The sequence below is a fragment of the Anas acuta genome, chromosome Z (genome assembly GCF_963932015.1).
Source record: "Anas acuta chromosome Z, bAnaAcu1.1, whole genome shotgun sequence".
NCBI classification, from domain to species: domain Eukaryota; kingdom Metazoa; phylum Chordata; class Aves; order Anseriformes; family Anatidae; genus Anas; species Anas acuta.
Window position 1 is genome coordinate 49,593,625 of NC_089017.1, and position 127,651 is coordinate 49,721,275.

General features: G+C 45.0%; 4 protein-coding genes across 5 annotated transcripts; 3 read left to right on the top strand and 1 right to left on the bottom strand.

Moving 5' to 3' along the window:
- The first annotated feature begins 4,472 nt into the window (after positions 1-4,472).
- SLC49A3 (solute carrier family 49 member 3) lies at positions 4,473-21,181 on the top strand. Of its 2 annotated transcripts, XM_068666885.1 has the most exons (10): positions 4,474-4,733; positions 8,916-9,074; positions 9,915-10,134; positions 14,149-14,225; positions 14,343-14,480; positions 15,046-15,162; positions 16,050-16,202; positions 17,348-17,505; positions 17,628-17,740; positions 19,219-21,181. In XM_068666885.1, exons 1-10 carry the CDS (start codon positions 4,605-4,607, stop codon positions 19,368-19,370), a joined length of 1,416 nt encoding a protein of 471 aa, XP_068522986.1. In that variant the 5' UTR covers positions 4,474-4,604; the 3' UTR covers positions 19,371-21,181. The 2 variants fall into 2 exon arrangements, with proteins under 2 accessions (XP_068522987.1, XP_068522986.1); XM_068666886.1 differs by lacking the exon at positions 17,628-17,740 and having other exon boundaries at positions 4,473-4,733.
- A 1,246-nt stretch (positions 21,182-22,427) lies between these two features.
- Positions 22,428-24,595, bottom strand: LOC137848160 (E3 ubiquitin-protein ligase Topors-like). Its single transcript, XM_068667123.1, has 2 exons — positions 23,638-24,595; positions 22,428-23,505 (listed from the first exon to the last, which is right to left on the bottom strand). The coding sequence occupies exons 1-2, from the start codon at positions 23,859-23,861 to the stop codon at positions 22,428-22,430; spliced, it is 1,302 nt and encodes a 433-aa protein (XP_068523224.1). The 5' UTR covers positions 23,862-24,595.
- Positions 24,596-36,813: 12,218 nt separating this feature from the next.
- On the top strand, positions 36,814-39,176 carry LOC137848161 (E3 ubiquitin-protein ligase Topors-like). Its single transcript, XM_068667124.1, has 2 exons — positions 36,814-37,966; positions 38,099-39,176. Exons 1-2 carry the CDS (start codon positions 37,710-37,712, stop codon positions 39,174-39,176), a joined length of 1,335 nt encoding a protein of 444 aa, XP_068523225.1. The 5' UTR covers positions 36,814-37,709.
- A 1,586-nt stretch (positions 39,177-40,762) lies between these two features.
- LOC137848388 (neuronal acetylcholine receptor subunit alpha-7-like) lies at positions 40,763-99,351 on the top strand. Its single transcript, XM_068667468.1, has 10 exons — positions 40,763-41,212; positions 57,671-57,810; positions 70,762-70,806; positions 71,963-72,072; positions 75,608-75,687; positions 77,883-78,050; positions 79,055-79,249; positions 80,557-80,643; positions 92,793-92,902; positions 97,811-99,351. The coding sequence occupies exons 1-10, from the start codon at positions 41,134-41,136 to the stop codon at positions 98,330-98,332; spliced, it is 1,536 nt and encodes a 511-aa protein (XP_068523569.1). The 5' UTR covers positions 40,763-41,133; the 3' UTR covers positions 98,333-99,351.
- Positions 99,352-127,651: the final 28,300 nt, after the last annotated feature.

The window sequence follows — 127,651 nt, forward strand, 5'->3', positions numbered from 1 at the left end:
CTCTGTTTGGCCCTTGTGAGCAACTATGCTCTGCGTCTGGAGGAAAGCGTCTGGTTCAGCAGTTTGCAAACATACCAGTGTGGTGACTCCTGCATTCCAGCTTCCTCTCCATACCTGTCAGTAACATGGGACTTGCATATGCAACAGTCTCTTGCAATCTGGGAAATCCTCTCCTCTGTTTTGCTATATGTGCTTAACAAATGCCCTCTTTTTTTTTTTTTCTTTTTTCTTTTTTTTTTCAAGATATATTTACATGTATGATCTGTTCCCATAAAGGGACTTAGACTTGCACTGTGATGGTCTCAAAGCTGGAGATTTTACTGTTTTCTTCCTATGCACCCTCCAGTGTGCACTGTGGAAACAAGCAGGATGCTGGCTTCCACACATGCAGAATGAGTCTTTGGTGCCCTCTCTGTCACAAACTGTACATGGACCGACGACAGGAGGATTAACGTTAAAAAGTCTAGATTAGCCAAAATCCAAAATTCCTTGGGGAATTCTCCTCATGCTGCTAATATCAGGCCAAGGGAAAGAACAGGAGCAGATGCAGGATCCATTTATGTTACAAAAGCATTAGTCACTATGTTGTTTGTGGAATGAAAGAAAAGAAAAGAAAAGAAAAGAAAAGAAAAGAAAGGAAAGGAAAAGAAAAGAAAAGAAAAGAAAAGAAAAGAAAAGAAAAGAAAAGAAAAGAAAAGAAAAGAAAAGAAAAGAAAAGAAAAGAAAAGAAAAGAAAAGAAAAGAAAAGAAAAGAAAAGAAAAGAAAAGAAAAGAAAAGAAAAGAAAAGAAAAATATTGCTACTTTAAACACTAACCATTAGGAAATGCCAGAATAAAAACTGTTTGAGCAATCCTAATCCCACTCCCCCGCTCTTAATGAGTCTATATTGTCTTTAATTATACCTTCAAGTACCATTTTCAACTCCTCAGAGAGTAAGTAATGAACAAAGCTAGTAAGTCTGTCTGTTTCATCAACCTTCACCCCTTTTTAATCTGTTAGTGAGTTTTAATGAAACTCAGCAGAGGGACAGCCTTTTCAAAACCAACACAATTCCCGTAGTTTTTTTTTGAAAACCCGTGGTTGAAGAGAAAGAACCTGTTAGCACTCCAGCACGGAAAAACTAGTGTCAGCAGGAAAGAGGTGATCCAAGCAACAGGGGGATATTGCAAACACCCCAACCGTGATGAAAGGTTACAACTTACTCAATGCTAGTCAACCCAAAGGTGCACCCGTAAGATATCTGGCTGCTTCATCCTACAGCTCAGGACATCTTGTTCCCTGCCTCTTCCAGTGCACAGCATGGGAAGAAGCAGCCTTTCACTCTGTGACTGTCCCCAGCAGTGAAGAGGTCTCGGAAGCCTCAACCAAGTGGAAAGAACAGGTCATTTCAGTACTCAGGAAAAAAAAGAAGACCAGCTTGGCTAAGAAGGGAATCATGGCAGAACTCCAGTGCAAAAAAAATAAAATACAGGAGGTGGAAGCAGGGATGGGCTACAAAGAAGGAATTTAGAAACATTGCCCGGGCATGTAGGGATGGTGTCAGGAAAACCAAAGGTTAGCTGGAGAATAAACTTGCATGTCAAGGGTAATGAGAAGAGCTTCTACTGCTAAGCTAGCGGTAAAGGGCTGATCAAGGAGAATGATGGACTCTTACTGGACAGGCTGGGTGGTTTAGTGAAAGTTGGCACTGGCAAACCTGAAAAACTCAGTGCCTTCTTTATCTTAATATTTACTAGCAAGCTCTCCATGCCTCAAGAACTGGGATTCAAGGAAGTGAAGGATGAGCATTAGTGGGTAAACTGGGGTTTGCTAGACAAAACTTGACTCATACAAGCCCATGGGACCAAAAGGACAACGTTCAAGGATGCTGGCTGATGCCATAGCAGGGCTGCTTTAGGCCATCTTTGAGAGGCCGTGAATATTCCTGACAACTGGTAAGGTGCAAATGTTGTGCCTATGTCCAAAAAGCACCAAAAGGACAGGCCAGATAACTGAAGGTTGTTCAGAATCGCTTCGTTCCTTAGAAAAAAACACGAACTCTTGGTTCATGTTTCTGGACACACGAAGAGAAAGACAATTGGGAATATCAGCATGAATTCACCACATATAAATAATACTTTGCAGACCTGCCTGATTGTCTTTTTTTTTTTTTTTTTTTTTTTTTTTTTGAAAAAAGGAATTGGGTTTTTGGACAGGGGAGAGGAGCGGATGTCATTCACCATGAGTTTAGCAACACTTCCAACACTGTCTCCCACAATATTCATGTATCTGGGTTAGGACAATATGTTCTGAATGAGTAAAAAAATTGATGGGTTAAATACTGGATGGATTGGGTCAGAGGGTCATGCTTAGTGGGTAGTCCTGTATCTGAAGGCTGTACCATGGTATCTGTCCCAGGACCCATCCTGCTTAGCTCATTTATAACTGACCTGAAGGATGCGAGGGAGTACTGCTTGTCAAGCTGGCTGGTGACACCAAAGTAGGGAGAACATTCAACACATATGAGGACGGGACTGCTGTTCAGAGGGACCTCAACCAGCCAGAGAAAGTAGCCAGTGAAATTTCACAAGGACAAATGCAAAGCCCCACACCAGGGCAGGAAGAACCCGTTGCAGTTTTGCAGGCTTTAGACTGGTTGGCTGAGTAGCACTTCTGCTGTAAATGTACTGAAGGGCCTTGATAAGAGCTCCCAGGACATGCCCAGTAGACAGGAGGCTGCAGTATGTCCTGGCATCAGAGAAGGATGACAGCATCCTGGGCTGTGTGAAGAATATCACAGCTGGTAGGTTATTTTCTTCTAGTCAGTACTTACTAGGTTGTGTACTGTGCTCAGTTCTGGATCCCCCAGTAAAAGAAAGACATTGATAAACTGAAGTGAGTCCCACAGAGGGCCATGAGAATAGCAAGAGACTGGTGCGGTTGCCTGAAGAGGAGGAGCTGAAGGAATGTGGCTTATTCAGCCTGGGATAAAAGGATTTGGTGGATGTAATCAGCCTTCCCAAACCTACAGGGAGGATCATCATGATGGGGTTGGGCTCCCTGCAGTGTTACGCGGTAGGAGACAAGGCAAACAAGTTGAAACAAGAGTGGTTCAGACTGCATATGAAGAGAAACTTCTTCCTCACGAGGACAGTCCAGCAGTAGTTGCCCAGAGAGGTTGTGTAATGCCTGTCCTTGGGGGCTTCCAGGACCAGACTGAGCCCTGAGCAACCTGTTCTGACCTCATTGCTGTCTCCGCTTTGAACAGGAGGTCAGACTAGAGTCCTCCTGAGCTCTCTTTAAAGGTGAGTTACCCTGTAATTGCCATCCTGAGTGATCAGTACTGGAAAACTGCTTTGGATGCACAAACCTCTCCCAGTCTTCTCCCAGATCTTTCCACGCCCATTTCACAACCAAGGTTCAGAGACTTTAACTCCCCCGTTGTTGAAAACCTTCTTTCACATACCAACTGCCTCAGTGTCTCTCCCCCTGACAGAAAATGAGTTTGGTTTTTTTTTTTTTTTTTTTTTTTTTTTTTCTGTCACAGGCTGTTCTGTGCACAAATTATGTATCTGGGTCTGTTCAGCAGATATCAGATGTGTTCACAGATCAGAGATCAAAGATGCCTTGAGTACCTACAAAACCAGAAACCACCAAACTAGGAAGGAATTGAGACATATGGTCAAACTGCCTGTTCCTGAAAACAAAAGCCAGGATGGCGAGGGGGTACCTGTAGGGTGTTGGGGGTGTGGGGAGGAGAGGGTGGCACTGGGCAGACTGATGGAGATGGGCAGGCAGAAGCAGAGCACCAAGGAAGGAAGGAAGGAAGGAAGGAAGGAAGGAAGGAAGAGAAAGAGAGAGAGAGAGACAGACAGACAGACAGAAAGACAGAAAGCAAGCTGCCTACCGGCTTCTCACATTGAGCTTAGAAGAAAGAACAGGTGTGATACATCTAGGAGAAAGAGAGGGAAAAAATACTGAGTTTCCCCGCAGACATAAGTGATATTTAATAAGATGTTTACACAGATCCACCTGATTATTCTGGGCCCAAACAGCAAAGCAGCTCTCTCCTGCTGCAGTTGTATTTTCCCTTTTTGTGGCCTTGCTTGACACATACTTTCTGGTGGCTGAACCAGAAGAGACCTCCAAGATCACCTGGTCCAACCATCCCCCTACCACCAATGTTGCCACTGTCCCCAAGCACCGCGTCCAACCTCTCCTTGAGCACCCCCAGGGACGGTGACCCCACCACCTCCCTGGGCAACCCGTCCCCATGCCTGACTGCTCTTTCTGAGCAGAAATGGCTCCTCATTGCCACCCTGAGCCTCCCCTGGCACAACTTGGGGCCATTCCCTCTGGTCCCATCACTGATTATGTGTGAGGAGAGGATAACCCTAAGGCAGAAAAGGGACGACCATGTCTCTTTATTTGTCCCCCACGAGCAGAGGAGGAGCGCCTCACACAGGACCGGGGGCGGCCTCCCGCCCCATGCCCGCCCCGGGGCGGGCTCACAGCGAGGCGGCGCCGTGCCGGGCCGTGCCGGGCCGTGCTGAGGCGATCCCACCCGATCGGCCCCGATCCCCTCGGCCCCGATCTGATCCGATCCGATCCGATCCCAGCCGCGATGGAGCAGGACGAGGCGTCCGTCCTGCTGCCGGAGCGAGGCCTGTCGCGGCTGCCCCGCTTCAAGGCGTACAGGCGGCGGTGGTTCCTGCTGGGGGTGGTGTGCCTGCTCAACTGCTCCAACGCCATGGTGAGCCCCGCGGTGAGGCAGGCTGAGGGGCTCGGGCAGGGTTTGTGTGGCCCTGCCCGAGGTTTGGGGCCGTGGTGGGGCTGGGAGGACGGAGATCAGCGGGAGGGCAGGGGGGCTGCTGTGGTTGTGGCCCCTGGGTGGGCACTGGGTGAGGGCAGGGAGCACAGCCTTTAACAAACTGGAAGCCCAAATCGCTGCTTGGCATGCTGTGGGTGGTTATCAGGTAATATACTGAGGATCAGGGAATATACTGAATCACCGAAAAGCTGAGGTGCCCTCCCATAGGGAAATATCCATATCCTTTGGGAGTGCGTAAAGGTGTCCTGCAGGGAAGAAGTGAGAAGCGCCGCTGCTTGCAGCTCCGTCAGCACAGCACGAGAACCCGAAATAATAGGAAGGCACCGCTGTTAGGTGAGGTGTCCGTCCCTATCCGTGTGGATAGTGGCTGCACAGAGCTCTCCAGGCCGCCTTGGCACACTTATGCTTTGCTAAACACTCGGAGTGAAGTTGGAGAGGTCCCTGAAGTGGCCCTTCTGCTGTCTGCAGCCCTGACACGGGTCACGCCGCTGAAAACCTCCCAGCCCTGGATGATCAGAGCACTTGTCTGCCTGCTTGGTCTCCTGCCAACTTCCCAGCTCTCCACAACATTGTTTTGCCACTGTAGCAACTCGGGCCAGAACTTGAGGACTTCAAAACCCTGTGCTCAGTAAATACCCTAGGGTAGCAATACTGTTTCTAAGCTGCTGTGGATGTCTGGAATTGCAAGTATGCTGACACACACGAGTTGTGACCGAACATTTCCTGATGCTGATGTTTCTCCTACACGTTCCAGATGAAAATCACGTGAAAATGGAGGGAGTGGTTGAAAGAACATGAGATCAACGTGGTTGGTTTCTGTGTAAGAGTTCCAGATGGAAAGATTAATTTACCAGTTCTGCGGGGTGAAAGTTGCCATGGAAGTTCAGATGAGTCCTTAATTCCTCTCCAGGTGTTGCATGCAGTACTCTGTCCTGTGTATACCTGTGTTGGTCTGTCTGCAAAATGCCTCTGGTGAGGATGCACGGCTTAGGAGCTGTCTGACTTGGAGAGAACAGGTCACCTCGTGGGGTGTCTCACTGAAAGTGACAGCAGACAATCCTGAGAGAGGGAGGCTGTCATCAGTGCTGTGAACGCAATGTAGGAGCAAACTGGTCAGCAGGAAAGCACGCTCGGTCACACAGCAAGGGCAGGATGAGAAAGAAGCGATTCTTTGTTCCTTCTGTGCTAGGATCGTGGCTGGGCAAAGCCAGGCCAGATCATGTGGTGCTGAGAGAGGAACTGCTTCCTCCTGCTCTGCATCATCACGTGAAGTCCTGTCTCTAAGCAGGGAGCATAGCAGGGTAGATAAGGCATAAGGAGGGTTTTTACACCGAAGGTCTCTTTCTTCAATCTCTGTTACTGACCTGGGTTTAAAAGCCTCTGCCTCTGATTTTTACAAAGAGGGTACTATCTTGCTGAGGTTTGGTTCTCATTTCCCAAATACTGCTATTCTGGAAACTGCTAGCTGAAAATACCTTAAAAACTCCATAAGTAGGCACTGTCTACCAGGTTCACTACCTGCCTGAAGTCCTGACCCAGGAGGCTCTTCTGACCACCACTAAGCCAAGCTTAGGTGATTGATCCCCAGATATTTTTTGCCACCATTTCAGGTGGGGGGTGACCTAACTGTGCCTGTGGTTGCTCTCCAGATTTGTGAAGCTGATGCTGTGGTTTTGAGTGTGTGTGTGTTTTTTTTTAACTTTAAGCCTTAACATGTCATAGTAGTCAGGGAGTGCTGACAGCTGCTCTAGCAGTGGCATGCTTTAGCAGCACCTCCTTCCTCTTTGCCTCCTTGCTGCTGAGCTCAAAGGGTGGAAACTCTGTGCTTCGCAGGGGAACTGCTTCTTGCCTTAACGCTGGGGACAGAGAAAAGCACGGAGAAATGCAAGCGAGAGTGTTTCCTGCCTTGTTCTCTGCCTGTCAGCATGAGCACATGGGAGAGGAGGAGCAGGGCCGAGGGCTGGAGCTGGCTCACATGTGGCTGGACGGTTCCTGACTCACCGTCCTGGAGGACTTACACCAGCACTTGAAGTACTCAGGAGAGAAAGGAGAGCCCCACGAGTGGGGACGGCGTGCTCCAGGGCAGGGTGTGCACGCTCCTCACCCACACCTGTCCGGTCCTGCAGTGCCCTTGTAGATACGCATGCACACGCAGCTGCCACCGCCTGGCCCTTGTGTCCTGCCAGCCTTCCCAAGAGCTGCAAGAGGCTAAAACTGAGATCCACGCAGCGAGCTGACCCAGCTGGAGGTCTCACCTCCATCCGTCCTTCCTAGGCTGCTGTGTCAGCATGGGTGCCTGCCTTTGGTGAGGCTGGGGGCGCTTTGCTCCCAGTCTTTGTGTCCATTTTGGTGATCAATGAGCTTGAAGGTGAGGAATCTGGTGGAGGAGCTTCGTGGCTTGGTCTCAGGAGAGGAGGAGCCCTGTGTGCCTCAGAGGGACATGCAGCATCAGCTTCAGAGCAGCCACGGAGCTGTGAGCCGGTGTGTGGGAGAGAGCACGCCGAGGCTGGGATAGCGCCTGGCTGAGGGCTGCTGAGCTGTGCCTGTCATAAAGCAGAAGGTCCCGTTTCATCAGGGAGGAGGGAAGCTGTGTCCTGCACGTGAAATGGACCCTGGAGAGTTTGTGTGGGAGTGAGAAAGTAAAGGCAGTGGGACAGAGGGAGAGACCCTGGGGAAGATGGACGTGGAAAGGGCATGAAACCAGGAGAAAACTTAGAGGGTTTGGGTGAGGAAGAGGGCTGGATCCATTTTTTAGCATCAGTTGAGAGTTTACAAGGAAAAGAGAGCCGCAAAGAAGCTTAGACAGAATGAGAGCAGCTGTAAACTAAAAGCACAGGAGGGCCCAAGCAGGCCTGCAGTTAATGGGGAAATGAGCAGGCAGTCCTGCAGCAGGAGACGCGGGAGAAGAAAAACCAAAATGCCAGCTAAAAGAAAGTCAAAACAAAGGGATGGAGAGCTGCAAGTGGAGCCATGCCCCTCCAACTTCAGTATCGGTCAGACGGTTTGAGTTTCGGTGCACTTACTTTCCGTGGTGATCCCACATTGCCAGAGGAGGTGTGCAGGGGGCTCTCCTGTAATAGTGAGTACAAATATACCATGGGCGGACAATATTTCCATCCTTTCCTTCTTCTGATGGGGCATAGATATATCCAGCTGCGTGCTGAAAGCATTGGGTACAATTTCTTTCCTCACCCGTGATCTTCATCCATGTAGTTGTGGAAGGTGAGTGAACACCTTGTGTTGGAAGCACATGGATGCATCCTTAGCAAAGGACGCGCAGAAGTATCTTTGCATCTGGGATGGCACTCTTGTTTCTTTGTTGTGGGCATGGCCTCAGGGCTGATTTCAGGATCAAAGCAGGCCTCATCATTCCCAGAAGAAACCAGGAGCAGACAGTGATGTTGTGAAACCAGTGCAACTAAAACGGGTTGTAGGGGAATATTTTCAGATAAGGCACTGGAAGGATCAGTCGCATCGTTATTAACGCACCGCTTGTGCTTCCCTCTCACATGTTCTGGTATGTGTGCAAATTTCTAGGTCCTCTCCCAGCCACTGAGTGTGTGTAGGACAGCATGAAATAAAATATTCCGTGCAGCAAGTGTGAGCCTCTTGGCTGACAAATTGCAAAAATGTTCTTACAAGGACACATCCAGGGCCGGTAATGCCAGGCTGAGTTGAAGAGGCTGCTAGTTGCAGGGAGGAGAAGGTAGCCTCTGTTTGGTTTATGCTAATGCAGGAGGATGTCTTGTGGTCTGCATCAGGTAAGTATGTGTGTTGGGGGCCAATGTGTTCAGCCTGAGGACAGAAAACGTCCTCACTGACCTCCACTTCAGCCAGCTTCCAGCAGCAAGGCAGGAGGACTGGGGATGAGAAAGGGAAATAGATGAGGAGCTCAGGGTCAAGATAATGCTGGTGTCAGTGCCAAAATACTACCAGCATGCAAACACTGAAGGTCTGAGTTTTAACTACAAGCCTTAACATCCGAATTTCATGGAGAGACTAAGGCAGCCAGTCTCTTCATGATGTGATTATTTTGAGGGGGTGGTGAAAATCTGTTCTGGTAAAGGTGTTCATGCGCACCTACCTTTGTTCTCTCCTCTGCAGCTATGGCTGACCTTCGCTCCTGTGGCTGACAAGATATCCGCCTACTTCCACATTTCCCTGGAGATGGTCAACTGGCTCTCAATAGTGTACCTGCTCATCTCGATCCCGTTTGGTCTGGTGGCAACATGGGTTCTCGACAGCGTGGGGCTCCGATGCGCCGTGAGTTGAACTATTCTGTCACCCTGCGGGCTTTTCACCCGGAGACAGCAGAGGTGACAACTCCATGGGCTTAGTTGCACAAAGCAGTAGCGTGTGTACAGCGCATGGGAATCTTGCCAAGTGCAGCAGAGGATGGGCGTGTTGAAAGCTCGGTTCTATTTCAGTAGTAGCTGTCACCACCTCTGAAGGGGGGAGCTGCAGGGAAAGTCAGAATAATGTTGCATCCCTACGTGCCTTCTTCTGCTTTGTTTTTTTTTTTGTTGTCTTGGCCAACTGACAGGGACAGACGGTGTGAGCTGACTGTGAGGAGCTTGTTGGAGTCAGGCAAGATTTGCTAGTGAAGACTCTTAACACAACTATTTTGCTTGGGAGGCCAGTGTAAGGAGTAGCAGGGCAGGGTGCAAGCAAGAGAGAGACCCTTGTCATCTTACAGCTTGCTCAGTGCAAAGCCAACCTGGGATCTCAGCAGAGACTTCCCAAAAAGCAGAAATGCTGTGGTCGTGGCACTGAGACACTAGCCCTCTAGCAGGACCTGTAAACTGCCTGACTTATTTCCACGGTCTTTGAGTTGTCACAAGTTATATGGGTGATGGTGCAAACTTGAAAATGGAGTGAAAGTAGTGAACTTTGGATTTTTCCTCAATTCCACGATGGTACCTGCTGTCTTGCATATGCTACATAATGGTGTAGAGCAGGAGAGCCTTCTTGCTCTTTAACGGCACCGGTAAAGAGGTTACTGTTGGATCAGGAGCATCCTGCAGCGGCCAGAGGGACAGGGACAGTCTGCAGGCAACTCTCTGTGCAGCAGCTATTAACAACCCCGTGTCTTGCTTGCTGCAGGTGATCCTGAGTGCGGGGCTGAACATGACGGGTAGCATCATCCGGATGTTCAGCGTCATGAAGTTCATGAGCTTGGGCTCCCAGAATTACTGGTACCTGTTTGCTGGTCAGTGCCTCTGCGCACTGGCTCAGCCCCTTGTCATCTTTTCACCGACCAAGCTGGCAGCGCTGTGGTTCCCGGACCACCAGAGAGCAACAGCAAACATGATCTCATCAATGTGTAAGTGACAGCTGCAGAGTAATATTGCTGCCTTGCAGAACTTGATAGCATTTGTTTGCTTTTCAGAAACAGGAGGCAGAGGAAACCCTCTGCCTTCTGTTCATATATCATGGTGGCTGAGGACAGCCCTCAGTGTTATTAAATATAATGTCTTTGTAGTGGTCTCATCTGCAACTTGCTGAGTGAGTCTCCAATTTGCAAATGATGCTTGTGATCACAGTTCCCAAATTCTGTAACCAGGCAGAGGTGAGGCTGCAGCATCCATTTTACCCACCAGTTCTTCCAGTAGTGAGGCTGAGCTTGTATTCCAAATTGGTATACATGCATACCTGCATAAAACATACTCAGCTGGCAATGCAAGCACATTGAGTGTTCTAAATGCAGCAGGACTACTCACACAGAAACCAATTCTTGCTTGTGAAGTCCCTGAGGTAGAGTGCCTGGAAGCTGGGAAACTGGAGGAGAGGCACCTTGCTCTGAGCCCTGAGGCCATTGCTTGCTCCGATCTCAGCCCTCTTGTGGTTCCTTTGTTTCCTGCTAGATACAGGCTAGTGCATTTGATAGACCTCTTTCCTCCTTATGGGTGACATTCTCCCCAGCTTCTCCCTCCAAGGACTTGAGAAGAGCATCAGAAACTAGGCTGGCACACTGACTCCAGCTGGCAAATCTTGCATTACCTGCATGTACGGGAGAGCTCCACCTGCTCTTGCCTCCACACTGCCTTGGAGTTGTGTGGGAAGGGATAAGTCACAGGAAAAAGCTAGTGTAGGAGGACACCTATACGGCTTTCCAATCCTGGTGTGCTGGTGCAAACCCAGAGCATGGGTACTGTTATTTAGCAAGAATGGATTTGTGATGTCAGGACAAAGCAATTCTTTTTGCACTGCCTTCCCTAGAGCAGGGTGCACCTGATTGCTCACCTGCTTTCCTAGGGCTGAAGTTGATCTTCACCTTCCCTGCTGGAGAAGGATCTCTGTTGTCAGTGGGGTGTGATACAGGTACTACAGAAGTACAGGAGTACAGAAGTCGCTGCTGGGGACCACTGGGTACTGCTATCCTTCTCCTCAGTGTGAAGTATCAGCCTCCAGAAAACTTGCTTTTTTTTTTTTTTTAATAAGTGAGAGAACAGCCAGAGCAGCCAAATAGTATTTCACTGACACAGTGACCTCAACCCCTACAAGAATAAATGGATTTAACTAGGAGAACAAATAACAACTGAAGAGCAAGGAACAGCAGATACCCAAGCTCTGAAGGTGTTCAGTCTGTGGCATGTTGAGATACCAGCGTGAGGACTGAAAGGGCTGTTATTATTATCTGCTGCAATGCTTGCATATTATTGTTTAGCAAGCGTCCATTAATGGTTTCTGGTTACACCCATTACTGTACAAAATCAGGATTTCATTTTAAAAAAGTTTGAATATTGCCTAGAAGGAGCACCAGCCACAGCCCAGTCGTTTGCTTCAGTGGTTAATTACCTCACTGGCAAATGCCTACATGTTACTTCTCATCTTGATGCTCCTTATCCCCCAGCCGCTGAGTCTCGTTGCACCTGTTTGGCAGGTAGTTATGGACAGTCACCTCATCTCTCCTTTGTCTAGGAAGTCTGAACTTCTCCAGTGCAATCACTTCACAGGCACGTTTCCCTCTTCCTCTTCCCACATATCTGCCTGTTGCTCACATCAGCTTTTTCTCTCAGCTCTCACCAGTTTATCACCCCCTGTTTCCTGTGTTAATGCCAAAGCAGCACTCAGCGTCACACACACAAACTGGTCCTGCTGGTATCCCCACAGCTTCTGTTAGTACCTCTGAGTAAGTTTTGCTGTGTTTGCATGCAGATGAAAACAGACCCTGCAGACAGGATCCAGCTGAGCAGCTGAGATCACTGTGACTCATCTGTGCTCTTTAGTATTTAGCACTCTCAGTCCTCCTATCACTTGTAGACTTACTCACACAGAAGCAGAACCGGGCCAAGCATGGATCCCTGTGAAGATGGTGAGAAATTCTCCCATGCAAGAAGAAAGAGTTAGAGTCCACTGAAGTGCTCTCTGCTTCATCCGCTGGATTCTTCGCTTCCTGTGGTCTGTCAGCATCTCATTTTCTGCCCCTTGTACAGTTTTATTGCACCAGCATCACTGCCCACAAAACACACAGTCCCACAGTGGGGTAGTGCGTACTAATCCAGGCAAAACTCCTGCTGATTAGCTCCAGCAATCTCCTTTCCATTCTTTCTCAGTCTAGCCCTGTATCGTTTCCCTTCCCAGGAGGAGAAGGCTGAAACCCTGTAATGACTTGGGTAGGCTCACTTAGTCTTGTCAAATTGAGCTCAACGCTCGCATTTCCATCTCCGCTCCTCCCCCTTCATATCTCCTGCTTCACTGTGCAGATAGCTCATGGTCATAAACATGATCATACTTTTTTTTTTTAGCCTGTCTCCTACAGTGCCCAAATGCAGAAGTTTAAATCCCTCTGCTCGGAAACTGTAGTTTAACCGTGTCCACTTAATGTTAGTTTGGAGCAGTTAGTTTGAGCATTTCACCCAGGTCACGTTACATGAACTAGGACTTTCCCAAATACAGAGTAGAAGTTCTGTGACTGTTGTGTGCTATGGCAGTGTTACTGATGCCTCAACAGAACCACAGAACAGAGAAGGCTCTAAGGCACGTCTTGGGATACTCTGCACAGGCACAGGTTGCCCAGAGAGGTTGCAGAGTCTCTTGTGAATATTCGGAAGCTGTCTGGGTATGGTCCAGGACAGCTGGCAGTAGCTGACCCTGGTATGAGCAGGAGGGCTTGGACAAGAAGATCTCAAGAGGCACCTGCCAACCTCACTGATTGTTTTGCTGATTCTGTATGCACTTTTGCCTTTTGAAGAACTACTTTAGTTCCACATAAAACATTGCTGTAATTCAGCAGAGTCCTTCATTTACAGTGGTTGAGCTCTGGGCTGTCCTGCACGTCATCAATAGCCTCCTCCTGAGGACTGGTGGAAGGTGTACGCAGGACACACGCTGTGCCCTGGATGGACAGTCTTCTCAAAACGCAATGCACAACCCAGCAGTAGCAAAGGTTCTCATGTTTTGAAAGGGTTGTTTTGCTGATTTTTTTTTTTTCTGGACTAAATGTTCATATGTTCTCAGAGCGATCAGATCATGGCATGTTTGTTACTTTTGAGAGTGAAATGGACAAATGCATCAAGCACAGAAAGGTGGCCAGGCAATTCTCCTTGCTGCCTACCACCTGCCTACCTGGTGTACTCAGTCTGCTTGTGGGGGAAAGTTGAGATGGACCAACTGTGACTTGGCTCCTTCTCCTGAACTGCAAGTGCTTATAGGATGCTGTTTTTCTGCTTACTGTGAAAGATTAATCTTTCTGTTTTAAGGCTGGATAGCAGTGACAATGGCTAATCATATTGCAGGAATGTGTGAGGAGAGTAAGGAAACCATGGTGGCAGTGGAGTAGGCAGGAGACATTAAACTTGGAGGAAGGCTGAGGAGGTGACACATGAGGGCGTCACACTGCACTCAGAAATGTCCCAGCTAGGGCTAGCATGCATACTCTTCTAGCTCCAGATTCAGGTAGGAGTCCAAGATTGCCTGGGGGGAGCATCTCTATTTGTTGCTGCTGCAGTATAACATCAGGACAGATGACGTGGATTGGCCCATCCTCATTTTGTCCCCTCTGATCAGCCTTTACTGGAACAGCTGTATGAGGGTGAAGACACCATAATTCATAAATGAAAACCAGGTTCTTTTTACATGAGTTAGGTGTTGTAGGAAAATGGGTTTATACCATGGAACTTCTTGAGAGTGGGGGAACAGATGTGGCAACAGTGACACCACACTGTTAACTTCTCACAGGTGTTCTCCTCCTGGTTTCTCCATATATATGCTTTGGTCCGTCCACGCTTGTTGTTCTGTTACATACTGCAACTCTGATGCTGACTTGGTAGTAGGGATTGACAGGTGATTATGACTGCTTGCATGAATAACGCATTTTTCTCTGATTTTCTTTCAGCCAATCCCTTGGGAATTCTCATAGCAAATGTGCTGTCACCTATACTAGTTCCTGAAGGAAAGCACATCCCACTGATGGTAAATGAAAACTGGCTTGATCAGCCAGCTGGGCTGATTGGGGTCCAGCTTGTTTATATATTTGGAAGTAGTGGGGCTGGAAAGACTGGTAACCTGTCTTTGCTTTGTGTTGTGTAGCTGGGTGTTTATGCCATCCCAGCGGTAACAGCCTGTGCTCTAGCAGCTTTGGGGATTCATGAGAAAGTTCCTCCAACACCTCCTTCAGCCAGTGCCACCAACTCCACCTCTCAGCCATTCCTCACAGGGATCAAAATGGTAAGTGCTGCAGCATGGAGAGAAAACAATGCTGAGGTGAGGGATGCAGCCCTGCCAGACAGGGATGCTCTGTGGTATCTGCTGACAAAGCAGACTCTGAATTGCTCTCCACCAAACCTGGCACAGACAGCCTTCTGAAGGAGACCAGGTTCTCTTCCTCAGGGAGTAGAAGCTGCTCACAGCAAAGCTGTGAGAGACGTTACCCGACTGTTCAGCCTCTGGCTGGATGCTGTTCAGCTGGCTAACAGGCACATCTGAACTCATCCAAGAGGACCACACAATCTGAGCCTTCTGAGGTGGTAACAGGTGTGGTAATGGGTAGGACAGCATGTGACAAAGCAAAGAAAGGATTTGGGGCACTGAAGAGATCCCTACTTCCTATATGGTCTCAGCTTTTACTTGTCTGCTGGCTGAACTGATGGGAGAGAGGCAAACTCCCTTAGTGCTCACAGGGTTGCCCTTAATGTTTTTGAAGAGTCAAAGCCTCAGATCCTCAAATCTATTTGTCACAGCCTGGCCTTTCTTCCCCCTTTGCTTGTTTAAATATGTTAACTTTTTTCTCTAGCTCCTGAGGAACAAGCCCTACATCATCCTGGCGGTGTGCTTTGGAGGAGGAATTGGGATGTTTACCTGCTTTTCAGCTCTACTAGAACAAATCCTTTGTGAAAAGGGTTATTCAAATGTGAGTCTTCCTCCTTTCATCCCCACTGTCCACAGCATCTATGATAGATTCAAATGAATATGATGCAGTGTCTCACATCTTGTTTGCTTGTATTATTTAACGTAGGTTAAGCAGTACATTAATGCACAGGCGATCTTTCAGTGTAATGGATGATTTGAGGTTTTATTACTGCCTCTGGCCAGGCTCCCATTTGCAAATGAAAAGCTTTTTCTCCCTAAACACTATTTAGGAAAAAAAGTGTTCCATTTTTACTTAAGCACTCCAGAGCACTGGTGTCTAAGCAGCCTTCTGACATCTTTCCCAAAGGGGGATGGAGGCTCTGATGGGCCCTGGAGTGAGCAGGACATGGAAGGCAGGCTGGTGCAATTTCCTTTTTTATTTGGACAGTCTTACACGAAGCCAAGGCAGTAGGAAGTCACAGGTACTGCAACAGCTCTGTTTCCCCATCCCTTCCTGGACTCTGGCCAGGTGCAGCTTTTACAGCTGAGCACAGGGCGTGCACAGGTGAGATTCTTCCTGTTGTCTCCGTGCAGTAGCATGGGGCTGTTCCGGTTCCTGCATTTCCCCTTCAGTCCTGCTGCTTGTACCCCTCTGGAGGTCCTCGTAACTTTCTAGCTGATAGGTCTGCACGTCTATATGCCTGCTCTGCACCCAGCCTTCCTTCTCAGGCTCACCAAGATTTGTTGTCCATTGAGACCGTGGTGCTGTGACCCACCTGTCCACACGCATGTGATTCTGGGCCCAGTTATTTGCTACTCACAGTCCTTTGGGGGAAATTTGCCCTACCTCAGGAAGTGATCCACTGACAGCAGGCGGATGGGTCAGTGACATTAAAACCTCTTCCTAACCACTCTGTTTTCTTGGCTGCTTGTTTTTCTGCCCTCCAGGTATTTGCCGGCCTGAATGGTGCACTGTTCACAGTCTTTGGTTTGCTGGGAGCCTTCCTGCTAGGACTGTATGTCGACCGGACAAGGAATTTTATAGAGTCCACCAAGATCTGTTTCTGTCTGAGCGCACTTGCCAGCATCGTGTTTGCAGTGGTGAGTTCGCACTTGAATTGCACCGTACGTGTGGGCTTACTTCTGTTGCCATATAATAAACCATCAACTCAGAACAGGGTTATTTGACTCCATAGCATTTACTAAGTTACATGTTCTACTTTGGGATTATCTACATGGGCTAGGATTTTTAGAAAAATCCTAGAAGAAATCACAGAGAAAACATTTCCTGTGGATTTCACAGAGGAACAGTGGAGCCTCAGTCAGACTGCTGCAGGATATAAATAAATTGGTGCCATTTACTCCTTTACATTGGATCCCCTCTTCCTTACTTCTCCTCCACTTCCCTCATCCCTTATGGATAACTATTAGTTCAGGGTAGTAAAATGAAAACCACCCATCCAAATCTGCTTGATGCCCTGATGCTGTGAACTTCGATTCCAGACACACAGTTTCCCTTGATTTTACCAGCTCCAGCCAGGCCTCTGGAGCTGTGCCAGGAGAGACACCTGGTGTTCCTCTGTGGTAATTTAAAACATAGTTACAGAAGGAGGTACTGGCACAGGGGCTGCAGGATTTACACCCTTGACTTCACTAGCACTGGGACAAGGCCATGCTTTTTCCACAAGAGCTAGGGATGAGGCTGTTTTGGGCACTAAACGGATCACCGGGTTTTGTAGATGTTTCAGGTGGTTTTGTGTGTTGGTTTGGGGTTTTTGTTGGAAGTACTCCAATATTGCAAACATGAGTCTCATATGATAAGGATTAGTTTTCAGTGTGTACTGAGCTGTAGTAACCCAGTGAATTCTTATGTAACCCACTCCAAATGCCACTTCTGAAATGTTAGCTTTTGTCAGGACAGAAGTGTGTGTTTCATGTGTTTCTGGAGATACACTCTTGGTAATTGAGTGCACTCCTGGAGAGTTACTGTCCAGGAAATCAAGTCACAGTATTATAATTACACGCACATTTTTCAGATAATTGTGCTGATCCTGTCTCTCTCCGTGGTTAAGTTTGACAGCCAAATCTCCACTGTGTAGCTATTTGTTGACTGGGGCATTGGAGGAAGAAAAGATGTGGTACTAGTGGACAGTGAGCACTTGGGACTTCCTGCAGGTGATGGGTTCAGAGGCACTCTGTGCAGCAGTGATGAGACTGAGACTTTGGTGCATTTATTCTGCCTGCAGGCATCCCGGTTCAGAGGTCAGGCCATCGCTTTGGCCATCGCCAGCTCAGTCTTTGGTTTCTTTGGTTTTGCCATGTACCCCATTGCCATGGAGCTGGCTGTGGAGTGCTCCTACCCTGTGGGAGAAGGCACCTCGACAGGACTGATTTTCGTTGCAAGGTAAGCACACAAGTTTAACCCAGCCAGCCGTTGAGCTTAGGCCCTAAGCAATGATAGAGGTGGCCCAGTTCCACTTGTGTGTGGGTCAGGGGCAGTCACTGCATGCTGGCTTCTCCCCACAGCCAGATTGAAGGTGTGATTTTAATGATTCTGCTACAAGCCCTCACCGTGCGTGTTTCTGAGGACCCATCCTCCACCTGCGCCCTTGACCAGGATGGAGCCCTGGACTGGACAAGTAAGCACATCCCTGGGAAATGATGCTGGGCAATTGCTTGCACCCCACCTGTCCCCTGCTCCTACCCATATCTCACTGTGAGGGAGCCTGTGAGACTTATTCCTGCTGCAGCCTACCTTTTGGCCACCTTTTCCAACCTGCCTCTGCACCCTTGCTGCTCCTGCTAAAACAGTCCTGAGCAGTTGACATGGCGAAGACTTCTAAGATGCCAAAAAAGCTGCTGATGGCTGTGGGTTACAGTTCCTCCCCCTACAGCTGCTGTGCAGAGACCTGAGCTTCACCAAGCTCGCAAGCAGCTGCTCCTGGGGGAAGAACAGCTTGGGGTCACGGGATACACAACCCTGTCTGTGCAGCACAGCCCATGCTGCTGGGCAGTGCGGCAGGACCACAGAAACTGACTGAAAGTCAATTCCCTTGCATCTGCACACGCAGCTGCCCGGGTCAGTAACATGCCTGTACAGCTCTGTTCTGACTTACTCCATATTTCCCTTCCTTTCCAAGCTGGTCGGGAGGAGAGGCAGCAATTGATAGAAACTGGAACACAACAAATCTTTTTTTTGCATTGTAAGCTAAGCTCTGGTCTTGATCTCTCAGCTGGTTCATATTTACATGACAGCAAGTCCTAGGGACACGCTATAACAGCGGCTGTCAAACACCTTTGTATAAAATCCTCAGCTGAGCAGAAATCCCCAGAAGCCAGTCCGCTTGCAGGTAGGGAAGAAGTCATCACAGTAACTGCTCCCAAAAAGCAATTTGGCTGCTTCATGTCTGAAGGTCTGCAACATTCCTCCTCATCAGATCAGAGCTTATGATTAGATACCCATCCCTACTACCCAGCCTACTCATTTTGTGGTTTGATACACGCAGGGACATATATGTGGAGAAACGTGTGGAGGTGTTTATTTGAGATACTGTTTAACTAAGAGCATAACTACTTCCAGGCATTGTATAAATTTCCTTTTTTTTTTTTTTTTCATCAGAAAAGCTGAAAGACTCAAGTTTTAAGATACAAGTTTTTTCTTCAGTTAAAGTTTATCTTTAGTGATCCTTTGCTACACCTTGCTTTTAGATAACAAAACAAAGCTACCTGTGAGGTCTTATGAAGCCCAGGTGTTTAAGTCTTTCTTGTAACATCCTTCACCTGCCCCCACCACACAAATATCCACACACATACACACACAGTTACATGCAAATGCACTCCCACAAACACACTGTGTGCACTGGTGTAAGACCTCCAGCCTGTGAGCCATGCAGGACACAAGTCCTGTAAGCCTTCCACTTTTCACTCAAATCCTCTTCCAAAGCCCTTGTTATGGGACATGAGGTTTGGCCTTACTGGGAGCTGCACGCTGTCCGCAGGGTAGCCTCTGGGAGGGGATCACCCAGGCTGTGCAGTTGTAAGGGAGCTGACCTCTAGACTTCTGCACCATTTGGGGTGTGTGGATTGACCTGCTAAAAGTCTGTCATCTTATTTGCAGCTCCAGTGTTGGTGCTGGCTGGCCTCTGCAGTGCCATGGCTTGTTTCTACGTCATCTTCTTCCACACAGACTACAAGCGGCTCAATGCAGAGACAAACAGTGATTTGGTCAGGACAGAAGATACAGAATCAGCAGATGTCCCTGAAGCCTAACAAGGCTGAAAGGGGCATGCCAAGGGCCCAGTTAGGGAAGGACTCAGGCCTATGGGCAGGGACCAAGACTGCAAGTGCTCTGCTGTCAGACTGGGGTGCATGGGTCCTGCTGCACAAGAAGCACCCTGGATTTCAGAGGAGAACGGCTGCAGCAGTCACTGGGGCACCTTCACTGATCTTCTCCCTATCTTGTATTTATTTGTGTGTCTGGGCTGTAACACAGGCTGTGCTGCCAGAGGTCAAAGGGGAACTGGATAACTACACAGGGTTTTTTAGCTGACATGATTCAAGCTGAAGAAATGTCACAGAAGAGTGAAGCATCATATTTCAGCCTTTTTTTTTTTTCATTTTCACATACATGGATCAGGAGTGAAGCTTTTGGAGAGGTGAAGGTTGCTATCACAAACCTGCCAGAGAACTTGCCTTTCAGGACTACGGTTCCCATATTGCATAGCAACTTTTCCACTCTAAGTGTGGAAATAATTATTTGGTAGGAGCTAGAGCATTTTTCTGTTGCAGCGGGGAGGTGTAGGTATATGGTCTGTAACACAAATCTGTTACAATATCCACTTTGTCCTCTCACAGAAACAGTAAAAAGAAAGTGCTGCCTGCCCTGCTGGCTGTAAAAGAAAAAAATCAGTGAGCAGCAAAAGTTAAACATAACAGCCTTCCTTGCCCTTTCTGTTCCCCTGCCATATGCCAAGACATTCAGGAAAAGTTTGTTTTGGGCTCCGAGTGTTTCCCCATCTGCCCAGCAATTCCAATGGCTCAAGCTTTTCACAAGAAGATGAACCTTATGGTTAGAGTTGTGCACTGCACCAAGCGAAGACATGCTCTCTTACAGAAAAACGTTGAGAAAGCAGCTCACTTTGGAGGGAATGGTATGGCAGCAGCTGGAAAAAGACCTGGCAAAGGTGACCACACAGAATGCAGGGCACCTTCACGAGTTTCTGCAGCTGATAGGGGATTCTGGAAGAAGACCAAGTAAGAAACAACATCAACAAGAACCTTGGAGTTCTCTCTACAAGCAACAGCTGCTCGGTGTTTGAAGAGATGGTTGGTAGCACAAAAGATCCTGTTTGGATTTCAGTTCCACTACAAATTGCAACGGGTACAATTGGTTTTCATTTTACAGCAATGCTTGCACAGGAGCCCAATGTCCTGCTCTGGTGTTGAGGTCTAAACCTACAGCCCGAGGACTTTTAACCCTATGACATTTTGGTGCTAAAAAATAAGATGGGTGGGACTTGGCGATGCTTCGTATCATGCAGCTTGCAGAGGGGATCTCAGTATTTGTTGATTAAGGGAACTTGATGCAAATTGGACCTCTGAAAATACAGTGGCTCTTTTTCTCCAGTCCAGTTAGGGGATAATCACATAGCAAAGAATGCACTTTACCTGATAAACACTAAAGAATAGCTCTCTCAATGCCTGAATTCTCCTTCCCATTAGCAACTGGCTATCTTTCTATTTATAAAACAACTTCCTGCATCCTTCCATGGAGTATCCTAGTTCCTACAGGTACAGCCTTGCTGTCCCTGATAAGCACTGATGTCTTTTCATGAAGAGGAGCAGGAAGGAAGTCTTAAACTGAGATAAAACAAAGTAACTTTGGACCTGTCAGAGGAATGAAATTAACCATTTCTGCAGCACTGGACCTAATACACTGAACAGATTAACACCAGATTTACCCATCTCTCCTGAGTCCTACTGTACTGGGAAGCAAAAAGCACTTGGTACTTTATAATTTTATATATTTACAAATGCTTATGTTTTTTAATAAAGGGTGGATTAAGAAAACATTAAGAAAAGAGTCATCTTTTTTTTTTTTCCCCCGCTATATTAAACAAGTATTTTGTAGGTCCAAAAATGCATCACATCTGCTACACAGCACAAGCCAAAGGTCACTGATCTGGCATATGTGCAGTTAAGTTGTGCTTGAAATGTTGATAAATGCTACCTCAGATCTCTAAAAAGGCAGTGTGAAATTAGCTGCAGCTTAAACTGCAGTTAGCTCTATGCTGAAGGACAGTTTAAGGGAGAGAGGAGACTAAAGCATCTCCAAAACCTGTCGTCCTGGTCGCACCAGCTAAGTCACTCTTCATCCTATCATATAAAAGAGATTTGAAAGGGGAGATTTTTTTCTCCACCAGCAGAGGCATACAGTTGTGTGAGGCTAATTCTGGACTGCTGATGTGAAGAGGAACAGGCTGCTCCTCCACCTCAGGGTTTGTCATACCCTCGCAGTGTGCTGTAGAGGCGCTGTGGTACTGCTAAAAGCAGAGCCAGGTAGTTAACACAAATACTTAGCTTGCACCATCAGCTGTTTGTACTGCTTCTGCTAATATCACAGTGTGTCTTTAGAAAAAAAAAAATAAAATAAAAATTTCTGGGCATGGGTGTATGCTGGCCTAATTACCACCATATCTGAAGTTAGTGACAACCTTTTTAAAAGCCCCCTTTAAGAACTGAAAAGCTGCAATAAGGTCACCCCTGAGCCTTCTCTTCTCCAGGCTCAACATCCCCGGCTCCCTCAGCCTTTCTTTACAATAGAGGTGCTCCAGCTCTTTGATCATCCTCATGGCTCTTCTTTGGAGACACTCTAACAGACCTGTGTCCTTCTTGTGCTGTGGGCTCCACACCTGGATGCAGCACTCCCAGTGAGGCCTCACAAAGGCAGAGCAGAGGGGGGCAATCCCCTCCCTCCCCTGCTGGCCACGCTGCTTTTGATGTAGCCCAGGAGGCAGCTGGTCTTCTGGGCCGCAAGCACGCCCTGCTGCCTCATGTCGAGCTGCTCATCCAACAGAACCCCCAAATCCCTCTCCACAGGGCTGCTGTCAGGGAGTTCCTCTCGTGTCTGGTATTGCTCCGACACAGGTGCAGCACCTGGTGCTTGGACTTGTTGAACCCAGGCACCCCCTGGCACCAAATACATCGTTAGCTACACTGAGACTTTATATATATATGATTTATTTCCTACATTGTATTTCCTGAGGGCCTTCCGTGTACCCCACCCGCTGGCCCAGCCCTGTTGTGGCCAGCACCTGGGGCGCTGCCCTAGTGTTGCCGGCGGGGTGGCCTCTTCTTGGCTGCTGGAGAAGAGGCCTGGGAGGTGGGGGCCCTCCTCTTCGGGGCTCGCCGGGGCCCCCTTTGGGGATGGTCCCTGCCCTGGTCTGCTGTGGAGGCTCCAGGCACAGCCTCCGGTGTCTCCTCCCGGGGCGCTTCTTGTGCCAGGCTAGAGGGGGGGAGGCCGGGACCCCCTTGAAGGGCAGCACTGGAGCTGCCCGCGAGTTCGTCTGTGCTGGCTCCAGCAGCGCTGTTGGAGGGCTCTGCACCAGCACCAGGAGGCCCCTCTCGGGAGGCAGAAGGCCTGGGGGCAGCTGCGGGTCTGCCTGCCTGTCCCATGGCAGCACGGGAGCCCTCCAGGCCCAGCAGGCGGTGGGCCACCCAGCTGCACCGCTGCACGGTGATGCTGATGAGCTGCTGCACAAAGCTGGCTGCGTGCTCCGGCATGGAAAGCTGCAGCAGCTGCACCAGGCGATCTTCATCCAGCCCCAGGAGGCCCACGGCGGAGGTGAGGAGGTCTTCCACCATTTGCGCCTCCGCGTGGTCAGCCCCATGGATGCGCCTCAGCTCCTGGCGCAGCCAGGGCAGCACGGGACGGATGAGAGTTGGGTGGTCTCGGAAAAGGGAGGCCCAAACTTCAGGCTGGAGGCCTCCCACAAGAGCCGGCCCTGCAGCTGATGGTGGTGCTGCAGGACGGTGACGGGGGTCGGTGGTGGCTGCGCGGCCACGAGCTCTCCCAGCCGGCTGGGTGATGAGAGACGCTTCTGCCGGCTCTGGGATGACGACCTCCTTAAATTTGTTGTCTGCCCGCACCGAGTGCACGATGGAGCTGACCCTCCTCTTGCAGAGGGGGCACTCGGGCTTGCTCTCCACCCACTGCTGGATGCATTGGAAGCAGAACTGGTGGAGACATGGCATCACGTAGCCCACGTTGTCCCAGGTGTCAAGGCAAATGGGGCAGCGGCTCTCCAGTGCCGTGGCCATGCTCTCCAGCTGCTGCAGTGGGCTGCGTGGAGCAGGGGATGAGGGGCTGCTCCTCCTCACTGCTGCTGCACCAGCAGCTGTCACGCTGCAAAAGGCAGAGAAGAGGCCACGGTCATCGGCTGGTGTGGGGGCAGCTGCAAGAGCTGTGCAGGTCCCCAGAGGAGGAAACCCTTCCAGCTGCCCAGGGCCCAGGGCAAGGTGTCCCCACCGCGCTTACCTCTGCTGCTGCGAGCGCTCCTCCTGGGTCTCCCGACGGCCCGAACGACGCAGGGCCGTGGAAGAAGCTCTGATGGCTCTGGGAAGGGCACTGAGAGCTGCTGCAGCAACTCCCAGGGCACGACACCAGCACCAAGGCCAACCTCGCTCCTCACTCCAGACCTCACGCAACCGCTCAGCCGGAGTGCGGGCACTAGCCGGCGCGGTGGGACTCTGCGCCCGCATATGAGCAGCCAGGGCCACGCAGTCACAATCCACTGCTCACAGACGTCACAGTCCATCGCTTGGAGACGCCACCAGCCACCCGTAGGAAGTATCCCAATGGCCCATCCTCACCTCGGCAGCTCTCTGGCCCCAAATTCTGAGCCTCCCGCAATGCTCGTGTCCACTCCATGCCCCCCAACTTTTGTCTTGTCCGTGGCACTGGTGTTTCCCAGCAGTGTGGGGTCCCTGGCTGTGCCTTCCCAGGGCCCCGTCCCGGTCACCTTGGCTACGCCTTGTGTCTTCAAGCACATACAGCAGGAGGGTCCGTTCGATCACAGCTCGGGCCTGCCTCTCAGGCTGCACCACACAGTCCCTCCAGTCCTGCCCATGCCCCAGCACTGCTGGCCTGCCCTCTGGGCTCCCGTGCTTCCTCCCACGCTGGGTGCAAGTCAGCCCTCTGCTTGCTCCCGGGGACTTTCTCCCGTCTGTCTTTACTCGCTGGGGAGAGCAGGGCTGATGGTGCCCTCTGCTCAGCACCCATCAGGCCTCGCCCAGGCACTGCGTCCTTTGTAGGGTCCTGGGCAGGAGAAGGCAACCAGGGCTGGCTCAGCATGGCTCAGAAGAGGTTTAGGGGCACCTAACAGCACACTCTGGTGCCTTTGGGGAAGGCATCAAGGAAAGGGGGCCTGGCTCCTCACAGCAGTGCCTGGTGGGAGAGGGAGGGGCAGTGGCATCAGATGGAACTGGCCAGGTTCAGGCTGGATATAAGGGAAACAAAAGCACAAGGATCATTAATCATAGAATCATTGAATGGCTTGGGTTGGGAGGGACCTTAATGTTCATCTAGTTCCAACCCCTCTGACACAGGCAGGGATGCCACCCAGTAGATTACATTTGCCAGAACCCCATCCATCCTGGCCTTGAACACCTCCAGGGATGGGGCATCCACAGCTTCTCTGGGCAACCTGTTCTAGTGCCTCATCACCCTCTAAGTGAAGAATTTCCTCCTAACATCTAATCTAAATCTCCCCTCTTTCAGTTTAAAACGAATACCCCTTGTCCTATCATTATCTACACGAGTAAAGAGTCACTCTCCATTCTTTTTAATAATAAAATTATAATTTATATTGTCCTTTGTGAAGCCGTGCTGGCTGTCTCGGATCATCTCCATGTCCTGCATGTGTCTTAGCATTGCTTCCAGGAGGATCTGTTCCATGATCTTACCAGGCACAGAGGTGAGGCTCACTGGTCTGTAGTTTGCCAGGTCCTCCTTTCTACCCTTGTTAAAAATGGGAGTGGTGTTTCCCTTTTTTCATTCACTTCCAGGGACTTCACCTGACTGCCAGGACTTACCAAATACAATGGAGAGAGGCTTGGCAGCTCCATCTGCCTGTTCCCTCAGGCAGATTCCCTCAGACCGGTACCTGTCCAGTTTCATCAGGGGGTCTCCAACCTGCTCTTCGCTTACAGAGGGAGGGACTTTGCTCTCCCAGTCCTTGCCTATAGGCTCAGGCGCTGGAGAGACGTGGGAACTGCCTGGCAGTGAAGGCTGAGGCAGTGAAGTTGCTGAGTACCTCAGCCTTCTCCATGTCTGTCATTACCAGTCCTCCCTCCTCATCCGTCAGAGGGGGTACGCACTCTTTGTCCTTTCTTTTCTGGCCAATGTACCCATAAAATCCCTCCTTCTTGTTCTTGCCAGGCTCAGCTCCATCTGTGCCTTGGCTTTCCTGATCCCATCCCTGCACATCCAAGCAGCATCCCTGTCCTCTTCAGCCATCCTGGTTTCCTGCCCTCCCTGTTTGCTTTCTTACACAGGGGGAGGGAGAGCTCTAGTGCTCTAAGAAAAGCATCCTTAAGAGTTGCCATCCCTGTTCAGCTCCTTTGTCCCTAAGGACAGTGTTTCAGGGGATCTCGTCCACTAAGTCTTTAAATAGTTCCAATTTTGAGTATTGTTAAATGGCAGACCAGCAATCCAGATATTCCCAGGGATTCACTTTTAGGCTAATTTTGTAAATTGATGAAGGGCTGAGGAGCACAGAAAGCAGCTGGATCACGAAGCCCCAGGATCTTGTCTGCCTCTGTGTGTGCCCAGCAGCACCCTGCACCCTCTACTGCCCACCTCTCCATGCAGTCCCTGGGGCTCATCACCTCCCTGCCCCAGAGACCAGGAGCCCATATCTGCAGCTCCTACAACACACAGAGGGTCTTTCCTGTCCCCTCAGAGCCCACAAGCAGGTGACACCCCCAGACTCTCAGGATTTTCAGGCAGCTGTGCCTGGATCACAGAGTGAAGATGTTGTGTGTGGTGGCTCTAAATGTGGAAGGGATGTAATGCTCCATGGCTGTGTATTTACGTATTGTTGTGGCTTGAGGGTATCTAGCCCAGGGTCAGGATGATGCTGAGGCTGTCCTCTTCCAGCCTTTGCTGCTCCTGCTTTTCCTCTGAGCTTTGGGAGCCCCCAGGGACCTGAGTTAACACAGGGCCTGCCTGCTTGCCCTCTCCAGCCACAACATAAGACCTCTTAGGGGTCAAGAAGCACAAGTTGATTGGCGGGTAATTGCAGGTAATTAAGAAAACAGTAAACGACTTTGATTCTAGCTCTTTGTAAGCCATGTGAGTTGAGCATTGTTACCTTGAGAGGAATCAGAATTAGGGACCAGCCCTGGGGAGGGGTGACAGCTTAGTTAGCATCTTCTCGTGGAGCAGCATGAGAGACTACAGTTACCCCAGGGAGCATATGTGCCTGTAACCATGATTCTGTGGATTTTGGCTTGGTTTAGGTAGCACTTTACCCTGTCACTGCTACACAGACAGCCCTGGTAAAGGAGGGGCTTTGAAGGGTTGTGTTTGTGACCAGGCATGTGCCAGTTTACACCATCTCCAAGCGGTCAACACTCAAGGACCAGGCTGGTATCTTTATGCACAAGGAAGACCTCTCATTTCACAGTGGTTTTCCCCAGAATGTGTACTGTCTAAGGCTGCTTGATAAATGCATGGTTTTCTGTCCTGGAATATAGAGTCACTGGAAAAAAGAATAGATGAGGAAACCCAAGATGAAAATGGGTGAAATCAATCATCTAAGAGTAGCTCATAGCACAGCTTTTTGCCAATGTATTGCTTGGCTTCAAGAGCTAAAATAAGCCACATATTCATGGCACCATCAGGAAACACCTCCCAGCCTCCTTGGGAGGCGATGTGCTGCACATTTGCACCATTCACCCCATTCAGCAACTCAAAGATCAGTTACACCCTTGTGAGGAAGGAAATTTGTCTTTTTCCAAAGTAGTAGTTAGAAGCCAAATACTCTTCTGGAGTCCCAGCTAAATCAATAGTGCCAGTTGTCTCTATCTGAGTAGCAAAAATCCTTTTCTTCCACCTGCATGAGCAGAATTGGGATTGCTCAGTGTGTTGCATTGCAAAGGAATGCCTTCCCTCCAGTTGCTGATGCAGGAAAAAATGTACTGTGATCCATTCAGCATTCAGTCATTGGGCTGATATATATATATATATATATTATATTATATATATATAATATATTTTATATATATATATATATATATATATATTATATATATATATATTATGTCATGGTTCAAAATCTGTCTTGTTAATCAGCAGTGTGATGGAAATGGATTTAGTTTTCATCTCTCTCTGGGTCTGACTCCTAGACATGCTGTTTTGTTCCCCTTTTGGGGGGTTGCTGTAAACAACCAGGCAAGAGCATTGTCCAGAGTGCATGGTTACTCCTGCTGTGGCACTGTTGTGTAACTGGAGAGTCCGTGACATGCTGAAACTTGGTTTTAAATAGTCTTATGAAAAATCAAGGCTGCCCATCTGGTACATTTGCCTGCAGGCAGAGTGAATGTCCTCCTCTGTCATGACTCTTGCAGTTTATAGGCATTTTGAGTTCAGCTGGTGCTGGATGTACGTAGAAGTAGTGACTTAAACTGAACAGGGTCTGTCAAAGCAAGTGATTATTCTCCAAAGGAGGCAAGTAAACCACAGGCATCAGTCAAATTACAATCTTCTAATTAAGGCTTTGTATGGAAAACTGCCTTTCAGTGGCTCATCAGCCCTTCGTTTTTATTTGTCTTCCACCTTGCAGTTCACAGATGATCCAGATTGGTACAGGTTCTTAGAACCAAGAAGTGGGACACTCTAAAATGTCTTGTAAAGGAAAAGGGGAAATGACAGGATATCTCTGAACCAAATTCAGTGGAGGAGGAGGAAGTTTCTGAAGTTTCTGATCGTAAGGTGTTTAACAACAAACAATAATCCTCCCCGCGTTTGTATGAAAAATCTCCAGAGGAAGTAGAATCTGAATCTACAATGGGTAAAATACCTGAGGCTGAGCTAACAGGAGTAAATTCGTGACCCCCAGCTTTACTGATGTGGCTTCTTGGGTTTGCTTTACAATGGAATGTGAGAGGACCAGCAGTGACTTTAGTGTCAATGGGTATTGCCTTCACCTTTTTATTATTTTATTTTATTTTATTTTATTTTATTTTATTTTATTTTATTTTATTTTATTTTATTTTATTTTATTTTATTTTATTTTATTTATTTTATTTTATTTTATTTTATTTTATTTTATTTTATTTTATTTTATTTTATTTTATTTTATTTTATTTATTATTTTATTTTATTTTATTTTATTTTATTTTATTTTATTTTATTTTATTTTATTTTATTTTATTTTATTTTATTTTATTTTATTTTATTTTATTATTTTTTTATTTTATTTTTTTATGACAGTATTCTGCATGCATAGCACCAAACTGCTAATATTGCAGTTGGCCTACTGGATAAAACTAGATAAAGCTCCTTATTAACACATTGCATTTAGTTTCAAAAATAGGCATTATGAAGAGATGAGGAAAAGGCGGAGGTGCTTAATGCCTTCTTTGCCTCAGTCTTTAGCAGCAATACCGGTTGTTCTCTGGATACCCAGTACCCTGAGCTGGTGGAAGGGGATGGGGAGCAGGATGTGGCCCTCACTATCCATGAAGAAATGGTTGGCGACCTGCTACGGCACTTGGATGTGCGCAAGTTGATGGGGCTGGATGGGATCCACCCAAAGGTACTGAGAGAACTGGCAGAGGAGCTGGCCAAGCCGCTTTCCATCATTTATCAACAGTCCTGGCTATCGAGGGAGGTCCCAGCTGACTGGCGGCTAGCAAACGTGATGCCCATCTACAGGAAGGGCCGGAGGGCAGACCCGGGGAACTACAGGCCTGTCAGTTTGACCTCAGTGCCAGGGAAGCTCATGGAGCAGATCCTCTTGAGAGTCATCACGCGGCACTTGCAGGGCAAGCAGGCGATCAGGACCAGTCAGCATGGGTTTATGAAAGGCAGGTCCTGCTTGACGAACCTGATCTCCTTCTGTGACAAAGTGACGCGCTGGGTAGATGAAGGAAAGGCTGTGGATGTGGTCTACCTTGACTTCAGCAAGGCTTTTGATACCGTTTCCCACGTGCCTGGTGACAGGATGAGGGGGAATGGGCTTAAGTTGCGCCAGGGGAGGTTTAGGTTGGATGTTAGGAAGAACTTCTTTACTGAAAGGGTTGTTAGACATTGGAACAGGCTGCCCAGATAAGTGGTGGAGTCACCATCCCTCAAGGTCTTTAAAAGACGTTTAGAGGTAGAGCTTAGGGATATGGTTTAGTGGGGACTGTTAGTGTTAGGTCAGAGGTTGGACTCGATGATCTTAAGGTCTCTTCCAACCTAGAAATTCTGTGATTCTGTGAATATCCTTGTGGCAAGGTCTTCCTGTTCTAGGGGAGTTTACTAGTCAGTTTAGATGTGATTTGGATGCGAGCAGCACTCACGGCCTGCTTGCTGCGGGCATGGCTGGCCCCGCTGTGGGAGCAGCACCCATGGGTGTGCAGCTGCCAGTGCACCACAGAAGTCATGGCTCTGAGCAGCAGCGGGTGGTGAAACACCTTGGTTTCTTCTTTCTCTGGGACTGTATTGCTACACAGTTTCATTTAAAGCACCTCATACATGTACATGGGGAAAGAGGTGGTGGTTTTCTTAGGCTGAAGACACCCGTACAGGCCTGGGGTCTCACATGGAGCAGTAGCAGTGCACTGTGTGCTCAGTTCAGCCCTGTGGCTGCTCCTGTGTGGGTCCTCTCCATGGAGAACAGTCCTTCAGGAACAGACTGCTTCAGTGTGGGACCCCACGGGACACCGTTCCTGCCACGAGCCTGCTCCAGGGAGGGCTCTCTGTGAGCTGCAGCTTCCTTCAGACCACATCCCCCTGCCCCAATGAGGGGTTCTTCGTGGGCTGCAGCGTGGAAATCTGCTCAAAGAGTGTCCTCCGCGGCCCACAAGGGGGAGATCTGCTCAAAGACAGTCCTCCATGGCCCTCAAGGGGATAACCTGATCAGCCACGGCCTTCTCCACAGGCTACAGGGGAATCTTTACTCTGATGCCTGGAGCACTTCCAGCCCTCCTTTTTCTCTGACCTTGGTGTCTGCAAAGTTGTTTCTCTCACATTTTTCTTACTCCTCTGCCACAGAAGCTGTACAGTGTTCTTTTCCCTCTCTTAACTATGTTATCACATAGTTAATATAAGGGACACGATTTAGGGGGTGATGGTGGTGGTAGGGCGATGGTTGGACCAGATGATCTTGGAGCTCTTTTCAAAGATGAATGACTCTGTGATTCTGTGGTCACAGAGGTGCCAGCAGTGTCGCTGATGCACTTGACTTTGGCCAGTGGCAGGTCCATTTTGGAGCTGGGTGGAACCGGCTCTTGTCCAACACAAGGGCAGACACATGTCTCTTGTCACAGAGGCCACCTCTTAAGCTCCCCATTCTATCAAAATTTTGCCACATAAACTCAGTACAGCATGCTGGCTTTGCTGCTCACGAAGAGCCACTTGTGCCAACTCCAAAATCTCATACCTCTAACATAGCATCTTGTTAGCAGTCCTGATGCATCAGAGTCTCCTGCAGTCACTTGTAGTTGTCTGAAACAGGGACAATGACACTTTCAAATGTAAGAATATCCATTGCCGGACCCTGGTGTCTCTGGGCTAAGAGGGACTAACATGTATGTGGATTAAGAAAACACAGGACCTTTGAGAAAATCTTACATGTCTTCAGGTAGGGCAGAAGTTTGTGTCAGAACAGATGGGGATGAGAGCAGTGGAGTGATGTGATGAACTGGAACAGCTAGAACTGAAGTGTCTACCCAGCTATTCTGGTTTCTAATATATATATTTTAGATTTATGTTTCTAATATATATATAAGAAACCAGAATAGCTGGCTATATATATATTTCCCCCTGCACAGTAGGAATCTCAAGTAATTTTGAAGTGCATAACTAAGTGCAGCCAGAGAAGAGACAGCAGTGAGGTATGTACCCCGATGGACATCCTGAGAAAGGATCAAGATCTTCCCTGACTGTGCACCCTTGAGGTTAAAAAGGAATGGAGCACATCTACATCTGCCCTTGTCTTGCTGACAGGGCTTGCCTGTAAGTTTTCCTCTCTTTTCCAAAGACACTTACCCTCAGGCAAGCATTCAAAGATGCTTTCATTATTACTCGAAAGACTGCAGGGTGTACTTTGCCAAAGCTGTGCCTCAGCAGCACTGCCAATGTAAGCAGCCCTTTGTCTTCATCCTACGACTATTCTGTCTTCCTCCTCAGAAAGATTCTGCTGCTAATCAATTTGAATAAATAAATAAATACATAAATAAATAAATACAAAGCAACTACGTGTGTTTCAGCCAGTCTCCCCACAAGGTGCAATGCCAGAGGTTCCACTTCTGGCACTGCCAAATGACATGACTGCTTCTCTCTTTACTGCTTTCATTCCCTGCCATCACAAAGGTTCAGGCTTCTTTCCTACTTATTTTCAATCCGACTCCTTGTTTGTGTCAAAAGTGTTTTTGTGAATCCTCAGTTGCTGTTTAATCCAGCTAGTGGTCATCTGCCTCTTTATCACTGTCACTCTGGGGCCTCTCAGCACCTGGGGCTTCTCAGCACAGTTTTGCATGTCCCATTCACACGCACACTATACAAATTACAACCCTTTCTAATCAGGTGCTATTTTCCACACCATTTTGCAAAAAGATATTTGTATGCATTCTCACAGCTCTCTGTTCCTCTTGCAGAGCATCTAATCCTTAATGGCACCTTCTTCAGTACTGACATATGTTTCCTCCCCACACACTCCTCAAAGTGCATGCCATCAGCTTCCCCACTTGTAGCACTGAAAGTCTACAAGATCACACTTCATGCTGTTTCTTTACCAGCTGTAATCTGTTAGACTTTTTCAATTTGAGGTTTATCTCCTAACAGCAACAGCAACTTTTTTTCAGACTGCATTGCATTACTTGACATGATGCATTTGAAGCCTCCTTGTCCATACCATCACAAAAATTTATTTACCTTTTCTTTACCCTATTTTAGTTCCCTAACTGGATTGCCTGTTTAATCCCTTCCTTAGAACAAAATGTGCTCTATCATTCCCCCTTTTTATTTTTTTAATTATTATTATTTTATTATTATTATTTTTATTTATCATTTTAGTACAGTTTTGAGTCTGTAAAAAAATGTCTGAGTTTCATCTTCTCTCTCTGGGAAAAGTGTACTCTGTTCTGGGAATGTGTGCTTTGATTCATTTCAGAAGAATTTCTCAGCAATTGTTGCAGGTTATTATTAGGAACATATCAGATTATTTTGTTTAATCTATTTTATCTCCTTTTCAGAGCACAGTTCATTATCTTTGAACTATCAACTGTTGGTCCCCTCAATTTTCTGTCAATATTAAAATGTGAAGGTTGCAATTTTTGTACTTCTCTGATTCAAATTTCTTCCTGTGAAAGTTCCTTCATACGACACCAGTCAGCATTATGGCATTACCAGCTCAACCATCCCCACATACGACCTTTAGCTTCAGCCTTATCTGTGGCATTACAAAAAGGACTGGAATGACCAAAAAGCAGCTGTTCTGATTCCTGAGGCCTGACAGGAGCTTTCCTATCCCCTGCAAAATTCTGGCTTTAGTCTGGGTCTAGCCAGGTCACACATGGTGCCAGTTGCGTTAGGATTCACTAGTGGGGACATCTCAGAGGCTCAGATGTTAAGTACAGTTCAAATGATGAACTCAAATCAAGCTAAAGCCAATATACTTTGGATTCTCTAAAATGTGGTGGAGGCAACAGCCTGTCTTCCTTATCTGTGAGGCTGTTCAGAAGGAGAGGATCTCAGCACCAATTGTGCTGAGAAAGAAGAACATTTCATCTTCAGAATTTCCTCCCCTTTAGTTGAACAACAGCTTTGGTTCTTGTTCCACAAGACTGTTTACAATGCCACTTCCAAAAATGCAACCTCTTTCATACCGACCCAGCATTAATGTTGGGCTCTTAGACAAGCACTGCCAAGGATGAGACATCCTTCCCAGGGCTTTCTACGGATGCTCAACAACTTTTTCTAGATGTAGGAGACAATCCCACATGTTAGCTTTATCCATGCATGAAAATGGCCTGGATTTACAGGTTGAGATCTTTTGCTGATTGCAAACTCCATTGAAGTAAGAGTGTATGACTGCACATTAAACCATCGGACATTGGTCCATTTTTCCTCTTGGGAAATATAAAGGCAACTGTCCATGGAGAGAAAGCACCCTTTCAAGCACAAGGAAGCTGTTTACATCCTTGGGCTTTTCACTGCCCTTTCTCTTCCTCTTCATTTCTCATCCCTGGCTACATGAGAGCTTTTTCCAGGGAGGACGCAGTCATACCTTTCCATTGACACTGTAGTATCAAAAGTTGCTGCCAGAAACATCACTGTGAGGCCTGAATATGTTTTGAACACAATCTTTAGTCCCACCCTTAGGAGACCTCTTGCCTGGGAATGTTGTTCTCAGGATATTTTCCTGCTACAGGTGTCTCTGCACACTTACTTGCAGGCTCAGGAAAGGCTGGTCTGGCTAGCTTTGGGCCTCACTAGTGGACAGGCGTGATCAGACAGCCTGTTCTTCACTCTGACATTTGGCAAGCCCCAGAGCATTAGACAATAACAGCGAGAGGAATTTTTGTAAATAAAGAGATAAAGTCTGACTTTAAGGAGAAATTACATGACCTGGAGAGCAGGCTGGTGACAGCCAATGAGATATCTCTGTGGTTGGTGCAGGCCGCACACAGATGTACAGGCACTGACAGAATGAGAGCAGGATGCAGACATCACCCTGGCCATACAGTCACAGCATCCTGCTGGCTGGTAGGGACCTCTGAAGGTCAACAAACCCAATGCTTTGCTCACAGTGCCCACAGAACTGTTAAGCTGTGGAGAATGACCTCTTTTCAAAACTATTTCTCAGAGCAGTACAAAGTCCTGAGGAAAAAACACATGAACTAGTATTTGCCAGGGCCACCCAGCTAAAAGATGTCTTTGCAGAAAAGGAGGCAGGTATCCTGCTGGATAAGAAGTTGTACATGATCCAGCAATGCGACCTTGCTCTAATGAAGTCTGGTGGTATTCTGGGCTGGACTAGTAAGCATGTTGCCAGCAGGTTGAAGGAGGTGATGCTTCCCTTCTCCTCAGCACTGCTGAAGCTACACCTGGAGTACTGTGTCCAGTTCTGGGGTGCCCAGTGCAAGAGAGACCTACACATCCTGGAGAGAGTCCAATGTGGAGCCACCAAAATGGTCAAGGGACTGGAACACCTCTCCTATGAGGAGAGGCTGAGAGCTGGGGTTGTTCAGCCCGGAAGAGGCTCAAGGGGCATCATATCAATGGCAATAAGTGGACTGTCGTGGTTCCACTTGAGTGGGCAGCTGAGCTCCACCACAGCCGCTCTCTCACTCCCCCTCCTCAAAGAGGAATGGGGAGAAAATATGATGAAAAGGGCTCAAAGGTTGAGATAAGGACGAGAAGATCACTCAGTAATTATTGTAATGGGTAAAACAGACTCGGCATAAGGAGATAGTAAGATTTATTGCTTATTACTAACAAGCTAGAGAAGTGAGAAACAAAGGAAAGAGACCAAAAGCACCTTCCCCCCCATCCACCGTCTTCTACCTCCTCCCCCCGAGCGGCGCAGGGGAATGGGGGAATGGGGGCTATGGTCAGTCTACAGCACTTCTTCTCTGCCGCTCCTTCTCGGTCACTCTCGTCCCCTGTGCTGTGGGGTCCCACCCACGGGATGCAGTCCTTGATGAACTGATCCGGCGTGGGCTTCCCACAGGCAGCAGCTCTTCCAGAACTGCTCCAGATATGGGTCCGTACCACGGGGTCCATCCCTCGGGAGAAAACTGCTCCAACCTGGCTCCCCCACGGGCAGCAGCTCCTGCCAGGTCACCTGCTCCTGCATGGGCTCCTCTCCACGGGCTGCAGCATGGAACCCTGCTCCACCATGGTACTCCATGGGCTGCAGGGGGACATCCTGCTTCACCATGGTCCTCACCACAGGCCGCAGGGGACTTCTGCTCCGGCGCCTGGAGCACCTCTCCCCCTCCTTCTGCACTGACCTTGGTGCCTGCAAGGCCGTTCCTCACACCCCTCACTCTCCCAGCTGCTGTGTTGTTTTTTTTTTTTCCCTGTCTTAAATCCGCTCTCACTGAGGAGCAAAACAACATCGCTTATTGGCTCAGCTCTGGAAAACAGTGCGGCCCTTACCAAACATGGGGCAGCTTCTAGATCCTTCTCACAGAAACCACCCCTATGGCCCCCTGCTACCAAAACCTTGCCACATAAACCCACTACACATGGAAGGTGAGGAGGTGAAACTGGTGCTGCTGTCCAGGGAACATGAAGCATGGGCACTGCTCAGCCTGGGGTCTGTATTTCTGTGGGCTGACACTATTGGATGAATTGGGCAATACGGTGCATTCTCTTCCTGTCCCAAAAAGGCACTGCCTTGGTATCCCAAACCAAACAGGCTGGACAGGGAAAAGGCTGCACTTTCTTCCCAAGTGCTGCTCTGATTGCTGAGGGCAGGCAGAGACCCTGGGGCTGAGCAGCACTGTTTGAACCCATCACCCTGCAGACATTGACCAAGGGGTACTGAGCCCCGCTCAGCCCCACAGCTGAGCTGGGACCCGAGCACAACCTCCATCCCAGTCCAAGGGGCCACAGGAACTGAACACAAAAAGCTCCTAGGAAAAGTGACTGTGTCCTGTCCAGATCCTCCTGCAGAGCCTTCCTGCCCTCGAGCAGATTGACACACGCACCTAGCTTGGTGTCATCTGCAAACTTACTGAGGGTGCACTCAATGCCCTCATCCAGATCACCGAGGAAGATATTAAAGAGGACTGGCCCCAGTACTGAGCCCTGGGGACTGCCACTAGTGACCGGCCTCCAACTGGACTTGACTCCATTCACCACAACTCGTTGGGCCCGGCTGTCCAGCCCTGTTCCAGTGGCCAGTTTCTAACCCAACGAAGTGTACGCCAGTCTAAACAACAAGCATTCAGTTTATTGAGGAGAATGCTGTGGGAAACAGTATCAAAAGCCTTGCTGAATCCACCCAGCGCGTCACTTTGTCATAGAAGGAGATCACGCTCGTCAAGCAGGACCTGCCTTCCATAAACCCATGCTGACTGGGCCTGATCGCCTGCTTGCCCTGCAAGTGCCACGTGATGACTCTCAAGAGAATCTGCTCCATGAGCTTCCCTGGCACTGAGGTCAAACTGACAGGCCTGTAGTTCCCTGGGTCTGCCCTCCGGCCCTTCTTGTAGATGGGCGTCACGTTTTCTAGCCACCAGTCAACTGGGACCTCCCCCGATAGCCAGGACTGCTGATAAATGATGGAAAGCGGCTTGGCCAGCTCCTCTGCCAGTTCTCTCAGTACTCTTATGTGGATCCCATCTGGCCCCATCGACTTGCGCACATCCAAGTGCCGTAGCAGGTTGCCAACCATTTCGTCGTGGATAGTGAGGGCCACATCCTGCTCTCCATCCCCTTCCATCAGCTCAGGGTACTGGGTATCCAGAGAACAACCGGTATTGCCGCTAAAGACTGAGGCAAAGAAGGCATTAAGCACCTCCGCCTTTCCTCATCTTTTGTAAAAAGGTTTCACCCCGCATCCAGTAAAGGATGGAGATTCTCCTTAGTCCTCCGTTTTGCACTGATGTATTTGTAGAAAGATTTTTTCTTGTCTTTTAGACTTTTTGTTGATCCTTGTGCTTTTTTTTCCTTTATATCCAGCCTGAACCTGGCCAGTTCCATCTGATGCCACTGCCCCTCCCTCTCTCACCAGGCACTGCTGTGAGGAGCCAGGCCCCCTTTCCTTGATGCCTTCCCCAAAGGCACCAGAGCGTGCTGTTAGGTGCCCCTAAACCTCTTCTGAGCCATGCTGAGCCAGCCCTGGTTGCCTTCTCCTGCCCAGGACCCTACAAAGGACGCAGTGCCTGGGCGAGGCCTGATGGGTGCTGAGCAGAGGGCACCATCAGCCCCGCTCTCCCCAGCGAGTAAAGACAGACGGGAGAAAGTCCCCGGGAGCAAGCAGAGGGCTGACTTCCACCCAGCGTGGGAGGAAGCACGGGAGCCCAGAGGGCAGGCCAGCAGTGCTGGGGCATGGGCAGGACTGGAGGGACTGTGTGGTGCAGCCTGAGAGGCAGGCCCGAGCTGTGATCGAACGGACCCTCCTGCTGTATGTGCTTGAAGACACATGGCGTAGCCAAGGTGACCGGGACGGGGCCCTGGGAAGGCACAGCCAGGGACCCTGCACTGCTGGGAAACACCAGTGCCACGGACAAGACAAAAGCTGGGGGGCATGGAGTGGACACGAGCATTGCGGGAGGCTCAGAATCTGGGGCCAGAGAGCTGCCGAGGTGAGGATGGGCCCTTGGGATACCTCCTACGGGTGGCTGGTGGCGTCTCCAAGCAATGGACTGTGACGTCTGTGAGCAATGGATTGTGACTGCGTGGCCCTGGCTGCTCATATGCGGGCGCAGAGTCCCACCGCGCCGGCTAGTGCCCGCACTCCGGCTGAGCGGTTGCGTGAGGTCTGGAGTGAGGAGCGAGGTTGGCCTTGGTGCTGGTGTCGTGCCCTGGGAGTTGCTGCAGCAGCTCTCAGTGCCCTTCCCAGAGCCATCAGAGCTTCTTCCACGGCCCTGCGTCGTTCGGGCCGTCGGGAGACCCAGGAGGAGCGCTCGCAGCAGCAGAGGTAAGCGCGGTGGGGACACCTTGCCCTGGGCCCTGGGCAGCTGGAAGGGTTTCCTCCTCTGGGGACCTGCACAGCTCTTGCAGCTGCCCCCACACCAGCCGATGACCGTGGCCTCTTCTCTGCCTTTTGCAGCGTGACAGCTGCTGGTGCAGCAGCAGTGAGGAGGAGCAGCCCCTCATCCCCTGCTCCACGCAGCCCACTGCAGCAGCTGGAGAGCATGGCCACGGCACTGGAGAGCCGCTGCCCCATTTGCCTTGACACCTGGGACAACGTGGGCTACGTGATGCCATGTCTCCACCAGTTCTGCTTCCGATGCATCCAGCAGTGGGTGGAGAGCAAGCCCGAGTGCCCCCTCTGCAAGAGGAGGGTCAGCTCCATCGTGCACTCGGTGCGGGCAGACAACAAATTTAAGGAGGTCGTCATCCCAGCGCCGGCAGAAGCATCCCTCATGGCCCAGCCGGCTGGGAGAGCTCGTGGCCGCGCAGCCACCACCAACCCCCGTCACCGTCCTGCAGCACCACCATCAGCTGCAGGGCCGGCTCTTGTGGGAGGCCTCCAGCCTGAAGTTTGGGCCTCCCTTTTGCGGGACCACCCAACTCTCATCCGTCCCGTGCTGCCCTGGCTGCGCCAGGAGCTGAGGCGCATCCATGGGGCTGACCACGCGGAGGCGCAAATGGTGGAAGACCTCCTCACCTCCGCCGTGGGCCTCCTGGGGCTGGATGAAGATCGCCTGGTGCAGCTGCTGCAGCTTTCCATGCCGGAGCACGCAGCCACCTTTGTGCACCGGCTCATCGGCATCACCGTGCAGCGGTGCAGCTGGGTGGCCCACCGCCTGCTGGGCCTGGAGGGCTCCCGTGCTGCCATGGGACAGGCAGGCAGCCCCGCAGCTGGCCCCAGGCCTTCTGCCTCCCGAGAGGGGCCTCCTGGTGCTGGTGCAGAGCCCTCCAACAGCGCTGCTGGAGCCAGCACAGACGAACTTGCGGGCAGCTCCAGTGCTGCCCTTCAAGGGGGTCCCGGCCTCCCCCCCTCTAGCCTGGCACAAGAAGCGCCCCGGGAGGAGACACCGGAGGCTGTGCCTGGAGCCTCCACAGCAGACCAGGGCAGGGACCATCCCCAAAGGGGGCCCCGGCGAGCCCCGAAGAGGAGGGCCCCCACCTCCCAGGCCTCTTCTCCAGCAGCCAAGAAGAGGCCACCCCGCCGGCAACACTAGGGCAGCGCCCCAGGTGCTGGCCACAACAGGGCCGGGCCAGCGGGTGGGGCACACGGAAGGCCCTCAGGACATAAAACTATACAATGTAGAAAATAAATCATATTTATATAAAGTCTCAGTGCAGCTAACAATGTATTTGGTGTCGCCATCCCCAGCCCTACTGACATCTCCCCCTCTTCCTGCTGCTGTGCCCACCGCCTCCTGGCGTGCCCGCTGTGAGGTCTGGTGGGGTTGGGGCACGGCGATGCCGCCCTTGGCCAGGAGGGCTGGGGTGTTCGTCTCGGTACTCCCCTCTCCTCCCCAGGTGCCCGGCCCCACTGCTGTGCTCCCCCTGACAGCGCGTGCTGCCCAGCCGCAGGCCTGCAGCTCTGTAGCTGCTCCCAGTGGGAGGTTTGGTGCCAGGGGGTGCCTGGGGCCAGCCCGTGCCAATCCCCGTCGCCCCAGGCCTCCCTCCTGGTCACTGCAACTGTGGTACTCAGCAACATGGCCCAGGTGGCCCTGATTGGGCAGGGAGCTTTTTCCTCATGACCTCCAGAGATCCTTTCCAACCTCAGTCATTCTTTGATCCTTTGGTTCTCTGACAAATCCCATCTTAGCTACAGTTGCAGCACTAAGGGGTAGGCTGTTTTTTGTATAAGTCATTCAGTACCAGCATAGAGTTTAGTGAATAGGTGAGGCATGCCCTGGAGGCTCCTGTTATCTGTCTTTATGGGTGAGTAGTCCAAATCTGCCCAATGGAAATCTCTACATCTGCATTTCCCTGCCATGTCTTGCTCTAGGATACGAGAGAACTGTATTGCTTTGAGGTGTCAGTGTGGGGTTTTCTTAGGAGGTTTGCTGGACAGAAGAAAAGGGGATGGAGTGCTAACAGACAGCTACATGCATGGAAGATGTTACCCTCTTCCTTTCCATCTGCATCCCAAACCCAACACAATTCAGGTGTGGGCAGAGACAAGCAGGGTCTGGGTGTGCATTCAGGAGAGACTTGTCATCCCAGTTTTGAACTGAGTACAGGGGGAGGGTGCAAAAATTTCAATCCCAGCCACAATGTCCAGCTGGTATTGGTTAGAAGTGCAAGACATCCTTCCTACCCGCAAGCAAGCCAGGATGAAGACAGTGACTGTTGAAATCCAGCACAGACCACAGGCTGGCAAAATTGCCCAAGAACCACAAGATTTTTCTGCGTCCTGACCAAGTGAAGTGGGGAAACAGAGGAACTGTCCTGGGGGAGCCACGGTGTGTGTAAAACTCCTCAGCACAGAGCCAGGAGCAGTGGGCAGCTCGGGAAGGGGCACAGAGAGCAGCTGCCTGCCTTCAATGGATGTGATGATAGGAAAGGGGAAAACTGAAGAGGGCGTGAGGCTGTCCAGGGTCACTCTCCCCACCTTCTCTACCTGGACCATTTCTCCCGTGAGAAAGGGCAGGTGGATTGCAGGGAGACCATGCCACAGGTGCATGCTGCAAGTCACACTGGCAGCTGAGAGAGAGCAGAGAGGGACACAAACTCATTTTTCTGGGAAGCAGCTCTAGAGGCACTCGAGTGCAAGCACTGGAAGCGCTGCAGACGTGCTGTCTCGAGTTAGGTACAATCTGGGGATGTGGAAAGCATCTCCCAGGCAGCACAGCTCCCCCTCCTTGCAACACACACACAGCTGTGTGAGGGGATTGCTGGCATTTGCTTCTGACCAAGGAAAGGCTCAGAGTGCCTGGGAATGTGAGTCCCAAGCAAAGTAGCCAGCTCCTTTGTCTTTGGATTGACTGACCCAGCACTGAACTGATTTGGCTCCTGGGGACTGGAGAAGCACACAGGCAAATGCTCTTCTCTCTCCTGGTAGGAAGCTTTTGGTTTGGTGCCTTTTTACTGTAATTGCCAAATCCATCAGTCGTTGCAGGCTCTCTCCAAGACTTGATCCTATTTCACCTTCTGCTCAGGAGGGGTAGCCAGCCAGTTTCGACAATGCTCACAGAAAAGTGCTTGGGATTTTTTTATTCTGGACTATGTCTCTGGGCATCCTTGTTCCTGTCTTTCTTTAAAGGTAAGTTCATCTGTGGTTGTCTGGTTTGTTTTTTTTTTTTTTTTTTTTTTTTAATTTCTTTCATAAACACCAGTCACACTCACCCCAGCTCTTTTTCAGGACTTTTTTCTGCATCTAGTTTAAACTTCATCAGGGTGCAGTACTGAAGTTAGGAAAAGTTTTGTAATAAGTTTGATTAAGTCTGTATATCTTACACTACTGTGCACCTTTTCTTAAGAAAGGAAAAGGTGTGCTTTTTAAATGAAAGCTGAGCTATTTTCACTTTCAGAAATTAAATGATTGCATTTGGAGTGGAAAATGTTCTTGCTCTCCTTTATAATTTTATTCTATCAGTGTTTATTTTGGGAATGAGAAGTTATAACTCCAGACTGGACAGGATGGCTGTGAGAACACTGTAGGTGTGATGCTGAAATTATGTTGTTCTACAAAGAAAATATAACCAGAAGAAAAATAGTAACTGTTTACTTTCTGTGCATTATTTGGTAAGATACGCAGCTGCATAAACATATGACTTTGCTATTTGTGGTTTAATGTTTTTCTCTTCTACCTTTGAGTTCGTTTAAAAAGAGTCCTTCCAGGCAGTGACGGGTGTAAGTTGGAAATACCTAATAAAAATAATAATGGGCTGCTGTAGTCTAAGCTGTCATCTGTGATCAGGCTATCTTCTGAAGTTTTGTCATGTTACAAACAAAAGTAGTATCTGTGTGACTCTTCCTAAGCATAGAGGAATGCAAGGCTAATGACAAAGATTTTTTAAATGGGAAGGGAGATTGAAATAGCCATAGTCCTGAAAGATGTTCTGGGTTTTACACAAAATACACTTTTATTGCTCTCTAACAGCTTTTTTGGTGAAACATTCCTGCCTGCAGCAAATATGAATTTTAAAATTGAGTATTGCAGGTGTGCTGGACTGTGTTATGTTACCCATGGTTTCTACACAGAGAAAGAAGGATTGCCTTTTAAAACAGGGAAGGTAGTCCACATACTTCAGACATGCAGGTGCACTGGAAAGTTACATATTCGTGTTGTTGCACTGGACTATACAAGTCATCCTAATTCCTCATTAGTTTATCTGAACCCTCAAAACAACGATGCATATCATTATTACAGCTCCACATTTCAGTTGCCTGATGTAGCAGTGGTATTGCAGAAAATGTTGTGTGTCCCCGTCCCCACCCCCCCACCCCCCCTTGTTTGATTAAGAACCTTGTTATCTGTGTTGGTAAGACCTTTCCGTGCTACTTCAGAGCTGAACTAACATCGAAGTGATGGCTGCTGGTTATTGATATAACTCAGCTTACGTGCAGTCCTATTTCAAACACTTAAAATATGGCCTTTTGAATACTGAGTAATCACTACTTCACCAAGGAGGATGTTCAGTTTCTCTGAGCAGCACACGAAGACTCAAACAGCTTTTATAAATAATTCAGGGGATTTTTTGTTAGGTGCTTTTACCAGAAGTTTACAAGTATATGCTTTTATAGACAACTGCTAATACAGAATAAAATGAACCTGTAATGAAGGTGCTCCCTATTTACCCTCTGCTCTATGGGTATTTATATGTTTTATTTCTAGAAAAGAGAAAATCCACAGAAATTGGGCAGTTGGGGTAGAACAGAAGAAAAATCAAGATGCTATTAACATGTTGTCAATAGTGGAGCCTTCTTAGTAGTAAGCTTCAAATGAACTCCCACAGGACTACTCGTGGAATTCACAGCAAGCCTGTCATGACTAACATCACTCGCAGGTAGTGCTGGGTTGTTTCAACAGAATTCGTAGCAGTTCCTCAACTACTGAAAATTCCTGCAGGGCTGATTGACAGGGAAGTGGTTAAAAGGACTAGAAAAAAAAAAACAAAAACAAACAAACAAAAAAAAAAACAACAACAAAACTTTTTTTTTTTTTCCCCCATGAATTTTCATTTCAGCAACCTCATCCCGGCTCTGTTTGTGCTGCTGCTGGGAGCTGTGCCCTTCTTCTTAGGTCACTGCATCTGTCCTTCCCAAAGTACCTGGAGCTAGTGATGCTTTCTTGGGATATATGCCTTAGTGAAATTAGGCAAACTGGTCATCAGCTTCCTGAAGGAGCATCCAGAGGATGGAAGTCCCCTGTGAGTCCATCAGATTCATAGTAACCTCAAGCAGAGTGACTAGAAAACCTTGCTCTAGAGAAGGATGGGAACGGAGGGATCAGACCCAGAGGCTTCCCTGAGGCATGGCACAGCTGGGGAGCCAGGCTGCAAATGACTTTGTAAGGGAGTTCTCCTCCCAAGAAATACACCTCACCAACCATACAGGCACCTCGCCTCCCTTTTTTAGCCCAGTGCTTGGGCACCTGCTGGGTTTGAACAACCCAGGAGTTAGACACACACTTTGCTAAATATTGGGCTGAACAGCTAACCGATGTATTTTAATTACTGTACTTTTATGTCCTTTTTTTTTTTTTTTTTTTTTTTTTTTTTTTTTTTTTTTTTAAGTGAAGTCATAAAGTGTCATACACACCACACAGAGCAGAGTCAGACCTCTTAGTTTCTTTGCTCCGTGTAGGCTGACATCAGGGCCCTACTCCGGCTGTGTGTTTTGAAAAGCTCAGCCAAGGCAAAGGCAAAGTAAGGATCGAGCTCATACCCTGCAACCCTGTGGGAATGGAGGGCTAAGCTGGGTTGGACAAAACCCATGGCAGAGGATGCTGCAAACAAGATTACCACCTAGAAGATGTAAATGATGAAGTAATTTAACCTGACTTGGCTTACTGAGCTGGTGCAAAAAAAAAAAAAAAAAAAAAAAAGATCTTTTCTTTGTCTCACAGTACAGAGTTGAATTCTTATGCTGTACCCCTTTTTTGGTTTCTCATGGCTCTGCTGGTTTACATGAGCTCTGGTGATCACATCAGAAAACAGCTGGTGATCTCTAGGAGCAAATCCTCACTAGGATACTGGCTTTGGTTCACTTCCATGTAAGCAGGTGCTCTTTCTGCAGCAGCAAAATCATTGGCAAGACAGTCTCAAAAGGCCAGATTCTGCTGCCAAGCTACAATTTCATTAATGTGAACTAGTTAAAATGGAAGTGAAGGGAGTTTAGAGATCTCTGTAGCAGGAGGAATCAAGGCTGGTATTTAAATGTCTATATATGAAGTCTAAACTTTGGGCCTCGGTTGCATAGGACTGACGGAACTGCAGTGAGCTGTGAATATCAGACTGGTTTAGTCCAAGGAGACATTGCTGAATAGATGCTAGAATTCCTGTGCCTTAACAGAATATGGTGTGTTTTCATGGTAGCTTGGGTGATCAATGGAAGAGCTTCAACTTTAGATCTCATAATTTCCCTGACTAGAACCAGGTATGAAAGCCATATTATTTAGAGCTTTTCATGCTCTTAATTTGAAGTCTGAAGGTCACATTCTGCCCAGTTCCCCACATCTTCTGAGCTGATCCTCTCTTGGTTGCATCATTCCAGCAGCTGGTACAGTGCACAGGAAGGTATCTTCCAAGTCGTCTTTGGGAGAATGGCCGATGGTGCCTTAGGAGCATTCAGCCTTGCTCCAGCACAGGAGGACTTCTGACAACCTCAGAGCACAAGGTTTCAGGCACAAGATTCAGGTTCTAAAGAGAGCTCCAGACCTTTTTGCTCCCTCTGGTTTGTTCTCCAAAGAGAGGTGGAGGAGAGGATGAGTTAGTGATGGCAGTAACCTATTGGATGTTGTAGCTGGTAATCAAGGAGGGAGAAAGAAGGTTTCTCCAGCTCCAAGGAGTGATTAACGTAGATCAAAACCTTTGCATCACTCCTGGCATGGTTGTTCAAGGACACCTCCTGCCTGCATAATCTAATAAAGGAAGAGAGCAGAGCCGCCTTAGACAGGTAGAGCTAGCAGTGGCAATCAGCAGCACCCAAAGGAGTGAGCCAGGTTGGCAGGAGTTTATTGCTGAGCAAATATAGCTTGAAGAAAACGTGCTGCTTATCAAGTACTTTCTGTGTTGAGCAAAGCAGCTGGTAACAAGGCAGAGACCTGAACCAGATGATGTAAGTGGAAATAACAGTCTTCCTGCCTACGGCTCACAATTAAGTCAGTGAATTGCAATAGAAAAATAACATAATGAGCATGAGTACTTATGCTCATCAAACACAAGATGCAGGTGACCCTGCCCTGCCGTGCTATCTACTGGCCTTTCTCAGCTAAGAGAAACTGTGGTTACCAGAGAACTAAAATGGGTGTCCGCAGTACTTACTGACTTCCAGAATTAGATGCTCTACAGACCTTGTTGTCTTCCAGGATGTTGCACTGATCTCCTGGAAAAGCCCCAAGATGTGACTTTTGTCTGATTGGTGCTGTGCCTGAGCACCTCTCAGGACTGTCTGACTTCACCACCATCAGCCCTCCCTTGCGAGAGATGAGGCAGCCAGAAGAGCTCCCCTTTGATTTCTCATCACCAAGCCAATTTCACTCCACCTCTCACTAGATGTGCTGTGCTCCAGCAGCCCTTCCTCTCAGGGACACCCACTGGACTCACTCCATAGGGTCAGTGTCCTCAGTTGCTCTAGGGAGGCTTCGTTAGGCACAAAGCTAATTGTGTGTCATGCAGTGGGCCTCGATGATGCTGTATATATGCTGGCTGTGGAGTAGGATGCTACGTATTGTTTTCATCGTTGAGTCAGTAGGCTTAGGGGGAAAAAAAACAAATTGTTGTTGTTGTTTTTATATAATGATGTGGAAAATACATTTAACATTTCTTACCCTTCCTTCTCTCTTTTTGAAGAACTTTTTTTGCCCTGAGCCTGCAGAGTGGCAGAGCAGGTCATGACAAATGAAGTATATCCCCTGAATATTGTTCCACTTTAGAAAAGACATCAGCACACTAGCTTGAGAAGGAGCAGCTGTAAGAACAGGAATAGAGAAAAAATAACAATAATAAAAAACATTTGTTATATGGTTTTTCGTTGTCAGTGCTTCAGCTGTCACCCAGGCAGTGACTTTGAATTGTATCCATTCTTGTTTAGGCTTCATCCTCAAGTTATAGAGGAGACCAAGAATTTAGGAGGTCAGAGACTTCACAGGCAACCCTCCATGCTGGAGAGGAAGGATCCCCTCACACATGTATTGCTTAGACAGACATGAATGATATGGGGCAAATTACTGGATGTCTGTTTTTGTAATAATTGTAATGATAATTTGTTACAATGGCTTATTTCCACAGCTGTCAGCTAGAAAGCTAATTAAAAAACACTCTCCAAAGTCAACCTACTTATGGATTCCCAACAAAACAAACGCCTGGTTTGCTCATGGATTCCAGTAAACAGGGATAGTCAAACCACAGAGCTAAAATCATCTCTCAGAGCTACAGATTCACTCCACCTCAGCAGGCACTGGGTTGAAGGAACCACAGGTTATCCATGAAATTTTCACTGGCCTACCCCAAGCTAAAAGGAAAAGCATTAGCCATGCTTGCAAATACCTGTGAAGCAGATTTTTTTCTCTCCTCTCAAGACCAAGTTATCTTCCCTGCCTTCTAACAGATGTGATACTGGTGCTTACATTCATGATTGCAATTTCAGTTCCCCTCTCACCTCTCGCCCATTTTAGTATATAGCACCTAATGGAAAGGCTAATGGAAACAATGGATCAACTGGGAACATGTGTGTGGGTAAGGAGAGGAGCCATCCTTCCCCAGGGGAAGCCTCCTTCCAACTGGGAAAATAGTTTTCCTTTTGGGTCAAAATGACTAAGGAAGTCTGTATGCTGGGGCATGAAAGAGAGCAGGCATGGCAGCATAGGCTCACTTTCTGCTTTTCAAGTTAGTTGTGTTCTCTCAGAGATTGAGCATACCAGCATCTTCAGGTGTCCACTACTGCATCACAAGATGACTGCCATGCTCCACCTGGACACACAATTGTACTGACATAACTCAGGAGCAGTACATTGAGGTTACCAAGGCTTTAAAATAGGCAGATAAAAACATGTCAAAATCAGGCTCCCATGCCATCGTTGCCTGGGAGTACCTCATTTTCACTGCAGTTCATTTCTCTTAGTCAGGGTTAGTCAGCTGATGCAGTTTTGGTTGGCAGCAATGAAAACAATATATTTCGTCTCCCCGTTGATCCCCTAAAAAAACAGGACAAAAGCATTTACAATCCCAGAAATGGAGACAGATCAAAGCTAATAAACACACGTGTGCCACTGAGACCTTGTGACATTCAGAGTACGGAAGAAAACAGCTGTATCCTTCATGATACAGCCTGAGTTCAGCCACTTGATATAAGCAAAGGCAAATCTGTGCTGAAATCAGCCAAATCAAAGCACATCTTGCAATTTCAAGTGTCCTGGGTCAGATCTCCACAGACCCTTGTTTGATTGGTCACAAGTCTAATTTGCTAAGAATCAGCCATTTCCCTCATCATCTTGAGACGCTCCTAGAAGCAGCTTTTGTCTTCAGTGCAAAATAGATTCAGACTCCCTGCTAGGAATATTCATGCCTGTATTTACAGTTCCCTTTGCCTTTGAAGACCTGCACCACTAAAGACTAAGACTTCTTTCCCTCAGCAAAGCTGCTTAATAGCAGCCTCTTTGGCTGCCAAAACTTCCGAACTATCACCAGCTATCTATCAATGCAGCATCTTTCACATAGATGGGCTGCAAGTTTAGCCTGGCCTAGTGCAACCTGAGCACTGCAGCTTCAAACAGGGGTGATTCTCATCCACAAATGTTTTATGTAAGTTTTGGTTCCCTCGCAGTAAACTATTTCGGATCTTGAAAAGATGTATATTCATATTTCCCGGTTCAGGTGTGCAGCACAGAAAAGGATGAGAAATGAGCAGCTGTTCAAGGCGCTGTCAAAATTCCCAGCAGGGAAGCTCACATCCACTTCATGGGGCCCTGACACAGTGTTTCTTGCCATCCACCATTTGAGTTTCTAACACAGAATCCTTGCAACTTTCTCTACATTCCCAGGTCCATGTTGACTGCCCTTGCCCATGCCTTGCAGGCAGTGCAGCCCTCCCACTTTGCTCCAAGGCCACAGCGGAGTCTTGAACAATGCAGGACGAAGGCAGAAGAAGCCATCACTGAATTTGGCTTTTGAATCCTCAGTGCCTTTGCTGGTTATAATTGTTGTGCAAGTACGGTTTACAGGCTCGAAGGGCAAAAGTTCATCATCTGTTGCTCAGATCTGGGAAAACCTAGGTGGACAGGCAGGTGTAATATGATTTCAGATACGGAAACAAATAAGTAAATCTGCTGGGGGCTGAGGAGATGATAGGAAGAGATTTTTTTTTTTATATATATATAAACCCATTGTAGATAATAATAGTGCTGGAGGCTGGAATGACAAATACAGTTTATTGTGCAAACCAGTGTTCAGTCTCCACCTTCTCCCCTGAAAATATCACAATATAAATAGAAAAAAAATAAAAATAAAAATAAAAATAAAAATAAAAATATAAAAATAAAAATAAATCCAGGATCAGCAGGACCCTGGAAGAAGAGGAAGAGAAAAATAGTTGATCTCCCAGGATGACGAAAAGTTCCCAAGATGTGAAGAAAGCAAAGATGAAAATCAGACATCACTCTCCCAAGTGCTCTTGCTTAGTCACAAACTTGCCTTTGCTAGGCAGAGAAAGCTGTTCCTTTTTTCACAGCTCAGGGGTGATGGAGGGACCTTGCCTCAAAACAATTGCCTTGATGTGATGTTGCTGAAGCTACACTGGCAGTCGAACTGCTCTGGATGATGCAGAGGACAGGTCAGAGTGAAAATGTTGCACACAACCATCTTGTTGTGGAAATGAAGCACGCAGTGTGACCAAACACGTCGCAGAGGTTATGGTCAGTAGCAATGGTATTTCATGGGCTTGAGTGGGCTCCTTTAGAGACATCTGTGAATGTGGTGCAGATCATCATGGCTGCCTAATTAGCAGCACTCGATTAGTGAGGTTCATAGTGCTCTTTCGATGGGGGCTTTCCCTTCATTTACTGGCTTGGGTACTGAACTGTGCAGAGGTGAAGGGATGTGGAAGGATGCTGCTCTGCGAGCCAGTGTGAGTGGGGAATTCAGCAGCCTGCTCCAGCATGCTGATGGCTGTGTCCCCAGTGCCTCACTTTTATCGTGTGGTTTTATTTGTTTCCACTGGTGTCCATCACTGCTCATTCACAGTGATCTCTGGAAGGCCAGCAGGAGTCACCTCTGCACAACCACAGCTCCCCGTAATATGTCTTGGCAAGGAGAGTCCCAGTCTTCACCCCTGCTCCAACTCCTTCCTCCTGCGCTCCTCCACCTCTATGATTGTATTAACTGCACTTATGTTGCATGGAGATGATGTAAACTAGCATAATACAAAAAAAATACAGCTTTTTTTTTTTTTTTCCCCTTTGTTTTTTTTTCCTAGCTGCCATGAATTTGAGAGGTCTCCCACTGTTAATATCCTAATGCATGTCTCTTCACCTTACACACACATCTCAGCCTTTAAAACATCTGCATCAAACCATCAGGACCACTGAAAAAAAAAAAAAATAATCCCGTCCTTTCATTATATAATGGCCTATATACTCTTTTTAGCATGTTGTCATGTGCCTAAAGTCTTTGAGTTGAAACCTTTCCTCACATACCCTTTAATACCCATCTCTGCATCGGGAGCTCTTTATCTGGTATAAAAGAGCAGAGATGACCAATATCAGGAAGATTAGGTCTTTTTTTTTTTTTTTTTTTTTTTTTTTTGTGTAGGAAAAGCAGGCATTTCTCACATTCCTCTGGGTAACTAATGAGTTTTGAGTGTAAGATGCAAAAACAATCTGCGTAGCGAGAGCTGAAGATAAGAGTCAAATATTACCCAGAAGGGAAGCAGATTAAAAAGAGATTTTAAATGACAGACGTATTCAAATACACAGTACTCACACACAGACACACGCAGGGTTGAGGCAACTGATATGATTCCATTGTCTAGTATGTGAGTACTCTTCCCCGAAGGTGTGATGGTGTGCATTTTAAATCAAAGGGCATTGAAAGAAATAATGCCTTTGCAGCCACAGACAAAAGTGAAAATGCTGCACATAAGAACAAAAGCGGATGGGACACATTTGTGTCTCTGGGGATTAAGTGACATATGGCAGTGGCATGCTTTACATTCTCAGAAATCTGCAAAATATACAAAATTAGGCAGATGCTTTTTTATAGCTACCAAAGCAGTAGGACATACCACATTTTAGCAAGCGGTGTTGTCATTCCAATTATTTATTTCAGTGAATTTGCATGTGAAACAACTTGTTTTTTCTCTGATACGACTTCTGTTACTTCTCCCACAATTCATAATTGTGGACGGTATGCATCTTCCTCTGATCATTATATTTGTGTTCACTCAGAGATAGCTAAAACCCCTGTAGCCCTGCAACGATAAACTAAAGAGAATATAGCTAGTAGAAGATAAGGTACTCCAGAAGAGTTTGCAGTTTGTTAGGAAAGTACGTGAAAGTTCTGGGAGTTAGGTTTGCTGCACAAATGTTTTCCTAATGTCTTTTGCTGTGTAAATGTTTCAGTCACACTGAGACTGTAGGCAATTGTGATATAATGAAATGTAAGAATACCTATCAGTATAATGACACTGATTTTCAAAAAAGACCAGAACTCCACGCAACTTCTTTTGCAAAATAGTACAAACCAAACCAAACATACATAAACACCCAAAAAAGAAACAAGGAAAGTGAAAAAAAAAAAAAAAAACCACACCACAGTATGCAAAGAAACAAAGAGGAAAAAAATGCAAAAACTGGGGTTAAATACCTGCAGAAAGTGCAAGGAGATTGAATAAACACCACAACCACAATATTGCTGCAGTTTTGGATGCTTTCTGAAAGTAGCAGGGAACAAAACATGTGAAAGGAATAAAGTGATGAATGAGAAATATGTTGTTGACAATATGCTGTTGACTTTAATTTACTGTGCTGTTTGTATGCAAATCGTTCTATGAACTGTTTTTGAAGAAGGAAGAAAAAAAGGCATGTTTTAATTCAGAGGCATATTAGCATGCGTATGTGTCAAGAAAAGTGATGTAGGAAAAATATGACATTTGAACTGAAATTATTTAGGTACAAATAACTACTATAAACTTCTATGAATAAAGTAATAGCTTGTGTGTAAGACTCATGCCTGTGCCAAAAGAAATTGGCAACAACTAGAAAGCATTCAGCTAGAAGCTGGCACAATATAGACAAAAAAAGTCAAGAGATTATCAAAATAAATCCAGGGAACAACATTAAGAATAGGAAGAGTGATCACTAAACACGAGAAATATGTCTCAGACCAGCTTTGAAATCTCCGTTACTCCACTTACTCTCTTGTTTATATTTACAATTTAATATTTATTCTTTACTGTACATAGCAAGCCAACCTATCACCCACACTGCGGTTGCTTGGTCAAGAAGCTGGCCCCTTTTGGAGCAAACCTGGGAAGCTGGCAAGGCTGGGCTCTTGCCTTGGAGCTCAGGGAGCTCTGCATGCAAAGCAGAGCAGTGGGATCTATCAGCCAAGACATGACAGCACTACTCTTAGGAAAGGAAGGAGCATCTGGCCTTCCTGGGGATAGCATATGGACAGTCTGGCCAGAGATAGCGGCAATTTTGACAGCCATACTTACCAGACAACACTGATCAGCCTCCAGACCCAACAAACTCTTAACCAGATCTGAACCCAAACCCACAGAAGGTGCAAGGAGTATTACGGTGACACGCTGGGGACTTCAGGCTGCCACTCAAGCACAGAAGAGGCAAGTCAATCCCAGAGGAACCCAGGCAGACAGAAAGTAGAAGAGGTCTGCGGTCAGCCCACAGCCACATGTCAGGACACACATCTCTGTTTCTTCATCAGGCCAAGCAAAACGTGAAGGGAGGAAACCAGTGCAATGCCACAAACCACATGCAGCACACAGGTCAGGGGAAATGGCTTCACTAGTTTTAGTCAGGTTTACGTCTTTTTCTTTCTTTATTTATTTTTAAATATATTTTTCCTCTCTTTGCAGTGGTTTGGGGTTGTTTAAACATTTATCTTTAGTTTTGCAGCATGCACAGATATCTGAGTCGCAGTAAGATCAGCACATCTGAAGTCACCACCACACATGCATGCCTACTGAGGCAGCTCTCCTAGCCATCATTGGCAAGAAGACACGAGGAGTTCATTCTGAGCTTGAGCTTAAGCATGCAGAGTTGCTGGCTTGGAGCTGACATCATCCAGCACCAGCTTGATCTAATTTAATTGCAACGTCTCAGAGAATTCAAAACCCTTTATATATGATACCATACAGTCAGTATGAGACACCATCTGTGCTAGCCACATCAAACATGCCTCTCCCCCTGTAGCTGTTAAGCCACACGTTATCCAAATACCTGGATGTTCTTGCTTCTAGATTTGCCCTGAAGAGATCTCTGCTGTTTAGCTACTAAAGCTCTGCAGATGTTTATTTGATATCCAATTATCCCACGTTTCACCCTTAGTGTCTCTGCCTAGCCTATCTGTGGCATTACAACATGTCTGCACTTAACAATGATGAAATCTTACACACAGACTCTGTGTGTGCAAAGAAAGACAGAGCCCAGACTGTGAAATAACACCAAGGCGTCTTGCTTTATCTCCTGCAGAAATAATTCAAGGCGAGCATGTTGTAAGAGAATGAAGGAGGAGAATGGCAGCTGTTCAGAGGCATTTCAGAAATGAGCCCATAGGGAGGCTTCCATCTTCTGTTTCCTTGGTACAGGCTCTTCCTTCACATCACAGGACCCACTGATCCAGCAGAGAGGACACCACACCTTCACAGGGGCTTTCCCCGATCTCTTGGTAATGCATTAGGAGAGACCTATATATTCTCACACCTCCTGCTGGAGGAGATGGTAGCATACTGTAATAGAGAAATAGTTCCTGGGCAAATTACCTTGCAGTGCAGTTCTCAGCAACTCCGTCCTAGAAAGAAAGATGCAGTCTCATTATAACATGTATTCCCAAGAGGTTTGGTTGCAGTTTATAGATCATGTTGATCAATCAGTGGGTATCACAATAAGGGCTTTTTGCAGACTTCTTTCCACATGCAGCTGTATAGGAGGAGATTCAGAGAGGTACTGAAGAGATGAACATAGTCCATGGATACCCCAGCTACCCATAAAGCTTTTCAGAAAACCATAAAGGGACTCTATCTATTCCATGGGTTAATTGTCTTCTTCTTTTCCAAATGTCTGCAAATTGCAAACAAACAAACAAACAAAAAGCCACAACAGTTTAGAGAACCAACTTAGGTTACTCAGAGAGTAAAACTTAGGCAATAACATACTCCAAAACTCTGCCTACCTCAAACATTGCATTTCACTTCACAACCCCAAACCCATGCTTTTTGGTTTAAGCATATTTTGAAGAGAGACATCCAGCATATTTTGATATTCAGCAGTCCTGATTAGGACACTGAGGTGTAGTAGCTTTTGTTCTAGAGGCTTACTACATTCCTTACTGAAAATCATGTTCCCTTACCCTTGCCCTAACCCTTCCTCTTCCCTTTTCCTGATTCCCTTTTCTTTACTTCTGCCCATCAGGTAGGCACTGGTAAGATCCCACCTGAATCTTCTCTTCTCTAGGCTGAACAGAAGAACACTCTCTCAGCTTTTCCTCATTGGAGAAGCCTTCCAGTCCCTTCATCACCTTTATGGCCTTTTGGTGGATTTGTTCTAGTAAGTCCATGTCTCCTTTGTCCTGAGGAGGCCAGAACCAGAACCACCACTCCAGGTTTGTCTCACCACTGCTGAGCAGAGAGCAAGAATAACCTCCTCTGACCTGCTGGTGAGGCTTTGCTTGATGCAGCTCAGGGTGCTGGTGGCTTTCTTCACTGCAAGGGTAGATTTGAGGCTCATCTGGCTCACCTGGTGTCAACAAGGCCCACCAAGGCTTTTCTGCCAAACTGCTCTCCAGCCAGTGGGCTTCCAGCCTGAGGTTGTTCATCCGCAGACGCAGAGCTTTGCATCTCCTTTAATTGAACTTCATGAAGTTTCTGAAATTTCTGTCAGCCAGTTGTCCAATCTGTCCCTGTGAAAGGCAGCACAAATATGTGGTGCATCAGCCATTCACTTTTGAATCACCTGGAAACTTGCTGAGTGTGCAGACATTAACATCAATGATGTTAATTAGCTAGTATCCCTAGTATCCACCCCTGGGGTACTCCGAAGCTGACTGGCCTTCAGCTGGACTTCATGTTGCTGATTACAGCCCTCTGAACCTGACAGTCCACCTCACCGTTCACTTACCTAGCCTGAAAAGCATCTGCTTGTCTCCGAGGGTGTTGTGAGAAATAGTGCCATCATCCACTGGGCATGCTTCCCTCAAATTTTAGTGAAGACAGTGTGTTTTGCTACTACTTCGGAGATAATTGAGCAGCACAGGGGACACTGGCTGAGGCAGTGTGACACACAAATCTCTCTTTTATTTAAAGATGCTGCATCTAGCAAGCATCTTCCTTAATGACCATTGCTTGTACTTTCCCTGTAACATACACAGACCAGCAAGTCTGGCATTGCTTTTGGGAGACTGACCTGGTAAGCTGAAGTTTTGACGCTCAACTTCCAGCCTAGTTTAAAAGATGAAACTTTGTATTAGGGACCAGTGAGCTCACAGTGACACTGCTTTTGGTGAGATTTCTGCAGCTGAGGGGTAGGCAATGGTAAAGCTTATTCTACCATTATTCCTGAGAGATGCAGATTTCCCCATCTCCAGCAAACACTCCATTTAGCACTCAGAGTTGTAGTGTCACAATGCATTAGCACAAGCATCAGAGGGGAAAAAAGCAGCAATCTCTCTGGAGTAGGAAACATTAAGTATCTGAAAATTACAATTTTAAGAAAAAGCCTATGAAAACACAACCCTGACTTCTCAGCCTACTCAGTTTCTTCTCCAAAATACAGCAGAGAGACAGCGGTTTGATTAGACGTACCAGGTTTTTGTGATACCAATAGCTGCCAAGGCTACATGCCAGGAGAACCCAGAAGCTCTGCTGCTTCTGAATCTGTGTGATTTTGTAAACACAACCAGGCAGCACACAAACATGAGGCTACTCTTGCTAACTCAGCAGGCTAAGTATAGATCAGCGAAGGTTATGTTAACAGCTTTGGATACAAGAGGTTGCAAAGCAATAGGACCCCATTGCAGAGGGGAGAGTTGAAGACAGGGTGGAAAACCAGGTACAAAAAGTGCACTGGTGGGTTAATTGAGCTGACGGTGCAAAGACATTTTCATGGAGCGCACTGCAAAGGGTTGTGCTGAGATTTCTCCAATCCAGGCCTCCCTCAGTGAGCTGTTTTAATGCACCATGACAGTGACGGTACCGGGGCACTCCTGCAGCCCAGCCAACTTCCCGAGCCTGGTGAAGGGCACTTCTCTGCTGCAAAAAGCTGAGGTAGACAGTTTAAAAGGGATGTTAAAGGCAAACATTACATAATGCCCCTCAGAATGAGGGCAATAGTGCAGGCAGTCATTCCTTCCCCAAAGCACAGGAGCAGGAGAGGGGAGCAGGGGGAGTGTGTTAGGTGAGTCAAAGGACAGCAGATTTGCTCAAAACACAGAGCCTCTTTGCATAGGATGATGTCTTGTGGTTTTCACTGGTTTCCTTCCCACGGAAGAATATTAAAAGGTAATTGGAGCCTGCTGAGGCACTGGAAATTAATATATTAAGAGGACTTTAATCACTGCCTTGCAAGGAAGCTTACTTAAGCTGGTGAAGTGAGAAACTGTGGCCAGAGCTTGTCACTGCAGATGGTAAAGCAGTGTCCAGTGTGTCAGTAAGGGCTACTGGAGCAGCCCTACAGCACCTGCTCCCTTGGGCCCCCATGAACATGTTATGTATTATTCAAGAGAAGAGAGGGTCCATGAAGATGATGAGTCAGTGTAACTCACCAAAATAAACAAAAACACTCTTTCTCCTTGTTCACAAGGCACTGCCGTACTGGTAAGCCACAAAACTCCCCTCAGTATCAGGAAAATGGGAACAAATCTGAATTAAACATATTTTTTAACTGAGCAACATTATCAGCTTTAAAAGGCATGGCTGCTGTGTTGGAGATGCCTGTTCCAGGCTTGCAGGGCTTGCTGAGCACAGTAAAATGCTGGGGAGAGAAGAATTAGTTGTTAGAGTTTGCTTGGACTGTCAAAAAGGTATTCATCACAGCCACTGTGAGAGGATTCCTGGTCTCAGTGTGAAGACCTCTGCTCAAGAGTTAAAAAGAGTCACAGTGTATTAAAAATGCCTCAGCCCCAAGTGTGTAGATTCACTGCCAGAGGTTGCATTTCTACAATGTAAGGGATGTACAGCCAAGCAGACAGGACTGGTTTGGCCTGAGAGAACCTGCAGCCCATGGCCCACACTCTGTTTGATGATCTCTGAGTTGAGCTCAGGCTGCCACCAGGCAGGGCACCAAAACCTGCATGGTCCTATGGGACCCAAGCTCCTGGAAAGCAAACCCCAGTGAGCTGCTGATGTTACCATAGGAGGAAACTGGAGCAATCACTGCTACACAGCCTCATCCATGCTTGCTGTGGCCTGAAAACACTGCAACACCAGGTACATGACCGTGCTCCATGCCCATCACAAAAGCAGGATGACAGGACACAGAAGAATGGTGCAATTTAAGCACAGACTGAAATCCTGCTAGTCTCTCACAGGCTTTTTTGTCTGCATGACAGCGGCTGTGTTGAGACCATTGCCACAGGAAGCCCAGTTAAGCCTCTAACAGCATGAGCTCAATACCACTGTTACACATACCTGCCGCACATTCTGGCCTCCAAACCACTGCCTCATTTGGTGCCAGCAAAGTGTGCTGCCATCTGAAGGAAAAATGTCAACCCAAAGCCTGTAGAGGCTTCCACACAAAACCAAAGAGGGTATTTAGAAGGCTTTTTCCTGCTTCCTGAGCACTCAGAGAAGGGCTGATACATCAGCCCTGAGTTACAAGCATACCTGTTATACATGCTGAGTAAACACGCAGTGTGTCCGAGTAATACCAGCACTGGCACACAGCAGCCCATCTCTAGGAAATAAGCACAAGCAAATGAAGGTGCTCTCACTGCCTTCCAGCAAGCTGTCTGGCAGTTCTGGAGTCCTGATCATCATCAGGATGGGGCCAAGCAGTGGGGGACTTTTACTCTGAGTCCAAAAGGATGTTTGGTAGTTTTTGAGTGTTAGTAACCAGTTAAAGTGTTAATAGTTTTTTTTTTTTTTTTTTTTTTTTTTTTTTTTTTCCCTTTTTCTTTTTATTTTCTTTTTCTTTAGGATCTCACCAGTCACCTATGTAGAAAAACCGTGTCTGTCACACCTACACACAGAGTTTGGGGGAAGTTAGTTTTTGGAAAACAGCTTTCAAATTACCAACATATTAAGAGGGATTTTTCAGCTAAACAGACAACCGATGAGGACAATGGGACCAGACTCAGTGACAGCTGCCTTCTTTCTTTTCCCCTAGTCTCTCTGCAGGGTGAAAGCCAGAGGCGCTTGTACAGAGAGCTGCTGAGAAACTACAATCGTCTTGAGCGACCGGTCATGAACGACTCCCAGCCCCTTGTAGTCGAGCTTCAGCTTTCTTTGCTGCAGATAATTGACGTGGTAAGTCACTGGCTGCTCCATTCTCCATGGCACCCTAATCTTATCTCTCATGTAGGTACCACACATTTCCTCTTAATCAGGCTATCAGAGATGAAAACGTACTGTCTTTGGCTCAGCACCCTCAAAAATTGCTGGAGTACATGCTTTTACACTTTAAAAGAGTGAATATCATCCTAGAATCACAGTCATCTCTGATACAACATGAGCTGCAAGACTATGCAGTTTTTCCATTTGTTTTAGACAGAGAAAATAATTCTGTTTTAAACAGAAAAAAATAATTAAACAGTTCAGAAGCCATGTGTCACTACAAATGATTAATGACATCTTCTTCTCAGCACCATGCAGGATGCAATAACTGAAGACAATGTGAAGCATTAGGAGCTAGTATCACTGCATTTACACTTTTTCTTTAGACATTATAATGGTGTCGACCTCTTCTCCAACCATGTCTTTACCAAACAGTTGAAAGAACCTGTCTTGAGATGACGTTAGGAATATATAAAAACAAAACCTGGAGGCATAGCCCTCTAATTGTCTTCACCAATCTCTCTGAAACATACTTTTCCAGAACTAGAGATTTGAGCCATGGAAAAATTTTAATATAATAATCTAAACCTGAATCTCTTTTTCACCCCAACAATGATTCTCTACAATAAGCCATGCTGTATGGGGACAATTTCCTTAATGTGCATGGAAAAACAAAACAAAACAAAACAAAACAAAAAACAGACAACAAAAAATTTTTGACCACCATCACTTAGGCCAGTGCAACAAACAGCTGAATACATCAGTGCTTCTCCCTTCATCCTGCCATTTCCATAAGCAGTAGTACGGGCTGGTTTCCAACACGCTGTCATTGTTGTGGAGAGAACGAGGAGGAGAGAGAGAAACTTGCAAATATTGGTGCAATTGCAGAGCAATTTGACAGAGGTCTCAAATATTTAAAATTCTTATAGTACCCATAATTTTTATGGAAATGCGTGGTGCACCACGTGCTCCTTCTGGAGGGACAAGTGAACCCCTGGAGGCCTAGCCCCCCAGCACAGTGCAGCACCAGCGGCAGGACCAGCCAGTTGTGGTTCCCCCAGGGCAGGCAGCAGCCACTCAGGCAGGATAAGCAGCTTTCTCCTTTGACAAATTAGTGACTGCACCGAGCTGGAAGAGAGAGGAGATCAGTACCCTTAGCTGAAGTCACTCGTTCACAGCAGGGGCTCACAGTCCTCTTCATGAACGAAAGAGCAGAGAAATCCTCCAGCTACTTTCAAGTAAATTTCAGCGAGCAATTCCAGGTTTAGCAGAGGAATCTTAGCTCCAAAGATCTTGCTTCAAACCTTCCTTTTCCGCTGGTATTTCATGCAGTAATTTGAAGGTTGAGGGTAGAAGAGAGGACTTTTTAGCCTTCCGGCTGTGACTGTACATTTTCAAAGTCACTCAGTCAGGAGGAGGGAAGAGTTACATAAAACCTTTTTTCAGCTGGGTTTCACATTTGCATGTGAAATATATCCTTTCAGCAGACCTTTCTTTAAGTGCTCTGTCTACCTTATGTGTATGTCCATTGCAACATATTTAATTCCTGTTTCTTTTGGGTTTTCAGCAATAAGAAAGAGGTCATTTAAATGGTCATGCCTACATAGAATCACAGCTTTGCTTCCCTCTGCCTCAGCACACACTACAGATGCTAGAAGCTAAGCTCAGAGCATTATTGACTTATCCCAGGCTCATGGTCTTGCAACCTTTGATTATGGTGTTTTTAAAAAAATATCTGTACTAACCTGAAATGTGTATCTTACACAATGTAAAATAGATGCCTGTCGCCTCCAGGGAAGAACAGAAAATCAAATCTAAACTCAAAAAAAAAAAAAAAAAATCTAAATTAATCTTCTGTAGCCAGGCTTCTAATAGCAGCATTGATGACAATTTGCTACACAGAGAGGAAAGACAGCTCTGAGATCCCCATAGTTTGCCAAATAATAATGACTTAAAGTATCACCTCCTCTTCTCTCATCCATTCAAAGAAAACTTCATAGCATGACTTCCATAGACTGAATTTTCTGTAGCCACCAACATTTATTTGCCTTTATTTTGTTTATATATTTTTTTTTTAGCACTCAAAGCCCAAAGCCAGCTGCCATACTCAAAGCCTTGAAGAACATGTTCTTTGCTTTTCACAGTTGTAAAAACAGACAACAAATAGACCAGTAGACAAATGCATGATGTGAAGAACATCCTATCATTAGCATTAGGATTTTTCCAAAATGGTCTTAATTCACATCTACAGCCAAGCCAGACCTCTCACATCCAGGAAACAAATGAGTAGGAAGGGGACCTGTTGCACTCCCTGTTTAGCATCAGGACTCAGTTTAGATTGCCACCTCCTAAATGTGTAAGGACAACATCCTGGGATCACTTTTGCCTGGGGCCTGTCCCCCACCCTTCCCCGGAGGAGGTGGGCACTTCCCTGGCCCAGGCAGTGGGGATTTGGGTGCTGAACTTTCCCAGGAGCACAGGGAGCACTGACACACTCTGACAGCCTAACAAGTGTACAGCACAGCCAAGAGTACCTGGAGTGAGATTCCTCTTTTTAATTTGCCTGAAAGCCCAGCTTGTCAGTCAGGCTAGACAAATTAAGAAATAAGGCATTTTTCACAGCAAAGGAAGTGCAGGCATTTTCCCTTTGGCTCACTGTGATGGTAGCCTGCTAAGTAGAAAATATTTGTCATCATGAATGGTGATTTTGATTGCTCCTGCTGGCATCTGCAGGAGACCTTATCTGAGGGGGTCTATATCCTTTATAATGAAGAAATGGTGAGACATTTTTAAAAAATACAGTATTTTTTTAAGCTTTCCTTCTGTTAGTGATACTATTTATCGTTATCTTTGGGTCAGTGCATCAATGCCACTGCAACAATAGACACACTGCTTTTGGTGCAAGAAAAGCTTGTTTGATTAGCTTTCTAGGCCACGTTTCTCCAAACTGCAAGTTGAGATGTATAAAGAGAAAAAGAAACCAGCCAGGCAAACAATAGAAGTGTATCATGACTAAAACTGCAGCAATTCTCACAGGCTTAATAAAAAAATTATTTAAAGAGCCACATTCCACGAAGAGTGCTGCAAGGTGGCACAAAGCTGCAGAGGTGATAAATGACTCAAAAGTCCTTTCTAAAAGCAAACACAGCTCTGAGGTTTCCAGTAAGTGCATTGTTTCCTTTCAGAGGCCACACACTGCCAAGCTCACTCATTAGCCTCATGCAAGAAAAGGGGAGGGCCTGTCCATCACTCTGACATTGTCGTCTTCTGCAGAGCCACCCTGAAGGTCTGGCTGTTGATCCAGAAAACCACGCCAGGTTTGTAACACCACACTCTTGTTAGTGCTTCAGTGCCAACAGCCCCCCTGTTTCAGAGGGAATACAATAAGAAAAATGATAAGAAAAAGGGATGGCAAACCCCCAATAGGAAGGCATAAAAATATTAAAACAAAACCAATCTTGCCACCCAAGAGCAACTTGGCACTTCTGGAAGTGAAAAAATCCATCATTTTGCTGTAGCTATAAACCCCAAACAAACATTATATATGGAAAATATACTGTAAGCTGTTTTGATTTGATTGAACAGCGTGTAGAGTGATTGTCCATTCCACAGATTGCAGGATCATCCCAAACCGGATCATATGCTTGCAAACAGTCCCACTTAAACCGCAGATTTAGGTGCTTCTCGAAGCTCTGGATTGGTGTGCAAAGTAGCAAGACAAGGTCACAGACGAGTTTAATGGAGCAATAAAGAGCCAATATGCAGTTTGTCTCCTGAAAACTGGAACTGTGCATATTGTGCTTTTTCGGGCAGGGAAATTATGGTGAAAATATGCGCATGCTTTCCCTGAGTACTCAGATGCAGTTATTACTGCTATAAGCAGTGTGCTAGCTTGGCAACACAGAAGTTTTAACTTTATCTACCAGAAACTCATCAGAATTCCAGATTCAAGCTTTAGTTCACGTCGTTTTTCCTCTAAACCAGATTGCAGCCCCGAGAAGTGTTTTTTTTTTTTTTTTTTTTTTTGAGGAAGTGTTTGGTGAGATAATTTTTCCTTGCAGGCAGCTTTTATAGTAGGGATATCCTCATCTGCCAGCTCAGTTCCTGGGTGATCTGCTCCTCAGTTAGCAGGGCCCTTGAATTCAGCCCACAAGAGCTGGTATAGGAAGAGCGTTGTGCTGGCTCTTACTCCATTTGCCTAAAAATTGCCGAAGCACAAGGCTGCCTGTAAGTAGACTGTGCCACAAGGTGAAGGTAAATGGCAGGAGGAAGGTGATGAAGGCCAGCTGTGTGGCACCTGCCATCTGATGCAGACTTCCTAGTGTCAGTGTACTTGCAAAATCTCTGTCAGATCTGGACGTCTTTAGCAGTCATCCCCTTGTTTTCAAGTGCTTCATAAGCTGTAAACTCAGATGATTTATGAAACAAGCTCTGCTTTCTAATCTGAAAATGTGTTTATTCCTTCCAGAAAACATTAACACAGTGAAGGTACCGTTCTCCCCTTTTGCAAAGCTGACTAAGGACAAGAGTTGCTGGTGGTACTGGCGCTGGTGGTGGTGCTGGTGGTGGTGCTGGTCCTGCCAGCAGTGCTGAGGAGGGTGGCAGCCAGGCACACTGGTTTTAAAAAGTGAACCAAACAATCAGAAAATTCAAATATTGTCTTTCTAGTTCTATTTCTCCTCTCCATTCCTAAATTGACTTTACAGTGGCTAAGTCATCCCCTCCTACCCTACATCCTGACACTGCCATGTGTCCAAATATCTGCACAGAAAACCTGGGTCAATTCACAAATGATTCAAGGAAATAAATATAAATACGTCAAACACATAAGCACCCATTCACATATTATTCCCAATATAGCATCAGTATTCACTGATTAAACTATTCATAGATTAAACCGTAATCCTGACAGTACATCCTGTACAAATCTTTTCAGAGTAGATAACTTAAAAAGTGTAAGCTTGACCACTCAAGACTGAAACACAGAGCATATAAAAGAAAGAGATACCATAAGGAAATATTTATTAAGCAGACATTCTGTATTTTATTTATTCACAAAACATTGACAAAAGGTAGGAAGAAAAGCTCTTTCAGCCCTTCAGTTCTTCTGCATTTATATATCCTTTTTTGTTTTTGTTACTGTTCCCTATTCAAGCCTTTGCATTTACAGATGTAGAGCTTAGGGATATGGTTTAGTGGGGACTGTTAGTGTTAGGTCAGACGTTGGACTCGATGATCTTGAGGTCTCTTCCAACCTAGAAATTCTGTGATTCTGTGATTATTTATCTGTGGGCTTCCAACATAGTCATTGTGAGCTACATCTGCTCTGTTTCTCCTTCTGCAGCCCTACTCTCAAAAAACCCATCTCCTTCCTGAAAGGTTTTTCTCCACCAGAAACTGTATTCTCATCTTGCAACAGCAAATCCATGGAGACCAGTGCAGTGAGACTGATTCAGAACTGTGTAACTGAGAAGCAAATCAGACTGGACATCATTATAAAAGCTGAAAATTAGTAATTAGTGATCATGAAAAGTATTTATTAAAATTCCAAGCAGAAAATTATGGAACGGTTGATAGACCAATAGATTCATTAAAGTTAAATCCCAACAACTCTCTCCTGGTCATAAAGCTCACTTACTGTGACCAATTTTGAACTCTGGGAAGAAAAATTAAATAAATTGGCCTCTTCATTAGCGTGGTTGAAGCTTCAACAGTGGGAATGCCAGGGCTAATTGAGTCATGAATTAGTAGTTTGGCTTCCTCTTAAGTGTCAGGCATTATCAAAATGTCAGTCTTACTAAGCCAATTAAACACGCAACACTTGAGTTTGCTAGCACAATGAAGTTGGGCACCATGGGAATTATGGCTTCCTGGCTGATACATCTTTGCCCACACACTTGCATTAACCATTGTCATGAAGTCTTAATTACCCGCTTCTTAACCTAAAACCTAAAGCTTTTCTTCACTGGCTTCTGCCTGGCTCAGGGTAAGGAGTGGATGGGGTTCACCTAGTAAGCAGCAATCCAACAGCTTGTTTGCTCTGTTATTTGGCATGGGTCTCCAAGCTGTGCTTGGTGGCTGTGGTTCTAACAACAAATACACTGATTTTCCTTTTTTTTTTTTTTTTTTTTTTCTTTTTTTTTTTTTCTCCTGTGATGTTGATCCAGTTTGGGCATTTCACAATAACTACCCAGTCTTCTGTCTATGTGGCAAAAAGGCTGTACTATCCCGTTTGAAGAAGGGTCTAGACAAGGTACAAAGGAGCAAAAATTATTTAAGGTGAGATCTGCCTGATTATCACTCAAGAGCCTGGTAGCAGTGACAGGGAAAGAAACTTGTCCTTTGGAGAAGCACTCACCTGCTTGAAATGCATGACACTTTCCACATCCCCCTCCAGTAAAGGCAGCAGAGTCCCCACAAACTGGCCATTGCCCAGGGGCTGTGGAAACTGGCACGAGACAGGGGTACTGCAAATGGTCATGTTTCTAAATCCACAAGCTGCAATAAAGCATTTAAACCAAAGCTGTCAGTGTGTCCTTGTCCATTTCTTAGTTTGTCAGTGTTTAGAAGATTTATATATTAGTGCTGCTGTATTCTCTGAGTGTACCTCCTGAGAGTCACTTCAGTTCTTAAGTAAAATCCTCTTCCCCCATTTCCCATCCCTCACAAAAGACTTTAAGTGCTTGCTTGTGTTTCAGAACAGACTCATGTCCTGTCATGGTAGCATGTAGATACAGGAGGAAATGCAGAGGCACCCTTGCAGGTGTCCTGGGAGTGAGACTTTGGTGAGTGCTTGGGGTTGGCCTGTTTGTGACCTTTCTCTGCCCCTCTCCCACTGCTTTTCCTGTGATTTCAAATGCTGAAAAAGGCAATGAATAATGAATGCGCAGGAATAACATTATTTTTGTCGAGTCCTGTTTATCAGAACACCTGCCAACTGTGCACAAAACACACGGAGGGCTATTTCGGGATGAGGAGCCCACCCTGGAGAATACACAAACCACCTACATGCTCCATGTGGATGGCTTGGTATTTCAGCAGAGGGCTGGCTGATTTAAGCTGTGACATAACATCCTTTCCCTCAGGAACTGGGTAGGCATGTCAGTTCATCCAAGCAGTCATCAGAGAGCAGCCCTGTGCTGGAAAGCCACGTGAGGCCTGTTGTCCCAGCTCCTGGGGCTGCCCAGGGAAATGTGTGTGAAGTGGCAGGACAAAGCAGGCACCCTCACTCCTCCCAGCACCCTGCCACAGCGTGGGGATGGGGTCCCTTGAATGTGCAGGTCTCTGCTGAAGGGATTGAGTCTAAATAGCCATCAAACCAGCTCTAGAGTCTCTAATATGGCACTCTTCCCAGCAGTCCAAGTCTTCAGGCTCTGGTGAGTGGCTGCATTGTAGCAAAAATTTGAAGATTTTCACCAGTGATGCACCTACAGCTAGAGTCTGTAGTTGAATGCCATGCACTATGAAAGGTGTGAGACTAAGTCTGCATCCCATGGATGTTAAAGAAAACACCTTTAACATAGGAGTAAAGGCCTGAGGTGGTAAAATGAGACAAGCAAGAGGGAGAAGATATTCATCTATGAGCTCTTAACTATATCTTGGCTTGACAAACTTTACCATGTCTCCATCCTGATGTGCACAGAAATGCTTAGCAGACATCGTTAGATGTTTGGTCCTCTTTGTTGTTCCAGTGTATATTGGTGTCCCTTGTCATCCCTTCCTCTTGACCCCAGGCCATCTCCCCAGTTCCCATTTCCTCCTGAAAGTGCCTTCTTGAAAGTACAGAGATGAAGTACTTAAACATCAGTTATCTCCTCAATTTTAACGTTTCTATGGCAACGTTCATTCCAACATTTTAAACGCTCTTCAGAAGGCAAATTGTAGATGTACCAGTACTTATGGTTAACAAACACTGGAAAAAAAGTATAAAGGCTGTCCAGCTATGCTTAATGACTGTTGCCAGGGCAACCCAGGCTTTCCCCAAGCCGTCTGGTTTTGTGGGGCTTCATTCACACAGTGCATTAAAGCTGTTTTACTTAATCATTGCAAGGTAGTGGGTAGAAGGGTGTTTCAGCAGTGGAAAGGACTGCCTGCTGCAGACATAGACGGAGCCTAAGAGCATTTGAAAGCCTTTCCATTTCCTTTTTATTCTCTTGATCAAAATCCAGTGTGGAGAATGATGCCTTTGCTAACAAAGCTGAGTCTCAAGGTCAATGGTGTTCTCTCTTGGCCATACCCCTCCTACACATTCAGGCATGAAAGCAGCATAAAAAAATAAGAAAAGAAATCAACCAAAGTAGCCCCATATGGCCTTTAGTCACCGCTGAGAGTTACCTGTGCAATTTAGGACTTTTTAGCTTTCTATCTTGTGATAAATCAATGTCAGAATTAACTCCCTCTGCAAAAGTACAAAGATTAATGAGGTCAGTCAGTCACCAGGTAGCAAATGCCTTGTTAGAGAGATAACACATCACCATAGGATGTGGCTACTAAACCAGGAAGGCCTTTGCATTTGTTCTTCCATGACCCAGATAATTGTGTGGCATAGTTTGCCTGGCAAGGGAGAGTCTACTGATAAGCATCGGTGCAAAAGAAAGGCATATTGTGAGCTTTGAGTTGGCAGTGGGGAAAAATAAATAAATAAAAATAAAACTCACACATGTCCTAGCACATGCACTGGAGGAAACATCCATGGGTCAAAGGCTAAAGGAATAATCAGATGTCCAAGAGAGAGGATTAACTGGGGTAAGTCTGAAGATAGAAAGGGGAGAATGTGACCTAGATAAAGAAAGAAAGGATTTAGAGGGCAACTGTTGCACTGGCTACTGACCACAGAAATAGCTTTCCCAGCATTTTTAAATAACCAGAAGCAAGCTGATTTGTTTGAGCCGAACATTTTCAGCCCAGGGGAACAGTCTGAGGAATGTTGAAAAAGCATCTCTGGGGGCTTGTCTTCTCCAGTCTCACCTGGGATTTTGGCTAGGCTGCTTTGGTTGCTTTGCTGTAGGGAGAGCTGAGAGAGTGAAAAGCAGAGGGAAGGTCATCTCCAGGGTTGACAGTGCTAAGTGAGGAATAGACCTCGCAAATTGACCAAAAAAAGAGAAGTGCTGCGTTATTCAAGTTTTCTCCTATCTTTCCAGAGCTCTGGAAAGGCCAGAAAACCAGTCCACTCCAAAGGCTATTTAGTCCACTATTTCCTTACAGGTTACAAAGCTACACAGACCAGTAAAACAACAAACTTTCAAAGATGGATAGCTCCATAAACATCTCAGGCCTTAAAAGCCCCTTGCACAAACATGGTATGATAGACTCAGACTTCCAGACTTCTAAAACCCTCACCTCCTGGGCAGCCTCAGGATGCACTCTTGGAAGGACTGGCTCCTCAGGGTCCTTCTGAGGAGGGGCCTTCTGAGGGATGCCATCCAAAGGGACCTGGAGAAGCTTGAGGTTTGGGCCCATGTGAACCTAATGAGGTTCAACAAGTCCAAGTGCAAGGTGCTGCACCTGGGTCAGGGCAATCCCAGACATGAGGACAGACTGGGAGAAGAACTCATTGAGAGCAGCCCTGCAGAGAAGGATTTGGGGGTGCTGGTGGATGAGAAGCTCAACATGAGCCAGCAGTGTGTGCTTGCAGCCCAGAAGGTCAACTGAGGCCCGGGCTGCATCAACAGAGGGGTGGCCAGCAGGGGAGGAAGGGGATTGTGCCCCTCTGCTTCCCCAGAACAGCCTTTTTTTTTTCTTCCCAAACTCAGATCCTTGTTTAGGAAACTTTCTGTTCCATCCTGTGATAAGAAGGACCCGTCAGGTTGCATCTTTTGATCAGTGCTGAATACGGAAATAGCATTTGCTGTCTATAAAGCCTTTGAAAGCTCAGCAGCCTGGAGGCGAGGATGAGAATAGACAGACTCTGAATGGCCATGAAAAGAGCCTGAAGTGACATTTTTTCCCCCAAGACTAAAAGAGTCATAAGCAGCCCAAAGCTCTGGTTAGACTTTGTGCTCTTTCTGACTGCTTATCAAAAAGCAAGGCAGGAAGACCATGCAGGGCGTGCTTATGTTCCAGGTGGATGTGTGACAACTTGAATAGAAAAGTCCAACCTTGACTGCAAAACAAAACTGAGGAGCAGAACAAACACAGTGAACACTGTGGCCTTGTGACAAGAAGTCAAATTGTACCCAAGGTAATGTGTTTAGTGCTACATGAAATATCCACATGCTGTGCGGTGGCTGATGAATTTTTTGAAGACAAAGCTGATTGCCAAGGTCATTAGCACCTGACTCTGAATAAGGACCTCATAAAGATATGATGGGTGAGCAGCTAAGCACAACAGGCAGTTCTATGAAGTACAGAGGTCTGCCCTAGGTGTTTTTCTTGGCAATCATGGAGTTTATTGAGAATAAACTTACTGCATCAAGTAAAAGGAAGTTTGCTTGTAAATCAGAGTCAAGGGTTAAAGTCCCCTGAACAGAGACATCTCCACATGGAGTAAACTTACAGGCCTTCCAGATCCGTGCTACCCTTTACTGCATCCCCCTCTGGCTTTAGGGTAGCCAACAGAAAGGTGAAGCTACCCTTCCCACTTTCGCCATGAGGTAAAACGTATGCGTGGAAAACCTTCATTTTGCACAGGCTGGGGAAAGGAGCAGCCTAGCTGTTACAGCCCCTCTTTTGTGTCACTCTGTTCAGCTGTTTTCAGCAGTACTTTGCACTGATGGTGTATGCAGCTTAGAAGTATAAAGCACTTATTGTTTGACAAGCAGCACAAAACGTAGCCAAGATTTAATGAGTAACTCAGACAAGCATTATGCCCACCATGCCAGATGCCACCTGGGGAATCATGGCAGGCCAGACAGGCATCAGTTAGGTAGGGAAGGCCTGTGAGAATTCCTGGGACACTTCCTTGGTATTGTAGGGTTGCTGTTTTTCCAGATCTGTTGGCACAAATAACTCTAATGACTCCATCAATTACCAGTATAGCAGGATATAAAATCTCGTCTGATTTCTGTGTAGTACCTTCCAGCAGCATAAGTCATTTAGGCTGATCTCAAGGGGATGCAAAGGGGAAAGAGGAGGTGGTGTGATAGACAAATTTGCATAGAGAACTATGGCAAAGACCTGTGTCATGCTTTTCCTGGAGAAAGGTGCCTGGCAACAGAGAATATCTCTGCCACAGTGCCAAAGCAATCATGAATCCTCCAGATCAATGATTTCCTCCTCTCTATAATGGGATGTTTCTGCAGCTCCAACAAGCCAAGTGGGAGAGGAGAGGGAAGCACGACACAAACAAGTTTTATGCTAGGGGTAAAGCAGTGCCAGTGATTCAGTATCTTCTGTGCCAGAGAGGCTTAGAGGAGGCTTCCCCAGGCAGCTCTTCCTCAGGCATTAGCCTGGGAGTCTGCAGTCGTGCAGTGGTTTCTGCATGGGACATAAAACAGGTAAACTCAAGAGGTCTCATTGAAGAAACCACCCAGTAGTATGCAATTGCAGTGTCTCCCACCCCAAACAACAGAAAGGAACAGATGCTTTGTAGGGCATCCACACACACACAGACACGTTAATTGGTAGCTCAGGAGTCCAGAGCACTGTCACCATGTGGTTGTCACCATGAGCCTGGGAAGTAACTTGATTAGGTGACAGCCAGGACCAACTGGCAAATTTCTCCTCAGAAACTTGCTAGGACAAGGCATCATCTTGGTGAAGTTCTCTGTCTGTCCGCTCTTACTGCATGCTGTCCATGAGTGTTTGCTGCTCTGTTGGGCCTTGAGGTTTTATCACTGCAGTGCAGTCACAGGGTTTTCTGCAGAGTTTCACAGTGGCTTTGTCTGATGATGAATCACCTCTCTCTCCTTCAGAGATCTCCACATCTTCTTGTAATGTCGCTAATCGCTCTGGTCTCTGCATGAGTTCTGTGTCTGATGTTTCTCTTTGGCTATGGAAGAATAGGAAAAAAATGCAATAAATCATAAAATCTGTTAAAGAGTAATGTCTCAGGTGCCCAAATTGTACTTTATATTAACTTACCGGTAGGAAGGGTAGGCAAGTCAACGTACTCTGAGGTGTGATGGTCTGGGAGAACACTGGTTGAAAGCACTCCCAGTTTGCTGTGGACAAGTGAGTCACCTTGGCCAGGCTGTGTCTGAAGAGATTTGAGCTGAAGCAGAGAGGACAACTGCTGCTTTCTGGCATGCCTTTTGGCCAAGAGCGTGATTTTCTTGGAAACTGGCTACGTTGGTCACACCTACCCTCAGGCACATCAAACCCAAGCCTAAGTATTCACCTCAGTTCAAGCTGGACAGGACTGTGCATACAGTGAGCCAGCACCATGGAGTACCCAGCCTTAGCTCCCTGTAAGTGCAGGGCACACATGTGGTGGTATCTGAAGCTATGCAAAGCATGGGTGTGGATATGGGGTTCTGCAGACTCGAAAAGAAGAGTGCTTCCAGTGCCATTTCCCTACAGTTTTGCAGCAGCAGCAGCAGAGATGATATAAACCTGCTCCAATTACCACATACTTCATGGTATTAGAAATAACTTGTTTTGCCCAACTAGATGAAAGGAAAAGCTTGTGCATTTGGTAAGCTCTTCAATTGTCTCCAGCAAAATAACAGCTGTTGTCTATTATTTTCGCTTCTGATACTGATTTGTTATGATAAATTCAGGAGGTCTGTAGTTTTAAAGGATAGAAAGAGCCAGTATTGTCTGAGCCATGCAAAGCAGCTGGGTAGCTCTGTGCTGAACTCACAGTCTACGCCGTAGCATTTGTGTTTGCTTACTCCAAGAGCATGGGTTTTCAAAGAAACAGAACAGGAACTCTTCAACCTGTAATTTATTTGTACTTTGAGGCTCATCCTTTTTTCTCTTCCCTTTTTCCCTTATCTCTTATCCCTTATCCCTTTCCCTTTCCCTTGTTCCTTTTGTTTAAAGGATGAGAAGAACCAGGTGTTGATCACAAATGCTTGGCTACAGATGGTGAGTAACCCATGTCAATAAACAACCCGCCTCTTCCTAATAGCAAACTGCTATTGGATGCATTTTCTTACCTGAAAAGCAAGATTGCTACCTTTTAACTTGTCTGCAGTGTGAAACTAGTGCATGTTCTGAGTCCTTTGATTTTTTTTCCAATGTTCCTTTTAGCATTTGAAACAAAGCAAAGGAGATTGAGTTAATCCATTGGGCAGACCTGGTGGCTTCAGGAGGTGATACCAGCCTATACTGTTAGGCCACTGGGCATAGGGATCTTGCAACGGAGAGCCCAAAGCTAGACTCCCACCACAAGTGAAGGACTCTTCAAGGGGCTCAGGGCTCCTCCAAGGGCAGAGATGAGGACCTGTGGTGAAGTAAGGCACAGTAAGACCTGGGTGCCCTGCTCTCATGGCGTGTACAAAACCCCCCCAGCAAGCACTCCGAAATGCAGAGGACCACGTGGAGCCCTGTGCTACACTGCTGTCAGCAGCGCCCAGGCTCATTGGTGGCACAGCTTCCTTGGAGCTTCCCTCCCAATTTAAAAACCTCACCCATCAATGCTCCTCCTCCCTTTCCTGCAAACCTCTCCAGCTGAGCAGTGACCAGCGCTGGCCACGCAGGATAAGCAAAACTGATCTTCGCTTAGGGCTGTGGTGGAGGGAGCTTCCCACCACGTCTGCTGCTGGTGGCGTATGGTGAGAGATATGATCTATTCTTACGGAGCATAAACCGATCTCCTTAATGGTTTGTGCTCAGCAAAGATGCAGCTCTGCAGGGGAAAGCCTGTGGGAGACTTGAATGATTGAGCTAATTCTGCTTTGACTTAAGCAGCCGAACACTACGTCAAGTTAATGGGTGCAACTGAACAGGCTGCTTCTTCTGCAGCTACCTGCTGGTGTTTGCAGAAAGAATGGGTTTAGCTCTATTGGAAAAACTAAAACAGACCAACTCATGGGACTACGGGACTGTCAGGGCACAGCCTACGTGTATCCTGTCCTTTGTGGAGGGTGTCTTCAGCTATAGCACACGTAACACCCTTTTAGCCATACTATCATACTACTGCTATTGCTATTGACAACACCCATTCTGTTCCCTAAATATTCCAGGTACCTTAAAGTATTTTTGCCAGCTTGTATAACATAATGTATGTATTTTCCAACAGTACTGGGTTGATATTTACTTGTCTTGGGATCAGTACGAATACCCAGGGGTGCAGAACTTACGATTTCCTGCTGACCAGATTTGGGTACCAGACATTCTTCTGTATAACAGGTAAGCAAGGTGCACAATATCCAGTGAGAGCACTGGGTGCTGGAAAACAGCATTGCTGCATTTATATTCCAGGGCTTTTGCCATCCAGGACTTTGTCTCCTACACTTAAAAAAAAAAAAAAAAAAAAAAAAAAAAAAGTAAACGAGCACCAGCTAACATATTTAAATATTAAATCTTGCTATTGTTTTGCAGGTGTCTTATTTCCCTTATCCTAATGAATGTGCAGAGCAAACAATCCGTACTCTCTTTATAATTACCACACCTGTGCTAGAAAATTGCTGCTGCCACAGTCTTCCTGCCTGAACTGAGCAATCTGTTTCTTTGCACATTACCCATCACCCGCATTTTCTAAATTTCTTTTCATCATTCCTTGTCTCCTCTTAACACTCCAGATTATTTTTTTCTTTTCCATGAGAGTCCAGTAGTCTGGACAGTACTTCTGCCATTTTGGTTGCAGTGAAAGTGCTCTAGACACTTCTCTTTAATTCTTTCCAGGAGGGGGGGATTTAATTTTTGCTCTAACTTCTTACTTTTGGACTAATTTTGTTCTTGGATCTTGCTGTTGGGCTAGATTTTCACTGATTTGTCTTTTTTTTTTTTTCCTTTTTTTTTTTTTTTTAATCAGTTTTATGCATAATATTTTCTAATTATCTGGGATGAGTTTCATTCTGCTGTTTTCTACTGTCTACCAAGATCCATTTTTCATTCCAAGTCCCTGCAATATCTGAAGGAGGCTTGGAGTGACCTGGAAATTTTTAAAGTATAATTCTTTACTCTAGCTTTACTACTTTACAGTCTCTTTACTCATTTTCTGTCACCAAAAATGAGTAATACAGTATGGTCCATATTACTCTAGTTTATTTATAAGAACATGCATGGAAAAGGCTTTCTGAAGTTCAGATATATCTTCTACCTCTTCTTATTCAGTAAGTCAGTAAGAAAATTAGATTGATTTGATCCAGTTGGCCCTTGACAAATCTGTGCCAGCTGTTTTCACCTCATTATCTTTGAAGTTAGACTGATGTGTCTGTAATTTCACCTTTTTTTTTTTTAAAAAAAAAAAAAAAGTCAGAATTCTGTTTGATCTTCTCTAATTCACTGAGCCCTTCCCTGTTCTCCCTGAGCTCTCAAAGATAATTGTTAATGCTTCAGAGGGCATTTCGGCCAGTCCCTTCAGTACTCGAGAGTAAATTTCATCAGCGCTGCCAACTGGAATGTCTCTTATCTACACTTTAACCTATTCCTCCCCTCTCCTGCCCTGGGCTCCTGGCACTGTGTGAGAATTAATTAGGGTGAGCCACAATTTGTGAAGAGTGAGGTGCAGAGGGTACAAGATACTGCAGCTCCCTGTACCACGGCAAGCAGTGGGTCTATCCTGTCTGACTTGTCCAGTTTGACTTTTCCTTGTTTTCTTCTATTAATGAAAGCCTTTCTTGCTGCCTTTTATGTCATCACTCGTCCTGCACCTTAGTCTTTCCAATTTCGTCCCCGCTAGTTTGTTCTGTTTCATTAATCTTATCCTGAGGCATATGATTTACTCCCATGTTTTCAATGCTCAGCCCTTGATTTCCAGGCCCTGATGCAGAGGATCCTGAAGCAGTGGACACTGTGATTTACTTTTTCCCATCAGAGTAGGCTGTCTGTGTGTCCTGTGTGGAGTCTCCTTCTCCAGCATGTCTCACCTGAGGACTCCTCAGACAGGAACAGAGAGCAGGTCATAAGACGAACAGGGGACCTGAATTTTACTTGTGTGGTTGTAAGACAGGGTGTGTAAGATAGCGTAGTCCTGCAACAAAGACCTGCACGTAGCCATGACAGGCAAGGGTCTGTAGCACCAGCATGAGGAACCTTCTGTATTTAACCTGGAGCAGGTCCCCATGCCTGCTTCCTTGAAGAATGTTTGCCCTTGCTTGGCACTCTATTCCTTTCCCTTTCTCAGAACTTCTGGAATCTTAAATAAATTCCCTTTTCCTCATCCCTTTTGCGTGGTTTCTGCTCTTACAGCCTCAATCACTACTGTCCTATGAACCCCAGATCTGAAACAGGTTCTCTCCAGTGCTGTCTTCCATTGTCTGAAGCAAACCTTTGGCCCCCATGTATCCTAAGAGACTGCAGAACTGTAGCCTCAGGAAACCTTTGCTCTCATAACAAATATATAGGTAAAAAATAGCTTGATTTACACCGTGAGCTGCCTGATTCTGACAGCAGCCCCTGAAAAAAACTCTTCCTGCCTGCAGTCCAATCTTTGAAAACCACTCAGAAACTTCAAAAACTATGATACTTCTGCTCCTTTCCCTTCTGCCTTTGCCCTGAGACATCCGATGTTGAGACTGAAGAAGCGAAGGCTTTGGGGAGACCTCACTACAGCTTTTCAATACTTGAAGGAGGTTTATTAAAAAAGATGGAAATCAAATTTTTTTGGGGTAGATAATGCTAGGACAAGGGGGGATGGTTTTATACTGAAAGAGGGGAGATCTGGATTTGATGTTAGGAGGAAACTGGCATCGCTAGTAGGTTGAGGGAGGTGATTGTCCCGCTCTACTCTGCGCTGGTGCGGCCTCACCTCGAGTACTGTGTGCAGTTCTGGGCACCACAGTATAAAAAGGACATGAAACTGTTAGAGAGTGTCCAGAGGAGGGCTACGACGATGGTGAAAGGCCTGGAGGGGAAGACGTACGAGGAACGGCTGAGGGCACTGGGCCTGTTCAGCCTGGAGAAGAGGAGGCTGAGGGGAGACCTCATCGTAGTCTACAACTTCCTCGTAAGGGGGTGTCGAGAGGCAGGAGACCTTTTCTCCATTAACACCAGCGACAGGACCCACGGGAACGGGGTTAAGCTGAGGCAGGGGAAATTTAGGCTTGACATCAGGAGGGGGTTCTTCACAGAGAGAGTGGTTGCACACTGGAACAGGCTCCCCAGGGAAGTGGTCACTGCACCGAGCCTGACTGAATTTAAGAAGAGATTGGACTGTGCACTTAGTCACATGGTCTGAACTTTTGGGTAGACCTGTGCGGTGTCAAGAGTTGGACTTGATGATCCTTAAGGGTCCCTTCCAACTCAGGATATTCTATGATTCTATGATTCTATGAAATTCTTTAGGAGGGTGGTGATGCCCTGGCACAGGCTGCCCAGAGAAGCTGTGGATGCCCCATCCCTGGAGGTGTTCAAGGCCAGGCTGGATGGGACTTTGGGCAACCTGCTCTGGTGGGAGGTGTCCCTGCCCATAGCAGGGGGGTTGGAATTAGATGGTTTTAAGGCCCCTTCCAACTCAAGTCATTCTATAATATGATTCCTGGACTCTCCAAGGAAGTTAAGAAAGTCACCAGCATGTCTGGGTGCAGGCCAATGGTGTCTGTCAGAAGACCAGATACTAATGAAGGGTGTGCTCTTCATTGAGGTGTAAGCCAGACCTTGATTCTGTGCATTAAACTCTCACAAAAGATTGTTTTTATTCTCTTGGAAGTTGCTTCATCTTAACTCAAAATCAGCCTACATTTTCTTTCTTTTCTTTTGTTTTCTTTGTATCGTGTTATAGTGCGGATGAAAGATTTGATGCAACATTTCACACAAATGTGCTGGTGAATTACTCTGGATCCTGCCAATATATTCCTCCAGGTAGGATGCAGTGTGTTTGTTTGTTTTAAGTGAATGTGTAGCTTTGAATAACTACAAGCAGTTTTCCTTCATAAATGAATTCAAAGTGTTTAGAAGCAGTCTGCAGAAATTTTGCAATCTGTGTAATTTAATTATTAGACAGACCCACTGAAGTAATTTAGGTCCATCATTAGTAGCATATTTCCACTTCATAAATCAGTAAATCTCTCTTCTGAGCAGTTTGATCATTCAGAGGCCCAGCTGAGGTATTGCCCAAAGCAAGGTGATACGCACCACAGGTCACATTATCACAGAGGGAAGCTTCTCATGTAAACCAACTAGCTCTTTCCTGAGAGTGAGAAGAGCTGTGTACCAGAGGAGACACCCACAAGCAGCAGTCCCTCTGCAGCCAAGTCCACCTCATGAGGCTGAGCCTGCAGATCCAGGAGAAAAGATGAACTGAGTCCAGTGCTGGCCAGCCAGACCCAAAACACATCCTGCTTTCTGTCTGGCTTCATGATTCAGTGCCCAGAGGGCCCAGCAGCCAGTACCTGCCAGAAAACACATGGGCTATCTCCACAGCCCCTCCATTTGGGCAAGAAATGTCCAAACCTTGTGCCAAATCTGCTGGCATACTGATGCCAAGACATCCACAGGGACACCAGGAAACAAATGGGTCTTCCCTGGTGGCTGGTCCACAACAGATCCTCACCTCTGAGACTTCTTTAAAAACATACAAAACAAAACAAACAAGCAAATGGAGGGAAAAAAAAAGTTTTTGTTTTGTTTTGTTTTTCCTGAGGCAGACCACGGGAATGGTTGCTCTCCAGGGAGAAACAGGTGACAGGAATAAAATCAGGATGCACCAGAGCAGAGCCTTCTTCATTCCTCTGGGGTCTGTATGAGTAGGTGATGGATAAGGTGCCTGGGAGGGCAGATCTGATGCTCTGCTAGTCTCTTTTCACCTAACAGAGGAGAAGGCATACCACACAAGCAGAGTACATCTATGGTGAGCTACAAACACTGTGGTGAAGAATTGGTTACTTAAGACCGCAAGGAAATAAAAAAGAGAGAATAAGGAGTAATAGAAATGTCTCATGAAAAGCACAGGAAATAATTTCTTAAATGAGTTTAACTGCTGCTAAACTGCTTTGCCCAATCCAATTTAGAAGGTAAATGTTGATAATCAGCCTACTTAATGCAGCAAGTGCTCACAGAAGCAGCTAGATTAATCAAGAGACTGGAAAACATGGAAAGGAGGAAAAGATGTTGTTTCCAAGTCTTCATGAAAGTTTTATTTCCCATGACTGAGAGCAGACTGTACTCACCACTGCTCTCCATTAGAGAAACAAGCTCTGGTACATATGGCTTGGTGGAGGAGTGGAGGGAGAGGACAAGCAGGAGACAGCTGTCTGTTGAGAAGGAAGGGAGAAGAGCCAAGATTTGGGAGAAGCTGGGAGAAAACGCCCATGAAACCAACCCCAGAGTGGCTGTGGCAGTGGGAGGCAGACCTACCAGAAGGTGATGGAGCAAAAGGAGGGAATCTATCCTCTGAAGAACATCAGTGTTTGTGCAGGAAAATAAATAATCCTGCACATAATATACAGTTATGCCAGAATGCCCTCAGCCTCTGCAGCAGCAGGCACAAACAGCAACACAGTAACTCTATTTTGGGGATTTTATCTTCAAAATCACAGCCTGAGTACTTACAGCAAAGCATCAGACTCTGTTTAGGTGACTCAGGGGTAGGGTTCATATTAGCTGGTGTTTTAGGGAGAACACAGAAACAACTACTGCAAACAGGTCACCTCGACACAGCAGTGGAGATAACTATCTAATGAAGCAGGAGCTGCTTCTCCATCGCACAGCACCTCTGAGATGGCTGCTGGTCCAGGAGAGGTGAGGAGATAAGGTGAAGGCTGCAGAGCTACAAGCCTGCAGGGGTGAGGGTTTGCAGGGATTGTATCTGTGCTTTGCCACCAGCTGCTGGTGGCACGGGCTGCACAGGTCATCTTCTCTGCTCTTCCTTGAAGCCCAGGAAGGGATGATATTCCACACATGCCAACATCTTCCACCTGTGCTCATTGCTTAATTACCCCACGACTACATTGCGCAGGCTTTTGCAGAGGAATGTTGCTCCCACTCATCTGGACAGATAAGGGTGGAGGTGAACTGCTCCCTGCACGCTATTGACTCTGGTTTATGTCTATCCACAGGCATCTTGAAGAGCACCTGCTACATTGATGTCCGCTGGTTCCCCTTCGATGTGCAGAAGTGTGATTTGAAGTTTGGCTCCTGGACTCACAGTGGCTGGCTGATTGACCTGCAGATGCTTGATGCTGATATTTCCAACTACATCTCAAATGGAGAGTGGGATTTAGTGGGTAAATTATCTGGCTTAAATTATTTTTCAGTAGTTTAATTTTCAAAGGCAAAACCCAAATATATAGAAATGATCAATCTTATTGAAATACAGATACTAAGATTTTCCATGAAAAACACAGCATGAAAAAAAAAAAGTTCAGAAAAAACTTTTCAAATGCATTCTTTGAAATGTGTCTGAAAACACTGTGTTCTGAAGCAATTGCCTAAAACTAAGTGCATAGATGAAATCTACTGGTGCTGATGCATCTGAGCAGTGTGCCAGTACTATACTTAGATGTGCCTCATGTAGATACACTGAACACTACTGTCACATCTACTCTAACACATCAGCCAAAAAATGATTGGTGCAAAAACCACTATTTCAGCAAAACTGGAATGAGCTTTTGCAAAGAATCCCTCTCAGCCAGAAAACCATCAAAGTGTCCTCCAGTCTGTAAAATCTGCAAATAACTGCACCTCACTATGTCTCTCTGCTCTTCTGTGCTTCAGAAGGTACTTGCATTTTAAAAGAGGAACCCATGTCCAGAATTGGTTATTCACAGCTTGATCTCAGTGAGATAATCTGAACTCATTTAAGAAGTTGTAAATCAGAAGTAATGCTGTAGAAATGGACAGGTTTTAGACCACTTTAATGAGAACTTGCAACAAGGACGTTTCATCTTCTAATCCAGATATGTAGCCAAGGAAAAACTGACCCAGAACAACTGATTACAGTATTTCTACCAGCCAGGGCATCTGAGAAACAATAACATAAGAAACATGAAATAAGAAACATTTCATTCATAAGAACATGAAATAAGAAATGTTCTTCTGCACAGAAAGCTGGATCTGCTTGTGGCTGTGGGACAGACTAGAGGGTCTCTGGAGATCCTTTTGGTGACAGTGAGAGGCCCTTACGAGCCAGACATTGGATCATAAGCCATTGGTGCTTGGCTCCTTCCAAGGGGATGGATGCTGGGCAGTCCTGCACCTCTCCCTGATGCTCTGACCTCCCTTTCTGTAGGTGTCCCAGGAAAGAGGAACGAGATGTACTACGAGTGCTGTAAAGAACCCTACCCAGATGTGACGTACACCATCACCATGCGCCGACGCACCCTCTACTATGGCTTGAACCTACTGATTCCCTGTGTCCTCATATCTGGCTTGGCTCTGCTTGTTTTCCTTTTGCCAGCTGATTCAGGAGAGAAGATTTCTTTAGGTAAGTGGTCAAGAATTCATTTATTTCATTAGGGATTCCCATAAAATGGCAAATAATGCCTCATGGTGCTTGATGAATAAAGATTTCCCTGGAGGAACAACAGAAGCACTTGTTTGGTTGCAGAAACTGGGGTAACAGCTTTCTGTACAGCATCCACACATGCTGTACTAAGTACTTCTACTTACATCATCCTTGGAATTTTACCCTGGGATGAGGCAGAACTCATCTCTGGCAGAGGCAGCAGTGATAGCACTCTGTCGTCCCTGTCGTCCTGTTCCTTAGCATGTCTCACTGGATTTCACAGCTGATTAACTCTCTTTCAGATAGGACATGCTGAGATATAGAGAGTGAAGGGTCATGAGCAGCAGCAGCTGGGTACTTTATTTTTGCCTTCCAAGTACAGCTCCCAAATCTCCAAACCATGAGTTCCCAAGGAATGCAAAGTAGCAACAGCGAAGGAATAGCTAAACAAGCTTTACTGTCATGTATACCAATACAGACAGGGTGGTGTTTCTAAGAAAAGACGGGGGAAGCTGTAAATATGTAAGAGTGACCCAGCTGAGACCTTTAGAGTCAATTGTGCACAAATACAATCAGGATAGAGACCTTTAAATCATACAAATGCACTTGGTTGTTAAAACCATCGGGGATCTACTGAGCAGCCGGTCTTACAAGAAGCAAAACACAGGCTGTGAGGGATAAGACTGCTGCCTGTGAAAAACAGTGTTCAGGCAGGGAAAAGGACTATCTGAGCTAAAGTACAATATTGTCATAAAAATGGGATATAATGTTCATACATTAAACATGTGAAATAAAAAGCAATTTCTCAGCTTAGGGCAGTTAGGATTTGCAAACAGCCTTTCCAGAGAGAACAAGATGACAATGAGCTCCTTTTGAAACAGGCATGCATCTCTGTGGAGGGTGTTATATAACGCGCAATAGCCAAAACTCTTTAAGTGTCTTCTAGCCCTTAATAAGTGTCTGGGTTTTTTATGAGCTCTGTTTTGCAAGAACGGTGTATTTCATGAGCTCTGCAAGCTCCATTTTAGTGACCTGCAAAGATTTATCTATTATTTTGAGAGCAGCAAAGTTTTGGGTGCAATTGAGTAGTGGAAAGGGAGCAGATAAATGTATATCAAAAGATGTTCTCACTTGGTAGAAGCTCTCACCTGCCCTAAGAAGCACTAAGTCGTGGTTTTGGCTTAGCCATAGATCAGGACAAAGTTGTATTTAACAGCAAAGACATCAGAGGAGGAGCTGCATCGATCATGTTCCTCATCTTTCCCCTACATGTTCACTCTCTGCAGGTATCACTGTTCTGCTTTCCCTGACTGTGTTCATGCTGCTTGTGGCTGAGATCATGCCTGCAACTTCTGACTCAGTCCCACTAATAGGTAGGTTGATTTTCTCTTCTCTGTGCATAAAGCACAACGCTTTCCAAGAGTTCTTCAATGCCCGTTGGAGGTTTGACTCTTTGTCTTACCACAGTTTCACATTTCAGCAACACCAGGAGTAAATCTCTGTCTGGGTTTAACTGTTTGAGTAGATGCAGAGAGAGCCTGTATGAGGGACAGAGGGCTCTGGAAGTATCATGTAAGCTGGTAATTGGAGTGATTCATGGGACAAAGATTCAATACACAATGTGGAGGTTTGGGTAGGCAAAGTACAATGGACAGCACCACCAGTACATGAGTGTGTGTGGGATACAGGAATATTGCTCATCCCTGGTGCTGGGATCATTGGGTCTGCTGGTACAGTTACTCTGACAGCTCTCTGGATGAAGCTGGGCCCATTTGAAGATGGCAGTGCTGCTGGCTGAAGAAAATTCTTTCCTCTTCCACATCACCTGCAATCCATCCTGTTATGCACTGTTGGGAACTACCTGATGAAAATTAAACTCATCTTTTACTTAAATATAAAAAAAGTCTGATGAACATTGGACAGAGTCCTGCCACCATATGCAGACCTACAGGGAGTCTGCAAAGGTGTGTCATGAGCCTTTAAACCTCACTGAAGTCTCAGTTTCTCTTTGTGGTCATCCCCTCAACCTAGACACAGAACTCCCCATAGGTGTACCATGAGATGCTCTTTTGAAATAACCAGTGTGGGTTAAATTGCTATGCTGTTGCAGGGGAGCTTGTCCTTACCAAGGAATTAAGGTAAGAACAGAGCGGTGAGGCTTGCACAAATGACTCAAGAAATTCCCACCACCATCCGAACAGCAAGACTCAACCTACAGATAGAGAAGTTAACACAGACACAAAATGGGTAAGAGATCACCCTCTGGGGGAAATGCTAGTAGGACTGCACAGCCTACACTGAGAGCAAAAAACCCACAATCATAACTGGCTTAAAATCTCTAAGGCTAGATATAGCCCTGTAAAATCCAAACCAGGAACCTTCTAGTCAATTCTCTTTCTGGCATTGACCAATGTCAAATATCTCTGAAGACAATACAAGAATATATATATATTCTTATTATGAGCTAGAAAATAGCTATGGAAACCTCTAAAAAAATCTTATGTGGATTTAGCATAAATTTTTACTCACATTGTCACTGTAGTGGTATCAGAAGGCTCCATATCAGTAGGTTGAGCACACAGAGCACACAATGGATGGGAATTAAAAAGAAACAGCTGGAAGGAATGACATTTTCCCATTTTTTCAGACAAGGAGTGAAGATACTATGAAGGACTAAATGATTTGCCCAAAGTCATACAAGAAAGACAGAGGGTTGTAATTATTTTTATTTATTTATTATTTTTTTATTTCTGGAGTGTCAAATAACAAGCCAGGTGAGGGATTCACTTTTGTTCTCCAAGGTAAATTGATGTGGGAGGAGAGATGGCTTGTTTGTTACGGGGCTGTCATATCAAGGTACTAGCACACAAAGACAATGACTGGATATTATGAACCTTAACAGAAAAAGTGAGAAAGATGGACCAGATGGCATCTTGTTCCTGAGGCTGCACGTGACATAAACTACAGGAAGGGAAAATCACCTCTGTGTGCTGCACATTCCTCAGCCAGCTGCATTGTCACTGGCAGCAGCACGAGAGGGAGATGCAGCAAGAAGCTCCCTTCTGCCTTCAGAGAAGCAGAGGCAGAAGGGACTGCCTTGAGGCTGGTCAGACAGCCAGCAGATTCAGGTGCCTCTCCACCTTTCTTGGGCTGAGGAGGAAGAAACCCAGCAGAGCTGTGATGGTTAAATTGGATGGCAGAGCTAGAAGGCTGGGTGGCAAGTAGTGATCAGTGAAGGCACAGGTTTTTATGTTGTCTTTCTGTTGGATGCACGTGTATCTGGGTGCAGAGCCTGAGTTACTACCAGCACCTGCTGAAGGAGAAGCTGATGACAGTCATCCTGTGGGCACAGGCAAAGCAGCCAGTAGTTTGCCTTTTTCACTGGGACTAAGAGTGCAGTGAAGTCCTTTATCTCCTTGTCTTCCTTTTGCTTAAATTGGAGCTGGCTTTAAAAAGGAGAAAATGAGGCTGGAACCCTGCTGTTCTGCAGGACCCAGCTAACAACACCTGCTGTATGGCTATTTGAGTCATTTCCATCCTGAAGTTGATTTGAGTGATCCAGACAGGTATTATTACTTTTATTTTCATAGGATCATCTATCTATCTTGATCTCACGAGGACTCAGTTTCTCTCCGATAAACTGGGTAAAGCATAGCTTCCTGACCTCATAGCAGGGTAGGAAAAATAAAACTGTTCTGGTTTGCAAAAGAAAGAAGTATGAACACATCAGAAAAACTCAGAAATTGTTAAATTATCCTCTCCTGTGAGCTAAGGTCAATATTTGCATATAAATCATGACTAAGGTACACATTCCAGGCAGTTGAAATAAACAAAACATTCAACAATATATCTAAGTGCTGACAGAAGGTGCACTTCATCATTGTAAAATTAAAGCCTAGTATGAATTGTATCATAAAAATACCAAAATAACATTTACTCAGACATCTCATTACCTAACTTCAAGGACAAAAAAATCAGATCTACCTGTGGAGAAGGAGGGTGACTATGCAACAGTCTGTTTCTGCAGGTAAATGTTGTCTCAGTTATATTAGGACCTCCCACACCTTTTCATCCTTTTTAGATCACAAAGACAGGGAGGTGATGAAGAGGTCTCTTCTCACAACTAGTATACTAAATTTGCCTCATTAGCTGCACATATTGTTACAAGTTTTTCCTAATGCCTAAATAATTAGAGCATATTAAATATATTGGAATCTCAAAGTTGTCATGTAGGTCAAATGCAGTCTGTTTCTTTCTTCTGTTCATTAGACAAATGTTGCATTGTGAAACATTATAATATAATTATGCTAGCAAACAAATACTTTGTAAGGTGCTGGAGACTGACTTTGGGTATCCAGATGAGGGGTGCCTAAAACAATTCCAATGCTACTCTCATCTGATGCTCCCCTGTAACAGCCTAAAAGCAAACCAACCCTCCACATGGTGGGGTCCACTCAGGCATCATTGTCTGAAAGTCTGCCATCATCCGCCCTGCCCAGGGCCCCAGAAAGGAGCACCGAGATGAGGTCTGGCTGCTGCTGAAGGGAGGGATCCCCCCGGGCCTCCTGGATCCTCGCCCCATGCCCACTCTGCCCCAGCACATGCCTGGCCCCTGTGCAGCCCCATGCAGCCTGTGCCATCTCCCAGATCTGCCCTCTGGACCCCTGATGGGCTCTGTGTGCCTAGGGCCAGGGCTGCCAATATCTCTGGCCTGAATTGCCTGCTGGCTCAGTCAGCCCTTCCTCCAAATAGTTCAGCCTTGTAGGTATTCACTCGTCTCCCCAGTCTGGGAGACCTCATCAGTCCCTACAACTACCCAAAATGAGGTTGTAGCGAGGTGGGTGTTGGTCTCCTTTCTCAGGTGACAAGTGGTAGGACTCAAAGAAACGGCATCGAGTTGTGCCAGGGGAGGTTTAGTTTGGATGTCTGGAAGAATTTCTTCATGAAGGGGTGTTGAAGCATTGGAAAAGGGTGCCCAGTGAAGTGGTGGAGTCACCATCCCTGGAGATGTTTAAGAGATATGAGCACAAGGCACTTGGGGTCATGGTTTAGTAGTGGCAGTGTTAGGTTGATGTCATCAACCTAACTTGATCATCTTTAGGGTCTTGTCCAACCTAAATGACTCTATAAAGAGCACACCTTCTATCCTCTTCTCAAGGTCACTGACAGCTGAAAATATCCATTGCTAGTCTACAGAAAAGCCACTGTTGCTGGTCTTTATGTGGGAAAACATGACCCCACGTGCTTTGGAAAATCTGCTTATATTCCTAGGATTTTTTTTTTTTTATTTTTTAAACAGCCATTCATTCACTGCTACCTGGACATGGCTGAACACTTCTGGCCTTCCTTAGTGTAAAAACACTAAACCCAAACATGCTGTACATCTTACTTTTCCCCACCATCTGACCACAGCTTTAACTACTTAAATAATAGCAGGTAATAATGCTGGAAATTATCATGGCTGCTGTTCAGAGTGTCTGTGTTGAGGAGACAAAGGAATGCTGCTCTAATACAACACTTAGACTAGTACTAGCTTCTCAGGGTTGTTCTATTTGAAAGGAAATGTGGAAATTATAGCCTGATTCTTCTTAGCTGAGGCCACTTTCCTTGTGTCCTCAACTTATATTTACAGTGAATAAAGCACTAAATAGACACAGGGAGACAGGCAGGGCAAGACATTTGCTTTTTCCCACCTCTGCACGAAGCTGCTCCCTGGTTCCTTGGTGTGTGTGCCCTTTCTTTCTCTGCTTATAATGCTGCTCTTACTTCGTCATGTTCAACTTCCCCTCTATACAGCCCTCTAAATGATGTGTTAATACACATTAAAAACAAGAAGATTTATTTTCTGCAAAGAGCAGGCAGCAGATCTTGGCCTAGGGATAAGCAGCAGGCTGTTCAGCACTTTCCAACACCAGAATCCTGATGCTCCATGGCACTGCAGGGTTGTGTTTACTGGAACTTTCTTTCCCACAATGATTCAGTCTATTTCCCTGCCAAATGTTCTATCTGGGTAGTCTGGATGATGACATTTGGTCCCTGCTCTCTCCCAGCCTTCCTGGGGGTTTGCATTCATATCAGAAGCTAGTTACTCCTTGAATAGAAACACATCTGCTCCCATCCTTCTCCAGGAGAGCATCCATGTTTGGGGGAAAAAAGTACTTCCAAAACCCAATTTTCAGCAGCATGAGTACGTGCCAAGCAAGGCACAGAAACCATTCAAAAGTTGAATGCTGCCCTTATGCAAAGTCATCTGTGATGCCAAAGAAAGAAGCCTGGGAACCAGAGCAAGGATGCCTCTGTTTCTGTTTAAAAAATTAACTACCCCTAGCAACAGAAACCAGCTCAGACATTTGGATGAAGAACATTTTAGTCCCAGGACATCTACAGACACAATGGTTTGGCCAGAGCCCAACACAAGTCAACTCTATACACAAGACTTGTTTTGCTTCTGGGTCCTGGAGGTCCCTCCTGGCACTCAAAGCTCTGGAGTGTAGCTCCTTAAAAGACTTTCAGACCACGTCCACACAGCAGCAGCTGTGTCCTAAACTTACCCTCCCTGGTGTAGCTTAATCATTCCTCATGGGCACTGCGTCTGGCTGCACACATGGTTTGACTTTTGATTTCTCTCTTTGGAAATATTTTATGAAGAATCTGTGTAAGTAGAGAGACGGATGCCATCACTTCAGGAAGGAACATAAAGAAATGCAAAGTACTCCAGATGTGTTGCACGTCTGAAATTGCCGATCTGAGTGTGCTGATCCCTGGCTAAAATCCTAAAGCCTGTGTGGTACAGCTCACGTATACAACTGTTCTTTCTGCTTCTCAAAACCTATGCAGTTATGCATAGATTTGTCTCACACAATAAAAGCTGGTAATTTCAAAGGGATTTCATGCCCCTACCATCGCACCCAGCCTACTGCATTATATAAGAAGGGATATCTACATGGATGTGCATCCCACTGTGCTGATTTCACAGTTCACTGACCACACTGAAATTAAGCAAATACGCTTATTTCAATTAGAGCTTTTGTACAAGCTCAGGTCCTATCCACTGAAAGTAAAGGCTTAGGTAATTCATCTGAGAACTACATTTGAGTCATTCAGATGTAAACTGGGAGTGTCTTTTTTTTTTTTTTTTTCTAAATCTCTATAAAGTTATTCAGGTAAACAGGGCTGGATAATCAAGTCCATTTTTGATAATATTTTATGACTATCTTTGAAGATAGGATCAGTTCCTTCCTCTGGCAATAGACATATGCCTGAATTCTCTTTTTTAAAGAGCTCTTTGCCTCCCTGCTTACAGCCTCTATATCTCTGGTCTGTTTCATTAAGCTGTGTTTCCCATTTGGAAGAAACCTTGTAATTAAGGCTAGTAAATCATGCATTAAGAAGTCACTGAGGAACAAGCCCCCCTATGTCAAGACTTATGGCAAGTTGGATTCCTGACTGTAACTGTGTCCCTTCATGACTCTCCTTTGAATAGAGCCTCCTTAAGATGTTGCAGCTGTTGACCATGCCTACACACATCCAGCAGTACCTGGTAAAGCTGTGACCAGAATCTCATTAATCTTGTGCTGCTGTAGGCATGTCTTCAAAAATCAGTGTCTCAGTTAAAGCTTCTGGTTTGGACTTGTAAACTAAACACCATAAAATTTTTAGCTTCTAACGCAATGTTTAGTTACCACGAATACTAACCTGTCTTTCAGAAAGACAGATGTCTGCAATGCAGTGGAGAAACATACCCTAAAATGATCACTTTGCAATTAATCTGGCGGTTTACTCTCCTGTTGGTCCACAGCTCACAGCAGACCAGGAGTCCTTGAGGTCAGGTCCTGGGTGGCAGAGCAGGACAGTTATGCAGAGCACTCACAGCTCTAGAGGCACTCACAGCAGGACAGCTTTAGCTTGAGTCCAAATCTGCAATAAGCTGTGAGTCTGCTGCTCTCCCTCCAGCCTAGCCACTGCTCTGAGGATGTCAGATCAGGTTGCCCAAAAGCGAAATCCTCAGGTGAAATGTTCTGAAACCAGTCAGAGAACATCCTGTTGTGGAGGAGAAGTCCTCAATCATGTCAGATTTTTTTCCCCCACAGCCAAATGTCTCCAAAACACTGCAAATCACTATTTCTCTCTCCAGAGTAACACAACCAAATCTGTGTTTTCTCTACAAGGATTCTTACACATGAAACACCTGAAAGATAACGTGCAGAGAGCATTTGGAAGTGGACAGTGGGGCTTGTGAATGTAAGGAACTGTCACTTCCTACGATCAACCTCCACATGATGCCTGACACCTTGGCTGGATATGTGAAATGCTGCACAAAACCCCACAAGTTACCCTTGTCTCCAGACAGCATAACTGGATTTTCCTCTGTCTTCTTCATCTGCTTGCTTATTCTAAACCCACAGCACTTAAATTTGCAGCTCAGGGCTCTACTGTGCTAACCTGTTTTCAGCCTCCTCCCCTCCTTGCCATTCATTATCTTGCCAATGTTATCTCAATACAAATCAAGGTTGTAAGCTGTGGGTAAGTATGTTTGCAGCAGATGCTTAGGGTGATTTCTTGCAGTTAGTCATACAGCAAATGAGACTGCAAATTGCTAAGACAAGGAAGCAATGTGGTGCTTTGCCACCTCCAGGAGTTACAGATTGTTTAAGCTATGAGCATGAAATGTTATTAATGGTTCTGACTAGAGACAGAAAATGAGATTAATCTATTGCATCTTCTCTTACCTGCCTGCATGTCTTCAGCTGCTGCCCTCTCATTTTTCTCTGTCTCTTCCCAGTTTTGTGGAATGCTTTTCTCCTTTCCTTTTCATGGTCCTTCCTGGTGACCTGCTGATGCCAGGTCTCCTCCCAACCTCTTCCACCCTACAGAAATTCTTATTTGCAGCAGTTTTTTATAGTGATCAATGGTGCTTTGCAGAAATCCATGAGTCTTGGATGCACATTGTTTAAAAGAGAAAACAAACAAACAAACAAAAAAAACAAAACAGTTTTATTCCTCAAACTCTTTCTTCTATTATTTAACAGCACGTGGGAGGAAAAAGAGATAGAAAATCCATGCTCTCTACAAATACCATAATCAGAAGGTCAAGATGGGGTCTAATCCTGGTCTCTCAATCCTTTAATACATTTCATGTTTGTGAGGCACCAGTAACAATTTTTTTTGCCTTCTACTGCCAGTGAGACCTAATGGATTAACACAAGGTGTCCCAGATACAGCAAATGGTAATGATGGACAACTTTTTCTTGCTCTTGTCATCTTCCTTGTCTCTTTACTGTCTGTGTGCAACAGTAAGGCAGCAAGGCAGTTGGTCCTCCACCTTCTGATTTCCCTTGTCTCCAAGAAGCTCTGCCCATGTACAGCCATCACCTGCTGCAGACTGTGACAGCATCAGACCTGCACCAGTCCTGCTCCATGCCACAGGAGAAAAGAAGGAGGATGGCTGGAAGTCCTTGTGCTGGCATCTGGGGTTTCCTGCATCCTCCACAGGCATCAGTTTATTAACCTGGAGCCATTCCAGAGGGAAGAGCAGCGTGTATCTCATTCTGTGCATACTTTCTGGGATGTTTCTGCCATTTTGTGAGAGTTCGCCAGAAGTGCTCAGTGCTAAATGATTGAAATGACCTGACTTACAGAAGCTCTGAACCAGCCCTGCACTTCAGATGCACAAACTAGTGCTTGCAGAAAAGAAGGAATATGAACAGGAAAGGCAGTGGCAGGTATCCAACCTCATCATTGTAAATACTTGATCATGACACTCTTTTTTGTCCCCCCTCTTCCATAGTAACAGCAAGACTGTAACTGGCCACAATGGAGAAGCTCTGCCTTTTCTATGATTAGCTGTGTTAATAAATCTGGGTAATATATTGCTTTCTGAGTCAGTGTTCAGTGATAAAATCAACAAAGTGAAGCATCCATCTGGAATCATTTCACCCCTCAGGGTTTCTGTTTTATTTACCCTGCTCCTAATCAGCCCTTAAACTTAATCCATTTCCACTCAAGCAGCAGATCCAAATAATTTCTGAAATAATCCTAAGGTGCTTTCCTGACATCAAATAAGGGCACAAAGGGTCCATAAAGCATGCTGGAAGCTCCTTGAGTTATGAATTGCAAGTCAGTGCCATCCTTTTGATATAGGCAATGTCAGAGGATGTCTGTAAGAACAAATAGCTGTTGTCACTGATATTTTAGAGAGCTTCTGGGTCTCTGTGGCTATATTAGATCTGTATTTGCTATGACAGCAGCACCTGATCTTCTTCTGACAGTGCTGAGACGGAGGCTGACAACTCCCAGATGTTAGGACAGCTGTCCAGGTAGCGTGTTACATCACGCCTCCTTTGGCAAAGGGAATAATATCAGCTGTAGGAGAGCAAATATTTCATGCTTGGAAGACATCAGCCAACAATCTTAAACAGCTTTCCTTTTCACATGTAATTGCTAAAGAGAGTGGCATGCAGCTCTGCAATCAATGGAGAGCATCTAGCAGGCGTTGGTATTCCTGGGCAATGTCGCTGTATAAGGCAGGTATCTGGTGGGGCTGGAAATGTGGATCTCTCCCTTTCCTGGACTGTGGCAGCTGTCCAGGGCAGGGAGTGCAGACGAAGCAGTTGCCTTCTGGAACGGGTCAGTCATTTCCCAGATGTGTCTCAGAGCAGCTGACACACAGAACTTGGTCCCGTGCTCTTGCTAATGTACCCTGGTCTGGGGTTGCTCTTCGTTCATCCAAGGGCTGACACTACCCACTGGGAGGTGATTTGTTAAAGCCTCTAGGATGACCCATTTATATGAGGGAAGATCTCAGTAAGCAGGAGCTCTTAAGAAGGATACAGAGAGATGCTTAGTGAGAGAGATTGAGCACTTCCCTTCCGCTGTTTCAGTGAGAGGGGATGAGCTTTTGTGAAATCAGATTCAGATTTAGTCCTGCCAACAGGCACACACGAGGGTAGGGCTTGGTGAGAGCAGCAGCTTCAAAGCCCTAAGCCCGTAAGTGTCACTTGTTTCCTGTGCCACATTTCATGGGAGAGCATCTCTGTTTTGGTGGCAGTGCTCAGCAACATCAGTGGTGCCCCAGGACTAGAGTTCACCAATTTGGGCTCATTTGGGCCAAATGTGGGGTGGCTGCAGCCTGCTCCTCTCCTCATAGGGTGGCTTAAGAAAGGTGAGAAAGTCACAGTCAAAGCAGAGGGTGTGCTAGATGTGAAATGGGACATCAGTCCTTGTTGCTTTCACCAGGTGATGGGGTTGATTCATCTGTTGCGAGGGCTAAAACCTGCCAGGGGCAGAAATGCCAAGTCAGCAGACTGGAGTATTCTCAAACCATTAAGCAATGCTTTTGGGGAGGTGCATGGGAGATGACATGGGAGTCTTCCTCACCAGTTTCCTGACTATTGCAGAAGGACCACATTTTTCAGCAGGGAAATAGAAGGCTGTAAGATCAAAACCTGAAAGGTTTTGATCAGAATTTAACACTGAGTCCTGGGGTCTTTCCTTCCCTTCCACATGAACCGTCACTGAACCCAGGCCCCGCTTGGTCTTCGCCATCTCTACCTGCATCTCTGTCTCAGTACAAGATTTGGATTGTAGTTGAAATCTTATTTTGATCAAAGATAGACGTGAGGATCTAGAAATTTCTTTGTGAACAATGACTCTTAGGTCTACCTTGCCTTGCCACAGAAGAGCAGGAGACATCATTTATCATGTTGCATACTGGAGCTGTAAAAGGCTAACATGAAAAGTGTGCCACCCACTGCTACTTCCTTCCACCCCTTTCACTGCTGGTTCTTTAGGGCCGGAAAAATTCAAGTCTGGGCTTCTCCATGGATTTGGGGCTTTCTTCCCCTGAGATGAACTCAGCACCTGGGGTGCCTGGGTTTACCCATGCCAATTTTGCCAATTTTCATCTCACAGATTCTCTTGTGACTTTTCATTGCCTGACCCTGGTAACAGGGCTGAAGTACGATTCCCTATTCCCTCCATCCTTACTTTCCAACTGAAAACTTAACTGTGCCTTGAATTGAACCCACCTGACAAATACTGGATGGTGCTCACCCAGCCATTTCTTGTCTATTTTCTTTTGTCTACCATTAGGCAAAAGCAAAAAACATCTTTCTTTATGGCTCCATGGGTCCCCTACAATTCCCAGTCTGTTCTTGAAAAAACAGCTTTCCTTGTTTACTAGTAGATATCTACAGCAAGTTCCTGACCTCAGTTGCTGGGTTTACAGCACACAAAGTTAAGACTGATTTCCTATCCTAATCATTGGCTTGGACCTTGATAGTGTCAGGTAGTACCAAGTACTTTTCAAATTCAACAGGGCAGGTAATTTTGTAAGATTCTGTGAAAAAAAATCCAAGCCAAAACCCTTTAAGTGGATCACTTCAGGCCACACAGTCCTATTGAAGGCACCAAATTTTATGGGATTTACTGTAGTATTTAGTGATTTATGGTAGTAATTAAAACAGTGATGCCAACACTTCTCTTGTAAGGGGCAAGCTGGAATCAAATCAGACATCTCCTTTCAACCCTGAGTTTGGGGTTTGCTGTTCTTCTGCCTGGCTGTTGGGTCTGTTCTCTTATGTGTAGGTGCAGCAAAGACCTCTGAATTCACCTCACTCTCAGGGGCATTGAGCTGTGAAATTCATCTTGTCTCAGAAACCCACACCTGTCTCTTGAAGCAATAGCAGCGTTGGTTTCAGAAATGTTTCGGAACCTCATTATTATGAACAAGATTTTTCTTTTATTTTTTTTCCTGCCGAGGCAGTGGGACGCAACATTAAGAAATTGAGATAGAAAAACTTGCCTCGGAGTCTTAATTAGATTCTAATTTTTTTTCTGCAAGCTGCAGGAGGGAGGGCTGATGATGGAAGGAGGCTGCAGCCTGTGGTGGTGGTGTCACATTCTCCCCCACATCTCTCTCTGTCACCCAGCTATAATGGTCCCTGGTGTTTTGACACAGATGCCTTCAAATGTCATTAGCCCTGTGGATAATTCTTCTGTATGCTCTGGTGCATCAACCTCACTGCTGGAATGAGGAGGCTCTACTGACACTGAGGAGATTCAGTTTCAAGTCCCAGTTCTGGCTTCCAAGATCTTTTCTTTCCTGCATGGAAGGTTTAAATTTAGCACTTAGAAGGTGGCCCTAAGGGCTGAGGAGGATGTTGAAAAAATGCACCTAACCCCTTGTGAGCAATGATGGCATGAAGGTGTTCTGGTCAGCTCTGCAGGCACCTTGCTGTCCTGGCAGCAGACAGGTCCCTGGCATAGGGCTGTACATTCCTCTCTGGGAACAAAAACTCACCAACACAAGCCCTTCACTGGTTCTGGCCTTTCTTGGTGGAGAGGAGGGAACTGAGCAGATAGACTGAAAACCTCAGAGGTCTCAGGTGCTCCAATGTTGAAGATCAGAGAAGAGGATGTTTGGATAAGATGCAGTGTTTCTCAAATGTAGCTGGGCAAGGAATTATTATTATTACTATTATTTTTTTGTTTCCTCCTAACCAAATCCTCCTTCTACTTGCAGCTCAGTATTTCGCTAGCATCATGGTCATCGTTGGTCTGTCTGTGGTTGTAACAGTGCTGGTTCTGCAGTTTCACCATCATGACCCACAAGCTGGAAAGATGCCCAGATGGGTAAGTACCTCTGGTGGTAAATATTCAACAACTTACTGATGGAAAAATCTAAATGTTGTGGCAAACTGATGAGGGGCAGACGTTGTTCCCCATTAACCCCAAGTGTCAAATATGGACACTGTTTTACACTGTTACTTTTGCTGTTGGGGTGAAAGAACAAACATACTAAATTGGGGTTTCCAGTAAAAATAGCATCTGTTATTTATTTATTTATTTATTTTTAAAATTTAAACTTTAAACAGGGGTAGGTAAGAGTAATCTCTCTCAGCACCTGCTTTGTAAGCACCAACCCCGTGGGCAGCACCTTTGATTTCTTATGCAGCAGACACCAATAAAACGTGGCATTACAAAGCACCAGCAAACACTGACTGGCCTCTGCTGGACAGTTTGTCTGCTCTGCTCCCTCACAGATTCTCACTGAATTTAGCATCAGAGCTGTAATCCCCCCAGAACAAAGGCAGGAGGTGAGGCCAATTTGCTTATCTTCTCTTGCAACTGCCCCAGTTACGAGCTGGCTCCCAGAGCTGCTGGAAAACCAGGATCACCAACAACTCATTACTGAACACAGAGCACAGCGACGCTTCTCACAGCTTGGATATGGCTCCTAATGCACCATCAGCAGAAACGGAAAGGCTGTGCTTGCTCTGGCATCAAGGAGATCCCTGGACATCACTGGCTCAGTTATCTGCCCTTTGCCGAAGCATGTCCACTGCTCCAAGTGGAAAATTAAGTCTGTCTGTTTCCATCTGATCACTTCTCAGTTCAGCTTGCATGTGGACCCTCTTTTCTCTGCAGCAGAAGACTCTGTTTTCCCACTGAGGTCTGGCATCTGTCCCAGATGCCTTTCAGGAGGAATGTCTTTATTTTATATTTTCCAGTTAAAACAAAAGTATGTTTTTATTTTTCCTCTCTCATTTCTCTTAGAATAGGTTTCAGAATAAGAAGGTTATGCTTTGCTATTGCAAAAAGAAAAGCAATGAAGGCATAAACAGATACAAATAGTCATCTGCCTACCTTGGTTTTGCAAACGTCTGCTCCTACAGCATCCTCTAGTACCTCATTCACCACATTTGTCATGCTAGACAATTATCCTGACACAATGTTAATGTCATAAACCTACCAATGTCAGCCTGAGAACAGAAATGTTTTCTAATTTGACTTCTCTAAAAATAAACTGCAGCATCAGTGCAAATTAAAAAATAAACAAATGAAAGGAAGCTCAATAGCAATAAGTCTACTAATAATTATTTCTTAAAGTGCCATATCTTTGAAGATCATCTTACTTTCAAGACACCAGAGCATGTGAATTGTGGATAAACCTCCATGCAAGCAAGACTTGAGGGCAAAAATTTAGGTAAACATCCTTCAGATACCTGCCTAGACAGAGTATGTAGCAGCTTAACAGCTCCCACGAGCAATTTTATTATTCCTCTTGCTTTTTGAGGAGCCTGGACAAAATGGCTCATATTAAATATGCTCACAAGGCCTTCCAAGTCAGCTCTTTCTCTGTGTCACAGTATGGCAGGAGATCCTCTCAGGCCTCCTCCGTTATTTTGCTGAGGAAACTGTCGTATGGTGCTCAGATTTTGGAGGAAATGATGATTCAGGACTCTTCTGGGAGGTTCTCATGAGAGAGCACGAACCTTAGATCACAGTGCTGCAAAGTCCCATGGTCTCCTGTGCTAACACAGATGATGAAGACGTGAGCTTCTGCTAATTTGGCCAGTTTGGGCATTAGGCCTGGCCATTTTGGCATTAGACCTAACCAGACTCTTGAAACCAGTCTGGGAATACAGGGGCTGGGGTGTGAGAAGAGAGGGAACGGAGGGCTCTAGATCTATGTTTTGAAGCATGTTGTGTGGGACTCATGAGCCCACCAGAGACCTGCTGCTAAGCTTTGTGACTACCACCCGGTCTGTGCCTGACAACATCTGGACCAAAGGATAAAAGAATCAAAACTGCAGATAAAAGAAGACCTGGTTGAGTAGTCTGGGGTCTTGCCACAGAGCTGCTGAGGTCCACCCTCGCATCTGGAAACACTGAGTATAAAGAATTAGCACTCCTGATGAACATGGTTCAGTGCCCTGACTGCTGAACTGGTGAACTGGCATGCATTAAAACAAACAAACAAACAAACAAAAAACAATAAAACCAACCAAACAAAAAACAACTATGAAGCAAAAACTCTTTAATGGACTGCTGCGAAGAGCAGATGATAAGACTGTGAAATATGCAGAACAGGCAAGCTGACAGGGCTAAGGGATCTCAAGAGAAAAAAAAATGCCAGGTATGCAGGGAAGAGCCTAACTCCACAAAATTGGGCATTAGTCCTCTGCAATACATGCCCAAGTCTCAGTTACTAGGATTCATGGCACATTCTCCATTTTTCATTTTTTCCTGTCCCCCCTCTTTCAAGGCATGTCACGTTTTTCTGTCCCAGACAGCTTTACAGACTTTTGCTCAGTGAAAAAACGGGATATAATACATCTGTCTGCAGAAAGTAGGAAATACTGATTCTTTTCCTCTGCAATTCCAGTTTCATCAGATTCCCCTACCAGCTACTTTCTCCCCACACTCTCCTCCTCCTCACAAAGCCAGACATCAGTGTACTGCAGAGCTCTTGCCCTAGTTGACTGGATAAAGTTACACAATTATTTTCACCTCCTGCTCCGATGTAATTAGTGCTGGGGTAAGTTCCAGGGGAAGGCACTGGTTTGTGTGGAAGCAGCTTCAAACCTAGAGAGGATAGCCGACTGCACTGCTGAAACATCTGCTTTCTAAACTTTTCACAACTGAGCAGTTTCTTTTCCCTGCCTGTCTCTCAAGGGCTTGGTGTTTGGCCTTTGGGCCAGAGGAGGGAGGAGATATGAGTGTTAGTTTTTAAGCTCTCTGCAAGTTCTTGCTTTTTCCCTTACTCCACAGTTGAGAATTGTGCCATTCTGTCTATTAATCTTAGATGATTTACTAGAGCCTGCATCTTTCCGAGAGAGAAGCTTAAATCCGAGGTGTTCAGTCACGGTATTTGCTGGTTACTCAGCTCAGAAGTGGGATCTGATTGCAACGTGGCACTTTTTAAGAAATCTGCTGAAATAACATGAGGCAAAGTCCAGCTAGCTGACAATTTGAGAGTGGATAATATCAGGTGTGAGGTACAACTCCACCAACCCACCTCTGCTGGCAACCAAAACAATTGGATAGGTGAGAGGTACAGGACAGAGAGCACAGAGAGCAGAAAGGGTGTGGTGGTGGCAAGGTCGCAACAGTGGCAGGCTGCTAACTTCTGAAGGTAACTTCATATCCTGGCTGTTTCCTGACAGCTCCTGTGCTGTGTCTGTCTCCTGAGTTAATTGGCATGACAGACCATTTTGATGCCTGAGCATCTCCGTTTTCAAAGAAATATTACATTTTGAAGTTCAAGCAAATTAAAAGCTGTGTTGCTTTCTTGCACATACTTATTTTTCTATGGGAAATGGGCTTGACTATATTTATAAATCTAATTTCCCTAGGGAGCAAACACTTTGTCTTGAAAGGAAAAGTAACATTCATATAGAACAAAGCTTTTTACCTCACGTCTCCTTCCAGAGCTAAGAGACTTATTAACATTTTCTAATAAGAAAGTTCGCCTGGTGCAGTATTCTGGAATTTCATGGTACTGAAGAATAAATTTGTCTTTCTCCCCCTTGCCACAAACACTGTTAAAATACTGTTAGTAATTAAGACCTTATTTTGTTCAATGATGTTTCATTTTCTGTCTAAAGGCTGTCAGAGGACATTATAATTAAGTAAGTTCAATTAAATCGAGGACAGATTTTTTTAAGCTGCTACATTACAGTTTTCTGTTTGTCTGTGCTGACCACGGAGGAAATAAATGAAACAGTTAAAGCCCTCGGGAAAAAAAAATAAAAATAATAATAATTTGAAACACAGGAAATATTCTTCCATGATGAAGAGTAAATGATTCATTAATAGGAGAGAAGCAGGAAGGTTCACAGAAAACAGTACAAGACTGCAAACCACAAGAACACTCACTGTAGAATTTCAAAGTTGTGTAACCATCTTCCACTTGCTATTGCTTGGGGTTTTTATTAGTATTATTCCCAACTGTGGTAATTAATGCTTTCTCCTTTCTGAAATTATGCTTGTCATTACAGCAGCAACTTGAACGTGCTTGCTGCAATTTCCCCATCCCTGTATCTTCACTGTGCAAAACATAGGAGACAACTCAGCCTGTATCTAAAACAACCACAGTGGCAGAGGGTGGTGCTGAGCTATGTGTGGCTGACCTGACTGCAACAGAAATGCAGAAAGAGTCCTGTTCTTCCAAAACCAGTGGTCACTTTTGTTTTTTCCCAAACAGCAGATTATTGGACTTGCAGCCAGAACGACAAAGTCATTACAGAGGCCTTCTCTCTCCCTGGAGTAACTCATGAGCACCTTGCAAATGTCCATTTTGTATACATACTGCTTGCAGGACTTCACAATTACAAGATTTACTGATTTAGCTCACAACAAATGATGTAGACTACAGGAATTATAGGAGGCTGAGATTTCAGGCAGGACACCAGAAGATCATTTCACAAGGAAAAAGAGACGGATGCACTCTCTGCATTTGTCTCAGCTGATGCCCTTGACAAGAAAAGTACACTCCACAGTCTGCCATGTGCAGGTTAGAGCATTCTCACAATGCTTCAAGCAATTGTACACATGACTATGGGGAGACAACAGCAGCCAACAAAAGCATTTGGACTTGAACTGCCCAGTCTAACTGTTTTTCTATTTTTCTTTAGAAACAGCAGCCAGTCATTCTAGCAGAACATACAGACTGACTATAACAGTCACTGAATGTTTCAAAACCTATTAAATTGCACTGAATTTCCGTTTATTTATATTATTACCACTTTCTTTCAGGTCCGTGTCATTCTGCTGAATTGGTGTGCGTGGTTTTTACGTATGAAAAAACCTGGAGAAAAACTAAAGCCCCTCTCTTGCAAATATAGCTACCCCAAGCACCATCCAAGTGTGAAGAGCGTGGAGATGAACACCCTGCCTGGGCACCAGTCCAGCAATGGCAACATGATCTACAGCTACCATGCAATGGAGAATCCGTGCTGCCCCCAGAACAATGACCTCGGTAGCAAGAGTGGAAAGATCTCTTGCCCCTTGCCAGAAGACAATGAGCTTGTTCAAAAGAAAGCTTTAATGGATACTATCCCAGTGATTGTGAAGATCCTGGAGGAAGTTCAGTTCATAGCAACGCGCTTCAGGAAGCAAGACGAGGGTGAAGAGATCTGCAGCGAGTGGAAGTTTGCAGCTGCAGTTATAGACAGATTGTGCCTGGTTGCATTTACCCTTTTTGCCATCATTTGCACATTTACAATACTCATGTCTGCTCCAAACTTCATAGAAGCTGTTTCAAAGGATTTTACATAAGGATTTCAAAGATAAACACAAAGAGCAGAAAGGTAACTTAAAAGTGAATATTACCAGTAATTCTGCTAAGTAATTTAACTCAAAAGAGAGAAGTGTACTTTTATGTGCTAACATACACTGATGGGGATAAAATTAATTTTAGGAGATAATTATTACTGATGTTAGTAATTGTAGCTACTGAATAGTATACATATTGAGCTCTGTTGCTTATTTCCTAGATTAATTCCACGCGTAATTATGTCATCATCTGCTACAAAGAGTAGACAAGAATTCAAGTGCACAATGCATTTATTACAAGTTAACAGTAGTGTCAATGTGTTACTATGTATTGGTGGACTTTTAAATATTGTTAATAAGTTAAATGATACATTTATGACTGTAAGATTTACAGCATTTTATTGATTTCAATCTCTTTATGGTTTATCATTTTTGTTTAGTGCGGTTGTGAAATTTACTTCTCAGATTTGACAGACATCTCTCTGCAGTTTTATGATCCTGAATATTGCATATAAGAAAATAAACTATCATCTTCTTAGCTCTTACCGGTGCAGTGTCTGGAATGTTTTATCAGTAAATATGTTAACAGATTTTATTATTATTATTGTTATTATTTTTTGCCAGAATATCACCTTTCTGTTAATTTGTTTCTAATGTATGAAATGTTGGCTGTTGAAGATGGAAAGAAAATTCATGCTGACAATCACACATATCATTAGCAGAACACCTCCAGTGCTCTTGCTGCTTAACTGTAGCTGTCATCTTCACTTAATCTGAAATATCTCTGATTCCATGGGTCACAGTTGTCAACGTAGAGTGATTAACTCTGTGTAATTAGGGCAATAATGTTGGCTTTGCATGATCTGTAGCAAATTTGCCAATGATTTCATTGGTGTCAGATTCCATATTTATTGTCCGTGGTCTACACCACATTTAAGCAGCATTTTTTGCAAATCTTTTAGTACAGTCCACTTTCAAGCTAGGTTGATATGACTTTGTTAAAAAGATTGTGTAAAAGGTTATTTTTATTTTGCTAAATTCTTACGCAGCAATGTTTCAATTAAAGTAACAAAGTATCAATTAATAAAAAAAAAATATTTATATCATGACATTTGGCTGGAAGATGTTGGCAATAAGGCACTCTTCTCAATAGCTTCTTTCCATTCACTGATGTAGTGGCGATGACACCTTTCTTGGTATGATTTTATTTTGCCAACTGACCACCACAGACCTGCAAAAGGATATGATCTGATCCAGGCACCTCCCCTCTTTGGGGTAACACAGCACTTTTCTAAGTGTTCGCTAAAAGAAAACATCAACTTATTGTTTTCTCTGGCTGGCCCACACCTTCCTTTTCTTCCAAGCCTTATTGCACCAGAATTAATATTTCCCATACCTTCTTGTTGGATCCTTCTCACCATCAGTATTGGAGAGAAAAAGGAAATCAGCAAGAGAGCTATTACTCAAGAGAAAACATTTCAATTTAAAAGGTGATGGTGAAGCTGATAGCTATACAGTCTTCAGGAACAAGAAACTATTTCTTTTAGGATCAGGTTCTTGAGCTTCTCCTCTAGTGCTTTTTATAAGGGGTGTGATGGCTCCCTTCAGACAGAGACTTCACTATTATGAATGCTACCTCTGTAGCTTTGAAATTAGACCATCACATCAATGGAGCTATCACACCACTTGGAGTTGTGTTCAAAAAAGCACCCTGGTGGTTCTGACTACAGCTGCCTGTTCAGTATTTCATGTAGCTTTTGTGCTCTGTACTTATGGCAGTTTCTTCAGTTCTGGGTGCAGCTCAGAGGGGTAACAATGATTTATGGTTAAAAACCTCCACTAAAAATTCAATCCATATTTCTGAGATCTTGTTCTCCTCCACAGGAGCTTTAGTGCTCTAAGTACTTCTTTCTGGGCCAGCAAGACAAAACTGCCATGATCTCTCATTCTTTCTCCTGCCCATTTTGTTGCTTCTGCTTATGAAATTGACCTTGCAGAATGCAATTCAAGAGTGGTTTGCCTATTAAAAATATCTTAACTGAACTGCAGTACTGGTATGGGGCTTTGGGTTAGTCATATCAGGCTCTGTTCCTGGACTGCAGCTGAAGTGCTCACTGTATATTATTGCTTTAGTTACAGGGACAATAGATGAATAAAAAACCTAAATATCATTTACTTCTGCAGCTGATGATGCAGGATGCTAAATGACCTTTGGAACACTTGCTCAAGGACCACTAATATTTTTGCTTGAAGATCTCCATTTTGAAAATAATCTCCAGTGACAGGATAAAAAGATAAAAGCTAAAGTTAAAGCACACAGTCAGAATAGCTTAGTGTTCCAATGCAAAGCATGATTTTCAAGAAATGTAGATTTGTTATATAAGAGTTTTTTTAACTGAATGTGTATATGTTAGGATCAGAAAAAGGACAGAAACTGTCTGAAAACAGCAACGGAATATTAATTTCAATCATTTTTGTTTTATTAATTTCAGTGCAAATAAAAATTTCAATTTACAGTTTACTATGTAATACTGTTACATAGCAGGGCTGGACTGTCTCTTACAGAAGTGTTCTAAAACTCAAATTATGTTAGCTCTATGCAGTTTACAAATCTTTATCCTAGACTGAAACTGCTTTCTGCTTACTTGTTAAGATGACAAAGTAAAGCAGATCCTTTTGATATTCAGTAGTCACTTAACCTTTTGGAAGGTAATAGCACCATCAGCACAGAAATTGTAGAGTGACCTAGTTTAAAATGGCCCAGAAAATAGTCACTGTACACACAGGGCAATGCAGAATAAAGTGCCAATGCATTTAATATTTTTCTGAGAACCACAGCACGCTTGGAAAGGCTGATGCATCATCTGTATTTACTGATTCACAGTCCTTCATGACATGGCTAAATAGTGTCACAGAGTATCTGTCAAAGTACTACATAATTCTAAGAGAAGAAAAAAAATCCCCAAATGACCACAAAGGGTAAATGGCAAAAAGAAACTAGCCCACAATGTCCCTTACAAAGTCGAGGCACTTACACAAGTGATACATGAAGAGCATTGATCCTCTTACCCTTCCCAGGTAACACAGAAACATAACAGTAAAGGTCCTTATGCATTGTCTTTAGCTAAAGAGAGCCTTATTTCCTAGAAGGCATGGTAGGTTTCTGGTATGGTGGTATTCAGCATAAGAAGATGAGAATCAGCCCTGATTTGTTCATGAAGCATAAAAAACAATAGATACCATCAATGTCTAATTTTCACTTTGACTCGGGTTACAATGTTTTCTGAAGTGTCTTGACTCAAATACCTAGATATACCTGGAACAATATGTTTTTCAATCTTCTTACAACACTGGCAGTCACCCTGGAAAGTCTGCTGTTTTGCCTTCCACCACGGAAAGTGTGGCTGTATAACTTCTATCAGTGCATATCAGAAATGTATTTACTACAGTAAAACCATATAGTTCTTTAGAACTAACATTAACTTTTTAGTATTGATAATAATAAAGAAGTAGAAGATTTTTGAGCCAAAAATGTTTTCTTATACTAAGTTACCACACTCACCGAGTAAGAGAGTTGTATAAATCAGCAGAATATTATTGAAGAACATGGCTAACTGTGGGGTTTATACTATAAGAGTGCCAAAAGTTGTGAAACCACCATGGAAATAAATAGAGGTGAATCCATCTGACTAGGAAAGGGGGCACCTTTCCTATGCCTGTTGCTTGTAAACAGGGGGTGTCTCGTGGGTGAGGTGGCATTGGTAGTTGTCTTGGCCATAGAGGCCATGAGGTAGTAGAATTCAAAATATTTGGTCATAGAAGGAAAACTGCTGCCAAAACCTGGATTTGGGGAGAGCAGATTTCAGACTGATCAGGGAACTAGTTAGAACCACTGCTCTAGTGGTTGGCAACCCTGCCCAGAACAGGGGAGTTGAAACTAAATGATCTTTGAGGTCCTTTGCGACCCAGGCTATTCTATGATTCTTGTGGGTCCCTTCCAACTCAGATATTCTATGATTCAATTAAAATCTCTTCCATCAATCTCCTCTTGCTGGAATTTGGAATAATATTTTGGACCTCTGTAAAACATTAATTGAGAATACATGTATGTCTGTGCTAAGGGCTCAGAAAAGAAAATTTGCCTGGAAGACCTCCCCTTACCAGAATTCCACATCCAGTTTGGAATTATTAGCAAAACAAGGGTTTCTTATAATTTTTCCTCCTGATTGCATGCAGAGCAAGGGAGAAAGGACCCCAAACATAAAAACTCCCTATTTCAATTTTTGTAAAAATGCATATGCTCAGAAAATTGGCTCCCTTTCTCTCATGTTGAACAGGCTGGAGGCTGCTAGGGGTCTACTGTGCTTTCACACAGGTTTTGTACAGGAAAGAATAGAAATGTCTCTTAGATTATATTTGACACGGTAGCTTTTAAAGCTAGACTCCATCACAACTGCTTTCCATCACCATTTAAGATGCTCTTTGGATCTCTAGCTCTGACTCCTTATCAAATATCATGCAAATCATTCACACAATCTTTCTCCTGACCAACATGGGATCAACAGCATCTGTGTTTCAAGTGCTTCCAACATAACTAATCATAAAACTCAAATAACAAGGAATTTATAGTTTCCCAAATGCATCCCTGACATATTTTACCATTGCTTGGGAATCACTAGCACATAATCTAATCGACTAGATTCAAATACTTTAAAACACATCTTCCATATAAGATCAGACAGAACAAGGTAATGACCTGAGATTGATGCTGTGCAGTAGCTGGGAAGGCTCAAGCTGCAGCAATGCTGGATACATCATTTCAAACGTGCCAGAAGGGCCTTTCTGCAGCATGTCCTTCCCACTGGTCTGAATTTTCAAATGCCTCGAAGACTAGCAGCAGGCTGAAACCCCAGTGTCCAGAAACGGACTCAACTACCATAATGGTAATGATGAACAGCAGAGTTCTCAGCAGCTGTGCTGTGTGAATTTTGTGTTTCAATTCCAAATGGCTTTTGGAGAGAAGACTACACAGCAAACTTGGGTTGGCATCTTCTTTCATATGGGAGCTGAGCAGCTCCCATAGTTAAAGCTGAAAGATATCAAGTTCAGCATGAAATTCCCAAATCCTTAACTAATAAAGTGAGATACTTGCATCTACTGCTGTCCTGAGATAAAATTTTGTACTCAGCTTCCTAAGGGCTTTGGAGAAGAATATTCTGCATTGGCCCAGAGAGCAGGAACTTTTTATTTTTGTTTTAATAAAACTATTATAGATTTTTTTCCACCTCTTCTGTTATCACCACAAAGCCAGCAATAGTTTTTGAGTGTTTCCAGAGAGACTTCAAGTCATAATTTTAAAATGTTACAGAAACAGAAGTTAACCACATACCTCTTATTTAAGGCTCTGGGTTTTGTTGTTGTTGTTTGTTTATCTGTTTGTCTTTTTAATTGTTGCTTCTTCAGAGTAAGAATAACATCATATATATAAATATATAAAGTCTCAACTTTTTGTGTTTGGGTATCTGTGAGAGGATCAGCTGACAGAGCAAGAAACAGCCAGGTTCTCACCACAGTTGAAAAAGACTGCCAAGTGAAAATCTGAGCTTTTGAAAATTGGTTGTTAATAGTAAACATCTGCGTAGCATGGAAGATTCTTGTGGACTTGATAGAATTTGTTAGTGGAAGAGCGGAAGACCTATTTGTAAGGAGAACTCTCTGTTACACAATCCCAGGGGATGCATGTCAGGGTCTGGACATGAGGAGTCACTTCCAAAACTGGTATGAAACAAGAAGTCAACCATGTTTCTGCCCGTGTATTTCCTCCAGAGCTGCTATAAAATGGAAGCTGTGGGTACTGTGGACATCTAAACAGCAACAACCTGATTTGTCATTTAAACAGGCTTTAATGCAGAAATAGTATAAAGTGACTTTTGTCATCACTTCTGTTATTAATATTGGACATGCCCAGTTCCATGAACACATTAAAAGAGCCTGTCTTTTATCTAATTGACTGATGATCACAGACTAGTTCCATGTTGTAATTCAGTGACCATATATTTTCTACTACATATTAGTAAAGTGTTCTTGGCAAAATAACAAAGTGTTTTGCTTGCAGACAGACCCTACGTTTCCCCTCAGTTGAGTTTGTTTGTTTGTTTGTTTTTGTTTTTGATTTATTTTTTTTTCTGGATGGCACTGATGAAGTATGTCTAATGGAATTCCTGAACAGATAAATGTATCATAGAATCATAGAATATCCTGAGTTGGAAGGATCATCGAGTCCAACTCCTAAAAAAAAAAAAAATAATGAAAAATTTAAAAGTGTAAAAAGTGAAAATGATTTTTGTCTAGTGGCAAAGCCAGCTGTTTGGGATTCAGTGTTCATCATGTGCAGAATCTTGTGCTATTATTCACCAGTTTAAATGGACAGAGGACACATAACTAATTTCATCTTTTCAGGCATGCAGTATGTTAACTCCCTTTCAGGTTGTAACTCACTGGTGTACTTCTAACATCTTCCTTGTGTTAGGAGAAAATCTCACTCAGAGCTTTGTATTATCTTGAGCTCAGAGATAACATTATGGCAGGTGCCTGGCATGGGAGTCTTAATTTGCTGCAGAGAGGGCATCCTAAGGACAGGGCATACATACTGAACATTTAGCAGTAAATGCTGGATTGAGCATTTCACTTTCCTCACAAAACACTGCACCTGTCAAGGGAGAGACAAGTTCCCTTGGCTGATATCAGCTTTTTCATAACCAGGCTCAACATCAGTATCGTCATGTATCTGTAAAGCTTTTCAGGAGTAAAGGTGAACACTTCCTGACAGGAGACTCCATTAACAAATTACACATCTCTGAAAATCATGAGCTGTGATTAAGTCCATTTTACCTTTCAGTCTTCCTTCCTAAACCTTCTATGAGTTTATAGAATAGTCTCAAGAGTGAGGCTAACAAAATCCTGGTATGGACTGTATGAGAAAAAAAAACAAAAACACAACCTTTCTATACTGTGATAGACGTTTGTAGAGCACTGTAAGCTAAGAAAATTGCAAAACCCAACAAATACTGGATGGTCAAAAATCAGTCACATATTTTAGGTCCAATCAATCCTTTTCCAAGCTAAAGTAACTGATACTGAAGGAAGGACCATTTGTGGTTCTTTTGAATGTACTGCCCCAGAGGAGAGGGGGCAGGGATGAAGTTCAGGCTCCAGATCATGTGTAGTCACTGCAGGCCTGAAAGGCAGATATGGAACCTGACAAAGCAAGCACGTGTCACCAGTGTGGCTTCAAGTCTCACAAAAATGTCTCCTTCCACTGTGTAGGTCCCTCTTACACTGGGTGCCTCAGAACTGGACACAGTACTCCAGGTATGGTTTCAGCAGTGCTGAGGAGAGGGGAAGGATCACCTCACTTGACCTGCTGGCCATACCTTGCTAATGCAGCCACATCATATATAGTTAGACAAAAAACTACCCAAACGAGATATCTCAGGCTGTGTTATCCATGGCAAATGCCACATCTCTTCAATACATGTGTAAATCTAAGCAGGGAAAACGTTTCAGTAGCACAGTTGTGGCTGCTTAGTAACCATGTAAACTGCTGTGAGATTTATGCATTTCAGGTGATGTAAGTGTTAAAATCTTCTTTTAGCAAATAAAGGAAATTAAGAGCTAAGGGAATACGTAAAAAAAAAAAAAAAAATGTGTTGGAAAAGGATGTTATTTTCACTAATGGAACAAAAGATATCTATTTTTGCTATGACATCTCATTATGAACATCTATTTGAATAGATGATTTTTCTAATTGCCTAAGATTTCCAACTCCATTTAGAGATCCTTCCTTCTTTTCCACTTATGTGCAGACAATACACAAACAAGTCAGACACCGTTATTCTTATACCATGTTTTTCTCATGGACACCCGTGCCTGTTGCAGATAAGAATACAATTACTGACCACCATAATTTTGAAGGTGTTTAATTAGTTTCTGTTTTGTGACAGGTTTAAAAGAGTTTAATCTTAATTGAACTATTATTCAATGTTTTCTACTTAAAACATAATGAAAAGCATTGATTTAAAAACACCTGTAGGAAATTTTACTCCCACATGATTATCTTTTATTTTGAGAGGAACAGTTTTATGCCAGGTATCTAACCACTGTGTAACATGCAATCTAAGAGTAGCCAAATCCTCAGTTGAAATAACTAGGTATGATCCCATGAACTGCTATTTTGTCCATTCCATACAACCAGATAACATTGGCATCACTGGCCCGGGGAGGGTCGGGGGGGAGGAAGGTATTCTGAAAGAGGCTTTCAACACTGTAATTTGTCCCAGTTACACACTTATAATCTACCTTGTAAACACCAATTGCCATTCAGAGCTCTTACTTCTTGAAGTGTTTGGATTGTTACTCCCAAGTGTTTATGCTGTGTTGCAGTTGTTAACATTTAGCAGATAAATATATTTAATATTAAAAAATCTGTTTTGATTAATCTTACATGCTTTATATTCACTAGTCATCATACCTTTTTGAAGATATTCACATGCATAAATGAGAATTTACTGCTTAATTATGCTTTATGCAACAATTTTCATGCACTAACAGTGGATTATGATCAGGTGTTTTGTCTTTTTAACATTCAAAATACAGCATTTTTTCACGGGTATTAGATGTTTGGCTTTTTATATGCTATATGCATATTTACTATTTTGTTATGTGAAACTGGCATTATGACAAGTGCACTTTTATTAGAAACATAGAATCATTCAGGTTGGAAAAGACCTCAAAGGTCATCTAGTCCAACCTTTAACCTAGTACTAAAGTCCACCACTAAACCACGCTACTAAGTTCTAAACCTACGTGTTTCTTGAAGAACTCCAGGGATGGTGGCTCAACCACATCCCTCTGCAGAGCCTTCCTACCCTTGAGTAGATCAACACTCATGCCTAACTTGGTGGCATCTGTAAACTTACTGTAAAAACTGTACACCCATCCAAACCTTGAGCAGACAGATTCTTCAGGAGAATGTTGTAAGAAATGGTGTCAGAAGTCTTACTGAAACATCCACAGCCTTTACCTCATCCACTGAGCATGTCAACTTGTTGTAGAAGGAGATAAGGTTCATAAGGCAGGACCGGCCTTTGTTAAACCCATGATGACTGGGCCTAATCACCTGGTTATAACGTATGTGCTGTGTGATGGCACTCAAGATAATCTGCTCCATGAGCTCCCCTGACACTGAGGTCAGACTGATAGGCCTATAGTTTCCCGGATCCTCCTGATGCTTCTTGTAGATGGTGTCACATTTGCAAGCCAACGGTCAATTGGGACCTCACTTGGTAGCCAGGACTGCTGAGAAATAATGGAAAGAGGCTTGACGAGCACTTCCACCAGCTCCCTCAGTACCCTTGAGTAAATCCCATCTTGTCCCATAGACTTGTTCACATCTAAGAGAAGTAGCAGTTCACTAACCATTTCCTCATGGATTATGAGGGCTTTGTTCTGCTCCCTGTCCCTATCTATCCACTCAGGGGGCTGAGTACCCGGAGGACTACTGGTCTTGTTGTGAAAGACTGAGGAAAAAAGGCACTAAATACTTTTCCTCATTTCCTGTCACTATGTTTACTCCCACATCCAATAAAGGACGGAAATTCTCCTTAGTCCTTCTTTTCTTGTATTTATATTATTTATTTTTTTATTTTTAATTGTCTTTAACAGGACTAGCCAGACTGAGCTCCAGCTGGGCTTTGGCCCTCCACTTTTTCCCTGCACAGCCTCACAACATCTTTGTAGTCCTCTTGAGCGGCCACGTTTTCTTTCAAAGGTCATAAACCCTCTTCTTCTTCCTAAGCTCTAGCCATAGCTCTCTGTTCAGCCAGTCCAGTCCTCTTTTGCACCAACTCATCTTTTGACATGTGTGGATGGCCTGGTCTTGTGACTTTAGGATTTCTTTCTTGAAGACTGTCCAACCTTCCTGGACTCCTTTGCCCTTCAGTACTGCCTCCCAAGGGACTCTGCCAACCAGCCTCCTTAACTGGCCAAAGGCTGTCCTCTAGAAGTCCAGAGTGGCAGTTCTGCTAAACCCTCTCTTTACTTTTCCAAGAATTGAAAACTGTACTAAGTCACTTGCCCAAGGCAGCTTCCAACCTTCACATCACCCACAATTCCTTCTCTATATTTTGCCCTGCAAAAGGCCCAGCAGGGTGCCATCACTACTTGTCTTAGACTATTTATTCTCATCTATGTTGTATGTCCAGCAGACATCTGGTATATTGAAATCCCCCATGGGAACAAGGGCTAACAATTTTGAGACTTCCCCCAGCTGCTTGTGGAGTATTTCATCTGCCTCTTCAGCCTGGTTAGGCGGTTTATAACAAACGCCCACCAGGACATCTGCCTCATTTGCCTTCCCCCTAATTCTCATGCATTAACATTCAATTCTGTCATCACCATTATTGATCTCAGGACAATCCAAACACTCCCTAATGTACAGGGCTACCTATCCCTTCTGTAGAGTTAATAGCCGTCCATTGTAGTGCTTCCAGTGAGAAGTGAGTTTATTAAACAGTGGACCAATTTTCACTGGTGTTAACAACCAGACTTTATAATATAGAATATCAGCACTGAGAAAGATATGTGACACTGAAATATCATAGTTTGGACAAGATATTGTTAATGAGCCCTAGAAAATTTCCTCACTGATTTTCCCTCATCCTTGTGCTGTTGACCATGGCTGCAACTCAGATAGTATTGTAATTAAGATATTGGTCTCTTTATATAGGACAGAGGATAGATAATAGAAAAACAGGAATTCTTCAGAGCACTTTCCAACAGAAGTCTCATGTTTTCTAGTCTTTCCTTCCTATTTATTTATTTATATATATATATATATTTTCCATGGGAAATGCTTCCATGCAGTATTTGGAATGATGGTCTTATTTAAGTTACTCCATTCAAAATTTAAAGTTTCTGTTCTACACCAAATTTCTACTTGTTCTCAGCTATTTAGTAAAAGAAAAACTGCACAGGAAAAAATATTCCAAGGAATTAGGAAAAAAAATATTTTTTAATTTTACACAGCATCTATTCCTTTGCACTGAATTGTAGACCATGAATACTACTTAAATCAAAGATAAATGTTCAAAGTTGGTTTAAAGTGCTTATTAATACTTTGTGCTGATCATTCTAAGGACAATTTTCACTGTTTCCTTCATAAAGAGGTTTATTCTCCTCAGCATGTTCCTAATTTTGCCGTAAAATCCTTAGGTGTATTACTGAATGAGGTCTTAAACATAAGAAAACGTATTAAAATTTTAATACTTTGACTTAATTATCTTAGGACTAGATGTTATTAAATTCTCATTTCAAGCCTGGAGGAACAAAGTTTATTAAATATCATGTTCTTTATCTTCCTTATTTTCTAGGAGGTACAACCTCCGTCTTTATTGTGCTAGGATTTCAGCTTATTGCTATAGAAGTCTAGTTTTTATAATTAATATTGCACTGTAGACATAAATTGACATTTCTTCTCCCTAACAGAGGGCTATGATGTAAGTAAACTGTTTCTGTTCAAAACTGCATCTAAAATCTCAAGTTGATATCTTTGCAAAGGGACTGATATGTGTATTGATGATTGATAAATTTGGAATAGAAATGCAAAGAATTAGAAATCTTGTAGCAACTGGCAGCTAAGTGGTAAAAGTGTGATTTGCATATCAGGTTATTAAAAATGATACAGGGAATATTAACATATATGTATTTCTAAAGTCATGGGATGTCATTATTGTGTACTCAGAAGCACTCAGAAAACTACCAAAATTGTTTTCATGTTGTTGGCTGTGTACAGTCAATCCAAACTGCTTTCAGATTAGACAAACAAGGTATAGGAAGATAAACAAGAAATATTACATTTATTTTCTGCTGACAGGAAGCAAAAATATAAAGAGATCAAATGACTTACTCCAGTCTACTCTGGGTATTTGTGGTGCAGTCAGCAGCTGTACAAAATTACTGCAGTTCTACCCCAAAACCTTAACCATAAACAAATACATTTTTTTCCTTCATGTTTATATTTTAGCTTGTATTGAAAGTCTTAAACTTCCTTATATTGAGTGGTTGTAAACATATCACATTATCAGTTGTTGTAAATGTTCCGCTTAAGCAGATTTTAGAGGATTACTAGAGTCCCTCTAGGAAAGATGAAAAAGATTTAACTAATTTAATATTGAGAACCTGGATATGAACAGCTTCTTAGTCTTCCTTTGGTGTATTTCTTTGTGAAATTGGGTAGAGTAAAACCACTAGCACGTGAAAACTGATTGATTTATAAAAACCATGGATAACATATAACATAGAATATAATATTTAATGTACAAATAATAATAAGTAATTTGATAAGACGTGTTAAAGAAAACATCCAAGAATTTTCTGTTTCATACCAATGGAAAAAGCCAAATCTAATGAGCTGTGCAGCCACTCCTTGTTATTTCTGCTTAACAAACTGTGATTGTTAATTCAAATTTGCCCTTTAAGCTACAAAGTATAATTCATTTAACATATTTGTTTAGAAATGTTTTTAAGAAAAACCTACAAACCTGAAACACTAAATTGGCATCTTCATGCATTCTAAAGATTTCTGGATCATCAGTCAGAGCAAGTTTTTCAATATATTCTAAAAATCTTGGAAAGTTCATCCAAATGAACAAAGCATACACCAGTTACACAAACATGTATATATATAATGTATGTCATATGACTTACATATTAAAATGGTTTTGTGTGAATAATCAATAGATGTCAGTCTATATATACTACATATTACCAATATAAAACAAGGATTGTCTTTAAGGTATCTGAAAATGTATGCAACTCAACATAAGGAAACATCTGCAGGAAGATGCACATGGATGGCAAAGCTTTTCAAGAGTAGTGGCAGATTCCCAGAGGATTCTCCTGGTGAAACTGTCTGATCATGGCTTGAACAGGTCACAGTTTTCTGACTGAAAAAATGTCTGGATGGCTAATGACAATCACAGTAAATGGAGTTAAATCCAGTTGGTGGCTGGTCACCAGTAGTGCTCCCCAGGGCTGCCCAGGGACAGTTTTGTTTAATGTTGTTATCAGTGATCTGGATGAAAGGATTGAGTGCACACTCAGTGAGTTTGCAGAAAATATTATGTATTGGGTATATGAGGCAAGGGTTTTGATATGAGGGGATCTGTAGTGGTGGCCTCTGTGAGCAGAGCCCAGCAGCTGCCCCATGTCAGAGAAGAGCCAGCTCCAGATGGCTCCAAAGGGGCCCACTGCTGGCCAGAGCCAAGTCAGGAAGCAATGCTGGGTGGGCCTCTGGGAAAACAGAGTTAAGACAGGGGAAAAAACTGCTGCACTCCAGCAGCTGGGAGAGAGGAGTGAGCACCAGCCCTACAGCCCCCAGGTGAGAGCCGCAGGAGGGCAGGAGGTGCTGCAGGCAGGCAGCAGCAGTTCCCCTGCGGGCTGTGCAGGGAGAGGCCCCTGGTGGAGCAGGCTGTCCCCCTGCAGCCCATGGGTCCCCCATGGAGCAGATCTCCACGCTGCAGCCCCCCCATGGGTGGAGGAGCCCCCGCTGGAGCAGGTGGATGTGGCCTGGAGGAGGCTGCGGCCCATGGAGAGCCCCCGCAGGAGCAGGCCCCGGGCCGGAGCTGCAGCCCGTGGAGAGGAGCCCACGTGGAGCAGGGGCAGAGAGGGACCGAGAAGGAGTGGTGGAGATGAAGTGCTACAGACTGACCACAACCCCCAGTCCAGTCCCCCTGTTCCCCTGCGCTGCACGGGGGGAGGAGCTGGAAGAGCTCAGATGGGGGGAAGGAAGGTGGTTTTGGTTTCTTTCCTTTGGTTCTCACTTGTCTAGCCTGGGAGTAGTAGTAGTTAGGCCGGAAATCTTACTGTCTCCCTATGCTGAGTCTGCTTTGCCCATCACGATCCTTGTGGAGCGATCTCCCTGTCCTTGTCTCAACCCCTGAGCCCTTTGCATCGTATTTTCTCTCCCTTTCTCTTTGAGGAGGGGGAGGGAGAGAGTGGCCGTGATGGAGCTCGGCTGCCCACCCACCGAAAAGCACTGCAACTGCAAAGGACTGGAAACGTTTTCAGAAGCAACAAGGTGTTTAACAAGGAAATGTATCGTTTCCTTTTTCAGGCTTCCTAAATAATTGGGCTTATTTCGTATTCCCAACGCGGAGGAGGAGAATTGTTGATTTCACCTTCTTTTTTCTTCCTTGGAAATCAAAGGTGAACAGCTCTAAAAGTAGGGGGAACGTATCACAAGCAAGCTTTTTTTGGCTTGTAATCCTTTCTTAAGGAAAAGATTTCTCACACACCTTCCCCAGATGTAGGGGGGCAGAGAATAATTTTGGAACTACTCCAATTCAAGTCAGCTTGGGGAGAGTGGTACTTCTCTACTTGTTTCTGAGACATTCGCATTAGCAACAGAGAGTGTTGTGTTGCCGCTGCCAGGGGCCTACGGTGATGACTTCAGACACAGAATTGAATGATGTCACTGTGACACCTTGGTAACAGCTGCCTCTGAGCAAGTTGAGCGAGGAGGGACAGAGAAGTGTGCTGGATGAAACCACGTGAGGACTTGTGGATCCCACGTTGAGGTGCATCGAGAGGGCCCACCCTTCTGTAAGTGTTTGGATGCTTCATTTTAGATTTCTGTAGTTTGTGTAAAGTCCTTTCACAAGCATGAAGTTTGGTACTTGGGCTCAGTGATGTAGCTGCACAGAGTGACAGGTGCAACATGTGGCTGAGGGCCTCTGCACGTTCTCTCTTTCCCACACACGATCAAGAAAGAAGGGTAGACAAATAAGAGTGTGCTGTGGTCCTGCCATAGACCTCAAGTACTACAGCATAAACAAGAGACTTAAAAGTAGCCCATCACATGAAACTTCAGGACAGCAATGCACTTCATCAGCTGGGCTGGCCTGTTGAGTGGAGTGTCTCAGGATGGAGTGTATGAAGATGCACTCCATCTGCTTTCAGATTAGCGCTTGCAAGTGAGCAAGCTGCCTGGCCTTAACATTTTTCATTTCATTTTTCGCCCGACTTTTGCTGGTTCTTCTTGGTCTAGAAAAAAAAAAAAAAAAAAAAAAAAAAAAAAAAAAAAGTGAACTCAGATCAAAATAGAAGGATTTCCTTTTCATTAATTCCATGTTCTTAACTTGACAGATTTGGTTATTGACGTAGAAGGGACATATCTGGCCTGACTGCAACACCCATGCTCGCAGTGTGGGACAGTTCTCATAAAGGTGATTCAGGGTAGTTTCTGGAAACGAAGACATCAGATGGCAAAGGTAATCTCCAATTTTTTTTTTTTTTTTTTTTTTTTTTTTTGTGCTAATGCAGGAAAGGCAAGTAAGAGTAAAAGTAAGAGTCCAGATATCCAGATAGTGTAAGAAGCAGCAGCTGTGAAGGAAACTTCCTTCTGGCTGATATGGCTCCATATCTAGTTGTGGAGGTCATAGTGCAGGTGGAAGCATGTTCTCGTCCAAATACTTAGCTCTCTGTTTTCACAACAGGTCGAGCAGCAGAATGTCTTTGAAACAACTGTGCCTATGACCAAGTTCATGCATCGTGGTAGACAAGGTAAAAGCTCTGGACAAGCAAAGGGGAGGGATGGATGGGCATGCAATACGATCACTTCAATCTTATCTCTCTAAGAAACCTTACTGAGAAAACAAAACAGAACAGAACAAATGAAACAAACAGCTAGCTTGCTGGAGACATTGTCTGGGAAACAGTGAAAACACTTGCAGACAAAAACATATCCAAGGACTAACTCTTTGAGCTTAATTCTAAACCAACATCCTCATCTCCAACTCTTGTTTATGTTCATTACAGACTGGTAGAATAACATGTCACATTGGATGACTTTGCAGCATAGATGTCAGGAATGCAGCTTGGGATCACCTGCCTCTACTTAGAGTTCAGTCTGAAGGGATGAGCAAGTAATTGTTCCTGGGCTGATGGAAATCTGTTCTAAAGTCTGTTTTCTAACACTCTTCTAGATGCTTCTCTGTCCATCGCTCTGACCTGCCAACTCTGGTGCAAGTGTGCAGTTGTGGCAAGAGGGATTTCCTAGTCCTGATTTGACCTGGTGGACACCAACTTTCCTAGTCAATTGCCGATGTTGCTGAGGAGGCAGCAGTATCAAAGCCCTTGTTGATGAAGATAGAACAAGTTTGGGGAGGCTTTGGCATTTCTGCACAATGCTGCTTCCTGATTGTGACCCAAGACGCAGATTTGGAACTAGGCAAAGTAAGCTAGAGTAAGCTAGACTGCATGTCCTGGTCATTTTCTTTTCTTTCTTTATTTTTCATTCGTCGCTTGTAAGAAAATCTAAATCTTTCAACCATTTGTTTGAAAACACAGTTTTATGGAAATGATTGTGGGTGTGCTCCTTAACCTTGTTTGGAACCTGTTTAACCTCGCTTCAGTTAGAGGAGACCTGTGCTCCAATTTATGCTTACCATGATCAAGTGGCATCCTTTTTCCTTTTGGTATTCTTGACTTTGGCGCTTGCAAGTGAGGTTGAAAAGAGTTCTCAGGATGATTCTTCTTTTCCTTTGCAGTATCCCAAACTCCAGATTACATCTGATCTTCATCTCTGATCTGAAAAGCTTCGCAGGCCAAAAGAGAATTGAGATGAGGAGTGAAATACAGAATGCTGGTGAATCTTTCCAGTTGCCACCCGTAAGTTTTGTGAGAGAAGCAGGTGCGTTGCTGTAGTGGTAGGAAGTCAATAAGATAACGATCATGCCCTTGAAGGCGAGTAATGGTAGAAAGATGAAGAATGCAAGGCCCTGGTTAAAGACAGTCTTTAGGCTGCTTCTGGATCAGCAGTTTGTTTGGTTCTTGCACAGCCTCATCTCCACTTGCTTAGAAGCTGTGAAGATGGGAAGAACACTTGGTGTTTTTCATCCACTCTCAACCTCATCTCCATTTCCTCCGAAGCTGTGAATATTGGAAGTACACTTGGTTCTTCCAATGATGTGAAGAGCCAAGTGTCTTGGGTCTTCCATCAACTCAGAGATATCAAGAGAATAAGGTATTTGCTTGATGGGACAGTACTTAATGTAGGTATTTATGAAGTGAAGAAGAACGCTGAAACCAGCCAAAGCCCTATCAGACATGGTAAGGCCATGCTTCTGTTAGGAAGTAATTCAGAGTGCTTCCATGGTGTACTTTGGACAGATGAACTCTGGTCCTCTGGACTAAGCACCCCCAAGGGACAATTCTCTGAAAAATCTCTCGGAATGATCTGTCCTTATCTCTTACACTGCAGTCTCCATTAGGAAAGGATAAATATTCCTTGCCCATGTGGAAAGGAGCTCCTCATGTAGTTGTTTCTAAGCAAAATCTCCTTCTTGTGTTCTGTTGACAGAAACCACTTGGCGAGCCAAGCCAAATCACCGAAAATGGAAGTAGTGGAACTACTTCCAAACCGTGCTGCTGCTTCTAAACCAAACTGCAGTGTAGGTGGGGACAGAGCAAGGGGACACAACCCAGCCAGGGCGAAATTGAAAGTCAACTGTCTGAGCCGCAGAAGGAAGTCAGCGCTTCCCAGTTTGAGACTGTTCCCTGACTGGTCCCAAGGCAGCTGGAACGCTTCCGATTGCTGCTGATGGATTCCCATGGATCAGCCAGTGACACAAGCTGCCAGAGCGACTGAAGCGATCTGGAGTTACGCTTCTCCCCCTTCTGCGTTCAGATCCGTGAAAGGAAGCAGAAGAGGGGAGAAGAAGAGGGGAGAAGCGAAGAGAGGGGGAAAGAAAAGGACAAGAAGGGAGGGAAGGGGAGGGAAGGGGAGGGAAGGGGAGGGAAAGGGAGGGAAGGGAATGGGAGGGGAGGGCAGGGCAGGGCAGGGGCATGTAGGGCATTGTAGGGGAGAGTAGGCTAGTGTAGGATAGTGTTGGGATAGTGTAGGATAGTGAGGGGAGTGTAGGGGTGAGGGGAGTGTAGGGGAGTGTAGGGGAGGGGAGTGTAGCTGAGGATAGTGTAGGGAGGGAAGTGTATAGGAGCATAGGGGAGTGGAGTGGAGTGTAGGGGAGTTTAGAGGAGTGGAGGGGAGGGGAGTTCAGGGGAGGGGAGTTTAGGGGAGGGGAGCGGAGTTTAGGGGAGGGGAGGGGAGGTTAGGGGAGCATAGGGGAGGGGAGTGTAGGGAGGGGAGTGTAGAGGAGGGAAGTGTAGAGGAGCATAGGGGAGTGGAGTGGAGTGTAGGGGAGTTTAGAGGAGTGGAGGGGAGGGGAGTTTAGGGGAGGGGAGTTTAGGGGAGTTTAGGGGAGGGGAGGAGTGTTTAGGGGAGGGGAGGGGAGTTTAGGGGAGCATAGGGGAGTTTAGGGGAGCATAGGGGAGTGGAGTGGAGGGGAGTTTAGGGGAGGGGAGGGGAGTTTAGGGGAGGGGAGTTTAGGGGAGGGGAGTTTAGGGGAGTTTAGGGGAGGGGAGGGGAGTTTAGGGGAGATTAGGGGAGGGGCGTTTAGGGGAGTTTAGGGGAGTTGAGGGGAGTTGAGGGGAGGGGAGTTTAGGGGAGTGGAGGGGAGGGGAGTTTAGGGCAGGGGAGTTTAGGGGAGGGGAGTTTAGGGGAGGGGAGGGGAGTTTAGGGGAGGGGAGGGGAGTTTAGGGGAGGGGAGTTTGGGGAGGGGAGGGGAGTTTAGGGGAGTTTAGGGGAGTTTAGGGGAGGGGAGGGGAGGGGAGTTTAGGGGAGGGGAGGGGAGTTTAGGGGAGGGGAGTTTAGGGGACAGGAGGGGAGTTTAGGGGAGTTTAGGGGAGTTTAGGGGAGTTTAGGGGAGGGGAGGGAGGGGGTGGGTATTGGTGGGAAGTAAGGAATGGGCCAGGGAGGGAATGGGAGGGGAGGGGAGTGCTACCCTAAATAAAATGGCCAAAGAAGTGACATTTTGGATCTGGAGCCAAATATGTATGTTGCCATTCATTCCACAACGCGATTCATCACTGCAATCTGCGTTTTGCACAGTGCCATTAAGGGTTTGGCATGCACAGAGGTGACTGAGTATTTTCAGAACTAACTTTCCTTCCTAACTGATTGGAGACTTTTGCTGGTGTTATAAATGGCTCAGTCTTCCAAACAGGGCAAGAATCAAAGTTTACCATGTATGAAAGGAACGCATTTCCCTTCAAGCTCTCTATTGACACGAATTGCTAAAACCTTCCTCACACTGGAATGTAAAAGATCAGGTGATTGGTTAACGTAGGGTTGGCAGCTGAGCAGGGGAAACATCTTCAAAACTTCCAAATATTTCCCCTATGCAGAACTCCAACTCCTTCTTCTCTGCTCTCTGGTTGTGAAAGTTTCTGTCACCTGCTCAGGAAGCAGAAGCAGTCAAATGGGATTTCGAGGGATCCAGCTACAGCATCAGTGCCAGTTAGAGGAAGCAATCAATTCCCAGGTAGTCCAGGCTTTGAAGAGAGTTTAAGCAGCTTTCCAAGGAACATGTCCAAGTGCAAAGCAACCAATTGATCTGACTCTCCAGTGAAAGAAAAGGAAGTGCAGAGCAGCAAATGCTTGAGAGAGGGAAACCTTTTTGAAGCACAGCCATTTTGGGCCAAGACCTGTTAATGTGCTAGGCAGTCCCAGGAAGCGTCAAAGTGTGAGCCGTGCTCTCCATCCAGCACTGGCGTCCTGCACTTTCTGGAGGTTCTTGATTCTGTAATCAGAATTCCAACAAGCTCCTCAACAGCATACAGATCCAAAACCCACAGACCCAGATCAAACAGCCTCCCATCTGGTTGTATCATTGTCAGGCATGCATTCTTTTCTAGTAACTGGTCCTTTCTTCCTTAGTTCAGATCAAACACAAATAACAAAATTCAGATGACTCCTAAACTCTCCAGACAGCTCTGGTGTTGCTGTAGGATGGAATACAATTGTTTTCCTTACAACCCCCCAGTTATTTCCATGTCTGTTCTGGACCTTGGGATCTCTTTTGGGAGCTACATTACGCAGAGCAATACAATAAGGCTGAGATCACCGCTGCCTCAATGTAATGCAAAGGTGAAGGCCTTTAGGACAGCCAGTTTGGAAATGAATGCAGCCCCATCTTGTCAGCATCAGAGCAGAGCCAGCTCCAGATGGCTCCAAAAAGGAGCTGCTGCTGGCCAGAGCTGAGGCAGGGAGTGCTGCTGGGTGGGCTTCGGGGGAGCAGATTTAAGGAAGGGGGGAAAATAGTGCTGTGCAACAGCAGCCGAGAGAGAGAGGATTGTGAAAGCGTGAGAGAAGCAGCCCTGCAGCTCCCAAGAGAAGGGCCGCAGGAGGGCAGGAGGTGCTGCAGGCCGGCAGCAGCAGTTCCCCTGCGGGCTGTGCAGGGAGAGGCCCCTGGTGGAGCAGGCTGTCCCCCTGCAGCCCATGGGTCCCCCATGGAGCAGATCTCCACGCTGCAGCCCCCCCATGGGTGGAGGAGCCCCCGCTGGAGCAGGTGGATGTGGCCTGGAGGAGGCTGCGGCCCATGGAGAGCCCCCGCAGGAGCAGGCCCCGGGCCGGAGCTGCAGCCCGTGGAGAGGAGCCCACGTGGAGCAGGGGCAGAGAGGGACCGAGAAGGAGTGGTGGAGATGAAGTGTCAGGGACTTATGGCAAGCCCCATTCTCTGTTCCGCTGCACCACTCAGGGGGATAAGGTAGAACAGGATCAATTGGAGGAAGGTGCCTCTAATTTGCTTTTAGTCTCTCAGTGCTAGTCTGCTAGTGATAGGCAATAAATTACATTAATCTCTCTATGCTGAGTCTGTTTTGCCCATGACGACAATTGTTGAATGATTTCCCTGTCCTTATCTCAAACCCTGAGCCCTTTGCATTGTATTTTCTCCCCCTTTTGCTTTGATGAAGGAGAATGAGAAAGTGGTTGTTGTGTTCAGCTGCACAGCAGGGTAAAACCACCACACCTCCATTCACCTGTGTCCATGGAGATTCCCACCCCCCCTCCTACCCCCCCCCTTCCCATGCACCATTATCTCTGATTAATGATCAAATATGGGTTAGAATATTTACAGGTGAATATTTAGAATATTTCAGTTGGAGGGGACTGTAAAGATCATCAAGTCTAACTGCCTGACCACTTCACAGCTAATCTTAGAAGCCCTGAAATTAAGCTTAAAGCATATTATTGACAGCATTATCCAAATCCCTCGTGAACACCAACAGGCATGGGGCACCAACCACCTCTCTGAAAAGCCTGTTCCAATGTTTGAACAGCCTCATGGTAATTAAATTTTTCCTAATATATTGCACCACATTGTATAATAAAATGGGCCTGTAGCTGAAAGTCAGGAACCCAGAGATGCTTTTCCAGACTACTTTTGAGAGAGCTACCATCCAATGGGACCCTTCAAGGTGGTACATCCTCATCCACTGCACTGCTGCATATCTCCCCTCCTTCTGGGAACTCTGTCCTGTGCATTCATTATGTAGCAAGCCACAAACAGATTTCCTCTGATGATACATTATGTTCCTTACCTTGTGTGGAGGTAAACACCTGTAAAGTTCAGGGTTTGAAAGGAAGCTCTTTTAGCCCCTTCCAAATTTTTCTATTGCTTTGATCCATTGCTGCGTCTTTAAGTGAGGAAAGATTTCAGGATCAAGCTTCAGAATATCTTCAAAGCTGTTCAAAGCTTCCTTCCAAATGTGGCAAAGAGAATGGTATTTCCCAGAGTCCATCTAACAGCTCCTGATGCTGCTGTAGCTACACTGTTTCTTGTTCTATCTGATGATAGGATCATAGAACCACAGAATGGTTAGGGTTGGAAGGGACCTTAAAGATCATCTAATTCCAACCCCTCCACCATCAGCAGGGACAACTTCTACTAGACCGTGTTCCCAAAGCCCTGTCCAACCTGGCATTCAACATTTCCAGGGATGGGGCATCCACAGCTTCTCTGGGCAGCCTGTTACAGTGCCTCATCACCAGCTGAGAAAGAATTTATTCAAAATATCTAATCTATATCTACCCTCTTTTGGTTTAAAACTATTTCCTCTTGCCCTGTCACACATCCCCTGACAAAGGGTCCCTCCCCAGCTTTTCTGTAGTCCCCCTTTAGGTACTAAAAGACCGCTGTGAGGTCTCCCCGGAGCCTCCTCTTCTCCAGGCTGAACAACCCCAACTCCCTCAGCCTGTCTTCATAGCAGAGACTCTCCATCCTTTCAATCATCCTCAGGGCCCTCCTCTGGACTCGCTCTAACACATCCATGTCCTTCCTGTGCTGAGAGCCCCAGAGCAGAACACAGTGCTCCAGGAGTGGCCTTACAAGAGTAGAGCAGAGGGGGACAATCAACTCCCCAGCCCTGCTGGCCACGCTGCTTTTGATGCAGCCCAGGATATGGCTGGCTTTCCAGGCTGCAAATGCACACTGACAGCTCATGTTGAGATTTTCATCAACTAGCACCCCCAGGTCCCAACAAATTCCCCTCAGAAACTGACAAACATCTAACAGACAATGTAGCACCACACAGATCTGACAAGGCACTGTATTGTCTGAGAGAGCACATGTGAAAAACAGGGTTCATTTATAACTAAACACAACTTATACTAGTAATGCTTTCAAGTCCAGCAATATCTGCAACTGCACAGATCAACCATACCTACAATGCCTCAAAGAGGAGGAAAGGAATATGGACCAAGCGCATCACAATCTTCTACATGCAGTCAGAGAAGGGAAAAGCTTGAATGATGAATCCAGTGAACTGCTTCTCACTCATACCACACTGTCTCTGTCGCTTGAAATGTACAGGTTTGTTCCATGCTGCTGGAACAGCCAAGACTGGCAGGGTATGAAAGTGGGAGCCTGTGCTTCTTACAGCCTGTGCAAAGAGACAAGTTAGGAATAACACATGCCACCTGGTCCCAACTCTCCTTACAGACTCAGTTAACTTTGAGCTATGTCTTGAACCTTGTTTTCTGGGGTTTCATCCGAGAAATTATTTAATTTCTCCCTCTTTGGGATCAAGGCTGAACTGTTGGAATACAGCCCCTAGGAAGGTGGTAGCTCAAACCCAGGTTTTGAATCCTTGCGTCTTCCTACTTTTTCTCCTTCAGGGACCCGCTCAGGTCACTGTCCTGAACTTCAGAGCCCCCAGCGTCCCGGCCACACTCCAAGCAAAGGAGAAAACATCCCCTGCACCGGACATTTTATCCTGTGCTTCCAGAGTCTTAGCTAAATCCCAGGCCACAATGCCTGATCTGCAGTGAAGACCATGCCCAGCATCCTGCCCTGCCTTACTGCCAGTTTCCACCCAGGCAGTTTCCACTGAAGTTGGTCTGCTCCAAACACAGGTACTCTTTCCCTATCCAACAAGTCCAGCCTCCACTATTAAATGCTGCAATGGCTTGAAAGAGGTAGAGGACTGCTAATGAAAGGGCATAGTAAATTCAGTTGCCAAGACTGAGATGCAAATACAAAAGCTAGGTCTGAAAACACAGATTTTAGTAGAGCTCTGTGCAGAATTTTTGGACAAACCTCCTGCAACATGAAAATGTTTTACAAATCTGAGTCAGATTCACATGGTTGCCTGTATTTTAAAATAGATTTTTCCAAAACTTTTGTTTAAGCTACAGTTTTTGTGTTATCTTGAAAGGTAGTTCTATTGTCTTTATCCCTAAATAAATCCTTTAAATAGAGTTCATCTACAATACCTTGCTCAACCTGATTTTTTTAATTCCCAAATTATTAAAAAAGTAATTAAAAAAAAATGAAGAACTACTTACTGGGACCTCTCCACATCCTCATCCCTCCTTTTTCTATTTCCCCATTATTCTAATCAGCTGGAGATGGAACCTGTTTTAACTTTCCTCTGTACAGCTAAAAGATCACCATGCCTCCTCTGGCTGCTTGTATTGGTTATCCTTTCCTGGGGGGACAGGAAAAGCAGAAGGGCAGAGAAAGGTCAGAGAAAGAGTTGCCCCTCACCGGTCCAACCTCATGAGGCAACTTATATAAAGCCAGTTTCATCAAGAAGTTACATGTAAGTGCTTGCAGTAAGTGCGTAAATAACAGAGGAAGCTTCAAGACAAGCACCTCGCCCACAGCACTGGTCTTGTAGGGGTAATTCTGTAGGAAGTGAATGTTTCCTCTGTCAATTCCAGCAAGCATAAGGGATGGTTCTTTAATAGAGACTATTGCAGAGCAACCCCCACCCTACCCCTCAAACCATGGGGCTCTAGTGTGAATTCAGGCAATCCTCATGTTTTCAGAAATCTTTCAAAAATCTGAAGGCATAATGGCTTTGTGGAGTTATTAGGAAGAATGGGCTGCCTCTGTGGGTAGTGAGTGTAAGGAATTAATTAAATGCACAGGAAAGGGATTTTATGGAAGATTAGCAGTGGAAACAAAGTCATATGTCTGTCTTAGGGAAGAAGGGGGTAAATATTTGTCTTTTTATATCTATCTTCCTCCCTCAAGGCTTTTATCTTATGTAAACAATCGTGTGATGCCTTATGAATAATGTTTGTAAACCAGAAACACACAGAGCTAGGGCAAAAATTCATAAAATGGCATCAGATGTACAGAGCTCTGTTTCTGCTGCTGCACAGCATGAGCAGCCGCAGCTTATGGAAACCCTTGCAGCTCTTCACTGGGTCACCTCAGCCTTGTATGTGGCAGCTGCCACCGGCCTCAGAGAATCAGAGCAGGGTTTGTACTGACTGAGCCCTCTCCGTGTCCCATCACCAGTCTATATTTCAGTGGAGGAGGTTGACATAAAGGCACACATTGTAAATGAATAACAGGGTGTGAAGCAGGAGAAATACCTGATACAATAGGCATCCTTCAGTGGAAAAATCCCTTGCCTTTAGAAAGGGTGATTGACTACCTTCAGTGCAACTACAGGAGCATTCAATATGATTAGAGACTTTCCATGACTCCAATTTTCTTTTATCTCACAGCTGTTTGGCTGGGGAACAAATTATGGAACAAATAATGAGATTCTGCAGAAAGGGCTTTCAGAACACATAATGTTAAAAAAGGTAAGAATTTGTTCTGGCGTCAATGGAAGAGGGGTTGAAAGAACACCGCGTGTAACATATTGTTTTGTATATTTTGAGTTGGGGTTATCCAAAATAAAAGCTTCTTTAAAAGTTACTTTAATCTCTTGAAATGGTACTGGATTCTTTTCCGAGTCTTTGGTTATAAAGAGAAATGTGGCATTATATAAACCTGTATGAAACGCAGAGATTTGAAAAGCCCTCCCACCAGGAAGTCAGTTATTCTACCCTGTTCTCTTCTTCTATGAATAGCTAGTTATTTCTCAGTGGATCCTTTTTATTTCTTTATTTTTTTGTGTGTGTGTCTTCTACAGAAGAAGACAGAACCAATGTCTGTGTGCTGAGAAGCACCCATCCAAATGTCTTTTGAGCTTAACTAGGTGTGTGAGACAGCAGAGACCCCTCCCCACAAAATATACCCCATGAGTTTACATGTTCTCTGCACAAAGATCTTCTTTAAGTAGTTCTCCCTGATAATTACTTCCAGCAATTATGGTAATACATAGGGACAGAGATATAAAAAGAAGATAATGTGATATCAGCTTCCCATATATTTAAAGTTTCACTTGTCAGCTAGAGGAAGAAGAAGTAAATAAAAAGTCCAGGAAGACAAAGGGCAGTGGTCATGAAGTATAACGAACACAGCACAGCACAATTACACATCTATATGATGTGAAAATTCAAGTCATCCAGGTGGAAAACATCAGAAATTTAAACTCTGTTTAGCTACATTTGCTTCTTTGCTTCTGTTTTTTTTCTTTTTTTTTTCTTTTCTTTTTTTTTTTTTGTTTGTTTCTTTGTTTTGTTTTGTTTTGTTTTGTGTGTGTGTGTTGTTTTTTCTTTTCTCTCTGCAAAATCGAGTAAAGGTTTGGAACCTCAACAAAAACAGTTTAATCGGGTTCTTCATCTGAGGTAAGGGGTAGGTTGAAACAATGATACCAGACTGGAAAGATGTTTTCCGTTTCCTAGCATTGTTATGCCAAATTCAGAAACCATGTGTCACAGTATAGCCCAAGTGATCTCAAAGCGTCTTCTGCTGAAACATCCTTTTTGGTCTGGGAAGGCAGCAGCTAAACAGCCATCCAGCTGAGGGAGGAAAAAATACTTTCCACTGATTCTGCTGAATAAATTTCTATCTAAGTTACAGTTCTCCAAAAGACAATGTATATTAAAAAGAGGAGGTGTACATGCTGCTGGAAAAATATATATATATATATTTAAAAACTCAGACACAAAACACCATTTGTTTTCATATTCTTCTCAAAATTAAAACAAAAAGAAAGGAAAAATGCTTTATGACTCTTGGTCATATGACTCAAAATGACTCTTGGTCAAAATGAAAGCATTTGCACTGAAACATTTACTAGCAAAGCAAGTAAATTTTCCAGGCATTCTAATTGATAATCTAGGAACTGTCTGCTTCTGGAAAGGGCACTGAAGAATTAACAGCAAAGCAAGAGCCATAAGGTTGTTTCTGAACACATCATGAAACATTCAGCACACAAGTGAACTAGAACAGGAAGAAAATGGAGGCTATCTATCTTTCAGCAAAAGTCCCAAACATTTTACTGGTCCATTCTCATACTTCCCTTGGCACACACACAAACTCCAAAGAGTAAAGTGCTTCTGAGATTCAAAATAGAGTATCACAAATGGAAATATAGGATTATTGCTTCTTCTGTGGTACACAATGCAAGTTACTTACCCATGGCAGGTTTTTATGGATACAACTTTGATATGTTTCAGTGCACAAGACACATTTAAAAGAACATTAAAAAAAATAATAACAATAACATCTGTCTTTGCTTGGATTTTATCTAACTGGCATTAACCATGGGTACTGAGCACCCCTGTGAGCAGAAATAATCAAGGTTAACAGGAGGAAACTTGGATCGGATTGATAAAATGTTTCCTTGTGAACACTTGGGCAGTGTGTAGAGGTTCTCATTGTTGGTGGCACAAAGTTCAGATCAGCTCCATGGGGAGGAAAAGGAGAGAGAGAAAGAGAAACCAACATTCAGAACCCCTTATACCTGAAAAAATGTACTAAAAGTAACAGAAAGATTACTTTTTTAATGCTCAGAATACCCTTATTGGACATTAAAATACAGATTCAGAATCCTTCCAAGCTACTGTAAAACAAAACTGTAATTTTCTTCCCTCTTCCTGAACCAGTGTGAGGCAGTTAGAGCATCATGCAACTTGCCAGTTTTTATACTGCCTTTTACTTGGCGATCTCTTTGTCTTGTTACACTTGAAATTCAGGGAGAATTTTGTGCCTTTACAATAGACCTGAAGTTTGATTCCCGTACAGCACAAATTGCTAAAAGTTTTCTTGTAGCTCCATCGATTGTTCCACATGAAAGAGATGATCCTTACCTTTTAGCTTTGTCATATACAGCAGAGAAGGGAAGGCAAAATATCTCTCACATGCTCACATCTCTGCCAAGATCAGATTTTCAGGCAATAACATTGAAAGGTACAAAACAAATGTAGCTCTGTTGCTCCAGACTTGCCCAAATGTAACCACAGAAACCAATGGATTTAATATCGTTCTGTGAAGAATTAGTCACAACCCCTTACTTCTGAAAGAGGGGATAGCTGATAACTTGCATTCTTCACAGGCAGCATCTCCTTGAGCTAGGAACAGGGGACCCCTCAGGTACCACAAGACTCAAGTACTGCCACTGTGCTGCTATCTGACTAACAGGGCACTAGCCTGGGATCACAAAACTTCAGGATACTCAGTTCTGTCCTCTTTGTGACCTCAGAAGAGTGACTTTCTCCATGCCTCTGTTTTACTGCATCGAGACGGCAATAAAGAAACCTATCTTTTGTAAGCTGCACTGAGATTTAGAGGCAGGGAGCTCTATTCAGGTCATAGGAATTATTGTCAGTCACAAGAAAGGCTTGGCTTCTATTAAATAACCTTCACAGCCAAACTAAAGAGTATTTCCTGTCCTATTTTTGTCACTCTTCTGGTGTATATTATCTTGTCATTGTTAAAAATAAGTACTAAGTCTACAAGGTATAATTTTTAATGTTTTGCCATAATTAGTACAAGGGGGTTTAGATTATAGCTGTTCTTAAGGCTGGCCATTTCTGCCTGCACAAGCACTTGTAAAAGGATACAAAAGCATTTGTTCTTGCTAGCAGAGTGAAACTTGAAAGTTCCAGTTCTGGATTTAAAGAATGGAACTTATTTCAAGATGAAACATAAACTAGCAGGATCCAGCGTGAGGGACGCACTTCAGATTTCTCTTTCCTTCAGGGGAGCTGGGAGCTGATATTTCCTGAGTTACCTGAAGAGACCATAAAAGCACATTGCTTTTTTTTTGATCTGACATACCAGAAAGGTGCACTTTTCACAGACTTTATATAGAAGGGAAGCTGGAAAAAGAACAATCCAATGTCTAACCCCGGAATTCCTAATTTAAAGGTGTAGGACCCAGCAAGTCCACTGTGATAGCAGATGACTGTAAGTGCCATGCCCTGGTGGTCAGGTCACTCGTCTGGGAGTTTGGGTACCTGGTTTGGTTGTCACCAATTTCCAGTGCTGGAGCATCACTTTATGCACCAATCAGTCCATGAAAGGGCAACAGCATCAACAAAAGAAGTACTAGTACAGGACAAGATTTGAAAAAAGAGACTGGTGATTTGGTTATTTTCCATTTTGCATTTTGCTGTATCCCTAAGCTGCATCTCAGCTCCTCATAAACTACCTCATCCTGAAGACCAGCAAGACCACAAAGCACTCTTTTGAAGACTTACTGAAGTAAGCCTTTGTTTGGCATATGTCTCTTTTTCCTCTGTGAGTGTTATTTTCAGCATGGCATGCAGATCATAGATTTTAAAAAACAGACATTTTTGATGACAGAAATCATTGAGAAGATAAATGTAGATGGTTTCCAGGACATGGGATTATTTATTAGAAACTACATTATTTTTAGCACCAGTAAGACCAACACTGCCTCAGCATCTGTCTTTTTAGAGATAAACTCTGACAACCATCATTTCAAAAGTGACACAAAACAAGATGACTGCTGCACAGAAGAAAAAGGAGAAGACCCCCTCTGAGCAGCAGTAAATGCTAGGGTTAGTCCTGTAGGAGAATACTGCAGTGACAAATCAACTTGTGTAATCGGGAAAACTTGATGAGATTGATGGCAGTTGAAAATCCAATATAACCTGTTACTTTTCAGGTCACACTCCCAAAAAGGAAACATATATTTCTAAATGGTAATTCTGCGTGATGTTTGTGGTAGAGGCACCTGTAAGTGTTCATACGGTTTGTTTACATGATT

Excerpts from the sequence above, each read along its gene's own strand:
- LOC137848388 (XM_068667468.1), top strand. The coding sequence starts at position 41,134 with ATGCTCACAGAAAAGTGCTTGGGATTTTTTTATTCTGGACTATGTCTC. Across the intron at positions 70,807-71,962 it reads CAAATGCTTGGCTACAGATG|TACTGGGTTGATATTTACTT; the intron begins GTGAGTAACCCA and ends ATTTTCCAACAG. Across the intron at positions 78,051-79,054 it reads TGGAGAGTGGGATTTAGTGG|GTGTCCCAGGAAAGAGGAAC; the intron begins GTAAATTATCTG and ends CCCTTTCTGTAG.
- SLC49A3 (XM_068666885.1), top strand. The coding sequence starts at position 4,605 with ATGGAGCAGGACGAGGCGTCCGTCCTGCTGCCGGAGCGAGGCCTGTCG. Across the intron at positions 17,506-17,627 it reads GGACTGATTTTCGTTGCAAG|CCAGATTGAAGGTGTGATTT; the intron begins GTAAGCACACAA and ends TTCTCCCCACAG. Across the intron at positions 17,741-19,218 it reads TGGAGCCCTGGACTGGACAA|CTCCAGTGTTGGTGCTGGCT; the intron begins GTAAGCACATCC and ends TCTTATTTGCAG.
- LOC137848161 (XM_068667124.1), top strand. The coding sequence starts at position 37,710 with ATGGATTGTGACTGCGTGGCCCTGGCTGCTCATATGCGGGCGCAGAGT. Across the intron at positions 37,967-38,098 it reads GAGCGCTCGCAGCAGCAGAG|CGTGACAGCTGCTGGTGCAG; the intron begins GTAAGCGCGGTG and ends TGCCTTTTGCAG.
- LOC137848160 (XM_068667123.1), bottom strand. The coding sequence starts at position 23,861 with ATGCGGGCGCAGAGTCCCACCGCGCCGGCTAGTGCCCGCACTCCGGCT. Across the intron at positions 23,506-23,637 it reads GAGCGCTCGCAGCAGCAGAG|CGTGACAGCTGCTGGTGCAG; the intron begins GTAAGCGCGGTG and ends TGCCTTTTGCAG.